At 39.1% G+C, this 144179-nt stretch overlaps 1 pseudogene; it reads right to left on the reverse strand.

The window, feature by feature from the left end:
- Positions 1-5676: 5676 nt before the first annotated feature.
- Positions 5677-89399, reverse strand: LOC139035085 (large ribosomal subunit protein eL15-like; annotated as a pseudogene).
- Positions 89400-144179: the final 54780 nt, after the last annotated feature.

The raw sequence follows: 144179 nt of genomic DNA on the forward strand, positions 1-144179 counted from the left end.
ATGATGCTGATGTTTTTCCACTGCTATTCTGTCACCTACCAACTTTCTGTTCTGATGAAGTTCTCACAGAGAGAACTTTAGTTCTCTTTACTGAGGCGGGTGGGAAGCCAGGTCATTATAGACATTGTCACATTTTGAGGTTCTTCAAAAGAACTTTTTCTAATGAAAAGTTTTGGCTGAAAAAAAAAAAATCCATTTTGAACCTTTAGAGATGTTACAGAGGGAATGGATAGCTATGAGATAATGTTGTAGTACCTGAAGGATTTTTGCTGTTGCAAATGTAAAAATAGGACAAATTTAACCAAACTGGGTGACTAAGATGAAAAAAATCAGTGCCTCATAGCCACTTATGTTTTTGCTTCTATTTTAGAATTAACATGTTAGATCTACTCCCATGATAGGCTGACTTTTAAAATTTAAGAATTTGCTAGGATAGGGGTTTATTCTGAACATTCATCTTCATCAAGATGAGTAGTTTAAAACTTTCAATTTTGTCATGCTTTTAAAACTGCATGTGGATGTCTTTGTCTCTTCCTGTTGAACTGGGAGAGAAGGGAAATCTGATCCGATTGTGGCAGAAACCACACCTTTGAGTTCTGAGACTTGGGTAGAAAAGGCCCCATAACTCTTGTTGGTTTCTTTTGGGAGATTCTCTTTAAGACCCTTTGGCTGCCATGTAAGAAGTCCAGCCTCCCTAAGGCCAGAATGTAGAGAGAGCACACAGAATAATCACATGTACAGAGAGACGCTCAAGGAGCCCTAGCAATTCCAGTCACAGCTGTTTTGAGTCTTCCAATCCAAGCACCAGACATGTGAATAAAGAAATATTGGATCCACCAAAGTCACTATTCCACTGCAAACTCTTTGAAGACCTTGAGGAAGAACTGCCTCACTGTCTTAGTCCATTTGGGCTGCCTTAAAAAAAAAGTACCATCAACTGGGTAGTCTACAAACAATACAAATATATTTTTCACAGTTCTAGAGGCTGGAAAGTCCAAGGTTATTGTTCCAACAGATCCAGTGTCTGCTGAGAACACTGCTTCCTCAGAGATAGTCATCTTCTCACTGTAACCTCACATAACACGATGGAAGGAGCAATGAAGCTTTCTTGAGCCTCTTTTACAAGGGCCTTCATTATATTTATGGGGGCTTCACCTTCATAACCCAATCGCCCCCCAAATGCCCCACCTCCTAATATTATCACATTGGGATTAGGGTTTCAACATATGAATTTGGGGGGCAGACACAAACACCCAATCTGTAACACTCACTGAGCCCAGTCAATTTCCAGATTCACGAAAAAAATATGGAAAGTTGTATGGTTTTATGTCATTCTTTTAGGTGAGTCATCACCTGGCAATGGATAACCAGAACACAATTTTATGAACATTTCTATGGAATCTCTGTTTTCTGTTGGAGGGCAGGGGATACGGGCAGAAGTGGTAGTGAGAGGTATAGTCAGTGAGTTTGACGGGATGGCTAAACAGGATGAGGTGGGAGTTGCTCCTGTGTCTTATTGCAGCAATAGTTCTGTTCTTCCTACTCACTATAATTTCACACTGTCCCTTCAACCTTCCCCTTTCCTCCTTGTGTTCACTGCACTCCTTTGCAGAATACATATGTAGCCTCCTACAAGATTCCCTAACTTTCTTAAAGTTGGTTGAGGCCAGAGTGATGTAAGTATGCCCCCTCTTGCCTAGTCCTAAAAACTTTTAGTGCCTGGTCCTAAAAACTTTCTATGTGACACTTGGATACTCTCTTTCAGCAGTGATCTTGGAGGCCACATTTTCAGAAGTTGTAGGCGGACAACTCAACTTTCATTGGTTGTGACATGAGGAAAAAATAAACTTCTATTAAACCACTGAGATGCTGAGTACTAAGGCTATTTGTCCAGTAGTCAGTGAGCATTACCTTAACTTATATAGACTCCTTTGACCTGACTTGCTTTTTGTTGGCATGGAAAGCACCTACAGGGAGAAGTCCTTTCTTTTCTTTTTTTTAAAGAAATATTTATTTACTTTATTTGGCTGTGCTGGGTCTTAGCTGTGCCATGCAAGAGCTAGTTCCCTGACCAGGGATTGAACCTGGGTCCTCTGCACTGGGAGCACAGAGTTTTAGCCACTGGACTGTCAGAGAAGTCCTGGGGGTTAGTCCTTCCTGTGAATAGCTCACAAAAGCTCAGCACATCCTCTCATTCATTTCCCCCGCCAGTTTTACTGAGATATAATTAACATACAGCATTGTATTGTTAAGGTGTAGAGCATCATGATTTGACTGCACTCACTCATCTCCAACCCTTCTGTCGGGGACATAGAAGATGCTCAAAGAGGCAGAACCACCTTGGGACTCTGAGCTCTATTCCCTGTTAAACTCACTTCAGTCTTAAAAAATCAAATGTTTCTAACCTTTGCTAAAAGAACTTAGTGGTCATGTTGCCTTGTCATTGGGGCCAATGGTTTACAGACAGGAGATCAAAATATTGTGTTTAATAATGGAATTTTCTCTCCTTAAGAAATTACATTAATAAACTTCCAAAGCAGGTGACATAAGAGTAGGGGAAGAAATGCACAGAAAACTACCAATTCCCCCCACCTCCCCGGAAGACTGAGTTTTTCAAAGATACTATTTTCTGTGAGTCAAATTAAAATACATTATTCTACAGATAAGTCAACTTCTCCATTGAAAGCCAATTCTAGGAAGAGTGAGCCAGTCCAGAAAATAAAACAGTGGTGTAGAAAAGTTAAGCTATAATCCGGCTTTTCAGTTGAAGCATTCTCAAGAGTTGTGTATTTTCCAACCGTCCCTCTCCAGTGAAAAGGGAAAGAGGTAAAATAGTAGTCTCAAATTCTCTTCTAATTCTCATAGTCATTATCTCTTTCCTGGTTGCTCTGTACTTTTCTCTCCACCACACAAACACACGAGTATTCCGGTTTCTAATCATCCGCCAGCACATGAGGATAATGGCCATCTTAGACTATTGAGAGATGCTCAAAGGTGATGGGGGAGGGGAAGAGGGTTCAACTACCCTTTGCCCCAGGAGGGAGCTCTTCTGGCCAGAAGCTAATAGCCCAACACCGCCCCGCAGGTCATTTGATCCCACAGTTAAGGGGGGGAAAAAATTGCTGGCACCGGAGATAAAAGGGATATAATGAAAATGTAAACGAAAAACTTTATACCAGGCATGGCCTGACAGAGGGAAGATTGATATCCCATGATGCTTTGTCTTGATGAGACAATGAAAAATAACCACCAAGCAGCTGTGTCAATATCAGACTTGGTAATGCACCACTGGCTGTGGGTTTTTATTTAATCCGCTTTGCTTTAAGATGATAACGGTTGTTACTTTTCAGTGCCTGTCTGTCAGCGCCCAGCATTGCAATATTCCTCCGCAGCTCTGCGAGCGGGTTTCATTTATTTTAAAATACCATTTCACACACTGCTGACTTTTAACAGTGTTCTGTGTGAGTTTGTGAGATTGAATAGTGACAGAAACAACACTTTTTATGAGAATACAGAATATTAAAAACGGGGCACAATATACAGATGGCAGTTTTCACTACAGCTTGTTTTTTTCCCTCTCGCTTCTGCTACTGAGCTTTCCCACTGAATGCATTTGTAGTAACACCATAAATGTCACTTTCACTGACTGCCTTTTGGCATTTTATTTAAATGGAATTCAACCTCGGCTTGCTCCTGCCGCTGTTGCCGCCGCTGTTACCAACTTGTTTCCGGGTGGCCCCGGTTTACAGAACCGTGCCATCGGCTTCATTCCTCGGGGTTCCAGATCGGGAAATAGAGGAATAACTGCTCAAACCCTAATGGCTAGGAGCCTAGATCTAAAGATTCCAAAAGAAAGACCTCACCAGCAGAGATGACTATATACAGAAGGGCTTGACCTTTGCAGCAACCATTTAGTAAAAAGTACTTTTGAACTCTGAGAATACTTCTGACTAGGACATGTTACTTACCTGTTGTGGGGAAAAGCCAACATACACCACTGTCTTCAGTTGAATGCCACAGGAGAACAGAGACAGGCTCTGAGTGACGTATCTAGGTCTTGTGTCTATTATTGCTGACTAGCAGTGCTTCTGTTGGGACGTTTACCTGGGCCCTAAGTTCTCTCCACCCATCCTTATCTTGGCAGATGCATGCTTATGCTGCTGGGCCTCTAGACATGTACCCGCGGTGGCATTTTGCTGCCAACACGATGTTGACATGTGCAAATTCTCCTTTCTCTCTTGCATGAAGCATCGGTTGCTCCATCAATTCCAGACACAAAGTAGAATAGACAGTGGTGATGAAGCCTTTTTCCTGGGAGAACCTGCAACTTGGGGAAAGCTGGTTTCTTGTCTAGGCCAAATGAGGCTAGAAATGATCTGCTTAATCCAGCCATATAAATGCGTTCACATCTCTCAGGCTCAAGCCTGACTCAGAGGCCTAAGAGATTTCCAGCTGAGAGCTCAAATTTTCAGAAAATTGGAAATCTTTACAGAAAAAAAAAAAATTAAGCAGAAAACGCAATTGAAAGCCTCAGTCGTGGCCTGGAGACTGGTCTTCGTGGACTTCTTGGGCAATATCCCTTAGATACAGGTAAAAAAGGGGAAGGTCCAAAAACAGTTTTGAAAACCTGACTAGTTTGTGAAGACATTTGAAAGTCTGTCTTGTCTGTCTCAATCTCTTTTTGTCCTTTTTTAAAAAAAATTAATTAATTAGACTGCTTTGGGTTTTAGTTGTGGCATGCAAACTCTTAGTTGTTGACATGTGGGATCTAGTTCCCTGACCAGGGCTCGAACCCAGGCCCCCTGCATTGGGAGCATGAAAATCTCAGCCACTGGATCACCAGGGAAGTCCCTGTTTTAGTCTTTTTAGTTAGAAAAGTTGGGAGAGTTAGGAACGGAAGACTGGAGAGATCCCCATAAAATGAGCTTTGGAATCTCTTTGTTATGAACTGTTCATACTTCAAACTAACTTCCATAAGGCTTTCAGAAGAGCCAAAAGAAAGGTAACAGGGCAACAAATCAGGCCACAGAGATATTTAAATGAAGTTGGGAAATGAAACTATTTAAGACTCCTGAAATAAAAGAGGAAAGAAAGAGAAAGGAGAAGTGGAACCCAAGCAAGGACAACATTTTATACTATGTATGCATTTTTAACACTAGCACAGAAGTCTGTCTCTTCAAATGCACTCCCTATCTGAGTGAATCTAAACAGTGTTTTTAAGTCAAAAATTGTGTGTGTTATTCTAAACTCCTCCTTGTTTGGCAACCCTCTCCTCCAATCAGTCACTAATTTCTCACAAGAGATCTTACTATGATTTAAATGCATCTATTTCTCTCCATTTTCACTTCCACCACATTAATTTGTATCATTGTTGATAAATCAGTAGTCTCCTTGTCCTCTTTTCTCCTTAAATCCATCCGTAATAAATGTTGCTGGAGTAATATTCCAAAACAGCTATCTGGTGGTGACGCGTCTTTCAAAACCTATGCACCAGTTCGCGCTGAGGTGGCCTCATGAAAGAAGTTTTCTGAGTGCTTGCTCACTACCACCTCTATCCTTACTGTAGGCATCTCTCACTTGACTTGGCTTGTGTTTGTTGCCTTTTTTTTTTTTTGAATGCCCTAAACATAATACCTAAATATTTATTAGTTAAGAATTTTATAAACATTACTTACATTAGCTGTAGTGGTGGAGCTCAGGCTGGAGAGGATTGTGTCGTCTCCAGGCTGTCTGGGAATAACCGCCAATTTTGTGCAGGGACAAGTGACCCTTTCCAAGACCAGAGCTCTTTCTGCCTGCTGATGTCAGCCTGTGCTTGTGGACTGGTTTGGTGATCCACTGGGTGTCAGGGTTTCTTATGACAACTTTATGGATGGATCAATGGGAATAACCTCGAAGATGCGTACATAGAATCATCCCTAACACAGGAAGAATTCAGGCCCCACAGGCCCTGTAGTGGCATCCACCTTGCTCCTTGGCAACAGACTGAAGGCTTTGAGCAAACTTGAGCTGGTTGACCCCATGGTGGACAGGCTTGCATAGGTGGCGCCCTTAGAAACTGGGCATTTGCAGGCACCGTAGTGCACAGGAATCCAGTATATGACATAACCTTGCTTGGCCTCATATCTCAGCCTACGTGCCTGTTGGCTGGGTGGGGTGCAGGGTGGGGGGCAGTGTAGCTCAGGATGGAGAGCTGGCAGTACCGCCAGCAACGTACCCTGAGGGCATCACGTCCACTCCTTCTTCCTCCCTAGGCGTTTGTAAGTGTCTATCTGAGCTCATCTGATGGCTGTCGCCACATGGAAAGGCCACCGACCTTTTAAAATCTCTCTTGCACATGTCTTTTCTCCTGTCTTAGAATGTAAGGGATCACACTTCTGTTCTTTGGTGTCATCAACAGTAGCTAGTTGGCTGTTGGATACAGTGCCATAACTCCACTAAATGATTGGTAAATATTCATGGGGTTTGCTGAATATCTGTATCTGTCTAATGTGCAGCAGAGTTCCTGACCAGTTATCAAGGATAGAGCTTTTTGAAACTTAAGGCACTAGCTATGATTCAGAAGAAAAGCATTTCTCCATTATGGATGGTCACCAGCATGATCTTCAACCAAACTTAGTGGGGAAAATTCCCTGTATGAGAGTGGAGATCCCAGGGTTTGCCTAGAAAATCTTGGGTTAGAGATGGTATTTCTACTTCCATATCCTTCTGTTCAACTACACTGACTTTTTAATTTTTTTGGATATGATTAGAATTGAGGCTAGTAATTCTTCTCTAGGGCTGTTGACACATCTCTCCTACCATCTTAACTAGTGAGTCAGCAAAGTATCTCTCTCCTGGGAAGGCAAAGTTAGTTTTGGAAAGCTGAGAAAATCTCATCTCTCATTATTTTTCCCCCCTGGATTTGTCATTGAATATGTATAATTTATTTAGACTGACAAGCTCATTTTTTAAATGGGGATACCTGTTATTTTAATATTTCCATGGATTTTGGCAGAGCCTTTTTGCCTTCTGTGATTTCTAGAAGCTCTGCTTATGGTCTTTCTTCTCTCTGCCTGTGTTTTCTGTCTGTATTTTCCAGCCTCTACACACCTCACAAACATATATGACTTTTTCTTTGTGGGGGCGGATATGTCTCATAGCAATAGTCTTTAAAGATACAACCCCTTTTACATGATCTCCACTTAGGATCAAAAGGGGAAAAAAAAATACTGGGGAGAAAAATCAAGTTTACCTAAGCAAAAATGCAGCCCAAATGCATTTTCCTTTAGCTTCTATAAGAAATCTAAAACTAGAAGCTGAAAAAGGTCACAAAAGCAAAGTGTCTTCCAGGATGAGCCAGTGGGTCTTTCAGGAAGAGATACTAATTGTATTCTTCTCTAGGCAACTTCGACCTGCTTGACTGGCAGGAAGTCCAAGGTCTCTGTGACCTGAGAGGCAGCACCTTGGTAAGGTTGTCACTAGCAGAGCTGTGAGTCAGCTCTTTGTCCAGAGACTTCCTACCAAGAAGCATTTCATTTTCAAGAAAAAGAGAAAAAAAAATCCTCCCTCTCTTATTCCCCCATCCTCCATGAGTAAAATAGTTTCTAAATTTCCAGGGTTTAAAATCAGGACTAATTTGAAAAAAAAAAAAAAAATGTTTAGAGGTCTTTCAACCCCTAAACACACAAGATACAGACTTAAATTTTTTTTTTTTTTACCCCCGAGTTTTGCCCTCTGTTAATTCAAGGCGACAAGAACTGGAAGCATCTCATTCCCACTCAATCTCCCCATCCCATTTCCCACTCCAGACTCCAGAGTGAAGTTTCTGAGTCTCTAGCCACATTTTATTTCCTAAAACTTATAATTCACTTAAACTAGCATTCTTTGGTATTATGGGTGACTGTATACTTCTTGTCATTTTTCTATCTTCAAAGAAGACTTTGATATCTGGCTAAAGCCTTCCTGGTTACCCCAAAAGACACCTAAAATATTGGAGAGATTCCATGTCTTTGTTGACGTCACATCCAGTGCCCCCAATACAATTCCTTGTCATGTTTGATTTTAATGCTCCTAACATCTGTTCCCCTTCAGCACCCCTGTAATCTTCTGTTTTCTGACCTAACCTCTGTCCTTTCTTATGTTTTTCTGTTATTTACACTATACATCTTTGCTCTGCTCTAACTGTGCTCTCCAATCCCTTGACTCCCCCTGCTCTCTGAGTCTGTCAGGACCCCTTCCTCTGCCTAACTTCTCCTCACGAGCAATCTGGGATAGTCATTCTCCTGGGACACCTGTGGGAATTTTGGTTAGGACCCTAGAAACCCCTCACCCCCTTGTTCTCTTGCCTCCTTCTCTCAGGGATGCTCAAAAACCATGCCACACTTTCCTTGTCCACTTCCCTTCCCATCTTCCAAAGCAGTTCTTTCAAGACTTCAGTTTTCCTTGCAAATTCCCTGCCTACACAGCCAGCATTTCTTCCCAGAAGGAAATAGAGGGTGTTAGGCTTCTAACTTTGACCCATTGCTGGAAGCTCATACTCTTGTGAAAATAACCACTACTTATGTTCTGCTAAGTCACTTAGTCATGTCCGACTCTGTGCGACCCCATGGATGTCAGCCCACCAGGCTCCCCTGTCCCTGGGATTCTCCAGTCAAGAACACTGGAGTGGGGTGCCATTGCCTTCTCTGACTTACGTTCTAACACTCCCAAATCTATACTTTCATCTCAAGTTTGTTGTCTTCACTGATATTTGAGCTCATGAATCCAACTCAATGAACATTTCCTGTTGACTGTTGTTCAGTTACCTTAAAAATCAATAGAACCCACACTGAATTTAGTATATTCCTATTCTTAAACCTGAGATGTAATACAAAGCTTCATTGTATATTCATATGATTTTGAATTAAGAGAGAAGAGAACAACTAAATGATTTTAAAACTATCACAAAATAGAGTGAAAAGGACTTGTTGCTTTGTTCAGTTGCCCAGCTGTGTCTGACTTAATGATCAGTTAAATAGGCAGGGATAGCCAGAAGTCTAGGATAATCTCTAGATATAATTTAAAGTGACTGGTTTATGTAGTTTCCCAATAGGAGAGAGAATACAAAAGGAAGAATACATTTGAGAGGTTAAAAAATGAGGTCATTTCTGGACAAGTATAATTTGAATGAATGTGACATTTAGAACGCAGGTAAGTAAATGAGTTTTGTTATTGTTCAGTCATGAAGTCATGTCGAGCTCTCTGCAGCCCTATGGACTGCAGCTCATCAGGTTCCTTTGTCTTCCACTATGTCCTAAAGTTTGGTCAAACTCATGTCCATTGAGTGGTGATGCTATCTAACCACCCCATCCTCTGCTGCCCCCTTCTCCTCCTGCCTTCAATCTTTCCCAGCATCATGGTCTTTTCCAGTGAGTCAGCTCTTCATATCAGGTCAACCTCCAAAGTTCTGGAGGTTCAACTTTAGTATCAGTTCTTCCAATGAATTTTCAGGGTTGGTTTCCTACACTGACTGGTTTGATCTTGCAGTCCAGGTGACTCTCAAGAGTCTTCTCCAGCGCTGCAATTCAAAAGCATTAATTCTTTAGCACTTAGTCTTCTTTACAGTCCAGCTCTCTCATCTATACATGACTACTGCAAAAACCATAACTTTGACTATACAGACCTTTGCAGAACTATGTGTCTACTTTCTAATACACTGTCTAGGTTTATTATAGCTTTCTTTCCAAGGAGCAAGTGTCTTTTAATTTCATGGCTGTAGTCACTGTGTGCAATGATTTTTATTTAAAAGAACTAAAAGTAAAAAAATATATTTTGGAGTTATCAATATAGTGGTGGTAGAAGTTGTTGGCCAGGAAAGTGTTGTCCAGAAAGATTTTCAGTGAGAAAAGATCAAGAGTAAAATCCTAGGGGACATCATTGTTTAAAGGTAAGTTGAAAAAGGAACCATAATATGAAACTAAGGAGACTGTAATAGCATACAAGTCAGTTGGATAGTTTGAGGAAAAATAAGTGCTCAAAAGCATCGGTTGCCAAGAAGAAATTAACTATGATAAGAACGGGACCGTGACTGTTGCACTTGGCAATTATTGACGTTAGCAAGAATCATTTCAGGTGGAAGACAGATTTTTAAGGGATAAACAGGGGATGTAAACTCAAGTGGGAGAGAGGAGCACACACCATCATCTGCAGTGTAAAGCAGACTTATGGAGAGCTATAATATAGGTATTGATGATGGGCTGTGGAAGGAGCAGGAAGAAGCACTTCCTGTGAGTTTGGAGACTGGAGAGAGTTCGTGGAAAAGGTAGTATTTCAGCATGATTTTTAAGGACAAGCAGGATTTTTAATCAATGTTATTGAAGCATATTTTGCATATAATAAAATGTTCCCATTTTATGTTTGCAGTTCAAGGAGTTTGACAAGTATTTATACTCATGTAACCACACCTCAGTCATTATATAGAACATTTCCAACATTCCAGGGTATCTTGTCTTGCCTGTATGCAGTCAATACTTAGCCTCAGGGAACTCCTGCTTTTCTTTCAGTCACTGTAGATTAATTTTTCCTCATCTATAATTTCACATAAATGAGATCATAGATATACATTCTTATGCTTAGCATATTTTTTTTTTTGCAATTTATCCATGTGATTTCTATTTAAGTAGTTATTGCTTTTAATGTTGAGTAGTATTCTGTTGTATGGAAATTGCAATATGGTTGGCTTCCCTGGTGGCTCAGTGATGAAGAATACACCTGACAATGCAGGAGATGCTGGTTTTATCCTTGGGTCAGGAAGATCCACTGGAGAAGGAAATGGCAACTCACTCCAGTATTATTGCCTGGGAAATCCCATGGACAGAGGAACCTGCTGGACTACAGTCCACAGGGTTGCAAAACAGTCAGACTAAACAAGTTCTATTGTATACCAAAATTTGTTCATCCATTCACCTGTTGATGGACATTTCAGTTGTTTCCAATTTACAGCTACTGTGAATAAAGTGAAAGTGAAAGTGGAGTCGTTCAGTCATGTCCGACTCTCTGTGACCCCATTGTCTGTGGCCTATCAGGGTCCTCAGTCCATGGGATTTTCCAGGCAAGAATACTGGAGTGGGTTGCCATTTCTTTCTCCAACTGTGAATAAAGCTGCTTATAAATATTCATGATAAAGTCTTTCTGTGGACAAATATTTTTCCTTTCTTGGCTATATACGTAACAGGGGAATTTCCAGTCATATGGCAAGTGTGTGTGTACCTTCATAAGAAACTGATACATTGTTTCACAGAGTGGTTGTAAATTTTTACATTCCAATCAGCAATATATGAGACTTCCAGTTGCTCTACATCTTCATCAGCACTTGATATGCCAGATTTTAAATTTTAGCTATTATATAAAGTGTGTAGTAATATCTCATCATGGTGGTCAAGTGCTTTTTCTGCATAAGACATGATCTTGTAGTTTTCTGTGGTTTATTTTATTGTATTGTCTTTTGAATGTTGGTCTTAAACAATGGGTTGGCATGCATATCCCTTTCTCTGTTTTCTGAAATTGGTCACATAGGCTTAATATTTATTTCTTAATTGTTTGATGGAACTCAGAATGAAGCCACCTTAACCTGGAGGTTTTTTGTTGGAATGTTTCTAATAATACATTTAACTTCTGTAATATTCTTTAATATTAAATAATTAAATGAATTATTTACAGCAAAATTCATAGGAAAATTCTCTGAGATTTCACTGATTCTTCCTTAACCCAATATTTACCATGTTGGTTGCACAATAATTTTCCAACTTCAGTACTCACTATACAATTACATTAGCCCTCAGCATCCTAATGTAAATGAGAGATGACTCCTCACCCTGGGACATTTCTCCAATGATCTTTTGATTGTAAGAAGCTCATCCTGTAGAAGGCTCATAGGGAAGGGACACCCATTAAGTATTTCCTGAGTTCAGGCACATGCAAAATTGTTCTATAATCTTAAAACTTGAATGGCAGATTCACCAGATAAAATTTTCTTGGTTCACATGTTTTTCCCCCTTAAGTTCCTTGAAAATACTGCTCCATTATTATCCTGCTTCTTATGTTGCTTTTTGAGAAATCTGATAATCTATTTCTCTTGCCTCTATAATTTATTTCATTTTTTCTTTCCAGAGCCCTTGAATATTTTTAATTTATGTCTCAGAGTTTGTCTTTCTATGCCAATTTTCTATGGAACTTGCTGATCCCTCTCAGTGTATGAGTTCTTATTTTATTCTGGAGAGTCTGAAAGCCTTTTTTTTAATATTATAGTTTAAATTTTTATTATTTTACATTGTTTTGATGTTTTTCTTCAGGGAATGAGTCATGTGAAAATTTGTTTTTTTCCTGCTTTCTATTTTAATCCTTTTACTGTTTTTCACTTTTCTTTGCATTTTTATTCTGTTTCTGTACTTACTTTTTCCAATACTGTTTATTAAATTTGTATTAAAATCTGTTCTCACTTGGGCATGCAGCAATTTAGTCTTCTTTTTTGATATGATTTTTTTGTCTTTTGCTACTTCTCTCCCCAGGAAAATTAACTCTAATTTTATTTTTATACTATTTTGTCAATTTTATTTTTAACTTTTGTACTTTTTATTTAAGGAGTTTGCTAGTATCCTCATGTGCTTGCTTAAAGGGCTATGCTTTGTTTTCTTCATCTTTGTGGTTTATTTTTCCAAAGGCTTATCCAGAGGAAAATCTTTTATTTGCAACTTCTGACATTTTGCAGTAGTTTTGTGCATGTAATTCGGTTTTCTCCACGCTTACTCATCTTACAGATCGGCTTCTGAGTTTGGTAACACCGTATACTGGCTTTTTTCACCTCCTCTGCTCATAAGCTGTTTTTCTTTATTACTGATATGTAGCAATTTGATTATGATGTCCTTGGTGTAACTTTCTGTATGTTTATTCAGCTTGGAGCTTGTTGAGAGTCATGGATCAATGCGTTTGTGATCATCATCAGATTAGACAATTTTCAACTGCTATTTTTTTTCCAAATATGTTTTCTATTTTCCTCCTTCCTGGGGTTAAAATTTATACTTATTTCCCCATAAGCCACTGAGTCACATCACTATTTTGTCTTTCCATCTTTTTTCTATGTCTCACTTTGGATATTTTCTATTACTGTGACTTTAAGTCCAGTGATTTTCCCTTCTTCAGTGTCTAATCTGTTTCAAATCCCAGCTATGTAATTTTCAGTTCAGACACATTTTCATCTCTAGAAATTCTATTCTGCTTTTTAAATATCTTTAATTTCTTTTTACATTAAGTCTATGTGTTTAACTCTTGAGCATATTTTATTATTAAAATAACTTTTAAAAAACTTGCTTATTTATTTTTTTATTTCCTTTCTATTGAATGATCTTTTTCTCCTAATTAAAGGAACATTTTCTTGCTTTTTCATATCACTAATTTTATTTAATGCTGACATTTTAAATATTGCATAATTATTTGCTGGATTCTATTGTATTCTTTTAAATAGTGTTGAGATTTGTTCTATCAAGCAGTGATGCTTGTGGATCAGGTAATTCTTCTGGAGTATGTTTTTAAACTTTTATTGGGGCTGCACTGTAGCCTTTACTCTTCACATTAGTAAACTATGAACCTCATAGTGTTCTAGTGAATGTCCTGTGTATTTGACACAGTTTTTCCTCTCTGTCTGGTAGGAACCTATAAGATTTACATTCTTGAGTGAAGCTTTGAGAATTGTTTGGCTTATAGTTCCTCATTAGTTGTACTTTTTCTGGGCATGACCTGGAAAGTTTACTTATAGATGCACAGATTGGCAATAAGCCAAAGACCTTAAGGACCTATGCAAGTTTCTGGAGAACTTTTACTATATAATTCCCTCGTCTTTGGCAGTCTGACCTACAAAGTCTAGCCACATTGGTATTTCTGAAATCTACTCTCTGTCTCCTCAGTTCTCTGACTGCCGGGCTTTGTCTAGATCCCTTCTTCCTACATTATACAGTCCAGAAATTTCTTTCTGGTAGAAATCTAGGGTAATTATAGAGTTTACTTAAGTTGTTTCCCTTCTCTTAAGAATCACAGACATCTGCCGCCTTTTTTCATTGCCTGAATAAAATCATTTCATATATTATTCATTTTTCTAGTTGTTTATTGTGGGAGGTAATGTCCCATAGAAATTACTTTTTTATTGTAGATGCAGAAGTGAAGTATGTTGTTTTAAGCACTGGAAATGGAGTGAATGGGCAACCCAGGAAAAATCAAATCATAAGCAAAGGCAGTGAGGGGCAAAATTTTGTATTCAAAAAATAATGGAGTATTTGGGTCACTGGAGAGGCCTAATTGAAGAGGGGAAAAGAATTAGAGATATGGTCTAAAAAGACTGATTCACTGTAACATTCAAACATTTCTCTAGGTTCTGTTGTGAAGGAACTTTTCATATATAACACCAGTCTCATATCAGTTGACCATAAAATATAGAAATTAACTAAGTGACTGAACCACATGAGACCTTTAAAGGCAGAGAGTTTTCTCTGAGTATTTGCAGAAGAAGAAGAAATCTGAGAAATATTAAATTATGAAAAGGATTTCCCATGAGGGAGGTTCTCTGTTGCTAGTTTTATAATGGAGGTGGACATGGGCAAGGAACAGTTCTTAGAACTAAGATCTGTTCCTGGCTGACACCAACAAAAGTATGGGGACCTCAGTCCTATAACTACAAGATAGGATTCATTCTCAGCTGCTGACATCTATTTTAACCTTAGCTTGCAACCCAGCCATGTTCTGCCAAACTTCTGACCTACAGAATTATGGAATGTATTATTTTAAGCTGTTAAATTTGTAGTGGTTTTTAAATATAGCAATATAAAACTAACACAGAGGCTAGTAAGATGTTTTATAGTGTTGTTTATCAAGATTAATTGCAAAAGCCTTGATTTTAGAGATTTAATTGCATTAACACTATTTGCTAATGATTTTTTTGCCTTGAAAGTTTGCTTACAAGGAGATGAACACTTTTTATCCCATTCATTGGAATATTAGGTATGTATATCAATATGCATAGGAAAAAGGAGCCATTTACTAGGATTGGACCAGGAGAGATGTATACTTGGCTCTTGTCCTTTAGATCAGTGTACCCCACTTCTGCAACATACTTGTTGTCACCTAAAGATTTGCCACAGCTGATGTTTATGACATCTGTTTAGTACCAGCTTTGTTCCACTCCCTACTTTGATGATGCTTGCTCAGTTTGCAAGCACAATATACATGCATTCTTGGTTCCTTCACCCTCTTTGATTCTTGTCCTCTAACTTCTAAGACTTGGTATCTGAAAGTGTTTCTTCTTGTAAATATATTTTTTTATAGGCTTGTTCATTGGCCCATTTCCTGATTTATCATTACCTCTAATTTGAAATATTAAACACAGTGCAGTCCTTACAACACACATATCTGGTACCCATTCAGCCAGCCTTGTCTCTCTGGTAATGATGTGACTCATTCAGTATATATAAAATCCTGAGTTCTGGGCATCCTTCTTTTCCATTCAGGAAATAGAGGTGAAATTGCCTGTAGACATCAACGGGAGAGATCACAGAGTTCTATATACAGGTGATCATGAGGTATAGCCAATGAAAGACGAGGAGACAATTAGTCCGTGCAATAAATATGGCAACTGCTTCCCAGGTGGCACTAGTGGTGAAGAACTGGCCTACCAATGCAGGAGACATAAGAGATGTGGATTCGATCCCTGGGTGGGGAAGATTCCCCTGGAGGAGGGCATGGCAACCCACTCCAGTATTCTTGCCTGGAGAATCCCATGGACAGAGGAGCCCGGCAGGCTACAGTCCATGGGGTCGCAGAGTTGGACACGACTGAAATGACTTAGCATGCATGCTCACTTTTGTTTGCATCTTTATATCTGTTGCTATTGCTGTACATGAAACTCTATCGCACCCATCCCCCAAACTGGGTACTCATTACTGATTTTTCCCAACTACTTCTCTTCATTCTGTTGCTGAAATGACATTCCCTCTCTTCTGTGACTGGAGAAATAGTATTGATCCTTCAGTGTTTCTCTACTAAGCTGCAGATTCGCTGGAGCTGGTTGTGATTGGGTTTGGTCATATATGAAGCCTGACCAAGGAACTCTCCTCTTCTAGCTTTGAGAAAGATGAACATGGAGAATTTAGTAAAAGAAGAAACTTTCCTTTCTAAACTTTCCCCTTCCCAACAGACCAGAGAATGAAGTCAAATCTGCTAATCAATATTATGACAGATGTCCTGCCATGTCCCCCTCATAGTGCCTTGAGTTTTAGAACTGCAGAGGAAGATCAAGATTTTCTATATACATGGGATCATTAAGATGGGGTGGGAGTGCTAAGAAGACTTTGATTTGCACAGAAAGAGAGCTGATTTGCCTAGAAAGCATGCTTAACGCTTAGATTAAGTAATATTTAGTTTAGGTTTGGTAGTTACTGATGAATATCATAAGGTAGGAGAGGTATAAAGCTTTTTGCTAGCCCTGAGATACTCTTTGTGGCTACTACTGAAGTGACTTTACAATAATAGATTTGAAAAGAGAGTTTGATTAATCTCATCCCGGGCAGTCAAATGTGCTTACCTAGGCACTTCCTATAAGTTACAGGAATCAATAAACAATCTACCTTGAGCAAAAATTAGACTTCAAGTCTTAAGTGATCTTATGTGATTCAAAACACAGGGAGGGCAAAATGCAGTATTATTCATACCTCATATAATTGTCTATAGTTCATATACCAGAAATGAGATACACAAAAATCTATTTCCCATTTGAAATCAAAGGGAGTCTCAGAGTCAAGGAAACCAAGTATACTATTTTTTTTTTTCTTTTTTGAACTTAATGCAAGGAGGATTGTGCATGTGTAAGTGAAAGCAAAGTTTTGTTCTGAATGCAGACTTTTCTATTTGACTTATTCTGGGGAGCAGGCACTCTGCATTATACAGTATATTTTGCCTGATATCATAACTCTAAAGTCACTGAGCACATATAATTAAAACCTCTCTCTCTTAAAGCATAGCCAAAAACTGTGCATTAACAGTACATCAGAGAAATTCCAATCTAAAAGAAGTTTATGTTATTTTCTTTTATCTAAAAGTTCTTAAGAAAATGAGAACAAGATGCTATACCAAGTGTTCAAGGATCTTGAAACACATTTGTGTGTTAAATGTGAGAACTTCAAAAATATCATTCACTGAACTTATATTCATAATTAACATAATGGATGAATGGATAAAAAAGATGTGAGATACCCATACACATAGGCGCAAACACACATACACCCGTTATAGAATGTTATTCAGTCACAAGAAAGAAGGAAATCCTCTCTGGTGACAATATGGGTGGAACTCGAGGGCATTATTCTGAGTGAAATAAGACAGAAAAAGACAGATAAATATAATACCACTTACATACAGACTCTAAAAGGTGAAACAGAGACTTTGTGGTACCTGGGGCTGAGTAGTGGGGGGAAAGGGGAGACATAGGTCAAAGAATAAACTTACAGTTACAAGAGGAATAAATTCTGGGGATCCAATCTACAGCATGATGATTGCAGTTAATAATACTGCATAATATGTTAATACTACTTGAAAGTTTCTAAGAAAGTAGACCTTATATGGTCTTCCCACAAAGAAATATTGACTATTTTGTTACATGGTGTAGGTGTTAGTTAACTTTATGGTGGTAATCATTTTACAATATGTAAGTGTACCAAATTAACACATTGTACATCTTAGACTTACACAATATTATAGTTCAATTATATCTTAATAGAGCTGGAAGAAAAAACCAGGGTTGTTTGGCAGTAGGAATGCTGAGACTTGAACTATCAATGTAGGTGTGCTCTGGGCATTTCCAGAAAGATTAATTTATTAAAAACAGTATTTTTTCTTTTCAACAGTGGTTTAGGTAACATCCTTTGTTATACTGTAGGATAGGGTATTAGATTTAACTTTTAATGGGCATCTTTATATATTGTAATATGTGAATAATTGAGGAAACAAGGTAGAAAAATTTACCTGATACTTGTAGATAAGTAGTTTCCTAGTCATTTGGCTTTGTTTTTGTACTTTTATTCAATTTTATGTTTTAGGAAAGAGTGAAGTTATTTCCTTTAACTTCTGGATCCTGGAATTGGGTCATATTGTCTCAAGTATTTGGCTTTTTAAAAAATTACTAATGGGGGTAAGGAAGTCTATGTTATAAGGGTGTGTTTGCAAATTGTTTTCACTGTTTCATCAAATACCATTCTAGGTTTATAAAAGACAAATGGGGTTTTTGTGTCAGAGGGCCTAACAAGAGCAGAGACTGGGAACTGTTTCTGAGCTGGTAGCAAGATACAGACAGACAGACAGGAAATGGGTCTGGCATTTAGATCCCTAATCCCTCTGCCTGAGTGTAAGTGCTACACTGATGCACAGGCTAAAAGTTCCAGGGACTGTAGACCTGGAGAGGTCCCACCCTGGGTGCCTGGGAAGTGGCCAGGATCAGAAGATGGACCTCAAACATAGCTGCAGAAATTTGCACAGGGAGCCTGTGATGGATCAGCAAGGAGCATTCTGGCTGTTGCCGAGTGTTGGGATCTTAACCTTCAATTATCCTTGTGGATGGAAACAAACATTTTCTGTACTTGGAAATGCTGGCCACTCTTTCTCTGCAGTGGGATCCCTAAAATGTAGTTAGTGTGACTGAGGACCTAAATTTTATTTAATTTCAGCTACTTTTTTAAAATTTTTATTAGTTGGAGGCTAATTACTTTACAATATTGTAGTGGTTTTTGCTGTACATTGACATGAATCAGCCATGGATTTACATGTGTTTCCCATCCCGATCTGCCCTCCCGCCTCCCTCTCCATCCCACCCCTCTGGGTCTTCCCAGTGCACACATGTGACTAGTGGCTACCATATTCTGTATAGAACTTTCCCATCATTACACAAAGCTTTATTGGACAGCACTCCTCTAGGCTTTTACCCAGACAAGTCTAAGCCTAACTGCAAGTGTTCTAGCAGCTTCCTTGACACTAAACTCCAAGAGAACTCCCTGGAGTCGAGATCTATTGTACCTGCACCTCAGAAACAGACTGGAACATGTTGAATCCCCCAAGGCTAGGTCAGAGAGGATTAGGAACTCCTATAATATGCATATTCAACAACTGCTTTAGAAATGAAAGGCTTAATTTATAAGGTCATTGAAGAACATGCTATCACAAAGTTGAAGTTGACTACATGTAAGAGAACTGAAGGAACTTTTCAGAAGTTGCTGTGGGTAAAGAATCCACCTGCAATTCAGGAGACACAGGAGACAGTGATTCAATCCCTGGGTCAGGAAGATCCCCTGGAGGAGGGTATGGAAATCCACTCCAGTACTCTTGCCTGGAGAATCCCATGGACAAAGGAGCCTGGTGGGCTATTGTCCATAGCGTCGCAAAGAGTTGTACATGACTGAAATGACTCAGCACACACGCACACGTGCAAGAGGACTGAAGATGATTGAAAAGAACATTTTAAAGATGGTGCTGTTAGAAGAAAGCATCTGATGTTAACATAGAGGAAGCCTAGTTGAGACAACTTTTCTTAATGGTAAAATTTTTTCAGTTTTGACCTATTCTGAAAGTTACTTTAGCCTCACTAAAACCTGGAAAGGCTAAATTCCTTTCCACTAGTGCATCATAGGCTGATCATGAAATTTCTAGGAGACAGAACAGAGGTCTAGGGCTGGGGAAATAAGGTAAAGCCATTTCCAGAGTAAACCAGGTAGTAGGCATTTCCAAAAGCAGAGGCAGAGGAAAATTGCTTAAGTTCAGTGTTTTTAGTAAAAACTAAAATTGGGCTAACTATAAAACCACAGGAGATGAAGCTCAGTATTTATGTACTGAATTTTGAGCAGCTTGAGAAACCAATATTCCCTGATGGTGGTTCAAATGCTCTAATATAAGGAAACATCTCCACTGCAGATCAGGTAGTTCTTTGATCTCATCTCTGTTGACCTATTTCTATACTTCCCTTAAGCCACCCTTTCCCAAGGTCCTAACCTGAATCTTGCCATCACCAGAAACTATCCATTTCAGACACTTCACTTTCCAACCCAGCATTTCCTATATTCTATGTTCCTCCAAATTTTCTTCTAATGGGTATGCTAACATTTGAAAATTATTCCTTTAATTTCATAGAATTTAAATTACACTATGTAATACTGTTTTTATATTCTTTTTTTTATTTTATAATATATCATCACTAATTGTTCTATATCAGGCTCTTCTCCTAGAGCCAGACATCCTGGAATGCAAAGTCAAGTGGACCTTAGGAAGCATCACTATGAACAAAGCTAGTGGAGGTGATGGATTTCCAGCTGAGCTATTTCAAATCCTAAAAAAAATGATGCTGTTAAAGTGCTGAATTCAATATGCCAGCAACTTTGGAAAAGTCAGCAGTGGCCACAGGACTGGAAAAGGTTACTTTTCATTCCAATCCCAAAGAAAGGCAATGCCAAAGAATGTTCAAACTACTGCACAATTGTGCTCATTTTACATGCTAGCAAGGAAATGCTCAAAATCCTTCAAGATATGTTTCAGCAGTACATGAAATGAGAACTTCCAGATGTACAAGTTGGATTTAGAAAAGGCAGAGGAACCAGACGTCAAATTGCCACTGTTCCTTGGATCATAGAGAAAGCAAGGAATTTCCAGAAAAGCATCTATTTCATTGACCACACTAAAGCCTTTTACTGTGTGGATCTCAACAAACTGGAAAATTCTACTACCTTACCTGCTTCCTGAGAAACCTGTATGCAGGTCAGGAAGCAACATTTAGAACCGACCTGTAACAATGGACTGGTTCAAAATTGGGAAAGGAGTATGGCAAGGCTGTATATTGTTATCCTGCTTATTTAACTTCTAGCCAGAGTACATCATGCAAAATGTCAGGCTGGATGAATCACAAGCTGGAATCAAGATTGTTGGGAGAAATATCAATAACCTCAGATATGCAAGTGTACCACTCACATGGCAGAAAGCAAAGAGGAACTAAAGATCCTCTTGATGCAGATGAAAGAAGAGATTGAAAAGCTTGACTTAAAACTCAGCATTCAAAAAACTAAGATCATGGCATCTGTTCCCATCATTAGTGACAAATAGATGGGTAAAAATGAAACAGTGGCAGATTTGATTTTCCTGGGCTCCAAAATCACTGCAGATGGTGATTGCAGCCACAAAATTAAAAGATGCTTGCTCTTTGGAAGAAAAGCTATGACAAACCTAAACAGTATATTAAAAAGCAGAGACATCATTTTGCTCTAAAAGGTCCAGATAGTCAAAGCTATGGTTTTTCCAGTAGTCACATATGGATGTGAGAGTTGGACCATAAAGAAAGCTGAGCACCAAGCAACTGATGCTTTCATACTCTGGTGCTGGAGGAGACTCTTGGAGAGTTCCTTGGACACCAAGGAGATCAAATCAGTCAATTCTAAAGTAAATCAAGGCTAAATATTCATTGGAAGGACCGATGCTGAAGGTGAAGCTCAAATATTTAGGCCACCTGGTGCGAACAGACAACTCATTGGAAAAGACCCTGATGCTGGGAAAAACTGAGGGCAGGAGAAGAAAGGGGCAACAGAGAATGAGATGGTTGATGGCATCACCAAATCAATGAACATGAATTTGAGCAAACTCTGGGAGATAGTAAAGGATAGGGAAGCCTGGTGTTGCATTGGGTTGCAAAGGGTCGGACATGACCTAACAACTAAACAATGAGCACCAACAAGGCTCTTCTAACTTTTGGGATGTATTACTAGTTCCTTAATTTTAAGGCATGACCACATTTCTTTGATGTGGCATACCTTGAACCACTTGCTGCAAATTATTAAATGTTATATTTTCATTGTCAGCGAATTTCCATTGAGATTTCTTCTTTGAATCATGTTATTTAAAGGTATATTGATTAGATGCTTGAAATCCAAAGATTATTGATTTCCTTAATGAGAAATGATATTTAGAGACCATAATCTGGACTCTAGTGGTGCTTATTCCTTTTTGGTTTGGGCCTCTTCAATGAATAGAACTAGGAAATATGTACTAGTTTTTAAAATATATGATACAAACTGATAATTTAGAAAAACAAACAGTATGTTGTTTAATTTACTAACACTTGGAATAATGGGATTTTATAGTTATCTTTTCATTGTTGATTTCTAGCTTTCAGTGTTGTAATAGAGAACAAGCAACACAGTCTCAGTATTTTTGAGTCTGCTGTGATGTACTTTACAGTCAATTTTGGTAAATATCTCTGTGTTGTTGAAAGAATTTGTATCCTGAAGTGACTGGCACAGTGCTCTGTCATTAGATAAAAGTTTACTAATCATGTTCAAATCTTCTATAGCCTCCAAATCTTTGAAAAAATACCTGTTCATCCTATTAGTTGTTGAGAAAAAACACTGAATCTTGCATAATGATTGGAAATTTTATATAATTCTTCAGTTCTGTCAATATTTCAAAATTTTGTATCTGTTTTGTTTTATTATTAACTGTAAAGAAGTTTAAGTTGTTTTATCTTCCTGGTGAATTTACCTTTTCATCATTTTCACATGTCCTCAGGTTGCAGCATTGCTTCTTGCCTTAAAGTATGATGTTGTTTATTATGTAGCTTTCCATCATATGGGCTTGAATATTTTTAAGTGCCAGGCTAGTATCATTTTGTATATCTATCATTTTATAGAAATAATTTGAGAAAAGAGTGATGTTCTTCTTTCAGGGGATTTAGTTTGCATCACAGTCTACTAAGGGCAAAGTAATTATAGATTTTAGGTAATTTAGATAATATAGATAAACTCCTATAGATTTTAGATTTGAGATAATTCAGTATTTGAACAAGAACCTATTGAATTCTGAATCACTGTTCCTTCTACTTTGTAGCTTTTCAATGATGAGCACAGAGGGAGGAAGAAGCTTTAGTGTATTCCCTGTCTGTAGTCCCAGGACTCTGATTTTGTCTTCCTGTCCTCTTTCAGCTTCCTCTCCCAGGAACAGGAGATGCTGCTAAGAGGAAATTTCCTCAAATGCTGTGCTCAACTCTTTGGCTTACATTCTTCTGGATCTTGGTTGCATGATTAGTTGGAACCTTATATTTATAATGACTCAAGCAGATAAATGTGTGCATCTGTGTGAGTCTATCCCAGCTTTTCTAGTTGTTTTTAGTGGAAGGGATGGTCAGAACTGTTTAACCCATTCAATCTGGTTTTCATGTCTACAATTAGCTACCATCATATTGGCTACCATGTTTCCATATTTGATTAATGTTTTCTTGAGTCTCATCTTACTTGAATCCTCAGCAGCATTCGACACCTCTGGCCATTCTTTCCTTCTTGAGACTTTCTTCTCTCTTGGGTTCTGTAACCCCGCACTCCTTTTCCCCTTACCTCTCAGACATCTCCATCTCAGTTTTCACAGATGGCTTTTCCTTTTTCACTTTACCTCTAAATGTTGGATTTTGCATGGCTTTTCTCTCCTTTTTTTCCCCCACATTCTCAACTAAAGTGGTTTTAAATAACAGGTGAAAAACCTGAAGTTTATTGGTAAGTAATCTGCTTCTTTCTCACTGCTCATCAAATCTTTCACTATCCCCTAGATTTTCAACCTCCAAAATATTTATTCTCCTCAGTCCTATTGGTACCACCCAACTCAAAGCTATATTGATTTCTGATTTGAACTAAGGCCAAACATTTCTAACTGACCTCCTTGCTTTTCCTCTTTTCTTCCGCTTCAATCCATTCTCCACATAACAGTCAGTTTGCTTTTTTAAATATGTGAATTGAATCTTGTGTTTTATGTGTTTAAAAAGTTTCTTGGCTTCTAATCACAGGGAAAATAAAATAAAGGTCCTTTTTTGATGTCTGTGTCTACAAGAGATTGTGTTCAGTTGCTGAAACAGATATTCAACTATAGTATTTAAACAAATCAAAAGTTTATTCTTTCATGTAGAAGAACTCTGAATACATTCATCTAGTAGTGGTTTGGTGGCTTCAGAAAGTCATGAGGGACCCTGGGCATCCATTCTCAGAGTGGCCCATGATCATAACACAAGAGAACCTCCAGCTATTACATGTATTTTTCAAATGGGAAGAAAGACAAAGAAAAGAGGGGATAAAGAACAGGAGTTGAAGAAAGCTTTCTGGATGTTCTTAGCTAAGTTCTGCTAAGTCTCCTTGGGCAGAATCTAATCACATATCCATATTTATAGTCAAAGGAGGCTAAGAAAGATGATATTTTATTTAAGAACATTTCCAACCTCAAAAAAAAAAAGAGAAAGAAAGAAAGAAAGAAAGAAAGAAATCTAATTTGTCCTACAAGGGAAGAGACTACTATCAATCTCTACCACAAAGTCCTAGGTGATTTGAACTTTGACTTCTTCTCCAACCCTATGACACAACCTCTTTCTCTGATTATCACTTCGTGGTTGCACAAGGTTTGTGCAGTGTTTGGTGACTGCTCTGTCTAAATTAAGGTTATCCTGTTAATCTCCTTCTGAGAAATCATGTTCCTTATAGTCTCTGTTAAAAGCCTTTGCTTTTAATGATTTGGCTGAACTGCTCATCATGGTATTAATTTATTCATTTCAAATCCTTGTACTTATTAATTACCAAGTTAAATAACTATTCTAAATGTGATTCAAATAGCTATATGGAACAATTGAATATCAAATGATAATCTCAGTTGAGTTTCTAGTACCTACAATTCAAAGAACAGCAGTATAACCATGTGTTATACATGTAAGCACCAAGTACTTGCTTTCTAGAAGTTTTTGTTTTCCTTTTTTCCTTTTCCCCAAAGAAGACATACAAATGTCCAACAGACACATGAAAAGGTGCTCAACATTGATAATTATTAGATAAAAATCAAAATTGCAAGGAGGTATCATCTCAGACTGGTCACAATGGTCATTATCAAAAAGTCCACAAATTATACATGCTGAAAATGTGTAAAGAAAGGGACCCCCCCACACACACACACACTCACAGTGTTGGTGAGAATGGAAATTGATGCAGTCACTGTACAGAACAGTAGGGAGATTTTTTTAAAAACTAAAGATAGAGGTACCATATGATTCAGCGATCCGACTCCTCTGCATATATCCACAGAAAACTCCAATTTGAAAAGATGCAGGCCCTCCAATGTTCATAGCAGCACTATTTACAACAGCCAAGACATGGAAGCAACCTGAGTGTCCGTGGCATAATGGATAAAGAAGACGTGTTATATATACACAATGGGATGTTACTGAGTCACAAAAAAGAATGAAATAATGCCAATTGCAGCAACATGGATGAACCTAGAGATTATCATAGTAAGTGAAGTAAGTCAGGCAAAGACAACTATCATGTGCGGAATCTAAAAAATGATACAAATGAGTTTATTTGCAAAACAGAAATAAACTCACAGGCATAGAAAACAAATTTATCATTACCAAAGGAAAAAGTTGGGGGTAAATTAGGAGCATAGTTTTAAAATATAATCACTACTATATATAAAATAGATAACCAACAAAGACCTACTGTATAGCAGAGGGAACTACATTCAGCATTTTGTGATAGCTTGTGATAGAAAAGAATCTAGAAAAGAATGTATATACATATATGTATACATATAACTGAATCACTTTGCTACACACAAAAAACGAACACAGCATTGTAAATCAACTACATTTCAATAAACATTTCAATAAATTAAAAAAAATAGTTTCGATGTTCAACATTGAAGAGTCCACTGGGCCCATGTTTACCATCTGTGATCAACCTTATTCCTAGGCTTCTAGTTAAGCCAGTCACTGGGTCTGTCAACTAGTAAAAAATACAGAATTTAATTTGCAGTTAAATCTAATCACTTAAGCCAAAATGTCAGAGGCTTATCCTTATTAAAGAATTCAAAACATAGAAAGTAGGCCTTTTATTGTATTGCAACATAAAATGTTTAAAAATTGGGATATGGAATGGAGGCTAGACATGAATAGAACTTTTGTTTATATGGCTTTAAGTTTTAGATATATTCTTAAACTTACTATTTCATTTCATTTTCAGTACCTTTGACTCATATTATTGCTATTTGCAATTCAGAATGGTCAGCCAGCCTGTTCAAGACTGTCTGTGTAGTGGCAGAGTTAAAGTAGAACAGAGAGCTGAGCACTCAGTCTGACGTTAAAAATAGCAACAACAAAAATCAGAGAAAACAAAATCCAAATTAGTGTTCATGTCCTTTGATCTTTCTTCTGGACCTTCGCATTCCTACAGTTTTGCAATCTAAACCCAAACACAAAGTATGGGGAAGAAGCCCAGGAAGCACTACGTGTGTCAAGAATTCCAATACTTACCCAGTCCCCTTAGAGCAGAGCATGAAGGGAGCTACCTACTCCACATTTCCAGTCAGCAGGCTGTGTGTCTTTGGGAAAGTGTAAGTATGGATTTGGCACAATCACTTCTGTGCCCTCTGAGTATTGTGGTGGGTCCCATGCCCTCTGCATTTTGTCAAAGTGCTTGCCATCAGCGGCCTCCTCTCCTCTGCAGACGGGGAGGGAACAGTGATGATGGGGGAGCCAATTATGGCAGCTTCTCACTGCAGTGCGCAGAGTGGCTGGGTTGTCATTCATTACTGCTTAATGTTTAGCCGCAGTATGCAAACCACCGAGGCTGGGAGGAATCACAGCTGAGAAGGGAACGCTGGCAGAGGCGATAAAGCACCATCTTCTTCAAGAGGGGCCACTGCAGGGTCACTGAATTTGCATGCTGCTCCAGTGGTGCCCGGAACTCAGGTTATTAATTATTATCCAAATCACCCCCCTTGTTACCTCCAAGCTCTCATTATGGCTTCAAATACAGGTATGTTCAACTCTCATCCCGCTGCCTCTATATGTTATGCCACCACTTTGTTATATAACTACTAAGAGCAGAAACCCATCAGAGGGACTTTAAACAAAATAAAACCTCTCACAAGGAGTGCTTTCTCTTTGTTTGGCTTAAATAGAATGGCAATAATGTAAAAACCCTTCACACTAAAATCCAATATTCATACTCATCAAAGTGGACTTAGATTCTGAGATGATCTTCTGTCCTTTTGGCACAATGCATTTGCTTTGTAAAGGGCAGCTTCAGTGGGGAATGCTGTTAACCATGCTCAAAACCAGGTCCTGCAAACAGAAAGTCAGGAGCATCTTGGAAGCAAGAGGTTAACCTGATCATTGTTGTTTATTGAGGCCCACATAGTGCCTTTCACAAGCCTCTGCAGCTTTATGGAATTCCGACTGACCCCATAACTCTGCCTGCTGGTGAAACACGGCTGCCCTTGCTGCTGGACTCATCTCTTTTGTAAAATCACCAGCGATTCAAAAGTAAATGATTTGCTTTAGAATAGTGGGTTGTCTCCTTGCCCTCACGACCTCTTTTCTTCCCTCTGGCATCTGATAGTCTCCACCTTGTTGGCCTGGCCTATTCCCGACTCCAGTGGATGTGCCAAGGAATCCACACTCCCTGCACATTTTGGGGAAGCTGATGTCCTTTACCTGGAAATTGATACGTCTATATAATCTGTGTTTATAGCCATAAAAATTCATTCTTGACTATGTGACTAGTGGATACTGACTTTTATACTAAACTAAAGTAACTATGATCATGTGGCCATAGCATTTAGTACAGTGCTTAGTAGCTTCATAAATATTGCTATTATTATTTAAATTAGCTTTAATAATAAGTACACCCAGTTGCTGACAAAATTTCTACAATAAAGGCTGTTACCATGGGAAACTGTGCTTCTATGTACCTCTTCATTATATGTCCCAAGGTAAGATTTCCAGACTGGATATATTTCCCAGGCTTCATTTTCTCATTCTCTGTGTAGCATGTATGTGTGTATAAAAATACATTCTATAAAAGAAAATCTCGGTTCAGTAAATATCTGTATAGTTTACTCTGGGTTCTGTTGCTATGTCAGCTCAGCCTGGACTCCTCATGTCTGAGGCAGCAAAGTGATGAACAGTATGCGATAGACAAGTAGGATTATCTCCATAGAGCCACTGTTTATGACTATTTGGATTTTATAAGTTTTTTTCTTATCTATTCAACATATTTGCCTCCTGAACACTCAAAACTAATTCCTCTGTTCCTGTATACATTGGAACATGGAGACAGAATGTTTTAACAGGGACATTATTTTTTTCACTGGTTCTAAAACATCCATTGAGATCAGAAGCAGGCAAGGGCTTTCAAATGTCTTAATTCTGCCTATGGAAAGCATGAAAGTAGAAGTGTTATCTCCTGAGCTCCATGGCCCACTTATCTGGCATAAGAACCTTCACAACAGTTCTTTCAAGGCAGACGTTATTCACTTATTGCTGCTGAGCAATGTGAAAAGAAAAATGACCAAGCGATGTTTCCAAATTGACAAAGTGAGTTGCAGAATGTGGCTTTAGCCCTAGAATTAACCAACAATGTGAGGCTCTAGTCATGATACCATGTTTCCTGGTGTGTGTTGGGCTTCAAAATACTCACGCTGCAATTGCTCAAACATCTTTTCAAGTGCCTCTCTGGGAATATCCTTAACAGCTACTTCCCCAGTTAAAAAACATCACTATCATTGCAATGTTGTCACATCTGGTTTTTGACCTAGAAACACATTACTCACCTTAATTGTCAGACTTACTTCCAAACACCTTTTGCCTGTTTTCAGAAATTAAAGTCACCGTGAAAGCATGGGAATTTTGCTCCATGGAAGGTATTTAGTTTCTAAGAAACAACTCCAAAGAGGAAACACAATAGATGCTTCAAAAAAAGGCAGTATCTGTGGCATCAATAGATGATTCATCTGTGTGGCTTGAAACATCCTCTTTTATTCTGTATTGCTTTTATTCTTGGTCACTAATTCAACCTATATTATATTTTCCAACTTCCTTTTTTCAGAAAGAGGGCTCCAGTACATAAAAAAGTCAAATGGGAGACTGGAATCTCTGTGTGAGGGTATGGGGGGGAAATAGAGAAATTTAAAACAAAAAAGGTATCTTCCCTTCTTCCTTCCTTTTCCTCACACTCTACTATTCCCATCATGTTCATGAGTTTTAAGGTGGGTGTGGGATTGCGTTATCTCAGGGGCTGAAGCCAGTTTATTGACTATAATGCCTAGTGTTAGCTCTGTTTGGCAAAGTAGAGAGGGGCTGCTCGAATATTGGGATATAGAAGTGAGGAGCATCACAATGGTCTGGAGAAGCATCCTACAAAGTTCAGAAAAGCTATTCTCAGTGGTGACAAATGACACCAGGACTAAGTAAACTCTCCTTGGAATCCTCAAGTCTTGTGAAAGACACGGGGCTGCCAGAGGTCAGCTAGAACAGGGACTCAGATGATGACCTTTAGGATACTAGAGATGTAGTGTGACTACATCTAGACAGGAGAACTTGAGGACAACCAAGTTTTGTAGAAAAATAAAGAAATTCTATAATGCTGGCTTAAAAGTGTTAGAAAATTAGCATTTTGTGTTCACACATGTTACAATTAGACAGGGTCCATTAATCTTTACGTATAGGAGATAATGGATGTAAGAGCTCTCAGCACACTGATTGACATCTAGTAAGCATTTAATATCTGGCAACTTTTATTGAAATGTGTGATCTTTGCAGAATCATGGTAAATCAGAGAGATGCCAGAAGTCTAAATGGGCAAATGCTATTTTGATTCCCAAACAAAAAAGATGAATTTCATAAATCCTGACAAGGCTGGCACTGTTCCCTAGCAAGATGCTGCAATGTGTAGACATTAAGAAAAGCTAGGAGTGACAACTAAGGGCTCAGTCTCTCTTGGGTTCACAAAGAACAAGCCCATCCAGACCAGCCATATTTATTTCTTCAATAGTATTATTAGCTGACAATATTAGGGAAACTAGGTAGACCTAGTATACTTGGCTTCCAGTAGGGCAGGTGTTATGAACTGAATGTTTGTGTCCCAGCAAAATTCATATGTAAAATTCTAATACCCAGTGTGATGGTGTTTAGAAGTGGTGTCATTGGGAAGTGGTTGCTGGCTAGCTTGCTGAAATGCTTGTCATGTGCGACTTTTTGTGACCCTATGAACTGTACCCTGCCAGGCTCCTTGGTCCATGGGGATTCTCCAAGCAAGAAAACTGGAGTGAGTTGCCTTGCCCTCCTCCAAGGGATCTTCCCAACCCAGGAATCAAACCCGTGTCTCTTACGTCTACTTGCACTTACAGGTGGGTTCTTTACCACTAGTGCCACTTAGGAAGTCCAGGAGGTGGTTAGTTCTGTCCTAATCAACATTTTTTTTGTCAATGATATAAAGAAAACTACTTTAATGCTCTATTGTCAAGATATTGTTAATCCATGTGGCCCATGTGCTCTGTTTGGCTCCTTTCTTTCTTCTCTGTTTTTCCTCTTTACATTCTGGGAGGCTTAGCAAATGTAATTGTGGCAGAGTCTGCATCCGAAAAAGATGATTTGCTATCCAAGTATTGGTCCTGCAGTACACATAAGGGATGATTTCACATAAAGGAAACTCCCTGTGGGTGTTTTGAGCTCCAAAATGATGTTGTAGGGAAATGAAGCACCAGATACTTTATAATTTCAAAAATTATGATGCATTGACAAAGCTTGACTAATATACATGAGAATCTACAGAAGGTATTTAGCCCCATTTTAAACTGATATCTCCTTTATTTGCTTGTTCAATGTATATTTACCACTGATTTCTATATTGGATAATGCAGTCAGAAGATCTCTTGTAACACGTTTTATTCTATTCCTCTGATCCATTCAAACTAGCTACCTATTGGCAAAATGAGTTTCACCAATTACCTGGAGGTACCATCCTGAGAAAGCAGTGTATCAGTCATCTGCTGTTACTGCCTATGATTCTGCTTCTCCTTAATTGGCACCTTGAAGTCCTTCTATTATTCACATAAACAATATCCCTCAAAAGCACTTTTGCTAAGTACCTTCCCAGCAATGTTTTAGTGTCCTCACAGATTAAGGTCTTGAGAAACTGCAGGCTGATAATGCAGCTCTGTCTGTCAATGGGAGTCCTTCATCACCAAATGACCGTGGACCTTGTCATCTGAAGTGGAACACTTTAGCGATTGTCAGGAGGAGCTATCAGTAGAGTTGTTGGGATGCTGGGACAGCAGTTGTCCCATGAGATTGCCCCAGGCCAACCAGGACATAACTATCTTACTCACAATGACAACAGTCTGGCGTGCATGCCTGGCCTTCTTTGAGTTGAAATCCATTTTCAAATAAACCTAGGGTATTTCTTTTCTATGAGGTTCTACACTTAAAAACATATACTTTTACCCAGTTCTTGGGAGAAGTGCATTTTACTCTGAAGGCAGCTGCCTCTTTTCACTCTGTCCCAGTGCTGTGACTTTACATGATTTTCTTGTCTTGTTTCTCTCAGGAGAGAATCAGGTACCAGTGCCTGGGTGCCTTGATTTCACAGGACACAGCTCCAGCCTACAGGTGATTCTTTTACAGGCCTTTTGTTTGACTTGAGGTGAGTCTTTCTGTGTCAGCTGGAGGTGTGTATTCAGCTAAAGCATGAGAGACCAGTTCTTGGCCATTCCTGCTGCCAGTTCTGTACAGAATGCCCATAATCTTACTTGGCCATGCAGGCATCCCTGACACCTATCATTTCACTCTTGGCCTTAGGAGCTGTAGTTGAAGAAGATGTCCTACTTTAACATCCTGCTATGCTTTTGTAAAGTGCAATCAACCTAAAATAAAGATTCTTCTTAGAGTTAGAACCTTGAAATTTTCTTTTACCAATGTCTTTGGTGACTTTTTTTTTTTTTTTTTTGCTATATCAAACCCTATTCTTTTGGCAGACACTGCTAATCCCCAATCTAATATCTACTCTCTCCTTTGATGACAAAACTTACTTTATTTGGGAGTGGTAGGAAGCCTGCTTAAAAAAATTTATCTTCTTCAGGCTTCCTTGAAATTGGAGATTAATATGAAGCATTGTTCTGTTCAGTGAAATGTAAGTGGCAGTTGCTAGATAAGATTTCTGAGAAATGTTTTAAACAGGATAGGGTTATTCACACAGCTTTTGCTCTTTTTTCTTCTCTTGGTCTGGATTTCAGTCATGATGCTTGGAAGTGCTGCTGCCATCTTGCAGCCTTAAAGATGAGACCCCACAGTAAGGGTGGTGCAACCCGAAGACAGAAGGGTCCAGAGGCCAGTGAGCCTCTCTCCAGACTTAGATTGCCTACACCTGAACTTGTTCCACCCAGCAACTACTTCCTTCCTTTGTGCAAGCCACTCTCTGAGGGATTTTCTGTTACCCGCAGCGGAATATATCTTTGACTGATAAAGTTCTCTGAACATCCTGGAATAAGTAGGGAGTAGAGACAAATCTGTGGGCTTTCCATGTGGTTCAGTAGTAAAGAATCCACCTGCCAATGCAGGAGATGCAGAAGATGCAGGTTTGATCCCTCAGTTAGGAAGATCCCCTGGAGGAGGAAATGGCAACCCGCTCCAGTATTTTTGCCTGAATAATCCCATGGACAGAGGAATTTGGCAGCCTACAGTCCATGGAGCCGCAAAGAATCAGATGTGACTGAGCAACTGGGCGTGCACACAAAAACAAATATGCGCATGCACCCACACTGTTTTGAGAGCAATAGGATGTTCTCTTATTAACTGTTTTCTGCAGCTCTTCTAAGACTTACACGGGTCGGGAGGAGAAGCAATAAAGAGAAAAGAAAAATAAGATGCTGTTTCATTAAGACATCCCTGATATGTTGAGATGATGGGCCTTCTTATTTTGTAGCCTAAATAATCAGATGTCATGTAAAGTACCCCCTCTTCTTGGAGCTGTGGTTAAGAGCAGGTACTGGTAAGAGACAGACACATCAGACTGAGCAGACTCTCAGTGCATTCCACGAAGCACCTCCCATGTGCCAAAGATAGCTGGCATGGGGAGGAAGCAGGCAAAGTAAGGTGCTGGGGTGGCTCCTAGGTTTGGCGGCAGTTTGGATGCCCTCAGCATGCATCACTGGATTTTGGAATCCGTGAATTTATAAAAAGGGGTATTTGCAAAAACCTATGTAATGTCCTGGAGAGAAATATAAAATATGCATGAAATGTGAAGTGATAGATATAAGACAATTAATTTGTAGTGGTAGAGTCTGTCAAACTGGGGAGCTCAGGCTGGCTTAGAGGATCAAGTCAGCTTTTAAAAATTCTCTGCTCCCCTTCAAAAGGGTCATCCAAAGACAGATGCAAATTTGCTTTATTGAGGATGGCAGTAAAAAGAGACACCAGTATGGTAAATTGAAGCCAAAGGATACAGGGAGTATCTCTTAGCCGAGGGAACTATTTCATGAACCCTCAAGAAACCACTCAAGAAAAAAAAAGAAAAAGAAAAGAAACCACTGAAGAACACCAAGATTTAATTGGGAAAGAGGTGGTGGATGCAAAGCCAAATGAGGTGTTTTAGTCATCATGATTATGTTCTACTTTTTGTCCCCAACCTGAAACAGTCTAGGAATCGCTTGTTTCTGTGAATATTTTTGTACTTAGGTTGATGTGGGAGGTAAAATACATTCATTTGGGCTCTGTGTTTTTCATCATCTTTGACCACACATAGCACAGAGATCATGATCAATAAATGTTAAATTAATGAAGGGAATTTCAGTCAATCCTGGTAATAACAAGCATGATGATAATAACAAGCATGATGATAATAACAAGTTATGATAATTATAATAGCTCTAAATTTTGAGTGGTGATTGTGTATAAGATATTATCCATGAATGACCCTGATAGATGAGAAAGCAGAACGGTAGAAGGGAATTATAAGAACTGGTAAAACCGTCCAGTTAAAGTGGTAGAGCCTGGAATCAAAGCAAAGTTGATCTTGCTCAGAGCAAGGTTTCTTACATCTTTGCTGTACTGCCTGAGTTGAGTTTCAGTTCACTTCAGTCGCTGAGTCGTGTCTGACTCTGCAACCCCGTGGACTGCAGCAGCATGCCAGGCTTCCCTGTCCATTGCCAACTCCCGGAGCTTACTCAAACTCATGTCCATTGAGTCAGTGATGCCATCCAACCATCTCATCCTCTGTTGTTCCCTTCTCCTCCTGCCTTCAATCTTCGCCAGCATCAGGGAAGTTGAGCCTAGGGGCTTTTATAAAGTGAATTCTAGTATTTCCATGAAATAGCTGATGTTTCTGAAAGAAGCTAATAAAAGGTTTCTTTGACAAAACTATGCAGTTGACTCCATCCACACCATCACAGAATAGCTGCTTTCCCAGTTTGCTCAGCAAGCAGACCTGCAGAGACTTTCTACTAGGCTGTTTACCTTGAAAGGTGGGGGACTAAGAAGAGGAATGATGCTGCCACATGTGCAGTTCACTGTTGCTCTAACTGGGGATAAGATGAGTAGGAGAGTAACAAACAGTGGTTGCCTTGGGTATTGCAGAGGACAGAAGAGGATTCTAGAAGAGTATTCTGGAAGTCAACATCACCCCCTTCCTCATTTCCACCCCATCACATATCTTCTACAAACTGCTTCCAGTGGATGCTGACCTTTTTGACTTCAGTCTGTAGCTGACTTGTAGGAATATAAACACCACGTGGTTCCCCTGGGAATGCAGCTTGTACTGCAGCTTCATTGTAATTTATTAATTGCCATCCTTTCAAGATGAAAATGTATATAATCAAGCTTGCTATTCGGCCATACATACATGTTACACATAAAAGGCTTCAAGATATCAAAAGAGCTATTTCCTACAAGGGAAAATGAAGCATGGAACATAGCTTAGATATCAAAGCTGAGACCATAAGACCCTGACTACAACCACCAAGCTATGGCTCCATTTGTGTCTCCAGGTTCTTCTGTTTTTCTAGTGCTCAGATAGCTGTCTTGTGCTGGCCAAGTGGCCTGCATGACTGGTTCAACAGTATTAAAAATGTCTATAGAACTGGAGCAGGTGTCAGTGAGTGCTGTCAGCACCATCATAGGCAGTATCCATCAGGAAAGACTTTACTTCCTTGAAAGGGGCCCTAGGGCTTCCCAGAGATGGCCTGCCTGCACCCCTGTCTTCCAGGATGTTCTAATGCAGATACACCAAGGAAAATGTGCTGATCACTCATTGGAAAGTAGAATGAAATATCAAAATGCAAATCAAAATGAACACTAAAATGGCTATACAAAAATGTTTCATTTGAAGTTGGGAAGTGAAAAGGATGAACATAGAATTCATCCATGTACGTGTTCTTTTGGTTTCAAATGTTAGTGACTTGTGTGCTGGTTGCCAGCTACTAACTGGGATCTGGAGTAGGCAACAGAGGTGAGACCTTTGCTTGGGAGTGGGGGGTGTTGAGGGCAGGATAAACAGAGTTTCCTCGGTGATGCATGTAAAAGGCAACGAGAATGGCCTAGGGAGTTAGTTGATCAGTGACATTGTTATGGGAAAGATTGGGTTTCAGTAATAATTTATGAAAAGAGGTGAGAAGAGAGGAAGCAAGAGGTGAAGAACATTGTAGAACCAGGACAGAATCTCTGCTGAAGTTGCTTCTGCTGCCATGGGAGTTTATGAAAGTTGGTTAGATGCTCTGTTTCTAGTATTCAGAAAACAGAGAAAAACCTCCCAAGAGACTAAGAAAAATCATAGTATGTGGATGCCCTGCATTTCTATAGAAGAGACTCCTGAAACATTTGGACCTCTTCTTTTTTGAGAACTCCATTGAATGAGGAAAATTTCAGAGGAAGGAGGAACGGGATCCCGAATGTGCCTCCCGGGGTCTGCAGAGGGGATGAAATCTCCCAGGGGAGTTCTGAGCTGGGGAAGCAGGTCCACCTCTCTGCAGGCCCATCTGCAGGACACGCTGAGCAAATCCTCAAGCCCTCTGCTGGGGTGTACCCTGCTCCTGCTCTGAGTCTCTCCTCCCAACATATCCGTGATGTTTATTAAGAGATGACAAGTCTATCAGGCCTCAGGAGCAGTCTTTCACAGGAAGATCTTCCTGTACACCCAGGGAGCATCATCAATCTTGCGCCAGCTCTGAGCTCAGAGCCGCTGAGTGGACAAGGCCCCTTCTCTACCCTGCCCACTCTGTCTAAACATTTCTTGTTCACTTTCTCTGCTTCCTCTGCCAGGATTTGCAGCAAAGCAGGAGGCAGAAAAAAAGAGGTGCTATTTGCATGAAGTGTTCCCGGTAAAGAGATGGCTACAGAAAGATGGACTAAAGGGGCCTTTTTCTCTTATGTTACTGGTTTTATGGAATATATTTCATCATTAAAAAATGGAATGGCTAGAACTGAGACTGCAGAAATGACTGTCAGCCACACATCTAACGTTATGTCACAGACAACTACAGTGAATACATGTATTTCATATTGAATATTATACCCACATTACAGAGAATCAGTTGTCCATCTTTCTAAAGTATCAAGTTTTAGGATATTTCATTCAGTGTGTATAGGCACTGTGTTGCCTTTCTTAAGTGCCTGCTTTGTTTCCCTCCTGGAAAAAAGGTTTTTGTTATAACTCTCAGCATGTAATATTCAAGAGAAGACTCCATTGCCTTGCATGGAAAGCAAAATTGATACTAGTAACTCTCAATTGCCAATGGACCTCATTGAATATATGTCTTGTGAGTATTATATATGTCACTATATTTGTAAGTCAAATGTGTTCCACGTTTATTTTTCATTAGAAAGCCCCTAATCTGAACCACACAGCTTCAAGTCCTGAAAGACATTCTGTCAGATGGGATAATAATATCATTTTTAAATTTCATGAAGTTTATTGAGGCATACGCATCGTTTTTTGGCACTGGCTCAATATTTAAACATTTCAATCTAACACATCATAAGGTTGTTTTTTATTTTGGGATGGGAGAGAGAGAGGAAATTATTTTCCTATATCATGAATGCTTCCAAATATTTTTTTTTTTAAATCTTGTTCTTTACTATAATATGAGCTTTTCAAAGATTTTGACACTGGGCTTTGTTCAGAGACATGAGGAAGGTCATGAAAAATGGTTCTTTTATCCTTTGCTCGGCAGAATCAGATAGGAATGAAAGATTGGACTGGCTTTATTCACACTGGAAGGCCTCTGAAAGACTTAGCTGCTGGTAAATGCTTTACAATGCTGAGATTCTGTGATTTGTTTCAATCTGGAGCTATAAAGGTCCGAAATGCTGTTTTTAGTCATATAATAAGAATTCAGAATTCAGCAGTTGTATATGCTTAGCCTAGCCAGGACCTGCCTTGGTACTGCAGGCGAAGGTCCCCAAGTTGTTCCATGTAACAACTGTGTGTAGACTTGGGTGCTTGCACACTCGTGTGTGTGCACACTTGTGAGTGTATGTGTGTGTTATGGAGAGCAGGTATAGTTCTGTCCATTAAAAGAGTACCAGTGCCAGCATAAATGATTTCCAATGGTGAGATTACCTCTGCTCTGGATATCTAAAGAGAATCTTGTTACAGTTAAATGTGAAATTAAATTATTTTTCCATTTTGATCAGCACTACTAAAACTGGAAAAAGAGCCTGTTTTTTACGGGAAAACTAAATAGGGCAAAAGTGATTCCAAAGTTCCAAGTTAGTTTATGAAAAATATTTTAATTTCTATTAAAAAGTAGTTTCCAATATTGGATTAAAAATTTAGTTCATTTTTTTTCCCTAGATATGTAGAGCTTTTTGTTGGTATAGGGGAGAGATGCGGTAACCACTTCTTTTTATCATCATGTTTCAGACATGTTTTATTTTTATTTTTTAAGAGTTTTATTAAGATATAATTAAAACAGCATACACTTCACTGATTTTAAAATGGACAATTTTATGGCTTTTTATATATTCACAGATTTTTACAACTATCACCACAATCAATTTTAGAATATTTTATCATGTCTCAAAATCATTTTATGGTTTTTCCAGTAGTCATGTATGGACGTGAGAGTTGGACCATAAAGAAGGCTGTGCACTGAAGATTTCATGCTTTCGAACTGTGTTGTTGGAGAAGACTCTTCAGAGTCCCTTGGGCTGCAAGGAGATCCAACCAGTCCATCCTAAAGGAAATCAGTCCTGACTATTCATTGGAAGGACTGATGCTGAAGCTGAAGCTCCAATACTTTGGCCAACTGATTCGAAAAAATGACTCATTGGAAAGGACCCTTCAGAGGGAAAGATTGAAGGCAGGAGGAGAAGGGGACGACAGAGGATGAGATGGTTGGATGGCATCACCGACTTGGTGGATGTGAGTTTGAGAAAACTCCGGGAGATGGTGAGGGACAGGGAGACCTAGCATGCTGCAGTCCATGGGGTCACAAAGAGTCAAAAGAGATGACCGAATGACTGAACAACATCAATCACACCCAAAAGAAACCCTGCCTCTCTTAGCCGTATCTTCCAATCACATCATTCCCCCATAGTTCTAGGAAAACATGATCTATTTCCCGTTTCTATGGATTTGTCTGGGCTGAATACTTTATGTAAATAGAATTACTTAATATGCAGCTTTGTGACTGGCTTCTTTCACTTTGTATGATATTTTCAAGGTTCAGGTATGTTGCATGTATTGGTACTTAACTCTTCACTGATGGATGACATTCTGTTGTAATGATCAGCTTTACAGGCATTTGGGTTTCTTCTTTTTGGATATTATGAATAATGCTCCTATGAACATCCATGTACAAGTTTTGTGTGGATATATATTCACTTTTTTAGATATAAATATAGGAATGAATTGCTGGGATCATATGACATGTTTGTTTAATGTTTTGAGAACATTTTCCAAAGAAGCTGTACCATTTTACACTTCTCTTAATAGTTTGTGAGGTTTCCAGTTTTCCACATCTTTGTTATTAACTGTATTTGTCTTTGTGATGGTAGTCAACCTAGTATATGTAAAGTAATATCTCATGATCCTGACTTCCATTTCTCTGATGACTGATGCTGAACATTTTTATTTTTGCCTTTTGTAAACCTTCTTTAGAGAAATACCTACTCAAATCTCTTGTCTATTTTTGAGCTGTATTATTTAGCTTTTTGTTATTGAGTTGTAGATGTCCTTTATATGTTCTATGTACAAGTTATTTGCAAAATTTTCTCTGTTCTTTTCCTTTCTTGATAGTGTCCTTTGAAGCACAGAGTTTTTAATTTTGATAAAGTCTAATTTATCTTTTATCTGTCTGTACCTTTGATGTTACAACCTGCTTTATTTTTATATGACTTTTAAGAGGAACTTTCAAGTATTTTGATTCAGGGTGCCACAGGAGTACTGACGGAGGCTGGTGTTGGAGTAGATGGTATTAAAGACATCCTAGTGAATTTAGAAAACATCGATTTCTGCTTCAGGCACCTGCACAACAAATCAAAGTCTCACACATATTGATTAGGAAAATATGTTGCAAAAATTTGTTTTCTCACCCCTTCCAAGTGTGTGAACTATCGGGACACACATATTGACTCTGTATTCAACTCACAAATCTTATACACATGCCACCACCAGGCAGTGGGCATTGCGGCCGTGAATGTACAGTTACTGTCTGCACTTCAGGAGACATGGTTAATGCGACGCCTGGCTTTCTTTTCTAGCCCATTATAAAAATAACTTTTCAAGACTCTCTCTTTGTTTTTTAAAGACTGAAGTTTCGAATACAACGCAATCTTGAATATTAAAAGCATGAACTTAAAGGAGGTAGGAGATCAGAGAGGGAATAAACATTTACTAAGCACTTACTATATGCCTTCATATACACAATTTTATTTCATTCTTATAATACTTTTTTTTTTTATATAACTTCAGGGTCCTCAGTTTAAAGATGCTCAAGTTTTTTGTCTGGGTCATATAACAATGACTATTTCTTGTATCAATTATTGTTGATACAATAATTAGGTGGTAGCCTTGTCCATACAGATCCCCTGACCTTCCTGAAGGCACAAATCCTACTCTTTCTCCACTTTAGTTGCTCAAAATGCTTCTGACATGGTAAGGATGCACTGGATATTTGTGCATCTTTTGACTGACCAGGCTGCCTGACTGTTAAGTCTGTACATCTAATATTCTGTCTATATTCTGTGGCTTCCTATCAATTAATAAAATGTAAATTCAGGTTCAGCTAATATTTAATAAGCATCCACTGTAAATATGAATACAATTTGGATTTTTCCATTGATTCTAATTGTTATCTAACTTTGCTTAAATAAAGGTGAACTTCTTTAGACTTGAGTTCATTTTCTCTCCCTCAAACTCTCTCTGCCACTCTTTCTCCTCCCTTCCCTTAATACTCAAATTCTCCATGGGCTGGCATGTAATTCGGAGGTTTCAGCTCAGCTCATTGTCTGAAAAAAAAATTTCCTCCAGAGATGAGTCTATAGCTTTCTGGCAGTTTGCAGATTTCCTGTTTCATTCTCAGAAACACTGTTTCTTGGTTTATCAACCCTAATTGGGTGGCAGCCTTGTCCATACAGATCCCCTGAGCTTCCTCAAAGCAGAAATTCTGTCTCTTTGTTCTCTACTTTAGCTCCTCAAAATGCTTCCAATGCAGTAAGGTGCACAGAATATTTGTGCGTCTTTTGAGTGGTCATGTCTTTAATGCCTTCGCACTCCTCCGATCCAAACCCTTTAGCTATAACCATTGATCCAGAAAATTTTACAGCTGATTCAGTCTGGGTCAACCAGATCGTCTCTTCTGCAATTGTGAAACTTTGATGAAAAATCATATGGTTGAGAAGCCTGATGGTTCTCTTGGTAGTTTTCCATAGAGAAAGAGTCCTAACTATTTTGGGCTTATTCTAATTGCTGGCATTCTTGTGGCTTTTAATCTCCTTCTTCAATTTGGTGAAATACTTCAGTATTCTTACAGTATATTAATAATTCCTCTTTTACTAACCTTAGGTGGGGCTGTTCATTTAACCTATACATTTAAATGATCATATTTAATAGACCAGCTTTCTTCCTCTGTTCCTCCCTTCTTTCCTTCTCTCTGTCTCTCTTCTTTCCTTTCTTTTTTCCTCCCTATCTTCCTCCCTTTCTTTTTTTCTTCCTTCTATAGGGGATTAAAATTTGCCACTCCAAACTGTATCTTTATCATGACAATAAATTTAGGCTGATTATTTTTAAATCCCAGAAGACTCATGAGGAAACTTTGACCTTCCCCTAATTGTTTAAAAGAACTCAAATAGAGTTATCACCAGAGACATCTGCAAAAAATATGGGCTAGGTACTCTAGGCAGGATTTAGAGATCAGAGTCCACTCTGTACCCCATTTTCTCTGCCTGGCACAGCAAACATTTGTTTACCAAACATTTGCTTTCCCATCTCCCTGTAAATTTTCTTCCTCCTCTTTGAAGTCCCAAACCACTGCTCCTAACATCTTTCTTTTTTCTCTTTAGCTGAAGATGGTATTTAGGTGAGGGCTTTGGCCATTTTGGCAAATTTCCCAGTTTTCCTGGGTCTCTCTCATGGTTTTAAACTTTTGTTTTAATTGTTTCCAGTTAATCTGTCTCATGTGTGTGCATGTGTGTGTGAGCTCAGCCCCTCAGTTCAGTTCAGTTCAGTTGCTCAGTCGTGTCCGACTCTTTGTGACCCCACGAACAGGCATACCAGGCCTCACTGTCCATCTCCAACTCCCAAAGTTTACTCAAACCCATGTCCATTGAGTCAGTGATGCCATCCAACCATCTCATCCTCTGTCGTCCCCTTCTCCTCCTGTCCTCAATCTTTCCCAGCATCAGGGTCTTTTCAAATGAGTCAGATCTTCGCATCAGGTGCCAAAGTATTGGAGTTTCAGCTTCAACATCAGTCCTTCCAATGAACACCCAGGACTGATCTCCTTTAGGATGGATTGGCTGGATCTCCTTGAAGTCCCAGGGACTCTCAAGAGTCTTCTCCAACACCACAGTTCAAAAGCATCAATTCTTCAGTGCTCAGCTTTCTTTGTAGTCCAGTTCTCACATCCATACATGACTACTGGAAAAACTATAGCCTTGATTAGATGGACCTTTGTTGCCAAAGTAATGTCTCTGCTTTTTAATATGCTGTCTAGTTTGGTCATAACTTTCCTTGCAAGGAGTAAGCGTCTTATAATTTCATGGTTGCAATCACCATCTGCAGTGATTTTGGAGCCCCAAAATTTCTTGGTTCATCCCTAAGAAAAAGAAATGCAAAAAAGCAAAATGGCTGGCTGAGGAGACCTTACAAATAGCTGTGAAAAAAAGAGAAGCGAAAAGCAAAGGAAAAAAGAAAAGATTCCCATTTGAATGCAGAGTTCCAAAGAATAGCAAAGAGAGATAGGAAAGCCTTCCTCAGTAATCAATGCAAAGAAATAGAGGAAAATGATAGAATGGGAAAGACTAGAGATCTCTTCAAGAAAATTAGAGATACCAAGGGAACATTTCATGCAAAGATGAGCTCAATAAATGGTATGGACCGAAATGGTATGTACCGAACAGAAGCAGAAGGTATTAAAAAGAGGTGGCAAGAATACACAGAAGAACTGTACAAAAAAGATCTTCATGACCCATATAATCACGATGGTGTGGTCACTCACACTCACATAAAGCCAGACATCCTGGAATGTGAAGTCAAGTGGGCCTTAGGTAGCATCACTCCGAACAAAGCTAGTGAAGTTGATGGAATTCCAGTTGAGCTATTTCAAATCCTAAAAGATGATGCTGTGAAAGTTCTGACACTCAATATGTCAGCAAATTTGTAAAAGTCAGCAGTGGCCACAGGACTGGAAAAGGTCCGTCTTCATTCCAATCCCAAAGAAAGGCAATGCCAAAGAATGCTCAAACTACCACACAATTGCACTTATCTCACACGCTAGTAAAGTAATGCTCAAAATTCTCCAAGCCAGGCTTCAGCAATATGTGAACCATGAACTTCTAGATGCTCCAGCTGGATTTAGGAAAGGCAGAGGAACCAGAGATCAAATTGCCAACATCCACTGGATCATCAAAAAAGCAAAAGAGTTCCAGAAAAACATCTATTTCTGCTTTATTGACTATGCCAATGCCTTTGACTATGTGGATCACAATAAACTGTGGGAAATTCTGAAAGAGATGGGAATACAAGACCACCTGACCCACTTCTTGAGAAACCTGTACACAGGTCAGGAAGCAACAGTTAGCACTGGCCATGGAACAACAGACTGGTTACAAATAGGAAAAGGAGTACGTCAAGGCTGTATATTGTCACCCTGCTTACTTAACTTATATGCAGAGTACATCATGAGAAACACTGGGCTGGAGGAAGCACAAGCTGGAATCGAGATTGCCAGGAGAAATATCAATAACTTCAGATGTGCAGATGACACCACCCTTATGGCAGAAAGTGAGGAAGAACTAAATAGCCTCTTGATGAAAGTGAAAGAAGAGAGTGAAAAAGTTGGCTTACAGCTCAACTTTCAGGAAACTAAGATCATGGCATCTGGTCCCATCACTTCCTGGCTAATAGATGGGGAAACAGTGGAAACAGCCCCTCACTTCTGTTCTACTCTTTCACAACCCCATACACTGTTTCCCACCAGGCTCCTCTTTCCAAGGGATTTTCCAGGCAAGAATATTGGATGGGTTACCATTTCCTTCTCCAGGGGGATCGTCTCAACTCAGGGATAAAACCTGCATCTTCCATGTCTCCTGCATTTGCAGGCGGATCCTTTACCACTAGGTCACCTGTGATGCCCTAATCTGTTTCAGGTCAGTTTAACTCACAGACCAGCCAGAAGAACCCAGAAGGGCAGGAAACAGTGTTTCCCCCCTGACACTCCCTTTCCTTCCCCCTCCTTCCACCTTTCTTCCCTCCCTCCTCTTCCTCCTTTTCTTGGTCCTCCTTCTTCTTTGAGAAACACCTTTTCTTTCCTTCTATTTTGTGACATCCACATAGTAATTCCATACTTCTTTGTGTCTTGTCATGAAATTCTTTGTGGTTCTTCATGTTTCCTTTCATATAAAGTTTTTTACTTTCTTTTAAAGAAGAAGGGTATGTTCTGCCTGCTTAAAATATACTTCCAAATGGAATCACTGTTCAGGGTTTTTTGACTTTTATGCATTACTTCTGTCTATTTTGGCAATATTTAGAACTTCTCTCTGCAAACTATGTCTGCAAGACAGATCTTCAAAACTGACTTTTAAAACAGTTAGTATGCATTCTAGGATAATATATGCTTTGCCAAAAATGTGAGCAGTGTTCTGAACATTGATGTGATTTCCTCAAGATTTGCGGAGGATGAACATGCATGTACCATATTTGCTTGAGTGAGAGTTGGGAAAGCAGCATTTTTCATGAAATAAGATAAGGGAGGGCAGAGTTGGAAGTGGTTAGATTCAAGGACTAGTGTTTCTGCAGGATCAGGGGAAAGGGGAAGGTGTGGCAACAGGGAACCCTGTGCTTGAATCATTCCCTGATGTACGTAACAGCCTTCTGAAGGAAGCATGGCCTCCTGGGTTTCCCCAGGACAGCAAAAGCATGTGTTGGAAAGTTTAGATATCTGGACAGACAACTGTTTAATAATGTCAACTCAGGAGCTCCAGATGAGGTAATGAAAATCTAATTCACCTCTGTTAAGGCACTTTTACCAACCCCTAAGTCACACTCTCTGCCTTTATTCATTTGTACATTTTTTTTTTTTGTAGATTTCCAATATCAGTGATATATATTTGTCTTTCTCTCTCTGACTTACTTCACTTAGTATAATAATCTCTATGTCCATCTTTGTTGCTGCAAAGGGCATTATTTCATTCTTTTTATGGTTGAATAATGTTCTATTCCATACATATAATATATGGAATATATATATTCCATATCTTCTTTATTCATTAATCTATCAACAGACACCAACTCGATGGATATGAGTTTGAGCAAGCTCCAGGAGTTGGTGATGGACAGGGAAGCCTGGTGTACTTCATTCCATAGGGTTGCAAAGAGTCAGACACGGCTGAGTGACTGAACAGAACAGAACTGGACTGAGACATTTAGTTGCTCCCATGTCTTGACTACTATAACTACTGTAGCAATGAGCATTGGGGCGAATACATCTTTTCAAATTAGAGCTTTCATCTGTTCCAGATACCAAGAGCAGAGAAGAATGATCACTAATGATCCTTCAACATTTAATGGAAGTCCTCTCTTCCCACGTCCCCAAGGCAGAACAAGTGATTCCTGCTGTGTGTTCTCATAGTCATTTTACACAAGTTCACTGTACTTTAATTTATCTAAAAATATTCATTCATTCATTCATGTATAATCTGTGCCCTTCACTCATTCATTCATATATGATTTGTGTTGTCCGGTGATGGACCCTGAAAATGGTGGATACTGAGATCACAAGAAGACATTCCTTGCCCCTCCTGGAGTTTGCTGCCTCAGGAAGCAAACACACAGGTAAGCAAATTATTACAGCAAAGTGTTTGCTGTCACTAGACAAGGCTCTGGGAGCATGGAGGTGAGGACAAACCTTCCTGGGAAGATGGATGAAGGCTCCTGAAGAGGTGAAATGTGAAGGGCGGGAATAATACCATTAAGGGAACAATGGCCACGGGATGAGCGTGAGCAGAACAAGTGCAAAAGTGCCCAGGGGAGTGTCATGTATGGTGCTGGAGGGAATCTCTGCAGGCTCAGCAGGGCTGGGGCCACGTGTGGGAGCAGACAGGCAGGGTCGTGAGCTCCTGACACATATGACAAAGGGAAGCGGACCTTGTTCTGAGGGTGGGACACTTAGCCTAAGAGAGTGGTGAGGATGACCACGCCGGATTCAGGGGAGAGACGATGAGGGCTGACAGTGGGATGGTCGTAAGGAGGGAAAGGCGGGATCCAGTTAAGAGGGGTGGAATTTTAAGGATTTGCCACACTAGGTCTGGTGAGAGGGCGCTCCCAGAGTTCTGAAGGTCTGAGAGCAGGGTTGAGTCTAGCTGGTCTCTCCTCAGTGCCTGGCGGGGAGCTGGCACACCATCCACACTTACCCAGCAAGCGAATGGACCTCCTGGGGAAGAGTTCGTCCACTGGGTTCCTCATGGATTTTGATGGAAAGGAGAGGGAGAGAAAGAGGTCAATGAAATACATGTTAAATTATGGCCATATAACGATGGGTAAGAATGATCCTTGAATGGCTATGCCATTGTTTCCTCAGACTGGCAGCTTCTCCTTACTTGTAAAGACCACAGAACTGTCCAGTTTGGGCTTGATAGGAGATATTTGACTCACTGTCTACAGCTTCCTTCCTTCCTTTCTTTTTTTTTTTGAACTGCCTTCCCTCCTTAGAAACTCTTTGCCTCTTGTCAATGCTGGGTTGCCAACCAATGCTGGCCATCTAGCCCCATCCTTCTCACTCAGCATTTAAAAGTTAAATGCTTCATAAGAAGCATTTTCCATGAGGCCCAATAGCACATAGAAAGTACTCAACAAATGATAACTTTACTTTTTCCCCTTAACTTGAACCAGCTCTTTATTTAACACTTTCTAAGTCTTGTCTTTCCACGGGAAAAACAAATCCTTTCTTGTATATAAATGAGATTAGCCTTCTTGGGCATATCTTTGTGTTTTGAATGGGGCCTTTCTGGAAATACAGTGGCCTAAACCAAGGACTGGCTCTAATGCTAGGCTGTGTAGCCCCAGAGGAGGGGCAATAGGGAGGCATTTTGGAGCTGCTCGCCTAGTACCCTCAGAGGTGGCTCCCTGCCCAGCTTGTGAGGCCTGGCCCCAGAAAGAGCGCATCACTCCAGTTTCTGTCTCTCTGTAATGACCATCCACAGTGGTTTCAACGTGTTTTCCCTGTGTGGAAGTTGTAACTTTTAAAAGACGTCTTGGTGGGGATGGGCTTGGAGAGGAGCATGGGGTCCGGGTGGATGAGGCAACCACTGATGAACTTTGTGCACAGAGGAAAGCATTGGGAGGAGGAAGCAGAAGCTACAATAAGATACTCATCTCAGCTCCATCCCTGTCCCCCTTCTTGCTCTGTGCTACCTCAGAATGCCCAATTCTATTTGTGGGATGGATGCCATAACCAAGCCTGTTTCGCTCTGTCTTCCTCCTTCTCCCTCTCCCTCCTGGGCATTTATTGTTTTCTAACACTTCACTAGGCCCTATGGACTAAAAGACACTACAGAAATAGTCTTGGTGAAGGAGCTCATTGATCGGAAGGAAGAGAGGTGGGGAAATCGACAATCCTAGAGATAATCATCGCAAACACCTAAGTTCCCCTTACTATGCACTGTCTGAGGCAGTTTATGCTTATTAATTTACAACTTAATTCTGAAAACTATGACACTATTTTCATTATCATATTTTGAAAATGGAGGGACTGAGGGACAGAAAAAGTAACTTGCCTAAGGTCACACATTTAGTGAATGGCCAGGTGGGGACCCCAGCAGCACAGTGATAAAGAATCCACCTTCCAATGCAGGAGACACGAGAGACACAGGTTTGATCCCTGGGTCAGGAAGACCCCTTACAGTAGAAAATGGCCACCCACTCTGGTATTCTTACCTGGATAATTCCATAGACAGAGGAGCCTGGTGGGCTACAGTCCATGAAGTTGCAGAATCAGACATGACTAAACAATTGAGCATGTATGCATAGGCTGGAATCATGCAAACACTTCCCCTACCTGTGACACTGTTGTTTTATTGGAGAGGGTCTCTGCCCTGACTGGCACCTCTGATAAATTTTTATGGAGGAGATGATACTTAAATCTTGAAAATTTGGTTTTGTTTGTTTGTTTGTTTTGACTGCATCATTTGGCATGTGGGACCTTAATTCTCTGACCCAGGGATCAAACCAGCATCCCCTGAATTGGAAGCATGAAGTATTAACCACTGGATCAGCAGGAAAGTCCCCTGAATCTTGACAAATGAATACAGGTTTCTCAGGCAAAGAGGGAAGGGGCCTTCAGGGTGAAAGGGGTCTTCCAGGCAGAGGCCATGTCAATACCTGGAGATAAGAGAGGACAGGCTTGCTCAGAGAATCCCCAGTTGCTTAAGGACACTGGAGTGAATGGTACAAGACATTGTTGCTGGTGCAGAAGCTGGACAAGTAGGTAGGAGCAAGATTGCAAAGTCCCAGCTAGACAAGAACTTAATTCTGAAAACTACAAATAAACTTTAAAGATATCAGTGATAACTAGACCAGAGTTATTGCCACCGCGGTCCTCATTGACATGCATTTCTGAAAGCCACATTATAAAGCCTTATGGCTGAAAAGAGAAAAGCCAGTCCTTCCTTACCAACCCCTTCTCCTCATTTTGTGTCTACCACATACATATGCTAAGATAGACTTTTGTTTGTCCATTCATGTATGCGATATTTATTCAACAGGTATTTATTAAGCACCTCTTATGTGTCAGGCATTGGAGAAGGGCATGGCACCCCACTCTTGCCTGGAGAATTCCATGGACAGAGGAGCCTGGTGGGCTATAGTCCACGGGATGGCAGAGTCAGACATGACTGAACAACTGACACATGTGTCAGGAATGGTGCTAGGTACCAAATTTACAAATAGGAATGAGACACAGGAAGGACGGAGTTTCCTAGGGAAATAGACATATCAATGCATAATTTCAAAGCAGTAGGCAAAGCACAATAAGATGGATGTATTCAAAGTGTAGAAGAGGCAGTAGGTCTTCATGGCATAAAACCCAGACCCTCGAGTTGTGCTCCGCTGGGTCGATTCCAGCTCTGCCATGTATTAGCTCTGTGACATGAGGTCACCTGCTCCATTTCTGGGCTATCAGTTTCCTCCTCTCACAAATGCAGATCATAATATTAACAACCCCACAGAGGTATGACACTGATGAAATGAGTCAACATTTTAAACTTAATGAGTCCGGTATGAAAATAGGAGCCCTGAAGTGACATTGTTCCCCAGTAGATGTCACTGCTACATAGCGAGTTAGGTGAGATACTATGAGTTCAAGTCTATGGTTTAACAATCCCTGCAGAAAAATGCTACATCAGTGACCATCTTCTCTAAATACAAAATATGGCAGAGGCTTAGTAGGTTGTGAAATATACACAGGCCAGGGGATGATGATCACTTTTTATAAAAAATAGTTCTGCATTTTTTTAGACCTACCTGACAGTTATATATATACACACACACACACACACACACACACATTTGACCATTCCACACAGCATGAGGGGATCTTAGTTCCCTGTCCAGGGATCGAACCTATGTGCCCTGCATTGGAAGCACCAAATCATAGCCACTGGACAACCCGGAAGTCCCCTACTTGACAGTTTTGAACTTTTTCCATAGTGGCTCCCTGGTGGAAGCAGTTTTCTCCCTGCTTCCTAGAAATCTTGGATGTATTCTTTCAGCTTAGACTTTGTCAGGAAGCATCTACTCATTTTCATGTTTTTAAAACCATTTCTGAGAAGGTGTGGAATCATGATTGACAAAGCCACTGAGGCCTAACTTTAAAAGGAGCTTAAGATCAGAATTGGAATATGGTGACTTGGAAAGAACCTTTGTAAAGTGGCAAGAGGCAGCTTCACTGAGTCTGACTTTATGGCAACCAGATTTAGGCCTAAAGCTTTATTATCTATGGGCCAGGGGAGATTCAGCCTTTTCCATGATCTACATAGATCTTGGCCTAGGTGTAGCTTTGGGTGAATGAGTTCTTTCTGGTTCTTGATTCTGACCTGACCAGGCCTTGAGGTCAAATGGGTAGGCTGGGACAAAAGGGGTCATCACATACTCATTTGCTTTTTGGAGTTTCACAGAATATTTCGTTTGGGTCAGACTTTCTATTAGGTAAAGGGATACAGAGATAAGTAAGGCCTGCTTCCTGTCCTCTGTCTCTTCTTGAATGGAAGAGACAGACATGCAAACATATAGCTCTAACACAACCTTTGAGATATTATTAGATTAAAGGCAACAAAGTCAATAGGGAAAGGGAAGTTGGATTTTTTTTTTTTTTTTTGTCATGTGGAGAAGTTAGAGAAGAGCATTCCAGATAGAAGAATCAATACATACACAAGTATAAAAAGTTAGGGGCAAAATTAGTGACAATTGCTCTGAATGGAGGGTATGGGTATTGGAGTAGACATATGAGGTACTACTCTCTCATTCAAGGAGACTGTAGTATTAAAAAGGCCTGACAATTTTATAAATGGAATCTTAAAATACTGCAGAGTTGGAGCCACTTTCCTTTCCTCTGTTGACTCTGTAACTCCAGTTTCTTTGTCAGACAATCAGTGCTCATTTTATTTCCCGAGGGCCTGCTAGGAGGATAATGTTGGACTCACCACACAGTGTACCTTGGCCCTTGTGAATGACGGCCCTGGTAAAAACAATCAGCCTCAACATGCACTGGATAATAATGATAATCCCATGTGCTTAGTCACTCAGTTATGTCTTACTCTTTGCAGACTTGTAAGGACACTGTAGCCTGCCAGGCCCCTCTGTCCATGGGTATTCTCAAGGCAAGAATCCTGGAGTGGGTTGCCATGCCCTCCTCCAGGGGATCCTCCCAACCCAGGGATTGAACCCAGGTCTCCCACATTGCAGGGGGATTCTTTATGATCTGAGCCGCCAGGGAAGCCCTAATCACAATATCAATACCTGCTAATCTTGTTGAGTACTACTCCTCAAACTGTACCGAATGCTTTATGTGTATGATCTCATCTAATCTCCATAGTAGTCTTCTTGCCAAGGCAGGGTGGTGTCAGGATATACAGCAGGGCTTGGGTTTTGGCCACCTGGAGCCACGCTGCCTGAATTCATGGGGTGATGCCATTCCTATTAACTATGGGACCTTGGAAAGCTGCTCAACTCCTACCTGTGTCTCAGCATCTCCATCTATAAAATGGGAATAATTATAATACCTACTTTCTTTATATGAGTTCAACTTTGAGAGGACACCTCAAGAGCTAAGTTGGGCTGTAATCTGCCCTTAGTGTGCGGAGTTGAGAATGATTTAAAAACCCTGCTTTGTATCCAGCTGGCACCACCCATTCTTCACTTACTGTGAATGAATCCAAGAAATTCAACAGGTACAAGCAATCACCGGAAAGCTATTTGTTGTGATTGGAAAACACTCAAAGAAATGGAGTGCTTCACAGATGATTTAATATTTTCGAGGTAGCACATGCGAATGAGTAAGCTCAGGGTAGATGAGTACGTTTACATTCCACATCAAGGTTTTACTTAAAGTTTACATTTTGTTTAAATGAGAAGTAAGATCAATGTAAAATGACTTAAACCTTTCTTGGAAATTTATGGCTTCTTTTAATAAACCTCATAAAAGGCACTTCTAAACATATGCAGCATTCTTAATGTAATGGTTTCGTTCTTGAAATATATAGTATTTAGGTTGTATCTAAAATGCTCTGAAAGTATCACAAAGGCTGTAAATATATTGTTAACGGGAAGAAATCTTTTTAGAGGGATAAATATTTTCTTGGAAAAGGAAAAAGCTGTGAACCTTTTAGGTAGGGGAATGGCTTGGTTTTGAAAAGTAACGATTTGCCTTTTTTTTTTTTTTTTCTAACATCCTTTCTGTGGTTCGGCTTCAGCCAATTATTAGATTAAAGCAAGCTGTTGCTACGTGCCCTAGAAACTAAGATGGATTTGATGTTGCATCCTAAGTTTGTGAGGAGAAGTTTCATTTAAGGCTTTAATGAGGTCAAGGGAACAAAGCAGGAGGCTGGCTGAGTCTTTTGTGTTATTTTAAGGACTGTATCTTAGAATTACAAGGCTTGCATAATGCCATGGAAAGAACACAGGATTTAGAGCTGAAAGATCTCAGTTTGAGACTTGGCGCTGCCATTTCCTAGCTTTGTGACCTTGGCATAACCACTTAGATGCTCCGAGGCTCATTTTTTTGTGGGTCTAGAAAAGAGGATCAAGAATACTTTCTCTAGCCACTTTGTAAGAACAGTGCAGTGTCAAATGTGATAAGAGGTAGTTGACTATGATCCTAGAGCTTTGTAAAATACTTTGTGCTAAAGACATTTATTTGCTGTTTTTAAATATGATGAAAGCAGTTTGGACTCCAGTGTATATTGTTGAAGAGAAAAAAGGACATAGAGCAGAAAATAATAATAATAATTAATATTTACTTAGCCCTTATTATGTGTCAAAGACCATGCTAATTTAACATGAGAAAGTGCTTTGTGAGCCAGAAAGTCAGAAAATGCACATAGACTTTATTTGCTGGATAAACATTTGTTGAACACTTATTTTGTACACACACAGAACAGAGCTTCTACCCCACTCTACACAGGTAAGTCGATTCTATTATTTAAGAGAAAGAGTTGCGTTCTCTTTGCTGGCCTGTTTCCCTCTCTGGAGATTGCAACCTTCAGAAAATTTTCCATTAGGTATAACTTGAGATGCATATAGCTGCTAATTATGCCATGCTACAGTTGGGAAGAACATAAAGTCCAACTTCTTTCTAGATGAGGAATCAAAGATCTGGAAGGGGAGCTGGCATCACCTGTTAAATTCAGTTTTCATCTGCTACAAGTCGTAATTCTATATACAAACATCATAAAATAAGGAAAGCAATACTTCTACCTACTGTACAGACTTATACTGTGTAAAGAAGGGAACTGTGGAGGATAAATCTGGAAAGGTAGGTCAACACCAGTTCAGGGGGATCTTGTATATATGGTAAGGAATTTAGAGATTATCCTGAAAATATAGGACTCCAGTAAAATATATTAGTAAGAAAATTACTGAATTGGACGTTTGTTTTAGAAAGATGACTCTGGGACAGTGCAGAAAATGAACTGCCTCAAGTCATGGTAGGGGGCATGTTTATGGGGGTTATAGAACCCTGAAGAAAAATAATGGTTTGAATCCAGATCGGAGAAGAAGTCAAGCTCTCACTGTTTGCAGCTGACATGATACTGTACATAGAAAACCATAAAGATAGTATCAGAAAATTACTAGAGCTAATCAGTGAACTTACCAATGTTGCAGGAATCAATACACAGAAATCACTTGCATTTCTACATACTAACAATGAAAAAATCAGAAAGAGATTTTTCAAAATCAATCCCATGCACCATTTCAACAAAAGGAATTAAATATCCAGGAATAAACTTACCTAAAGAGATGAAAGAACTACACAGAAAATTATGACACTAATGAAAGAAAGAAAAACAAAAGCAAACAAACAAACAAAAAAACAACCACATAAACAGATGGAGAGATATTCCATGTTCCTGGGTAGGAAGAATCAATATTGTGAAAATGACTATACTACCAAATGCAATCTACAGATTCAATGTGATCCCTATCAAATTACCAATGGCATTTTTCACAGAACTAGAACAAAAAGTTTCACAATTCATATAGAAACAAAAAAAAAGACCCCAAATAGCCAAAGCAGTCTTAAAAAAGAAGAATGGAGCTGGTGGAATCAACCTTCCTGACTTTAGATTATATGAAAAAGCTACAGTCATCAAGACAGTATGTACTGGCACAAAAATAGAAATATAGACCAATGGAACAAGATAGAAAGCCAATAAATAAACCCATGCACCTATGGGTACCTTATTTTTGACAAAGGAGGCAAGAATATACAATGGGGCAAAGACAGCCTCTTCAATAAATGGTGCTGGGAAAACTGGACAGCTACATGTAAAAGAATGAAATTAGAACACTTTGTAACACCATACACAAAGATAAACTCAAAATGGATTAAAGACCTAAATGTAAGACCAGAAACTATAAAATTCTTAGAGGAAAACATAAGCAGAGCACTTGATGACATAAATCAAAGCAAGATCCTTTATGACCAACCTCCTAGAATAACAGAAATAAAACCAAAAGGAAATGAATGGGACCTGATTAAACTTAAAAGCTTTTGCACAGCAAAGGAAACTATAAGCAAGGTGAAAAGACAACCCTCAGAATGGGAGAAAATAATAGCAAATGAAACAACTGACAAAGGATTAATTTCCAAAATATACAAGTAGCTCATACAACTCAATATCAGAAAAACAAACAACCCAATCAAAAAGTGGGAAAAAGACCTAAACAGACATTTCTCCAAAGAAGACATACAGATAGATGGCTAACAAACACATGATACTCAGCCATTAAAAAGAATTCATTTGAATCAGTTCTAATGAGATGGATGAAACTGGAGCCCATTATACAGAGCGAAGTAAGCCAGAAAGATAAAGACCATTACAGTATACTAACACATATATATGGACTTTAGAAAGATGGTAACGATAACCCTATATGCAAAACAGAAAAAGAGACTCAGATGTATAGAACAGACTTGTGGACTCTGGGAGAAGGCAAGGGTGGGATGTTTCAAGAGAACAGCATTGAAACATGTATATTATCTAGGGTGAAACAGATCACCAGCCCAGGTTGGGTGCATGAGACAAGTGCTCGGGCCTGGTGCACTGGGAAGACCCAGAGGGATCGGGTGGAGAGGGAGGTGGGTGGGGGGACTGGGATGGGGAATAAATGTAAATCCATGGCTAATTCATTTCAATGTATGACAAAAGCTACTGTAATGATGTAAAGTAATTAGCCTCCAACTAATAAAAATAAATGAAAAAAAAAAAACACATGAAAAGATGCTCAACATCACTCATTATTAGAGAAATGCAAATCAAAACTACAATGAGATATCACTCAAACTGGTCAGATTGGCCATCATCAAAAAGTCTACAAACAATAAATGCTGGAAAGGGTGTGGAGGAAAGGGAACACTCCTGAACTGTTGGTGGGAATGTAGATTGATACAGCCACTATGGAAGACGGTATGGAGATTCCTTTAAAACTAGAAATAAAACACCATATGATCCAGCAATCCCACTCCTAGGCATATACCCTGAGGAAACCAAAATTGAAAAAGACGCATGAATCCCATTGTTCATTGCATCACTATTTACAATAGCTAGAACATGGAAGCAACCTGGATGTCCATTGACAGATGAATGAATAAAGAAGTTGTGGTACATATACACAATTGAGTATCATTCAGCCATAAAAAGGAACACATTTGCATCAGTTCTAATGAGGTTGATGAACCTAGAACCTATTTTACAGAGTGAAGTAAGTCAGAAGGAGAAAGATAAACATTGTATTCCATCACATATATACTGAATCTAGAAAAATGGTACTGAAGAATTTATTTACAGGGCAACAGTGGAGAAACAGACATAGAAAATAGACTTAAGGACATGGGAGAGGGGAGGAGAGGCTGAGATGTATGGAGAGAGTAACACGGAAAACTTACATTACCGTATGTAAAATAGGTAGCCAATGGGAATTTGCTGTGTGGCTCAGGAAACTCAAACAGGGGCTCTGTATCAACCTAGAGGGGTGGGATGGGGCGGGAGATGGGAAGCAGCTTCAAAGGGGAGGGGTTATATGTATACCTATGGCTGATTCATGTTGAGGTTTGACAGAAAACAACAAAATTGTGTAAAGCAATTATCCTCCAATAAAAAATAAATAAATTTAAAAAAGAAATAATGGTTTAAGTGGAAGAGTGTTAGTAGGGATGGACTTCTAGGTTACTTGCTGAGCAATGAGGGTGGGTATTGATTTTCACTGAGAACAAAGGAGATCAGTTCAGTTCAGTTGCTCAGTCCTGTCTGACTCTTCACAACCCCATGGACTGCAGCACAGCAGGCTTCCTCTGTCCATCACCAGCTCCCGGAGCTTGCTCAAACTCATGTCCATCGAGTCGGTGATGCCATCCAACCATCTCATCCTCTGTCATGCCCTTCTCCTCTTGCCTTCAATCTTTCCAAGAATCAGGGTTTTTTCTAATGAGTCAGTTCTTTGCATCAGGTGACTAAAGTATTGGTGTTTCAGATTCAGCATCAGTCCTTCCAATGAATATTCAGGACTGACTTCCTTCAGGAGTGACTGGTTTGATCTCCTTGCAATCCAAGGGACTCTCAAGAGTCTTCTCCAACACCACAGTTCAAACGCATCAATTCTCTGGTGCTCAGCTTTCTTTATGGTCTAACTCTCATATCTATACATGACTACTGGAAAGACCATAGCTTTGGCTAGACAGACCTTTGTCAGCAAATTAATGTCTCTGCTTTTTAATATGCTGTCTAGGTTGGTCACAGCTTTTCTTCTAAAGGGCATACATCTTTTAATTTCATGGCTACAGTCACCATCTCCAGTGAAGAACACATGAGGTGGTATTTATTTGGGGGAAGATTGGGTTTAGGCCAATATTTAGGGGCAGGTGTAAAAAGAAGTAGTTAAATATGATCCTAGCGCTTTGTAAAATGTTTTGTGCTAAAGACATTTATTTGCTGTTTCTAATTCCTATGATGAAAACAGTTTGGATTCCATCGTATATTGCTGGAGAGAAAAGAAGATATAGGGCAGAAAATAATAACTAATATTTACTTAGTCCTTATTGTGTGTCAAAGACCATATTAATTTAACATTTTATTTCTCACATCAACCCTATGAGATAAGGATTAAGCCCATTAAACAACTGAGTAATGAAGGATTGGAGGGTTATGATATAATAATAGTCATAGTAGTCCTTATAAGCAAAGACTCAAAAGGAAATATATCTGCCTTCACAAGCAAACGCTTCAATTCAGATGATAGGACAAACATGCCTGGATTTAAATCCTGACTCTGCCACTCATATTTTGTATGAACTTGGCTAAGAAACCAGTCCTCATAAGTGTTCTTTTAATTTACGTGGGAATTGTTAAAGACATCTGCCTATCTATCTCACGGGGGAGGATGAAGCAATAAGTGAAATAACACATGAAAATTTCTTAAAACAATGCCTGGCATGATGTGTACTTAATAAACAAAATTTAACTGGCTTCTTCAATTACAGTCTTTCTTTCTGTATGTCTACCCTTCAAAATGTTATTATAATTTAAAGACATGCACAGAGTTCTGATTTTAGTGTCATCCCATTCTATCACTAGTGATAACAAAACAAAGCATAACATACTCACTGAGTCAATAATCTTGTAATAAAAGATAGGAGAAGTCGTCAAGGACATCTTACCCCAAAGAAAATAAATTAATGAGAAAAGACACAAATGAACTTGGCTTGGAGCTTCCAGGATGTTGGCCATTGGTAGCTGGACCCTCAGTGGTCTGGAGCCAAGATCTGGTCGACTGAAATTAAGATAGATTTACATACCAACACTAAAAGGTCACTAAAATTTGGAGCAGCAATTAAAAGTAATCTATGAGATAAAACCCTCCAAATGGTCTATTGTGGTCTGACTCACAGGTGTCTCCTGACTTATTAGTATAAAGAGAACTGTACTCATTTTAGGCTGTTAGGTCTCTCACAGATACCAAGCAAATAAGAATCAGAGGGTTATGATATAATTAATAGTCATATTAGCCCTTATAAGTAAAGACTCAAAAGGAAATATGTCTGCCTTCACAAGCAAATGCTTCAGCTCAGATGATGGAACTGACATACCTGGATTTAAATCCTGACTCTACCACTCATGTGTTGTATGAACTTGGTCAAGAAATCATACCTGTTACTATGAGTGACAGCAGATAAAACAACAACAACACACACATATTAAACTGATTTTAATCATCAAAGAGTAAAGATGGTGAAGTTGTCAGGTACAAGATATAAAAGAACTTTTTATGAGCTTAAGACAAAAAAGCTATCAGAAATTAAATAAATAAATAAATAATAAGAAATAAATGAAGCTTCTAGATATTAAAAGAATCTTAATATCTAAAATTTAAGATATCTTATTAAATAAACTTAAATAGCATATTAGACAAAGTAGACGGGTAAGATAGCAAAATAAAGCAAATAAATATATGAAAATAGAACAAGAAAATCTAGCAGACCATTTTTGGAGTTTTATATAAGACCACAATAAAAATGAGAAAGATACAATATTTAAAGAGATAATGGGTGTGAATTGTCTAAAACTGATGAAAAACATGCATCTACACAGTAAGGAAGTAAAACGTATCTGAAGGAGGGTTAAAATTTTTCTCTTGCAAGATGAAAAAAGTGCTCACCTTAAGAGGAAATCTTGGTAAATCTGGCTATGTTAAATTAAAATCTGTTAATCAAATAAAATCACACGTAAAATGAAAAGGCGAGATCTTCAATTACTGTATTGTCTCATTTTGAGGACCTTTTCAAGGGTAGTCAGTGGTCTAGTCATTAGCATGCTGAAGAACTCCCTGCGTGTGTGCTGAGTCACTTCAATCATGCCGACTCTTTGTGACCCTGTGGACCACAGCCCCCCGGCTCCTTCCTCTGTCCGTGGGATTCTCCAGGTAAATCCATGGCTGATTCATGTCTATGTCTGACAAAAACCACTACAATATTGTAAAGTAATTAGCCTCCAACTAATAAAAATAAATGAAAAAAGAAAGAAAAAGAATACTGGAGTCAGTTGCCATGACCTCCTCCAGAGTATCTTCCATCCCCGGGGATCAAAGCTGTGTTTCCTGAGACTCCTGAATTGCAGGCAGATTCTTTACAGCTGAGCCACCAGGGAAGCCTTGAAGAACTCCCTAAAAATGTACAAAAGGTTTTAGTATTAATATATTTTATCTTGGTTTATACTCTTGCATGTTTAATCTGAGAACTCGTGGCTTTTCTCAAATATATTAAAAAAAAATCAGGTATTAGCTCTTTAAATTAACTTTTCCACCATTCTTTCTCTACATTTCTGAGATCTATGTTGGAGTCTGTCAATTTATTCTCCATATCTTTTGAATTCACTTTCATTTTTAAAAAAATAAAACCTGTGTTTTAATAGAACTATACTGCCAAACTAAATAAGGTGGACAAGTGGGATAATCAGGCAAAAATACTAATATAATATTTGTATTTTTAGGTGTAGTAATGCTGTTTTCTTAAATTCCATTTTTCTTTAATTTAAAATATTTCTTTTTGGCATAGTCACTGTGGAGAACAGTATGGGGGTTCCTTAGAAAACTAAAAATAGAGCTACCATATGGTCCAGCAACCCTTCTCCTGGATACACATCCAGAGAAAAGCATGGTTTGAAAAGATACATGTGCCCCAATGTTCCCTGAAACACTGTTTACAGGAGCCAAGTCATGGAGTCAACCTGAATGCCTCTTGACAGAGAAATGAATAAAGAAGAAGTGGTACATATATACAATGGAGTATTACTCAGCCTTCAAAAAGAATAAAATAATGCCGCTTGCAGCAACAGGGATGTGTGTGTGTGAAGAATAGCATTTCTTCCTTTATGTGAGGATATTACCTGTTATTTTAAAGTCATTTTAACTGAATCTATTGCTTTTATTTAGTCTCTGATGAATTCATTTCATAACTATTGATTTTTGTAGCTTTCTTAACATTTTTTTTTCTTTTGCTTTTAAACTTTTTGTTTTATATATTCATCTCCTGTGGAAATCTGACTTTGCACAACTTTTACCTTACTCCTCCCTCCATAGTAGTTTTAAGTGTGGCTTAAACACCTTTATCAAGAATCCAGTTTTATATTAGGGTTAAAGTCTCCTACTACATTTTTATATTCTAGATATTGCAGATCTGGTCACCAATCTTAGGGGAAGCTGTGTCTTTTTCCTCATTCCTTTCCAAGCAAGAAACTTTATATAACTCATAACATAGCTAGTGTTTGACCTTCTTTATAAGAAGGAGACAGTCACGTCACAGTTAGTTTTTAATTGTAAGATTGTTCTGGTTTCATTCTTCACAGGGGGCACATTTTAGCCCCTATTACTCAAAAAAATTGTAACTATTCATTGCCTTTGCCTCTTTCAGGCACTTAGTTTAGAAGATCTGTGGATTTAGCACCATTTACTCTCTTGGGCTTCTATTTCAGTTCTGTTCCACAGAGAGATTTATTTTATTTCAGAGCATTAGGTATATATGGAGATGGATGTTGTCTGGCAAACATGAACTTCCCATGTTATTTTTAATAACAGCTTTATTTAGTTGTAAGCAACTACAAAAATGATACATACATGGAGTATATAATTTTATAAATTTCAATACTTGTATACACTCTTAAAACTGTGACCAAAATCAAGTTATTAAACACATCTAACCCTTCCAAACATTTTCTCATTTCCTACCTAACATAGCTCCTTGCACCCCACACCCATCCTCATGCAAGCACTGATGTGTCTTCTGTTTTTATAAATTAGTTTTCAGTTTCTCAAATTTTATATTAGTTGTGCCAAACAAATTTACTCTATCTCCTCTGTCTGAATTCTTTCACACACAATAATTATCTTGAAAATCATCCATGTTGGTGTGTGTTCCTATAGTCCATTTATTTTTATTGTTGACTATTATTTCATAGGTTGATGACCCACAATTTAATTATCTGTTGATGCAAATTTGTCTCTTTTTGACTTTTTGGTTATTACAAACTAAAGAACCACAAACAATGGTATACAAGTCTTATTTTATGAATATATATTTTAATTTCCTCTGTATATCTACCTAGGAGTGAAATGAATGATTAGATCATGTGATAAATGTATCTTTAACCAAAAAAAAAAAAAAAAAAAGGAAAAGACCCCCCGCCCCCCAAAGTTTTCCAAAGGAGTTGTGTCATTTTAGATTGCTGCAAGAGTTTATTTGAGTTTCATTATTTCCACATCCTCGCAAACACATGATATGGTCGATATTTTTAACTTTAACCATTTTACTAACAACCTCAAGGTTCTATTTTCTGTGGATTTATTTGCATTTCTCTAATCACTTATGATGCTGAGAATATCTTTATGTGCTTATCTACCACCCATGTATCCTCTTTCGTGAAGTATCTGTTCACATCTTCCCATTTTGTTATTGGGTGTTTGTTTTCTTATTTTATTTTGGAAAATTTTCATGTATTCTGATACAAGTTCTTTTCAGTTAACACACTTTGACGTGTTTCTTCTAGTTGGTCTGGGAGGATTCCACATGCAGTGGAGCATCTAAGTCCATGGACAACTACTGAGCCTGCACTCCAGGGCCCACATGCTGCAGCTCCTGAGGTCCATGCATCTGGAGCCTCTGCTCTGCACCAAGGGAAGCCACTGCAATGAGAAGACAGTGCGCCACAGAGAAGAGCAGCTCCTGTGAGACTGGTTCCAGATGGTGGAGTAGAAGGATGTGTGCTCATCTTCTCCTGCAAGATCCCCAAATCACAACTAGCTGTTGAACAGCTATAGACAGGAAGACACCGGAACCCACTGAAAAAGTATTCCACATCCAAGGATGAAGGAGAAACTACAAGAAGATGGTAGGAGGGGTGCAATCATGATAAAATCAAGTCCTACACCTGCCAGCTGGGTGACCCACCTCAGGCCAAACAACTAATAGGTAGGGAGTGCAGCTCCACCCATCAGAAGACAATTGGATTAAAGTTTTACTGAGCATGGCCCTGACCACCTGAGCAAGACCAGCTTTCCCCACAGCCAGTCCCTCCCATCAGGGAGATTGCACAAGCCTCTTATCTTCATCTACCAGAAGGCAGGCAGAAGAAATAAGAGCTACAACCTCACGGTCTCCAGAACTAATACCACAATCACAGAAAACTAACCAAAAATGAAAAGAAACAGTATTATGTCCCAGGTGAAGGAACAATATAAATCCCCAGAAAAACAACTAAATGAAGTGGAGCTAGGCAAACTTCCAGATAAATAACTCAGAAAAATGATAGTGAAGATGACCCAGGATCTCGGAAAAATAATGGAGAAAATGCAAGAAATGTTTGCCTAAGACTTAGAACTAAAGAATAAACAAACAGAGATGAACAATACACTAGAAGGAATCAATAGCCAAATAATTGAGGCAGAAGAACAGATGAGAGATCATGAAGACAGAATGGTGGAAATCACTGATGCAAAACAGAATATAGAAAAAAGAATGGAAAGGAATGAAGATAGCATAAGAGATGTCTAGACAACAGTAAAGACAACAACACTCACATTATAGGTGTCCCAGAAGAAGAGGAGAGAAAGTGCCCAAGAAAATATTTGAAGAGATAATAGCTGAAAACTTCCCCAATATGGGAAAAGAAAGAATCAACCAAATCCAGGAAGCACAGGGATTTCCAAGCAGGATAAACCCAAGGAGGAACACATCAAGACACATAGTAATCAAACTGACAAAAATTAAAGACAAAGACATTAAAAGCAACAAGGGAAAAAAGACAACCTACAAGGGAAATTCCATAAGGTTTTCAGCTGATTTCTCAACAGACACTCCTACAAGCTAGAAGGTATGGCAAGATATAGTTCAAGTGATGAAAAGGAAGAACCTACAACCAAGAATACTCTACCCAGAAAGACTCTCAATAAGATTTGTTAGGGAAATCAAAAGCTTTCCAGACAAGCAAAAGTTGAGAATTCAGCACCACTCAACCAGTTTTACAAAAAATGCTAAAGGAACTTCTCTAGGCAGGAAACACAAGTGAAGAATAGCTCTTACTTGCTGCAACTAGAGAAAGCCCACCTGTAGCAACAAAGACGAGAAGAGCCAAAAATAAATACATAAATAAACAAATTTTAAAAATTGCTTCATGTGACTGGGTGGTAGATCCAGCCTCTCTTATCCCATCCTGTCTGGAAACAGATGTCTTCTATTCATTTTTTTATTATTATATTAGTATTTTCTTTTTGAACCTCATTTTGGAATTTTATTTCTATTGCTGTTTCTCCAAGTTCTTTAAAGTCCTACCTTCTGCAATATACAGTCTGTTATTAGTCTCATCTAGTTAGTTTTCATTTCAGATATTACAGTTTTTGTTTCTATAAGTTCAATTTTTATTTTTTAAAACCATATTCCATATCTTAACCTAAAATTTCAATCTCTCTCTAGCTTCTTGAGCATATAAAGATAGAATATTTAGAAATATATAGAAACATATTAGAAATAAATATTTAGAAATAAGTAGAAAAATTTGTTTTGTGATGTCTATTCATTATATCATCTGTATCATTTTTTGGTCAGTTTCAAATGGATTTATTTATCCTCCTTATGGGTTTTATTTCCCTCCTTTGCATGTCAGGTAACTTCTGCCTGGATGCCAGACACTGTGAATGTTACTTCTTGTGTGATAGGTGTTTTTGTGTTCCTAAAAGCCTTATTGAACTTTGTTTTGCAAAGCAGTTATATTGCTTGGAAATCATTTAATCCTTTTAGGTTTTACTTTTAAGCTTTCTTTCGTTGGATGAAAACATGTTTAGTCTAGCTTAATTTTTTTCAACTACAAAAATAGACTCTTAGGAGTTCTCTACATGATGGTCCATCAATTATGAGATTTTCTAATTTAGTTGGTGAGAACAGGCAATATTCTTGGCTGTTTGAGGTTTAGTAATTGGTCCTTATAATCCTTCAGGTGGTTCTTTCCCTGGCTTCAGCAATTTTTGTTAAAAGTAATTGTTGATCTTTTCTAAGCTGAGAATTTAAGGAGTGCTTTCTGCAGATTCCAGTTGTTCTTTCACTGTGTAGCTCTCTCCTCTTTGGGATTCTTCCCTGAAAACTCTTACTGCCTTAGTCTAATTGTACTTCCAGCTCCATTTGCTCAACTCAGACAGACTGCCAGTTTTGTCTAGGTTCTCTCTTCCTATGCTGTGGTCTTGGAAGATCATACGTCTTATTTCATTTGATTTGTATTTCTGAGGTTTTCTTGTCTCATGTCTAATGTCTTAAAATAGCTTGTTATGTATGTTTTGTATGATATTTTAATTGTTTCAAGGAGAGGGTAAATCCAGTCCCTATTTGTCTTGAATAATAATTTTCACAATGTTATCTTGACCAGAAGTCAGGAAGATATTGAATATGCTGAAAACTATTGCGTTGAAACTTAAACACTGAAGCCAAGTATTAAACAAAGATCATAGACTTGAGAAAGGCACACCCCAGTGAAGAAGAGTAAGGGGATTCAAGTAGTTATATAGTCTCTGTGGTCTCTGGTGAGAACTTAATTAACCATTGAACTATCTAAACCAATTACCAAAGTCAACTTTGGTAAAGTTCTTGTTCACAAGAATGGATTACTCCTTTGGCTCTCTTAGGAAGTTCTGAAAACCCATGGACTCTGAATTCTATGTGATACTGTATAGCTCTGGAATACTAGAAAACCATAGTGACAAACAGCATGAGGCACTAAGTGATAGATGGCTTGAAAAACCTTCAGTCAAAACTGATTTAGTTCCAGGAACTTAAAATCAAAATGTTTCCTAGTCTCCTAGGGCTGCTATAACCAACCACAAGAAAGTTGGTAATTACTATAAATAGAAATGTATTCTTTCAAAGTTCTGGAGGTTAGAAGTCCAAAATGAAGGTGTTAGGAAGGCCAAAATTCCTTACAAGGTCTTCCTTGTCTCTTCCAGCACTTGGTAGGTCTTGACATTCATTGGCTTGTGGCAATATAACTTCAGTCTCAACCTCTGTCTTCACATGGCCTTCTTCTCTGTGAACTGATTGTTAATACACATCCTGAATGCTTCACGTGGTCTATAGACTTGAAAATTCTGCCCCCATTGCTCCTATATTTTTCTCAGTTCTACTGAATCCCTCTCTCTGCCACACACACAAGAAATCTTACTGAATTGATTGGCTGTTTATTGTCTACTTGCTAAGTCATGTCTGACTCTTTTGTGACCTCAGGGACTGTGGCTCATGAGGTTCTGCTGTCCATGGGATTTCCCATGCAAGAATACTGGGGTGGGTTGCCATTTCCTTCTCCAGGTGACCTTCCTGACCCAGGGATCGAACTTGCATCTCCTGCACTGGCAGGAAGACTTTTTACCACCAAGCCACCAGGGAAGCCCCAATTAGTTGTTTAGATTGGTAGTTATCAGCATAAACTCTGAATTCAGACTGTCTTGACTCAGCTGTAGTTCCATTATAAAATGGTTCTGTAACCTTGAGAAAAGTTTAAAACATTTTTGTCTCAAATTCTTTTCTGTAAAATGAAGACAGTATTAGTACACCTACCTCAAATAGTTGTTCTATAGTTTTATTGAGCTAACATATGCATCAAATACTTAGAGCAGTGCTAGGCACCTAGTAAGTGTCACAGAAATGTTACATGTTGTTATTGGAAAAGACTCACTTTCCTTGTCAGCAGACAATTGTCTCCTATGAGACAATCATAGGAGCTGCTTCAGGTCAATTCTTGTCTCTGAAGTTTCCATGTCCTTTCCTGCTTGATATTAAATGATATGAAAATTGTTGCTTCACTTATTTTGTAAGTTATTTTATCTGTTTCTAGGGGAAAGCTAAATTTAGTCCCTGTAACTTTAAGTTGTCTGAAAGCAGACTTCTCATGGTGCTATCTTAACTAAGTCAGGAAAGAAAGTTCATCCTTGTTAGAAGTTGGATTTCTGTAGTACGCAGAAACAGAGATAGTTGAAATGAGGTTATAAAGTTTTAAAAATTTCTTTGTAAGCCTGCCTGACTTCCATTTTTAACTTGAGTCCTCCTGGTGGCTCAGAGGGTAAAGCATCTGACTGCAATGCGGGAGACCTGAGTTCTATGCCCAGGTCGGGGAGATCCCCTGGAGAAGGAAATGGCAACCCACTCCAGTATTCTTGCCTGGAAAACCCCATGGACGTAGGAGCCTGGTAGGCTACAGCCCATGGGGTCGCAAAGAGTCGGCCAAAGTGCCAATGAATTATGGTGGCAATGTGACTTCTCTTTCAAAATGCATATAGACATCAGAGTTCACATCTCATAAACTCTCTCTTCATGTTCATGTGATATTACATCACAAAACAGTAAAAAATATTATCCCTAGCACTGTCCCCTCCCAGTAGTTTCCATGATATTATTCACTCATTCATTCTCTTTGTATTAAGGTTGTTATAAGGAAAGTGATAGGAAGTGGTGTGGTCTTGGATATATTTTGGAAATATTAATTTTTGAGATGATACCTTGAAGAATTAAATATAGAGAATGAAGGAAGAAGAACAAAGGTAATGATTGGGTTCTTTGCCTAACTGAGTAGATGATGCTGTCACCAAGGAGAGGAAGACTAGGGGAGCTGTAGATTAGTTAGATGAGAGTGAGAGGGAAACAAGAGCTGTGCGTGGACCATGCTGTGTTTCGGATATCAGTCACCCTAGAGGAGGTGCCAAGTACAGTAAGTTCCCTACATACAGTGAATTCCTTTCTGGGAGTGCATCTGTTCTGTCCAATTTGTTCATAAATCCAACAAAGTTAGCCTGATTAGCCAACTGATACAATCAGCTATGTAGTCCTGTACTGTAAAGGTTTATATTCCATTTCACACAATTAATACATAAAAACAAACACACAAAAAATATTATTAATCTTACAGTACAGTACCTTGAAAAGTACAATCGTACAGTCCAACAATTGGCATGCAGGGGCTGACATGGAGTAAACAGGCGAGAAGAGTTACTGACTGTAGGTGGGAGATAGCAGAGCTAAAGGATTGCCAGCAATAGGAGACAGAAAATTCTGGGAAAAAATCTGAAAGAGATGGGAATACCAGACCACCTGACCTTCCTCCTGAGAAACCTATGTGCAGATCAGGAAGCAACAGTTAGAACTGCACATGGAGCAACAGACTGGTTCCAAATGGGAAAAGGAGTACATCAAGGCTGTATATTGTCACCCTGCTTATTTAACTCATATGCAGAGGACATCATGAGAAATGCCAGGCTGGATGAAGCACAAGCTGGAATCAAGATTGTAGGGAGAAATATCAATAACCTCAGATATGCAGATGACACCACCCTTATGGCAGAAAGCAAAGAAGAACTAAAGAGCTTCTTGATGAAAGTGAAAGAGGAGAGTGAAAAAGTTGGCTTAACGCTCACCATTCAGAAAACTAAGATCGTGGCATCCAGTCCCATCACTTCACGGCAAATAGATGGAGAAACAGTGGAAACAGGAGCAGATTTTATTTTTCTGGGTTCCAAAATCACTGCAGATGTGACTGCAGCCATGAAATTAAAAGATGTTTACTTCTTGGAAGAAAAGTTATGACCAACCTAGACAGTATATTAAAAAGCAGAGACATTACTTTGTCAACAAGGTCCATCTAGTCAAGTTTATGGTTTTTCCAGTAGTCATGTTTGGATGTGAGAGTTGGACTATAAAGAAAGCTGAGTGCCAAAGAATTGATGCTTTCAAACTGTGGTGTTGGAGAAGACTCTTGAGAGTCCCTTGGACTTCACAGAGATCCAACCAGTCCACCCTAAAGGAAATCAGTACTGAATATTCATTGGAAGAACTGATGCTGAAGCTGAAACTCCAATACTTTGGGTACCTGATGCAAAGAGCTGACTCATTTGAAAAGAGCTGACTCATTTGAAAAGATGTTGGGAAAGATTGAAGGTGGGAGGAGAAGGGGGCAACAGAGGATGAGATGGTTGGATGGCATCACTGACTCAATGCGCATGAGTTTGTGTAAACTCCAGGAGTTGGTGATGGACAGGGAGGCCTGGCATGCTGCAGTCTATGGGGTTGCAAAGAGTCGGACACAACTGAGCGACTAAACTGACTGACTGAGGAGACAGAGGCCCATTGCAATTTCACTCATGCCTGACATTGATAGTACAGGTTTTAGTTCCTTGCTGGATTCAATTCTATCTACCCTCTTGAAAAAATGACCCAGTGATGCCTGGGTAGTAGCTCTTTTTTCTCATCATAAATGACCCAGTAACACTGGATTGCATTCTCAGTGGCTGCTAAATTCTTCGTGTACTGTTCTAAGTTTGGGTCCTATGCCTCAAAAACTAGCAATGCCTCATCAAATAAAGAAAATCCTCTTGCCATTTCCTGCATTGTGAATCTCTTCAGTTCTTCAGTTACTTTTTTCTCTTATCTTCTTCATCTTTTCTCTGGGTCTCCAATTCTACCTGTCTTCAACACACACTTGCATCTTTGAAAGTTCACTACTTAAAAGTTTGTGTGTAGCATAGTTTGCTGTAAGCATTTGGATTTACAAACTCAACACAGAGGTCCAGGCTGGAGATATGGTTCTGGGAATCCTAAATTGTATCTATCTATCTATCTATAGAGAGAGACAAATTCTGTTCATCGCACTCAGAAAGATCATCTAAGGAGAAAATGTTGAAGGCCAAGGACAAATCCTTCAGATTCTTGGAATGCAATAACATTTAAAAATGTTTCAGAGAAGGAAATGCCAATTAAGGGATTCAGGAGAAGATGAGGAGAAAATTGGATGAATGCAATTTCCTTGAAGCTTAGAGAAGAAAGCATCACAAGAAGGAGGGTGTGATCAATTGAGCTGAATGTTGGGGAGAATTTGAGTGAAATGTGCATGGCAAAATGACTCAGGTTCTGGTAAGATGGAAGTTACTGGTGATCTTAAGGAGTCCCGCTGAGGGCTCAGAGACAGGGTCAAAAGCCCAGTGGGGGTGGCTGAGGAGAGGGTAGAATGTGAGGAGAGAGTCAGTGTGTATATGCAACTCTTTTTAGGTATTCTGTTATAAATAGGTGGGAAAAATGAGATGAAAGCTGCTAAGGAAGTCAGGTTCAAGGAGAGTTTGTTTTTCCTTCCTGATAGATGATATTAAAGCATAATGCTAAGGTCTATATCCTGGTGACTGGAATCCAGCAGACAGGAAGAAACTGATGGTAGAAGAGTGAAAGTGGGTGTTTGCAGGGATGGGGGATGTACTTGAGTAAGTGTGGAAAGGAGCAAGCGAAGTCACTTGGGAACTAGCGAAATTGTCTGACAGTGTTTTATGCCCAAGATGATGGCCCTAAATTAAAAAGAAAGCACACTTGTGTATATATGTTTGTGTGTGTATTTTCCTCTGCTTAGGTATAGGTGAAACATAAGTGGAGAACTAGATTTGGCAAGACTGAGATTGTGGCAGGTAAATGTGATAGGGGCAGCAAAAGGCAAAGAGATCACAAAGGGAAATTAGGAAAACAATCACATTTACCCTTGTATCAAAAAGACTACCTAGGAATAAACCTACTTAAGCAGGCAAAAGGCCTGTACTCCAAAAACTATAAGATGCTGATGAAAGAAAATCAAGACAACACAAGCAGATGGAAAGAAATACTGTATCCTTCTATTGGAAGAATTAATATTGTTAAAACAAACATTCTATCCAAGGCATTCTGCAGATTTACTGCAATCCCTATCAAATTACCAGTGGTATTTTTCACAGAACTATCATGAATAATATTAAAATTTGTATGGAAACACAAAATATAGTGAATAACCAAAATAATCTTGAGAAAGAAGAATGAGGCTGAAGGAATTAGGCTCCCTATCTTCAGACTTTATTACAAACTTACAGTCATCATCAAAACAGTATGGTATTGTCACAAGACAGACAGACACATAGATCAATAGAACAAAATAGAAAGCCCAGAAATAAACCTATGCATCTTTGGTCAATTAATATATGACAAAGGAGGAAAGACTATACAATGAGAAAAAACATTCTCTTCAATAAATGGTGCTATGAAAACTGGACAGCTACATGGAAAAGAATGAAGTTAGGACTTCTCTAACTCCATAAAAAAATAAATTCAAAATGGATTAAAGACCTAAATGTGAGACTGGATACTATAAAGCTCCTAGAGGTAAACATAGGCAAAAGACTCTTTGACATAAATCACAGCAATATATATTTTTAAAAATCTGTCTCCTAGAGTAATGGAAACAAAAGCAAAAATAAACAAATGAGACCTAATTGCACTTAAAAGCTTTTGCACAGCAGGGAAAACCATAAACAAAATGAAAATGCAACTTATGGAATGGGAGAAAATATGTGCAAATAATGTGGCCAACAATAGATTACTTTCCAAAATACACAAGCAGCTTATATAACTCAATATAAAAAAATTCAGTCAAAAAATGGGCAGAAGTAAACCCTTACTAAATAGACTTTTCTTCAAAGAAGGCATACAGATGTCCAACAGACACATGAAAAGATGCTCAACATTGCTCTTAATAATTATTAGATACATGCAGATCAAATCTATGATGAGATAGTCAGAAAGTCCATCAATAAAATATCTAGAAACAAGAAATACTGGAAAAAAGGAAACCCTGTTACACTGTTGGTGGGAATGTAAATTGGTACAGCCACTATGGAGAACAGTATGGTGGTTCCTCAAAAAACTAAAAATAGAGCTATCATATGATCCAGCAACCCCACTCCTGGGCATGAACGAAAGAAAGTGAAGTCCCTCAGTTGTGTCTGACTCTTTGTGACCCTGCAGTCTGTAACCTGTCAGGCTCCTCCGTCCATGGGATTTTCCAGGCAAGAAGACTGGAGCGGGTTGCTATTTCCTTCTCCAGGGGATCTTCCCAACCCAGGGATTGAGCCCAGGTCTCTCACACTGCAGGCAGACTCTCTACCATCTGAGCTACCAGGGAAGCACTCATAGGCATATATCTGGAGAAAACTCTGATTTGAAAAGCTATATACACCCCAGTGATCATCACAACAATATTTAAAATAGCCAAGATACGGAAACAACTTAAACATTCATCAACAGAAGAAAGGATAAAGAAAATGTGGTGCATATGTATATATATATACACACACAATAGAATACTACTCAGCCATAAAAATGAAATAACGCCATTTGCAGGAACATGGATGGATCTAGAGGTTATCATAGTAAGTGAAATAAGTCAAATGGAGAAAGACAAATAGTATATATAAATGAACTTATTATAAACAGAATCAGGCTCACAGGCATAGAAAACAAACTTCTAGTCACCAAAGAGAAAAGGAGGAGTGAGATAAATGAGGAATTTGGGGTTAACAGATGCATGTTACCAGGTAGCTACTACTATATTCACTACTATACATCTACCATCTCTAGGGCATGCGTGCTAGGTTGCTTCAGTCATGTCTGGCTGCTTGCTACCCTATGGACCATAGCCCGCCAGGTTCCCCTGTCCATGAAATTCTCTAGGCAAGAATACTGGAGTGAGTTGCCATTTCCTACTCCAAGGAATCTTCCTGACCCAGGGATCAAACCTGCATCTCCTGCGTCTCCTACATGGGCAGGAGGGTTCTTACCACTAGTGCCACCTGGGAAGTCCCCACTACTACACACTACTGTATAAAATAGATTTAAAAAGGACCCACTGTATAGCACAGGGAATTATACTCAATATCTTGCAATAACCTACAACTGAAAAAATCTGAAAAAGAATATATACATATTTGCATAACGAAATCTCTTTGTTGTACCCATGGTAAATCAACTATACTTCAATTTTTAAAAAGGCAAAAAGTTTAAGGTTGACAGGTAGCAAGTCACTGTTACAGTGTCATACTCTGAAATCAATGCCGGGTAAATTGGGTTATAAGGAAGCGGGAAGAATAAGTAATTTATGATGGCTGAGCAAAGCAAACTTTGCTCTAGCCCTACTGCCCTCCTGGGGCAGGAATACAATCTGCCTTCTCTGGGATGCCCGAGAACAGAGGACCCGCTTCTATGCCATTGTCACTCCATCAGCCTATAAGCCTTGAACCTGCTCTGAGGCAGGTGCTGTGACTGAGACCGAAAGTGAAGGAATTTAAACGTTAATAGGACATTTTTCTTATTGTTAAAGTTCACAGTTTGCTTGAAAGAATGCTTGATTTTCTAGGCTGTCACTTGTGTCCCTTTGGTGCTATACCTGTGCTTTGCCCCTGGTGACGTGAGTCATCACTCAAGGACGGACACATGCTTCCAGCTCAGGCCAGTGATCTCAGAACCCTCAGGACCACCGTGTCAGGAGACTCCTAAAGGGTAAAGGTAAGGAGTAAGCACTGGAGTGGGCAGGATACCAACCCAGAAGTTAGGAGATAGGGCCTCTGGTCCTGAGCGTGCCTCTCACTGGTGGAGCCACCCTGGGCCCTCAGCCCCTTCACCTGTAAATGATAGAAACTGCGAGATCTCATTTAGGTCCAATTTTGCAGGTAGGTGATCCCAGGGATCTTGCAGCACCTCTACCACCTTAAAAGTGTTTCCAGCATGAGGCTCCATTGCTGGAAAAAATACCAATATTTAACTTAAGTTGTCAAACGCTTTCTCAAACAGTGAAGGACTTAACCTGATATGATCTAGGAAGTTAATTTTTATCCCATTACAAGAACTTGTTTATTTGGTGAAAATCTTTTACCTTCACTCTGACCTGGAAGAATACAGATACTGAGGCCTGAAATGTCTTGGCTGCATAGACCCTGGGTTGATGAAGGGAAAGATTTTGTTACCACTGGGCATTGTTAAGGAGTGTGTGTGTGTGTGTGTGTGTGTGTGTGTGTGTGTGTGTGTGCTGGATGAGACGAACACATAAAAATGGGGGAAGAGGACTAACTACAATGAGACTTAGTATTAAACATATGGAGGGGACCTCAGAAGTTTTATAACTCAGTATCAATGTGAGGAAACTAAGGCCCAGAAGAGAAAGTATGGCTCCAAGCTCCCACATCTTTGGAGCAACAGAGCCAGGCCTGGGGAGCACAGCATTCAGAGTCCTAGTCTGGTGCATTGTATATACCCATGTTCTTTTACAAATGGTTACCTCTCTCACCTCTCGGGGTTTTCTAAGCCACAATTGTCTCTTTGTTAGGGGAAACACACAGACTGAAATTGCCCACTCTGGCCAGGCACCATAGTAATCATTCATGTGAGTTAATTTATGACAGAAGGTCCTGGTAAGGAACACAGAACTAACTAGCCACCACTAACCAGAAGAATTTGAGAAAGGTCAAAAGGAGATGACACGTGTCCTACCACCTTCCAGAATCCTTGTTGGCATCCATCTTGGCTGGGCAATGTGTGCGTTATCAGGACCCCGAGTCAGAATAATTGGTCAAAGATGACCCAGGAACAAATCCCATGACCACAACACCTGAGACTGCCATCACCATAAAACTTGAGACTGTGAGCCAAGTGGCAGAGCAGTCTCCCAGGTCCCCTTACCCTCCTGCTCTCTGCCTGCTTGCCTCTTCCCAATAAGGTCTCTTGCTTTGTCAGCACGTGCATCTCCTCAGACAATTCATTTCTGAGTGTTAGACAAGAGCTGCCTTTAAGGCCTTGAAAGGGGTCCTCCCTTCTTGAAACATCTCCTATTCACAATTCTGCATCAAGCAGGCTTACGTGTGTGCTCAGTCATGTCTGACTCTGTAAACTCAGACTGTAACCCACCAAGCTCCTCTGTCCATGGAATTTTCCAAGCAAGAATATTGGAATGGGCTGCCATTTCCTACTCCAGAGGATCTTCCCGACCCAGGGATTGAACCCACATCCCTTGCATCTCCCCAGTTGGCAGGCAGAACATTTACCACTGGTGCCATCTGGGAACCATAGTCAGGAAGGCTAGCTTTGTGTTAATATGAATGAACAAAGAAATGAAAAGATTTATTTTGTTTCTGCAAGTGCAGCAGGTGATGGTCTCTGGTTGTGAGGTTAAAAATAGTCTAATCTCTCTGACCTTTGGGAAGAGAATCACTCATACTTCCCTGAGTTGCTTTATCACTAAGGACCAAATTGTATGCTCTAACAGGCCTTTTTCACCTGAGCCCATGATGTACATTCCTAGTAAAAACAGGTCCAGAGACTCAGAGGAAAGAGTCAGCAACTGCCTTGAAGTCTCAGTTAATGTTTAGGGCTGCACAAACCCTAGAAACATTCTTGTCTTCCCACAGGTGCCCCTTCTCTTATTTCACCAAACTTATCCTCCATTCCCTCTGCCTTCCCTTCTTCTCTTCCTTCCTTCCTTTTGGCCAGGAGGTGGCTCTATAATACATGCTGGGATTAGATATCAAGGAGCACCCAGCAATACAGTTCCTGAAAAATCTATGATCAATACTATTTAGGAAAGGAAAACAGATGTTCTTCTTTTGCTTATGTAGATGAAATGCTTGAATGTTCACTAACATACAAATGCAAATGTGGAAATCAATGGATTTCCAAAACTCAGTAGCTCCAAAGGATTCTAGAAGACAAAGTCCCAATTTACTGCCAGCATGGATGTATGGAGCAAGGGAAGTACTGCTGATTTATCAAACAAAAGAGAGAGTCAGATTTCAAGCACAACAGTATACAGCTCTAAATAGGATAAATATACAGCAGGCAAAATGTTTAGTGGGAGGGTGGGGATGAAATGCTCAAGGGGGCCTTGCTGACTGATATTCAGTGGCAACAAGGAAGAAAGAGTCAGGATGGGAAGTATTGAAAGGTAAATTGAGGAATGTTAAACATTATAAGAATTTCTTTGGGCAAAGATTGAGTCAAATTGGACAGCATCCAGTCTAGTAGAGAAACAGGAGCTCCAAGAAGCTGTACAAAATGAAAGACTTACTTTTGCACGTGATTTAACATAATAGAGTTTATTAGATTTCATAGCTTGGTGGGCTGCAGTCCATGGGGTCGCACAAAGAGTTGGACATGACTTAGTGACCAAGCAACAAAATCATAAAGTGAAGTCTATGGGTGTGACTTACATTGGGCATACTGATTAAGAATTATAGCTTTCAGACCAAAGGATTAAAATTCCGACTATCATATATATATATATACACATATATGTGTATATGTATATATATATATATACACACACATATTTACCACTTTATTTTGGTGAGAACCCAAGTTCTACTATCTTAGCAACTTTGAATTATACAATACAGTGTTGTCCGCGTACATATGGAGTTTAGAAAGATGGTAACGATGACCCTATATGCGAGACAGCAAAAAGAGACACAGATGTAAAGAACAGTCTTTTGGATTCTGTGGGAGAAGGTGAGGGTGGGATGATTTGAAAAGGTAGAGCTGAAACGCGTGTAGTATCCTATGTGAAGCGGATCGCCAGTCCGGGCTCGATGCATGAGACAGGTGCTCAGGGCTGGCGCGCTGGGACGACCCTGAGGGGTGGGATGGGAGGGAGGGTTCTGGATGGAAACACATGTACACCCGTGGCTGATTCGTGTCGATGTATGGCAAACCACCACAATATTGTAAAGTACTTAGCCTCCAGTTAAAATAAATACATTTGTTAAAAAAAAACAATAGTGTTGTCAACTATATTCACCATATTATACATTAGATCTTCATACTTAAAATGAAAGACTTTTATAGGCAGAAGGTAACAGAAACAGGGAGTTCTCCTAGGCAAGTCTCCTAGGCAAGAAAGCAGGTAGGTATTACAAGCTTACTTTTCTTTATAGCAGGGGTCACCAACCTCTGAGATCTAATGCCTGATGATCTGAGCTGGAGCTGATGTAATAATAACAGAAATAAAGTTCACAGTTAATGTATTGTGCTTGAATCATCCCCAAACCATCCCCCCACCACTAGTCTGTGGAAAAATTGTCTTCCACAAAACTGGTCCCTGGTGCCAAGAAGATTCGGGACCTCAGCTTTAGGGCATGACAGGTGTGTATCAGGAAGTTTGTATATGTGTGTGCTGATCAGACAACTCCTGATTGAATGGATTAGGATTCTATCTCTGAGAGAAGCAAACTGTACCTGTCTTGGTTTGGTGACCTGGGGCGTAACATGCCTACATGTGTGCTAACTCATTTCAGGTGTGTTCAACTCTGTGCGACCCTATGAACAGTAGCCCGCCAGGCTCCTCTGTCTATGGGATTCTCCAGGCAAGGATACTGGAGTAGGTTGCCATGCCCTTCTCCAGGGGATTTTCCTGACCCAGGGTTTGAACCAGGTCTCCTGCATTGCAGGCAGATTCTTTACCATCTGAACCACTAGGGATGCCCTGGGGCTTAGCATTAATAACTTCATTTGGGTCTGTTCTTTTTATCAGGCAGGAGGACCTGCAGCCACAGGGAAGGGGAAAACAGAACTGTTTTGGACAAATGGAATCCACACTTCCTTACATTGCTGGGTGCTTCATGGAGAATAGTTCCAGACAGGGATCCACACTCTCTCTGCCTCCCCCGACCCCTCTTAACATATCTTAAATTCATGGAATATTGAAATCATAGCATTATTTGATTTGACCCCTCTCATTTTTAGCTGGGGCACTGAGGCCAGCAGAGAATTTGCACGTTGCCCTGACCTTAGTTTTAAGATGAGATGGGCTTTTAGGACCATAAGCACTTTGAACTGGGTAACAGCACCTCCTCCCCTTGATAGTTTTCTGAACCCAAGAAATCCTAACCCACTGCAGCATGCATGGGAGATGCAGCAGTGTGGATTAGATGCTTATTTCCTGAGCATTGCCCAGGACATTCAGAGGGGGCTCCAATCTCGTGAAAGTCTACAGGTCTCATAATCAGGTGGCCAGTTTCTGGGTGATATGTGCTGACTCAGCTCAACATGTTTACATTTCATGTGCCTTAAAGGGGCAGGTTTGACCTATGCCCCCAGGAAGCACATTCCAACCACCATAGCTAGCTTCATGATTGACCTTTCGCTGACCTCCTTTAGCCCAAATACCAAAATAAATACCAGACTCAGCTACTGCAACAGAATCCTTTGAGAGGAAGCTTTTTCAAAAACTAGTTCATGGGCCCAGTCCTGGAGATTGTGACTCAGTAGGACAAAGTTGGAGTGGAGCTCAAGGCTTTTTAATTTTTTTTTTCCTATAATACCCATAGATAATACTGATGCTAGCCAAATTCTAGAGACCAATGTTTTTTACAACTAATGAACATTAAAATGAACTTTTTCACCTACTTACTTAGTGCCAGATTCTCTATTACTTTTATCTCATGTAATCTCCTTCTCCAATAATCCCAAGAGGAGGGTACCATTATATTTTGACCAGAAACTTTCCCAAAGTCACAAAGTTATTGAGTGGCAGGACTGGGCTGGAACCCCCTGCACCTTTATGCTCACTGCTAACTGCTAAGTTACCTCAGTCGTGTCCGACTCTGTGCGACCCCATAGACGGCAGCCCACCAGGCTCCCCCATCCCTGGGATTCTCCAGGCAAAAACACTGGAGTGGGTTGCCATTTCCTTCTCCAATGCATGAAAGGAAAAGTGAAAGTGAAGTAGCTTAGTCATGTCTGACTCTTAGTGACCCCATGGACTGCAGCCCACCAGGCTCCTCCGTCCATGGGATTTTCCAGGCAAGAGGACTGGAGTGGGTTGCCATTGCCATCTCCTTTATGTTCACTACTTGACCTTAAACAAATTAGCAAATCTCTTTGAGCTTATGTGTTTCCTCTGGAAAATGAAGATAGAGATTGTGCCTATTCCATGAGGTTTTTGCATCTGAGGAATTAGTGCTTAGGATATTGTGTAACATACAGAAAACACTCACTCCTAGTGTGGTGGGGTTGTTTGGTTCATTTGGGAACCTGATTACTTCATTGGTGTTTAAGAAAAGAGGTTTACAGATCTGAAAGAGACACGTGCACCCCAATGTTCATCGCAGCACTGTTTATAATAGCCAGGACATGGAAGCAACCTAGATGCCCATCAGCAGGTGAATGGATGAGGAAACTGTGGTACATATACACCATGGAATATTACTCAGCCATTAAAAAGAATTCATTTGAATCAGTTCTAATGAGATGGATGAAACTGGAGCCCATTATACAGAGTGAAGTAAGCCAGAAAGATAAAGACCATTACAGTATACTAACACATATATATGGAATTTAGAAAGATGGTAATGATAACCCTATATGCAAAACAGAAAAAGAGACACAGATGTATAGAACAGACTTTTGGACTCTGTGGGAGAAGGCGAGGGTGGGATGTTTCAAGAGAACAGCATCAAAACATGTATATTATCTAGGGTGAAACAGATCACCAGCCCAGGCTGGATGCATGAGACAAGTGCTCGGAGCTGGTGCACTGGGAAGAGCCAAAGGGATCGGGTGGAGAGGGAGGTGGGAGGGGGGATCGGGATGGGGAATACATGTAAATCCATGGCTGATTCATGTCAGTGTATGACAAAAACCACTACAATACTGTAAAGTAATTAGCCTCCAACTGATAAAAATAAATGAAAAAAAAAAAAAAAAGAAAGAAAGAAAAGAGGTTGAGGGTGTAAATTATTACAAAGTGTATGTTGTCCGAACTCCAAAGAAGTTCTTTACTATGAAAATTCTACTATTTGCACTAACAAAGCATTTTCACTTACCATTTGTCATTTGCTCTTCAAGACCCCTAAGAAGTTTTACTCCTTTACATTTGGGAAAAAAATAAAGATAGAAATTGGAGAGCTTATATGAATTTGTTTTCTTCATAGTCTACTCTGATTTATTAGAGATTTTAAACCCCTAAGCCCATGAGTATATGTATAATATAGTTATATCAAAATTCAAGATGTTATTTATCTTTGTTTAAAGCAAAACAGTTTATCCTCTACTCTGCCTCTCTGCTCCCCAACTCCATTCAACCTCCTCTAGAAAATACTCAGGAATTGATCGGGGTGCATTAAGAAGGGCCCCTGGGGAACAGAGCTCCTGTTTGACTGAGTAAATTTGGAATTTTCATTTTATCCTAAGGTCAATTTGCCCACCCTAGGAATGACACATCTTTGATGAAAATGTCCTGCTGTAAGATAGATAGTTGTTTTGGTCAGACAGGAATGAGACGTTAAAGATGGAAGATACAGTACAAAACAGATCATTTCATTCACCTGGCCCTGACAGTGGACCCCCAGAATGATCCGTCTCCTCTGGGCCACTTCTTCCCTTTCCTTGGGAAAGCACCTTATCATAGTCAATTTCTCCTTGTCTGTCATTCTGATGTTCAATCTAAGAGGTTTCTTTCTGAATTTTATCCCAGTTTCCTCAACATTTTGTTCATTTCTCTTTTCCCAGACTCATTTAAGGACATTGCACTTTACATTTTGCAGTCTTTCACTAATCTTCCATAAACATTGATATATTTCTCCTTTAGTTCCTCTTAAACTTTACAGATCTTCCCGAAATGTGGCCCACTTAGCTTTTAGTGGTAAAATATACTCTTTAGCAAAATATGTTTTAGTCTTTTGCATTTGACAGTGAGAAATGTTTTCTTAATGGTCAAGCCTAAAAGCAGAATCAGTGTAAGTTATACTTCATCGCTAGAGCCACTGACACAGATCGCTGCTTTTCAGGATGCTTGGTTTCAGGGGCTCCATGGAAACAAACAGGCCAGTCTTTCTTGAAGGATGAGGGGCTGGAGGAGGGAAGGAAGAAGAGAATAGGGAAGCCTCATAGTATTCTCTGCCCAGAACACAAGCAACATTCTGCCTTCCTGTACCCTGAGCTCTTCTCAGCTGTAAGAGTCTATCAAACCAATAAATTAGGATTAGAAGAATGAGAACCAAGGCACCATTTTAATAAAGCTTAATTTATATGGATGTCTGCTTTAATTTAGTCAGCTCTTTTCCTTTCTTGGTTCTTTCTGCACCTTCTCCACACGTTATTTGTCTTCCTAGCCCTTTGGTTGATTTCCACCAGCTGTGGGCTAACCCACTCTTTTGGACTTCTAGTTGCCAACTGTTCCCATATCCCAGACCAAGAGTCCCAGGGTTCTAATGCTAGGGCAAGAGCTGGATGCCCTGCTAGAGGTCTGTGGGGAGGTCACAGTTCTGTTGCCAGCGTCAGCAGACAGATTCATGGACATTTTCATCTTGTGGTTTCAGTGCACGAAAAATTCTCATTCAAATGTAAATTTGTATTTCCTCTCTGAAACCAATATTTTTTTTCTTTGTTTTTTTACTCCAAGATTTAAGCTAGTCTAAAATTGCATTTCACTTCTGTGCCTGGTTGCCCAGGCTGTGTAACAGGGTTCTTTTGTATAAGTTGTATTTTCTGCATATCGCCTCTGAGTTTATTCCTTACACTGAATTACTATGCCGTGATATGCAATCCACAGGGCTTTTCTTTTGAGACTTCTAAAATATTTTCAACATGGGATTTCTATGATATTAAAATTTTTTATTATGAAATACATCATCCACGGAGAAGAATCTATACAACATATATTTAGAATTTAAAGAAAAATATTGAAATGAACTCATGTGTACACACCAGACTGCATACAGAAGACAGCAATACCAGTACCTGTCAGCATCCTGCGTGGCCTTCACAAAATCCGTCTCTCCCCGCTTGGGGTCACCATGGACTGGCTGTGGTCTTAATTGTTCTTGCTGTCGTTGCTTGCACATATATATGTCTCCCTACACAGTATATTATTTACTTCATATAAGTGAAATTATGCCACATATGTTTTGAGATTTTGAGTGTTTTTCTCAATCCTATATTTTTGAAATTCATCTAAATTTTTACATGGAGCTATATCCACTCAATTTACTGTATGATATTCTCTACTTTTCATATAACACAATTTTTTACTGTTGGGCATTTATGTTCTTCTCCATTTTTGTTTTTGTTTTTTTTTTTCCATTGAGAGCATTGCTTTTCTGAGCATCCTTGTATAACTTCTGGAGTAGAATTGATGGGTGGTAAGGTCTGTGCATCCTCAACTTTCCAAGGTGTTTATTACCAAATTATTTTCCAAAGTAATTGAATTCATTTCTGCTCCAATTAGCATACTATAAAACTTTTCATTGTGCATTCTTGACAAATTTTTTATTGTCCAACATTTCAATTTTTGCTAATCTGTTGATTGTATACTTGTATCTCACTGGGATTTTACATTACAGTTCATTGATTAATAATAAAGTTAGTAAACTTTCTTATGTTTACTGAGCATTGGTGTTTTCTTTTCTGGAAAATTCACATTCATGACTTTTGCACATTTTCCTGTTGAGATCTTTTTCTTCGAAATCTAGAGCTTTTCTTTTTTTCTGAACACAAATACTTTATTATTGTATGTTCTGCAAATATTTTTTTTTCCTAGCTTGTGGCTCACCTCTTAGATGTTTCTTTATGGTGTCTTTTGTTAAAAGCAATTTCTAATTTTAATATAGCTGAATCTATCAATTTTTTTCTTTATGATTTTTGCTTTTGAGTCTAGGTTAAGAAATGTTTTTCTATCTTGAAATCACAGAAGTCTTTCCTTATATTTTGTTCTAAAAGTTAAATATTTCATCTTTTACATTTATGTCATAAATGTGGTTGCAAATCATATTTACAAATTGCAGGAAATATTCCATTTTTTTCATATGGTTAACAAATGATCTCCACATACATCTATAGAGTTTACTTTATTCACTGATTTTCTATCACGTTTTAAGTTTCTAAGTTTGTGACATCTCCATTTGATTGTATTTGCCTATTTATCTTGCACTATCCCAAAACTATATTGTCTTTCTAGACCTTACTATAATTCTTGCTTATAGCAAGATTAATTATCTTTTCCTTCTTCTGCATTCATGTATTGACTGTTCTTCATTTTTTGCTATTAGATATAAACGTTAGAATCAGTTTGAAAAAAAAAACTATACTATTTTATTTGGAACTGAATTGAATGTAAAAATTAATTTCAGAAACAATTGACATCCATGAGTGGATAAGATGTATCTCCATTTACTTAAGATTTATTTAAAGTACTTCAATAATACTTTATAATTTTCTTCATAAAGGTTTGGTCTTCCTATCTTTTGATGCGTTTGCTCCTTGTTCTTTTTATCATCCTAAATAGTACACATACACACACACATTGCACTTCTGTCTGTCCTCTGATAGATGAGGATAAGAGGCTTGTGCAAGCTTCCTGATGGGAGGGACTAGCTGTGGGGAAAACTAGGTCTTGCTCTGATGGGCATGGCCATGCTCAGTAAATCTTTAATCATTGGGAAATACATTGATGCTGGAAAAGATTGAAGGCAGGAGAAGATGACAACAGAGGATGAGACGGTTGGATGGCATCACTGACTCAATGGGAGATGGTGAAGGGTAGGGAAGCCTGGCATGTTGCAGTCCATAGGCTCGCAAAGAGTTGGACATGACTTAGTGACTGGAAAACAAGAGATACACAATGTTTTCTAGTGCTTTTGTATTATTTTTAGCCATGAAATTGATTTTTGTAGATTGGTCAACTTGCTGGAAACACTGCTGGAAACACTGTTTTATTAATTCTAATAATTAATCTCTATTTTTTGGTTTCCAATCAACACATATCACTTGAAAATGACAGTTCAGCTCTTTTTTTCCACTCTTTGTATTATTATTATAATTATTGTAGTTAAACTGTGCTGTCTAAGTTCAAATACTATGTTGACTAGAAGTGATCAGAGTAGGCTTTTAAAATCTTATTCATAACTGAAAAGAGAACTCTTTTAATATTCTCCATGAAATATGGAGTTACTATAGTTTTTGAACATAACTTTTGCCAGGTGAAGGAAATCATGTCTATTCCAAGTTTTCTAGATTCTATTTTTAAAAATCATGAATATCAGTTGAATTTTGTTAAATTATTTTTCTGTATTTGTATAAATGACTGCATTTTTTATGTTATTCTTCTAATACAGTGAATCACATTGCTGCATTTTCTTATACCAAAATTATCACTGGGCTTCCCTTGTGGCTCAGCTGGTAAAGAATCCGCCTGCAATGTGGGAGACCTGGGTTTGATCTCTGGGTTGGGAAGATCCCCTGGGCTAGAGGATTCCATGGACTGTATAGTCAGTCTATGGGGTCACAAAGAGTCGTACAGGAAAGTCGCATGAGCGACTTTCACTCTCATGCTGCATTCTTGGAATAAGCTTAATTTGTTAATGATGTGCCATCTTTATATACATTATGAATTTGATTTTATGATATTGTGTTCAGTAATTTTTCATCTAAATTTGTCAATGAAATTGGCCTGCTATTTTTACATTTCATAATTTTCTTGTCTCATTTTGAATTTGTATCTAGATATTTCCAATAGAATGAATTAGGCAATATTTCCTCTTTTTATAGTGTTTGAAGGAATGTGTGGAAAATTGTGTGAATTTACCAATTTCTTAAATGCTTTGCAGGATTCATTTATAAAATTATCTGGATCTGGTATGTTTTTTGATGAATAGCTTTTTTATTGGTTATTTATTTTAATTAATTATTGTAAGTAGGAGTGACAGGTAGAATATTTTACTAGTGGTTTGGATCAGGCACTAAACTAGTCAGGATAGATTCCAACAAGTAGCCTTGAATTAGGATCTGAAGATCTATTGGATCCAGAATTAACCTTCAGCTGATTGTAGAGAGGTTTATGGGGGCCTGGAGGAGGAGCAAAAAGTGGTTTGATTAGTACTTGGGAATCAAGGAAGGAGTTCTTAAAAGCTAGTGTGTAGATGTTTCAATATTTAACAACTTATATGACCTGCATTATATTAAAGCAGTGTGTCCTGAGTTAATAAAAGATTTTTCTAAGTTGACTTCTTGGAGGTAATTCCTATTTTCCTAATAAAATTTCTAAACGTTAGGCCAATTTATTGGTATAATTATACAGAATGAAGTAAGTCAGAAAGATAAAAATAAATATTGTATACTAACACATGTATATGGAATCTAGAAGGACGGTACTGATGGACATATTTTCAGAGCTTCTCTGATGGTTCAGATGGTAGAGAACTCACCTGCATTGCAGGAAACCTAGGTTTGATCCCTGGGTTGGGAAGATCCCCTGGAGGAGGGCACGGCAACCCACTGCCGTATTCTTGCCTGGAGAACCCCATGGACAGAGGAGCCGGGTGTGCTAGAGGCCACGAGGTCGCGGAGAGTCAGCCGTGACCGGGCAGCTAAGCAGCAAGGCAGCCAAACGGAGACACAGACATAGGGCAAAGGCTTACGGACAGAGCGGGGGTCTGGAGAGGGAGGAGAGGACGGCTGTATGAAGAGCGGAACATGGGAACATGCGTTACCGCAGGTGAAAGAGACAGCCAGCAGCAATTTGCTCGGGGACTCAATGGGACTCAAACCGGGGCTCAGCAACCACCTGGAGGAGTGGGATGGCAGAGGAGGCGGGAGGGATGTTCAAGCGAGAGGGACGCAGGCAAACCTGTGGCGATTCATGTTGGTGTTTGGTGGAACCAACACAATCCTGCATAGCAGTTAGGCTTCAGCTGAAAATAAATAAAATGTTTAAAAATGGCCATAATATTTATTTAATCCTTAGTGCATCTGTGGTCCTGTTCATCTTTTACTCCTAACACTGTATTTGGGAACTTCTCTTTTTGTTTCTATCTTCCCATGTTCTTTCTCTATAATCAGTTTTGCAAATGGTTTGTCAGTGTTTTAAGCTTTACAGGAAGTCAACCTTTTTATATTTTTATCCTTTCTATTTCATGTTTGTTTCTTATTTCACTAATTTAAGCTATCTTTTTTCTACTTTGTGTGTTTGTACTTTTTTCTGATTTCTTAAGTTTGACACTTAGCAGTTTTAAGTCTTTCTTTTTTTATTATAATCATTCATTAAAATTTCCTTCCAAATCCTGCTCTTCCAGCATTTTCCAAGTTTGACATATGTTATTGTTATTAGTGTTCAACCCAAAGATTTTCTGAACTGACATGATATCTCCAGATATTTAGTCTATCATCTTCCTGGAATTCAAGTCATCATTGGTTATTTTCAACATCTCTGTAAGGACCAGATCAGAAGTGATTGTCTAGTCTTTTAATTAGAAATTGCTGTAACTGAATTTGTACATGAAAGAGGGTTCTTTGTTTCTCACTATGCTTGCCAAAATGCCAGGAGTGAAATAATTAAATAAAGGCACAGTTCCTTTTGATAATCTGTTCAAAATGAACAGGATGATTAGTTTTTCTCTCTGTATTACTTGTCTGCCCCTTCACCAATATCTTTTTCTCCAGATTTATTGAAACATTATCAACATACAACATACATAAAGATGCACAATGTCATTATTTGATACACATATATATTGCAAAATGGTTATCATAATAAGGATAGTTAACACTTCCATTCTCTCACATAATTAACTTTGTTGTTATGGTGGTGATAACATTTAAGATCTATTCTCTTAACAGTATATTTAATACAGTATTGTTAATTATAGTCACCATGCTGTACATTAGGTTCCTAAAACTTATTCATCTTACACTTGCAATTTTGTATCTTTTAGCAGTATCTTCTAATTTCCCCTACCCTTCTGCCCCTGAGAACCATCCAACTCCTCCTTATTTCCATGAGTGAGGCGTTTTGAGATTCTACCTTTAAGTGAGAGCATATGCATCTGTCTTTCTCTAACAGTTCACTTAACGTAATGCCCTCGAGGTCCATCAATGTAGTGCAAAAGGCAGGACCTCTTTTCTTACGGCTGAATAATATTCCATTGTAGATATAAACCAAGTAAGAGAGAGGAAAAATAACTGATCCACTGAAAATAGAGACAGAGGCATCAAGACAGCCATTACGAACACACAGGCGCACACTCACGTGCTTACACACACGGAGACGCATACACACTCACAGTCACATAAAGGAGACAGGGGCACTCACAGTGAGCACTGGTGGCGTGTGGAGATGAGATACCAGCATGAAAAGAGAGAGGAGAGAAGAATGAGGGAAATGCAGATTTGTACAGGGAAGAAGAAAAGAAGTAGAAATACCCACAGGGAGATAAAGATAGAAAAATACAGAAACAGACTGAAGGATAGAAGAACACTCAGATATGCAGAGACACAGCTATAGAAACACACACAAGAAGAGAGAGAGAAAGTCATTGTGAGAAGGTGTAAAATTCAGAAAGAGAGGGGGAGAGACTTAGAGACACGTACCTAGGCAGAGGTAGACAGAGCCAGCCCTAGGGAGACAGGGACAAGCAATCATAAATACAGATGGAGTGATAGAGGAAGGACCTGGGGGAAATGGAAAAGGAGAGATGGAGGAGCTAATAAAAAACAAAGAAAGAGCAATGAGTAGAAGCAGTGATGGAAAGATGTCAATCCAGGAGACAGAGAGAGGTAGGAGCAGGCAGGCCCCGGAATAGAAGTGATAATAAAGAATAAATAACAGACAATTCCTGTGAAAGAGGTCAGGTATCATCCTATTTTTTCCTTCTAACACTTCCTTCTGCTGAAGTGCAATACAAAGAGAAACAAACACAGGAAGAAAAAAGGATATGCTCAATGTTACACAGTGACTTTTTCAATATGGTGCTAAATGTCCAGAGAATATACTTTTTTCGTTTTTCTCTAGATGTTGGCCTTAGACACTAGTGACTCAAGTCAGAACAACATCTGGAAATGAAAGTTATATAGACACCCTGGGGACCTGGATTAATCACCTTCCCTGCTGCCCTAACAATGAATCAGCAGCAACTTCAAACGATAAAACAGCCCTGAACTGGTGATTTCTCAAGGGTTTGTTAATGATGTGTTACTCAAAAAATATATCAATTAAAAAGTACATATTGAATGGCATCATCTATCATCACTTTGCGGTGTACTACAGGGAAATTAAAAAGAGCTCTAAAATATAATTCCAGTTTAAACAGAATTTATAATTTAGTTATGGTAATATATTAAAGAAAATTAATCCACTAAATTGTGAAATACTGAATATTTATTCTACTTTTGCAAATATACAATATAGACTCGAAAATAAGTTCTTTGAAAACAGGGATTCTTATTTGTGTTGTTCACTGAAAGAACCCCTAGAATCCAGAATAGTATCTGTCATATAATAGGCAGTGAATTACTTATTGACTCCATCTAACTGGGATTTTGAGTCAGACAGATTTAGCTTTTATTATTTATCAGATATGTGGTCTCGGTCAAATTAGTTATCTAGCCTCAGTCTTATCATCTATAAAATGGGCACAACAGTGCCACCCTCATAAGTATGAGTACTAAATTGAGTAACAGATACAAACACTTGGTCCAGCACATGAACAGTAGCAAACAGTTAATAAATGGCATGTATTGTTATTTATTATTATCTGTTTCTTAACATATCTTTTACTTTGAAACATTTTGCAAACTTAGTAGAAATTACTATACATAGTACCTCAAAAATTATCATCAATATATTTCACAAATATCTTATAATTCTAATTAGAGGGCTCATGCCTCAACCAAGATGAATTAGTGAATTTGAATACTATTGCAAGAAATAAGATACACTGATTTCATTAATCCCACGAGTTTTCATTTCACTTCCAAAGCTGTATTCTATTAATACATTATTAGCTACAATACTATCATCAACTATATCTGCATAATCACAAAAGAATTGTCATTATCTATATGTTTTTTAGGTGCGATTCAGTTTTTCTGGGTCAGGTCCTGGAATCACACATGCAAGAATGAACTTAACCATCCCAGGGAATAGAAGCGACCAATACTCCCAGTCATGTCCAATTGCACTGCTGGCATAGAAACGCAGAGATGATGCTGAAAAAAAAGTCAGCACATTTTCAATTTAGATTGACACAATTCAAGAGATAGACATAACTGACATTTGTTCAATAATGCTCAAGTATGTCAAAGAATCTGTGAAAGAAAGTTTGATATCTCTAGTCAGCTTAAAGTCAAGTACTACATTGGGAAAATGTGTTTCAGGCAGACGCAGATGTTCTCAGATGAAATGTTTCTTTAAAAAGTTGAGGAAGGTGTTTAACTAATGGAAAGCTCAGGACATCACTTAGGCTTGATGCTTAGTAGTAATAAAGGTCTTGTCCATAAAGGTGTCTGTGTGTGTGCATGTTGTTGATCTGGTTGGAATTTGGCCACAAACTTCTAGAAACGAGATCTCTATTTTTGAGACACTAAGAATCACAAGCTTAACCTCATTTCTGGTTCAATTAGTCAGTTACTAGCATTTGCATGCCTGATCTACAGCCATCTAGTACCTGTGATTGTTTTCTGGACATAACCGTGGTTTTCGTCCTGTGTGCCATCTCCCAGGAAGTTGCCACCACATAGAACACTCTTATTCTCTTATTTGGTTGTTAACCTCCTACTTGCTCATTGAAATCCATCTCAAATGATACCATAATACCCTTTCTTCATTCCAAAACCAGACAGAATTTCTCCCTTACATGAAATGCAATCAGGTTCGTTATAACATTATAAGGTCCTACATGGCAAAATCTCTTCCCTCTTATACTTGTATTTCCTGTAGAAAGTCACTCAAGACTTTTCCATATAAAGTAATAACATTAATGACCTCAGTTTTTTTCCCAACAAATATCCATATCCTTTGCATATAACTAGACGGTACACTTTTGCTGTGGGCAGAGTACACATTCTGCACACCTTAGTTTAGGCATATGCTCTGATGTGGGTAGCATGTCACTAGATGTGACGGAGCAGACTTGGAAAGTGCGTGTGTGACTGGCCTCCTTGTTCCTGCTCTTTGGACATCACCGTGAGAAGGCCGGGCTTAGGATAAGGATGAGAGTGAAAGCAAGCTGTATCCGGCAAGATGCTCCAGTCAAAGCTCCAGAGGCCCTAGGCTATATAAAGAGATACAAGAGAACAGGGCCAAGGTCAGCTGAGCTGCAAAGACATGAAAAGTAGGTGTTTATTTTTCAGGTCACTGAGTTTTTGTAGCTATTCGTTGCACAGCAATTTTGTAACACTAGCCAATGGATATAATATTAACATCTTTAAATAAATTGAATTATTTTCTAGACTCTAGAACTGAATATTTTAGGACTAACTCGTATGCGCTTTTCAATAGTCTTTATTGAATTCGTTACAACATTGCTTCTGTTCCATGTTTTGACCTGTTGGCAGTGAGGCATGTGGGATCCCAGTTCCCCAACCAGGGATCAAACCCACACACCTCGCACTGGAAGGCAAGTCCCAACCACTGGAGCATCAGGAAAGTCCCTCTCACACAATTAAAATGGGGAAGAGAGATCTATAGAAGACATTACAGATTTATCAGTGCATATAACAATGACAACGAGTTAAGGGGATGTTGTAGTTCTAGTAAATGCTAATTTCAGTCAGGATGACCTGTGGGCAATGTGCAGAGATGGGAGTGGAATGACACTTGGCTTATTGTATTTAGAACAGGTAAAGGAATACATCCCCAAAGCGGTGGGAAGGTGGATGGCGGTATGGAAACAGACTTTTGAGGAGCGGGCCAGAGTCTCCATCATCACTTGTTTCTGGCTGATTTTCTATTGTCCGGTGTCCTCCCTGGAACATGAAACCCAGAGGTCAGCCCTGTACATGAGGGCTCTGTGTTAGCGAGAAGCCCTGGGCAAGCAGAAGAGGGTGTTGATGGTGACGCTGACAGCTAAGGCTCTCTCCAACGCTGCTTCCTCAGGTTTCATTTCACGACACCAAATTTAAACTTTAAAATTCCCATTCTGCCTTTTTATAAGAGTCATACTAAGGTGGGAATTTTTGACATGAATATCATAGGAATAAAATAAAATGACCATAAGTCAGAAGAGAAACCATTTCTCTTTACCCTGAAAGGTAAAACTATTCTCTCAAAGTCCTACCAATGACCTTATATTTATGAAAAGTATGCTTACCACTGACATCTTGTGAGGTTGGTACATAGTGGCATTCCCTCCCCTGCCCGCCCCCTGATTCAGCAGAGGGTGCAGCCGCAATCGCTGCTGTTGTTCACTTGCCCAGTCTGTCCAATTCTTTGCTGCCACATGAGCTGCAGTACCAGAGGCCTCCCTGTCCCTCACCATCTCCCGAAGTTTGCCAAAGTTCAAGTTCACTGCATTGGTGATGCTGTCCAGCCATCTCATCCTCTGACACCCTCTTCTCCTTCTGCCCTTGATCTTTCCCAGCATCAGGGACTTTCCCAATGAGTCATCTGTTCGCATTAGATGACCAAACTGCTGGAGTTTCAGCTTCAGCATCAGTCCTTTCAGTGACTATTCAGGGTTGATCTCCCTTAAGATTGACTGGTTTGATCTCCTTGCTTTCCAAGGGACTTTCAGGAGTCTCTTCCAGCACCACAGTTTGAAGGCATCAGTTCTTTGGTGTTCTGCCTTCCTTACGGTACAGCTCTCACAACTGTACGTGACCACTGACTAAATGGGCCTTTGTCGGCAGAGTAATGTCTCTGCTTTTCAACACACTGTCTAGGTTTGTCATCGCTTTCCTGTCAAGAAGCAATCGTTTTCTGATTTCATAGCTGCAGTCACCATCTGCAGTAATTTTGGAGCCCAAGAAGAGGAAATCTGTCACTACGCTTTTCCCCAGTAGCATATTGAACACCTTCATACTGGGGGACTCATTTTTTGGTGTCATATCTTTTTGGCCTTTTATACAGTTCATGAGGTTCTCACGACAAGCGTTCTGGGGTGGTTTGCCATTCCCTCCTCCAGTGGATCACGTTTTGTCAGAACCCTCTGCTGTGGCCCATCCATCTTGGGTGGCCCCGCGTGGCATGGCTCACAGCTTCATTGAGTTACACAAGCGCCTTCAGTTGCAATCCAGGCAGATTAAGTGATTTTCCCCAAGATCATACAAGTAGTGAGTAGCAGAGTGAGGATAAAAATACAGGTCAGCTGCCCTGTGGTAGGTAGTATCAGATCATATTGCCTCTCATAAATACATATGTTAAGCTTCTTCCAAAAAGTTAATGCAAACTGAAGAACTTCCAATCACCACACTTGCCTTCAACTTCATGCAAATGGTCAAAGATAGCTTTGCTGCTGTGGGGAGAGAACAACTTAGCCAGATGGTGTATTCAGGCTCTTTCACCTCATGTTTTATAAATAATGACTACATAACAGCTGGGCTTCTCTTATAGCTCAGTTGGTAAAGAATATGCCTGCAGTGCAGGAGACCTGGGTTCAATTCCTGGGTCAGGAAGATCCCCTGGAGAAGGAAATGGCAACCCACTTCAGTATTCTTGCCTGGAGAATCCCATGGACAGAGAAGCCTGGCAAGCTACAGTCATGGGATCACAAGAGTTGGACACGACTTAGCAGCTAAACAACAACGAACAGCTGAGATCATTTATAGCACTGCACATGTGTGTCACCAGGCACTCACTTGGACATGGGCTACTTTTGTTATATGAGCTCCACCTAAAAAAGCAGTGGCATTACTGTGGCATCACGGCTGTGTCCACTGGCTCAGCAAGAAGAGGAGAGAGTATAGTGTGCCTACTGTTACAAACGCTGCATCAGCCAGGAAAGAATTCCATCATGGCCTCTGTGCCAGCCAGGAGAGAGGCTGTGTTCTGTTGGTTATGCTAGCACCGCTGCATCAGCCAGGAGAGAATAAATGTGTCTGCCATTCCTACGGCTCCTCGAGGCTTCTTCCAGCCTCTAAGCGCATGCCTTGCCTTCCCTGGTTCAGGCAACAGTGCACACAGTGAGACACAGCAAGACAATTGGTGTAGCCAGCAGGTTACCCAGAAGTCAGTGGCCACCACATAGCATATGGGCTCTGGTGGAAGACCGGGAAGCAGTGGACAGGTAACAGGATAACACTGAAAAGGCGTTAGAGACAGTGAGTTCCCACTTCCCAAGCAAGGTGGCATGGGCTGCAGCTGGCACCATGCAGTGAATTTTCCTGGCTGCCCTCAAGGCAAATATGAATCATGCCCTACGTGTTGCCACACCAGTGTGCAATGTGCAGAGACGCTTGGAAGAACTAGAGCAACACATATTGGCTTTAGAGCAAGAACCTCGTGGCCCTGAAGAACCCAGTCTCTGACAGCGAGGTGGTAAGTGACAGTGATGATGAACGTTATGAGCCTGCAGCTTCCCCCTGCTTGGCAGCAAGGCTCATTGCATGGCAGAAAATAAAGCATGTGCAGCCTGTTTCCCCGGGGGGGGGGGGGTATCCTTAAGAAGCCCCCAGTGAGACTGAGTTCACGACATACCGACCACATACTCAGGCGGACTTGGTCGACTTGGGTAAACAGTTCCAGCAAGAGCAAGGGGAAACTCGGCAGCTTGGCTTTCGCTGCTCTGGGACACAGGGGTGGGCCCGCAACCCCTGGGAGGGGGCTTTGTGGGTCCTTACTGAGAGAACTAGAGGGGTGGCATGCGAGATGCTATTCTGAAGATGTGAAGACCCCACAGGGGGCACGAGCTGGCAGGGGTTCCATCTGGGTAAGATGAAAAAGTGGGCTGATTTGTGCCGACGTATACTGTAAAGGCTGTGTCTCATGGTGTAGATTTAGAACAGTGTACTGTAAATTCTGTGTCCTCAGATTTAGAAAAGTGTAATCTGGTTGGGCTGTGAATGCCACAAAAATCTGCTCTTTGAAGTGATGGGCCTGGGACCTGCGGGGAGTTTTGCGGGTCCTTAATAAAAATTCCGCAGGAGTGGAGTTGCCCCTGTGGAGGCTTTTCTGCAATTTCACAAGGACTGACAGTGGACTGGACTTGGCCAAGGAAGATAAAGGCACTCCACATGTGGTGGATGGCTCTTCTAGCCCTGTGAAGGCACGGGCTGCAACATGCATTCCAAGTGATACCTTGCATAGGGTTTTGCTATGTATTGGGGATGCAACAATTTGTTGTTGTAGCCACTGTTGCAAGTTGTAAATCCAAGGGTCAGTGTTACCAGCCACAGAAATATCACAGAAAATGGACTGCACACAGAACGTGAGGCAAGAGGCCCTGAAGGGGTGAAGTGTGGAGGGAGACCAAATTAGCCGCGATGGACTGTTCAGGCTCTCTTGCCCCACACTTTGTAAATAATGACCAAGTAATGGCTGAGATTCATAGCACTGAGCATGCACGTCACGAGGTACTCTCTTGGACGTGGGCTACTTTCTTTACATGAGTTCCACCTAAAAAGCGGTGGCATTACTGCTGCATCATGGCCGTTTATGTGGGTAAGCCACTAGAGGAGAGAAGAGAGTGTGTCTACAGTCACAGCTGCAGCATCAGCCAGGAGAGAATCCTGTTACAGCTGCTCTATCAGCCAGGAGAGAGGTTGTGTAGTATTAGGTGGTACTAGGGCTGCTGCGTCAGCCAGGAGCCAACAAATGTGCAATTCCTACAGCTCCTAGAGCCTCCTTCCAGCCTCTAGCTCATGCCTTGCCTACCCTGGGTTCAGGGACTAGTGCTCACAGTGAGATATAGCAAGGCAATTGGTGTCATGAGAAGGATCAGCAAGACAGGTGCCAAGAGCCAAGATGCAGACCTGGCCCAGTGTGTGATATAAGCGGTGAAAGGCGGTGACTGCTGAGTTCAGGTGTCTCTGGGTTGCGATGCTGCCTCTCCTGGACTGAAATGGAGGCAGAACGAAGTGTGCATCTAAATTACTGTCACTTGGTATTGATTTACTGATGGCTTCTAAAAATGTCGCATTTGAACTGTCAGTGAATTTGCCGACTGTTGGCACGAGTGATGAAAGCAAGTGTGAACCATAATTGATTAGGCCTCATTTGCTTATCCATATTATGCTAATTAATCTGCAATCTTTCCCTTTGTACCGTCACCCAGTGACAGAGTAAATCAGGGTGATTGGGATGCAGATAGGATTAGAGGCAAGATTGCAAGACTGAACAGGGCCCTTCTTATCAGAGAGAATGTGCATTTCTTTAATACACTTCTCTATAGAAACAATGCCTTATATGACTCCTTTTCTTGGCATTTTCTCTGTGAGATGACCTAATTGAAATGAATTTTAGCTTTCTAGACCTGGAACTTGAAATGTTTTTGTATAAGCCCATCCTCTGTTTAGTAAGAACCAAGTATAGAATAGAGTCAAAAAGAGGAATTCTTTAAACTAGGATCACATTATAGGCACCCTGGGGTAACTCCTGATAGACCAACAGAACCTGCATTTATTCTTTCTGACCTCCCAGTTGCCCATAAAAAGTGAAGATTTTCTCCTATTTCTGAAGACATTAGCTGGATTCCAGCACTGTATTGTACTGGGGTCTAAAAGTTGTACATGAACTTTTTAGTGCCATACTTCTGTATCTTCACCAAGGCACACAGACCTAAGGAGACAGCTAAAGAGCATCGTTAATCACCAAACACATGTTGAACACTCACTAAGTACCAAATGACAGAGTATATTCTTTTTAATTGACATGCAACATTGTGTAAGTTAGAGGTGTACAACATATTGATTTGACACGCTTATATGTTGCAATTTCATTGCTATAGTATTGTTAGCTAACACCTCTATCTCATCATATAATCATCATTTCTTCCAGTGTTGGGAACAATTAAGATCTAGTCTCTTGGCAAGTTTCATGTTTATAATACAGTTTTGTCTATAATCACTGAATGGTGTATTAGATCTCCAGGATCTAATTTACTTATTTGCTATTTATTTATCTCCAGTATCTTATTTATCTACTAGTTGCAAGCTGGTACCCTTCAACACCTCTCCCATTTCCTCACCTTTCCTCCAGCCCCTGGTAACTACCACTTAACTCTCTACTTTTATGAGCTCTTTTTTTTTTTTTTTTGGATTCCATGTGTAAGAAATAATGTGCAGCATTTGTCTTTCTCTGACTTACCTCACTTAACATAACATCCTCAATGTCCAGCTATGTTGTTGCAAATGGCAGAATTTCCTTTTAGCTCACGGGTGACTAGTTTTCCATTGTGTGTATATATACACACAATGGATGCTAAATATATACACATGTATATTTATAGCCCCATCTTTATCCATTAATCCATTGATAGACATTTAGGGTGTCTCTATATCTTGGCTATTGTAAATAATAATGAAGTAAACATGGCAGTGAAAATATTTTTTTAATATCCTGTTTTCATTTCCTTTGGAAATATACCCAGAAATGGGATTGGTAGATCATATGGTGATTTTATTTTTGATCTTTTGAGGAAGTGGCTGAACCAGTTTGCAATCCCACCAACAGGGCACAAGTGTTAACCTTTTCTTTACATCCTGGCCAACACTTAAAGTATGCTTGTGGGCTATCTGTGTAAAAATCTCCTAAAGTGTTTGTTAAAATACAAATTCTTAAATGCTACCCCTGCACCTTCTGAATCAGTCTCTGGCATTGGCATCTGAGTATCCACATTTTTAGCAAGTTCCCCAGATGATTCTTATTCATAGTAAAGTGTAAGAGCTACAGTCTTGGTAAGATTCAATGATACAAAAGGAGTGTGAGAAGGAGATTCTGGGAATAGTTAACTTAAAATCTAAACAGGATAATGATAACAAAAATAAAATTAACAAATAAGATTATTTTAAAATCTTAGGGAAAGAATATTAAAAAGTGTTGTGCCTAATACTTCTCAAATAATTTTTAGATAACAAACTCCATAAGGAATCCAATAAATAAACTGTTAGAGTTGAAAAGAACAGAGGGATCTGAAGCCCTGATATTGTGTGTGGTCATCTCTTCCTCCCTATGGTGGCCACCAGGAACTCGAGGGACTGTGTGTTTCCACTGGAAAAATAATTATTAAGAACACATTGAAATAACCAATAAACAGTGGGAAAAATGCTCAAGTCTATTAGCACTCACTATGGAATATTAATTAAAGCAGCTTTGTAAGCTCTACTTTGGCAAACATGTAAATGAGTTGGCCAGACTACCAGGCAACTACTAGAGTGTTCTTGAATATTATTGGTGGAAGTAAATTATTACAGTATTTCTGGAAAGTTCTAACAATACAAATTTAAAAATATTCTTTGACACAACAGTCTCATTCCTAGAGATTTATCTCACAGAAATAAAAACACTAGAACATTACAGAGATGTTTATTGCACAGTGTTTTCTGTTGCTAAAAATTGAAAACAAATAAATGCTCATTGATAGGGAAATGAAATTGTAGTCTGCTCATATGATGACAAGTTAAACAATCATTAAAATGATGAAGGCAGCCCAATACCAGTTAGCTTAGAGAGATCATCAGGATGTGTTTTATGTTAGAACAGGTAGATTTTAACAACACCAACTTTTATAATGGCATGCAAGTCCTCCATATAGATGTATTTTATTGTAGTCATGCTCAAAATCAATATATTTCATTATATATATATACAAAACTTTATTAGAATGATGAAAGTCAGAGAATTGTTAATGTTGCTAATGATGATTATTGTGTCCAGTTGAACAAGGAGAAGAAGATAAAAGAAAAATGTTATGTAAAAAACATCTGTACTATAAACACATACCATAATTTATGTAAAACTGCATGTTAGTCATGTTTACATGCAGAGAGTAATATAATAATAGTGAGTCACCAAAGTTATCAATAGTGATGAGATTTCAGGTATATTTTTATTTCCTTGGTTATGCTTTTATACATTGTGTGATTTCCCCCCAAGATGCATTGTTGAAAATAAAAGTGAAAACTGATTTTGATCAATACCTTCAATTTAAATAAGAAACCTAAAAGTCTGAGAAGTGTGGGTGGACTGGTTTACTCCTTGTCGAATAATAAGGGAGTGACAAAGCATGGATCAGCACTTTGCCCCACAAAGGTACTACTGATCAGCGTCATTTGCTGATGCACTAGCTCTGAAATGTCCCCTGGATTAAAATCTTGGGGCCGACACCACACCTTACTCTTGCTCCGGGTGAAATTTGTGTGTGTATATTCTCTCAGTTGTGTCTCACTCTTCACAACCCCATGGACTATAGCCTGCCAGGCTGTAAATGATTTAAAATGAATGATTCTAATGCAGAAAAAATAGCCCATAAATATTATTTTGAAAAGCACACTTGAATAAAAGGTAAAATGAATTTGTATGCATTTTGTATGTATTTATGCAAATGTCTATCTGTAATCCCTTCTTATTAGTTTAAAATTGGAACAGTGAATTTTATTCTATCTGCTCAATAGGCATCTAAACACTTCTGCAGGATTCAAGAAAGTGTTAGACCTGAGATTATGATAGAATCCATTAGTATGGCAAACTCTTAAGTACTAACACAGAAAATTTTAGTATTAGACTTACCCTGTCTTTTCAATGAAGTTTCAGATAGTAAATGCTATTTAAAATTCTTTTTTTTACCATACTGCACTGCTCCATAGGATTATAGTTACAAAAGTTATAGGATGTGTTTTTTTATTGTGAATATTTTATGATGCTGTCAATCTTTCTCACTGTAGGAAATAATTTTACAGAATGAAAATATATTCATGCTAATATATGAAAGAAGTTCTCAAAACAGTATTAACAGTCTACTCAAAGACATTGTTTTTTGACACTGATTATCATTTTTATTAACACAGTTAACAAAGTAACTAATCAGATGATTAAAAGATAAGAGTAGTTTAATTAATATGGTCCTGATAACGAGAGTACCTGGTCCACACAGGATTCAATCCTGGGCAGTTAGACTTCAAAACTCAAGCTTCCCATTAATTCTGCTGTATGATATAGATATTAAAGTCACTCAGTCATGCCTGACTCTTTGTGACACTGTGGATGGTATAGCCCAGGCCAGAATGCTAGAGTGAGTATCCTTTCTCGTTTCCAGGGGATCTTCCCAAGCCAGGGATTAAACCCAGGTCTCCCACATTGCAGGCAGATTCTTTACCAACTGAGCTACCAGGGAAGCCCATGTCATAACCTGGTAACTGTTGATGTCTTTTAGTTCAAATCTTAATAAACATGAGATTGAATCAAGTATGTGGAAGTCCCATTGATGTTATTGGTGATTACAACCCATGTGACATTTGTATATACTCTCCAGTCACACATCCTTGATAGGTCACTCTTGAGCTTTAATCTTCAATAAGCTAATTATTCATGTCTCAGTTTCCTCACTTGTAAAATCAAGATGATAATATAACTTGATCTCATGGAGTTATTGTGAGTATAAAATGAGATAATAATTGTAAGTTGTCTGAATGATGTCTGTCACATATTAAGTGTTTAATAAATGTTAACTGCCATTATTAAATACATAATTTAGATGCTACCTGATCAGTGGGCTAATGAGCTTTCTCATGAACAAAGTGCATTTTGTCAGTTACCAATAAGAATAATGAACACCACCACCAACCAAGATGGTTAAGCTCCAGTTCTCAGCTGAAAGGGCTTGGGGACCTTGGTCTCACTGTGATTCAATGTGACCCACGAGCAGGGCCCACTAGTCCATATGGTCTTCAGGTACATTAGAAACAGACACTGCATGCCCTGTTCTAGGATATTGATTGTGTTGAAACAGGAAGCATTGCCAGCATCCCCCAGAGAGCTGCCATGATAAACATGCAGATCTGTGATACCTAGTGTGTGAGCTGTTTCACCTGAGATGTGGCGTTGCGTGTGGAGGCTCTGCCTATGAGCTTGGCTCCTGCAAGCCCTGGTTTTTATAGACTGTGAAACACTCATTAAAAGCCATATTATAGCAATCCTCTAAATATTTGAAGTAGGGAGTCATACAAGGACACTTTGTCCAACAAGATTTTATAACAGGACATATGTTAGAAGAACAGCAAGGATACCTACATAATTGGTTTTTAGTTAATCATGAAGAAAATTGCTTTCATTGAATTATATTTTTCAGTGCTTAATCTACCCAGTATAACCAAATCCTTGGTAAAGTGATATCCCAATTAAAAAGAAGCCGTTCTGCTTATTTAACATTCCCTTGTAATGATTCTCTTTTAAAGATAATGCTGGCTATTAATAATTTTAAAATTTTTTGAAAACTTTGTCCACACAAAAAATTAATGATTATAGCCTGCTAAAGCAGTCTAGCCTGTAAATACTTATTTTTTAAATTTATTTTTATTTATATATTTATTTGGCTGTGCTGGGTCTTAGTTGTGGCATGTGGGATCTAGTTCCCAGCCCAGGAATTGAACCTGGAACCCCTGCATTGGAAGTGTGTAGTCTTAGCCACTGGTCCACCAGGGAAGTCCCTGGAAATAGTTTTTACTGTTACTATTCCTGTTCCTGTTCTGGTCCTGGCGAGTGTCACATGGTTTGGCTGTAGATTCTTACTGATCACAGAGTCAGTTCTGAGTAGTCCACTTTCACCTGATCTAAACACTTCACCACTTGTGCTCTCAACTCTTGAAGTTATTGATCTCACTCATTGTTCTTAATTTCAGTTCTGTTTTGCACTGTTCTTTGACTTGGTCATAGGTTCTTAGCTCCCCTTGACAATCAACCTGATTTTCCTCTCTAGAATCACTATTGGGGGCCACTTAACTAATGGCCTCCTTGTTTGAATTGACCCTCCAAGGATTTTTCACCTTGACTCTATTATATTAGATTGAAAGTTACTTGAGGACCCAGATTGGGTCATGCTAGTGTGTTCAGAGTCTAGGTCAAGGAAGCAAAGGTGTAAAATGTAAAATAGTTCAGTGTTTATGGGGCAAAAATTAAGCAACATATACAACAATAAGAATTGGGTAACAGGATATAATTTCTAGTCTAAGTGACTGAGAATATGCTCGGGAAAATTAAAAGACTTTGAAGAGTGTTAGGAAAGATGACATATTTTCAATTTACTCAGTTGTATCTATCGAACAGTTATTCTGGGATTAGACCTCACTATTAGGTATGAACTCACTACTAAAGAGGCACAAACTATAAGGAAGTTTAGAAATGGAACCTTTCCATTTCTAAATGTGACACTTGCCTGGACCAAGTTGGATGGCATCACCGACTCCATGGACATGAGTTTGAGAAAGCTCCGGGAATTGGTGATGGACAGGGAAGCCTGGCGTGCTGTAGTCCATGGGGTTGCAAAGAGTCGGAGCTGACTAAGTGACTGAACTGAGAAATGGAAACCACATATTCTACGTATATGCTGCACAAAAGAGAGTAGAATCTTGGCATTCTCTATTGAACTAATGGGTGTAAACAAAAAATCAGAAAGTTCAGAAATATAAATAGAAAATCTTGTTGGGGTTTGGGTACAGGGTTTAGCATATTGCCCCCTGTCACTTCCTTTGAGCCCCTGATAAGCCTTTCAGGAGGACCCAAGGCAAGTTTCTGTCCTTCGAGCTCAGTGGGATCACTGCAGATGATCCTATCACATTATGGAAATGAATAGTTCCACTTAATGTATGACGTGTCCTCACAATTTACTCATATGAACTAGAGCAGCATCAAGCATTATTTTTCAATCCCTTTTATTAAATGTGCTGGGTCTGACTCAGCAAACTGCAGGGACTCACTGGCCTCTGGATCTGACTGATGAGGATAGCTGCATTTATTAAGTTGATGGGCACAGTGGCACAGAACCTCCACCCCCACTTCCATTTGTTTGTAATCTTTCGAGTCTCTCCAAGTACATGGTTTAAAACCTAATTATTTAAGAAACCAGTTGGAAGAGGTGATGATTTTAAAAGGATTTTGAAAATAGAATTGTTTTAAAGTTTACTAATTTTCTCTACTCTTTTCATTTATTTCTTTGCAAAAAATGGGGTGAATTATTTGGTATTGAGGGGAAGAAGTGGTTTATTAGAGTTTGAAGTCAGATTGCCTCTGTTTAAGTCCCAGTTCTAGCATAAGGCATTAAGTATTGATCACCTATGTAACCAATTTATTGAGCAGTTTAATCCATGGCTGGTACAACTATTGAAACATTTGTATAGCGTTTATAGTGCTAAGCTATTATTATCTCAGGGAGATCCTACTGGGATTTTCTTTTTTATTTATTTATTTATTTTGGCTGCACTGTGTCTTCACTGCTGCGTGAAAACGTTCTCTAGTTGCAGTGAGCAGGGGCTGCTCTTTCTCGTGATGCGCGGGGTCTCACTGCGGTGGCATCTCTGTTGCAGAGACAGGCTCGTTGGCCCCAGCATGTGCAGAGTACAGGCTCAGCAGCTGCCTTGCCCAGGTTCCAGCGGTTGTGGCACATGGGAGGATGCAATCCGATCTGTAACTTCTTCATCTTCTCCCTCAGTTTGGGGTGTTGTCCGGTTCCGGGAACCCTCCCTCCTTTTCCTTGGCATGGCTGTATTTGGTCCGACTTCTTCCAACCCCGCAACTGTGCACAGAGGTCCACTTCACAGATCTGGGCTGCCCGCTGCTGGTGATCAGTCTGCTGAGCAGACTGATAAGCAACATACACAACCGAGCCACCTGGCAAAAGAAAGCAAGTTCTTTCCCTGGACTTGGGTTGGTCACTGGGAAGCTAGGGACCGCTACTCCCTGGTGCTTTCTCTCAATTCCCTTCCCCCCTGCTCAAGTACGCGCAGGTCACAGCTGGCAGACCCAATGCCTGAGCACACAACCATCCAGATGTCCTCTGTGGATACGTCTAAGATTTGAAGCTTGCTTCATTTAGTTTTTGGTAGGGAACAAGTACCACTTCACCCTTCTCAAGAAAAAGGCAGGTAAAGAGCCATATATGTATCTTCTCACCAGGCTGACAACTTTAGATACTGAACTGATTGCTGATTCTTAAGAAGCTCTGAGAGTGGTGTTTATCCCAGTCATTGGCAGGTTTCTTTAGAAACAGGTTATTTAGCATTTCTTTATTACCTAGCTTGAAGTCTATTCTCTAATTCCAGACAAAAGGAAGTATGTCATTTAATGTTCTTTTATGTTTAATCTCCATAAACTTAGAGAAATTTTTTTCTAGGTCTCTGGAAAAATGTGTCTTCATTGAGTGTTGGGCAGAACTGTACCCAAATCCATTCAAGCATCATTTCTACTCTTGGAACCGCATACCTGGGACATTACCTTGGGGAAGATGCAAGATGTATTTTAGGTAGCCTGGACCCTCCAGCATGGCCCTTCCATCCTCAGGGCCTCTGAGTCAGATCCTGACCTCTAAAGATTTCTCAGGTGGTCCAGAATTCTAAATCTACCATTGGTTTTCTTTGTATCTCACTTTCCCATTGTACAGTTATATCCTTTCTTCACGGGGATTTTATTGGAATGCACTGTTAGACCTAAGATAAAGAAAAGTTATTGGTCTATTTTGTTTATTTGTTCTCTCACATCAGGATTATAGGCTGGATAGTTTATAACATTTGAAACTTTTGAGAATTAAGACCACCTGTAGAAGGAAGACCAGATATCATAGCAAGTATTATCCCAGGTAGCTCAGAGGCAAAGACTCTGTCTGCCAATGCAGAAGACATAGGAGACAGGGTTTGACCCCTGGGTTGGGAATTTTCCCTGGAAGAGGAAATGGCAACCCACTCCAGTATTCTTACTTAGACAATCCTGTGGACAGAGGAGGCAGTAGGCTACAGTCCACGAGGTCGCAAAGAGTCAGATGTGATTAATTTTGGCACAAAGCTAAAAAATAAATCTTACATATACTTTTACCCTGGATATTCTAAAAATCTGCATACATTTTCACCGAATTATATGGTTTAGATTAGGCTTCATGGAAGAAGTCCTCTCCTTGGGATGAGAGAACAATTATGCCTGCCACCAATGCTAATTTTAACCAATTCTGAATAGCTTGAGTTCATACTCCATTGTTGGAAAGGGTAATTAATGAACCATCAAGAGTCTAGTGTTGTATAGCTTCCTCTTCCTTTTCACATGTCAAACTGTTTTCTCTTGAAGGCAGAGCCCAGAGCTGAGTACAGGTTGCTAAACTGGATTTACAGAAGGTGGGTGTTTCCGTCTTTCCTGTTGGTTGCTGTGCTGGACTTCCTGCATTTTATAAATTGACCCCAATTTTCTTTTCCTAGTCACTGCTGCTCCACATCTGCTCTTAGAGATTCCCTGTTTCCAGGGCTCCCTGGATGCCCTGCCCAAGGCTCCAAGGATGCCTTGTCCCATTACTGGACAAAGAGGGGTTGATTAATTCTTAAACATCTTTATTAGCACCTGGGGGCTTCAGAGTGTCCTTGCATTTTAGGGATGGCTCTGACGCTTGAGAAAAAGTAAATTAAAACAACTGTCATTTGTTGTTTTCTACCTGTGAGGTTTTGTTTGTGATAAGAAGGGAAGGGATATTTGAGCAAATGGAAAACATGTGAATACAAATAAAGGTGCAATATCTGGACTTAACCCTGATTTGTCTCAGGGTACCTCAAAATACATATCTCAGAATACATTGGGAGTTGCTCTTCACAGAGATCAGAAAGAAAACATGGATTTCAGAAAGAACTATTATAAGAAGCAGCGGGAACAAAACACAGAACTACAGCATGTGAGCTTAGGACTGTGTTGTTCACTTATTCAGTCATGTCTAACTTCTTACAACCCCATGAAGTGCAGCATGCCAGGCTTTCCTGTCCTTCACTATCCCCCAGAGATTGCTCAGACTCGGCTCTGTTGAGTCGATGATGCCATCCAACCATCTCATCTTCTTTTGCCCCCTTCCCCTCCTGCCTTCAATCTTTCCCAGAATCAGGGTCTTTTCCAATGAGTTGAGTTGGCTCTTCATATCAGGTGGCCAAAGTATTGGAGCTTTAGCCTCAGTGCCTCCAATGAATATTCAGGACTGATTTCCTTTAGGATTGACTGGTTTGGTCTCCTTGCTGCACAAGGGTTTCTCAAGAGTCTTCTCCAACATCACAGCTCAAAAACATCAATTCTTTGGCTCTCAGCCTTCTTTATGGTCCAACTCTCATCATGACTACTGGAAAATCATAGTGTTGGTTACATAGACCTTTGTCAGCAAAGTGGTGTCTCTGCTTTTTAACATGCTGTCTAGGTTTGTCATAGCTTTTCTTCCAAGAAGCAAGTGTCTTTTAATTTCATGGCTGTAGTTACCATCTGCAGTGATTCTGGAGCCCAAGAATATAAAATCCCTCACTGTTTCCATTGTTTCCCCATCTATTTGCCATGAAGTGATGGGACCAGATGCCCTGATCTTAGTTTTTTGAATGCTGAGTTTTAAGCCAGCTTTTTCACTCTCCTCTTTCACTTTCATCAAGAGGCTCTTTAGTTTCTCTTCACTTTCTGCCATAAGGGTGGTATCATCTGCATATTTGAGGTTATTGATATTTCTCCCAGCAGTCTTGATTCTAGCTTATGAGTCATCCAGCCTGGCATTTCACTTGATGTACTCTGCCTAGAAGTTAAATAAGCAGGGGACAGTATACAGCCTGGATGTCCAGTCCAGTCCAGTTCAATCACTCGATCGTGTCTGAATCTTTACAGCCACATGGACTGCAGCATGTCAGGCCTCCCTGTCCATCACCAACTCCCAGGGTCCACTCAAACTCATGTCCGTTGAGTCGGTGATGCCATCCAACCACCTCATCCTCTGTCATCCCCTTCTCCTCCTGCCTTCAATCTTTCCCAGCTCCTTTCCCATTTCTGAACCAGTCCATTCCAAATGAGCTTCAGATATTACTGCCTCTTTCTGGGCTCATGGTTTCCCTCTCCATTTCAAAGTAGAAATGATTTTATTTTTTAAGTGATTAAAAGTAACATGCCCATTTTGACAATATTAGAACACATAGATAAAATTAAAAGAAGAAAAGTAGTAAATATAATCCTATGATTGATGTTTAAATAGTTACCAATTCCCCATGCTTCAATTTTATTCTTTTGAATTTCTTTTTTAGGTTTGAGTTCTTTTTCTCCGATTCAGAGAAAAGCTTCTGACCTGGAGGTGGAAGACCATGATGCTTTTCTTCTTAAATTTGTTAGCAATTATAGCTAAATTTATTGAGAATTTGCTGTATGACAGATCTTATTCTGGGCATCTAAGAAGTATCAGCTCCTTTGACAACATCACTGAGGGTGAGTTTTAATATTATGTCTGTTTCTAGGAGAAAAAACTGAGGCTCAAAGAAATCAAGTAACTAATACTGCATCTTACAGTTATTAGGTGATGGAGGTAGGATTGTGACTCAGAGAAGCTGGCTTCAGAGAGCCCATGAGCCTAACCATTACACTTCACTAGCTTCTCTGCTAAAGATGCCATAAAAATCATTAATGATGATCTGATTCTGTAAACACATTAAGTCAAAAGAACTGAGGCTAACAACTTAATTTCCTTACATGACTATACAGACCACAGGAGACCTAATCTGCATATTTTTGGTCTGAGCTATACTCAAATTCCTTCCTTTTCCAGGATAAGAGACCACTGAATCAACAGTGAAGGAATAATTTAAGTCACAGGTGCTCTGGTCACACAGAGGACACGGGACTCGGCTTTGTACATTGGTGATGTTTGTAAACAGTACAATATTGATTTTGGCCCTTGCAATGAAACATGAATAGCCATACATTATGTGCCCTTTTTGCTCAAATGAGAGCAAAGTCTTAATCAGGCCCAGACATTTAGAATCCTATATTAAAGGGAGATATATAGATATAAACCCAATAGATGCTTGCTTCTGTCATTTTATTTTAATTGTAATTTTGCAACTTCAACAACAGAAGATCCATTAGGCTTTCCTTCTCAATCAATACACAATATATTATCAGTCTAGACGACCAAAAACGACTTGTATAAAATATCAGCACGTTGCATTTTCATTATGTAAATGGAACTCTGCAGGAGAATTAATTGATTATTCAGTTACTATGGATCAGTCTCAGATGTCTTAGTGAGATAAGAGAGAAACTTATCAAGTCTCTCCAGTGACAATAACTTAAAAAGGAACAAGGTAAAAAAATAAAAAAGAGAGAGAGAGAAATGCAGAGCACATTTCACTTTCATTGCCAGCCTGGGCAAAACCTATGAAATGCTGAGAGAGAAGAAATCCATTACCAAGTTTATTAGTGATGGAGTGTCAAGAGTTATTAAGCTGGTTACTGTTTGGGGATCAACATTTTAAAAACCACACAAACAAAACTTCAATATAGGCAATGAGAGTCATCTAGTAGTCTCCCTAGACTCTGAGTGCCCCAAGTAATTCACACTTAGACTGCATATAATTATAGCAGGATTGTTTAAGTAATATACTGACCTGTTTCTTTTTTCTTGCATGGGTGGAGGCTGGGGAATGAGGGAAAGATTTTATCTTTAGCTTCATGATAGAATGAAGAAGAGATATGAGAGGACAAGAGGCTTCTGTTTCCCTTCCCTTTTAAGTATTGAAAAAAAAACAAATTTTCCCAAGACTAGTATAGAAGAATATGTGTTTGGTTTCAAATTGATGTGTTTTGTTTTTAAGAAACATACAAGAACTATGTACATTAAGTTCTCCCTTGGCTAGTAGATCCTGTGCCACCCTTATTTAAAGATACTGCCCTTTGCCCAAAAAAGTTTTGAGGTCACTTTTGGGAACATTGCTCATAGAACATTTAGAAAACATTGTTGGGTGTAGTCTTGATGGTCAGTCTGGTGAGGGTTGTACTTAATTTTTATAAATAACTACAATTCTTTACATACTAAGGTGAAAAAGTAAGTGATTAAGGTTAAGTAATATTTCTCTGTCTCAAACTGAGGTTTCATAAAGCTGCAAAAATGCCTGACTGTAAAACAACCACATTTTTTTTTTTGCAGTACTCTAAAGACAAGTTTCAAAATATTGAACACAATGACAGCATTGAGGAGGAATATATCATAATTCCTAAAGTGACTGTTTTGCAAAACAGTTAACCTGGTTATTTTGAATGTGATGCTTAATACCAATCAAGTTAAATCAAGCCAAACAACATCATTACTTATGTGTAAGCCAGGCTTAGCTGGTAAAATCTGGGGATGCTTAGCTTGGGCACAAAGTAAAAAATTAGATGTAATTCACCTTGGGAAGGAATTTTGATGTTATATTAAGATCTTCCCAACCCAAGGATTGAACCCAGTTCTCCCCCATCACAGGTGGATTCTTTAACAGTTGAGATACAAGGGGAGCCCTAGTTAAAAACAACACAATATATTATCGTGTTGCTCTGTAGGTTAGAAGTCTGATGTTGTGCTGAAATCAAGGTGTTGACTGGGCTGTAGTCCTTTTGAAAATGTAGGGTGGAATATGATTCTTCACTTTTTCCAACCTCTAGAGATTGCCTGCATTCCTTTCTTTATGGCCTCCTTCCAGCTTCAAAGACAAAGCCAACCATGGCCAGGTGAATCTTACAGTGTATCACTCTGACATTGGTTTTTCTCCTTCTTCTCAATTTTAAGGACTGCAATGATTACATTTCCCTTTATGGATCAAAGTCATGTTGTGGCAAAGGGGCTTGTTTAACTCAATGAAGCTATGAGCCATACCGCACGGGGCCATCCAAGATGGATGGATAATAGTGAAGATTTCTGTACAAAATGTGGCTGGTCTACTGGAGAAGGAAATGACAACTCACTCCAGTGTTCTTTCCTGGAGCCTCGCATGAAAGTTGAAAGTTGAAGTGAAAGTCACTCAGTTGTGTCTGACTCTTTGCGATTCCATGGACTATACAGTCCATGGAATTCTCCAGACCAGAATACTGGAGTGGGTAGCCTTGCCCTTCTCCAGGGGATCTTCCCAACCCAGGGATTGAACCCAGGTCTCCCGCATTGCAGGTGGATTCTTTACCACCTGCTGAACCACAGGGGAAGCACCTGTGGACAGTATAAAAAGGCAAAATTATATGACCCTGGAAGATGAGTGCCCCAGGTTGGAGGGTGTCCAGTGTACCAGTGGGGAAGAGTGGGAAGCAATTACTTACAGCTTCAGTAAGAATGAAGTGGCTGGGCCAAAAAGTGAAAATGACACTAAGTTGTGGATGTGGCTGGTGGTGAAAGTAAAGTTCGATGCAGTAAAGAATTATTGCATAGGAACATGGAATGTTAGGTCCATGAATCCAGGTAAATTGGAAGTAGTCAAATAGGAGATGCAACAGTGTACATCATTTTAGGAATTAGTGAACTAAAATGGATGGGAATGGGTGAATTTAATTCAAAAGAAAATTGTTTCTACTACTTTGGGCAAGAATCTCTTAGAAGAAATGGAATAACCTTACAGTCAACAAGAGTCTGAAATGCAGTACTTGAGTGTACTCTCAAAAATGACAGAATAATCTTGGTTCATTTCCAAGGCAAACCACTCATCATTACAGTAATCCAAGTCTATGCCCCAAAGACTAAGACAGAAGAAGCTGAAGGTGACCAGTTCTATGAAGACTTACAATATCTTCTAAAACTAACACCAAAAAAAGATGCTTGCTACTTGGAAGAAAAGCTATGACAAACCTAGACAGCATGTTAAAAAGTAGAGACATCACTTTGCTGACAAAGATCTGTATAGTCAAAGCTATGGTTTCTCCAGTAGTCATGTATGAATGTGAGAGTTGGACAATAAAGAAGGCTGAGCACCGATGCTTTCAAACTGTGGTGTTAGAGAAGACTCTTTAGAGTCCCCTGGATAGCAAAGAGATCAAATCAGTTAATTCTAAGGGACATTAACCCTGAGGGATTGAACTGAAGCTGAATCTCCAATAGTCTGACCCCTTGATGCAAAGATTCAACTCACTGGAAAAGACCCTGATGCTGGGAAGATTGAAAGCAAAAGAAGAAGGAGGCAGCGGAGGATGATATGGTTAGATAGCATCATGGACTCAATGGACATGACTTTGAGCAAACTCAAGGAGATAGTGGAGAACAGAGGAGCCTGTGTACTTCCGTTTATGGGGTCACAAAGAGCTGAAATGACTTAGCAACTGAACAACAGCAACAATGATTACATTGAGCCCACCAGATAATCCAGGGTAATCTGTTTATTTTAAAGTAGCTGTCCAGTCACCTTAATCTCCTCTTAATACAACACTCACATGTTCTAGGCATTATAATGTGTGCATGTTTGGAAGTCATTATTCTGCTTATCACTGCTATAGAAAAAGGACTACTCTTAATCTTCTGTGATCATGCCTGTAAAGTGTTAGCTATTTTCAGATGTTTAATAAGCATTCAGTGAAGCATAGCTGGAATATCAATGTTCTCATATTATTATGCAGTAATAATAATAATTATTATTATGTATACTTCTTTTGAACATGAGAGTATGATTCCAGTTAGTAAAGGGTTTTTCAGCTCTATGTGAAGAAACAGTCTTTAGAACTGTCTACAGACAGCATCAGCTACCAGTTAAGATGTCTCTGTCACTGAAGGTGAGCTCTCATAGCCTGGACAATAACTCGGTGTGGGTATCATCACTTGGTGGGATACAATCACTAAAGAGAGAAAGCTCGCATCTGAATAGGAGCTCCTTCTACCCCTGTGATTTCATCTTTTAGTGTCTCCACAAAACTTTGCATCCTGCTCAGCTTACACAAGAGTCGTGGGTTTCAGGCTCTTTTTGCCTTCTCCTGCACTTCCGTTTACTCTGGCCAGCACTGATATGTCACCTTTGTATGGTGTGTGGAAGTCTAAAATGACAGATAGAGTTTGGTCTTTCAAATGAGAATGGAAGGTCCTGCAGTGAATGGGCAGTCATATATAATACAAAATTATTTTATAAAAAATGTCTATGAAATGTATCTATAGATAAACATGAGATGTAGGAGATTGGCTGGTTGGAATTCAAGTGTTACAAACTGAAACATCCTCAGGGGCCAGGCCGACATTTAACAGGAATAAAATAAACAAGATGAGGGCTATAGCCAGTTTAGACATCAGGGCCTTTCTAAAATGAACAGCACCTATCAACTTATGTAAGTTTTTTGCCAGATAGGAAATTGGTTCCAGTACTGCTGAGTGTTCTGTGTTTTTTCAAAAGAAGTTAGATATCTAAGTCTTAGGTGAAATCCTCTGTATTTAAAGGTTGACAACTAATTCACAAGCTTAAAAATCATTATGCAAGCCAAATGGAACGATTTTCAGGGGTTATTGTCCCTGGGCCACCAGACAGCTTCTGGGTTTGTTGTTATTGTTGTTGCTAATTTTAATCATTAAAATTCTTAAAATAACTGGGACAGTGGTTTTAGGTTGTTGAAGGAATGGAGACAGTGATGCCTGTGACTGTGAGGGGAGGACACGTGCACCTTCTCTGCTCCCAGCTCTGCAGTTCCTTGGCTTTCAGAGGCCCTCCTGCAGTCAGCCAGCAAACACTTACTGAGCGCGTACTGTCTTTCATTCACAGTCAGGGGCACAGCTGACCGAGGTGCAGTTGTTTCTCTTAAGAAATGCAAAGCCCAACTAAGAAGACAGAAAATAAGCTGAGGAAAACACATACAAGGAAGTCATCACCACTATAGTGAATAAATATTCTAATACCACAAACAAGGGAACTCTTGGGGGGGGGGGGGGAGTGGTGCAAATTAATTATCAGTTGGGGAAGGGGATGGGTGTGAGAGGGCTGAGGAGGCCAGTGATTTCATACAGGAAATGATATGCATCTTAGACATGGAAAGAATAAGTAAAATGCAGAAAAGTGAAAATGAGGAGTCATACCCCTCTCCTGAGCTTCCCAGGTGGCACTGGCGGTAAAGTGACAAAGCAGGAGACATTAAAGACCTGGGTTTGACCCCTGGGTAGGGAAGATCCCTGGAAAAAGAAATGACAACCCATCCTGTATTCTTGCCTGGAGACTGTCCATGGGCAGGGGAGTCTGGTGGGCAACAGTCCATAGAGCCTCAAAGAGCTGGACACAGCTGAGACAACTTAGCACACACTCATGCACCCTCTCTCCTAGAAATTTCCTAGTGGCCTCTAAAAAAGATTGTCTTTTTCATCTAAAAATGCAATATCTCCTTAACTAAAAAAAAGCAATATCTGTTTTAACTAAACTTCTATGTCTAACTATTGCCTATTCTCTTTCCTTCTCTTCAAATCCAAGCTTCTCCAGAGTTGCTGACACCCTCTGGGTCAATCTTGTCTCCTCTTGCCCACTTCATAAACTCAGTCCAGTGGAGCTTCTTCACATATCTTGTGTAATGTGGCTCTAAGTAAGGCTATCTCTGCTGTTTACTTAAAGATCTCTTTTTCAGAGAAACTAAGTCATCTCCCTCTCAGTTGAGTTCTGTGTGTTTGTGAGAGCTCTACCTATACTATCACAGTTGATTACTTCTTATCCTAACAGAGCATAATGAATTAACTTTTACCCATAAAAGTACCAGGTGAATAAATGCATAATCATCTTTCACCATTTAAAATCCTTCCCACTATTCTTCCACTACTATGGTCAATACACAAAACTGTTGCTAAAAGAGTTTAATTTTTTTTTTTTTAAGTTTCAGAGGTAAAAAATAATGATGATGAAGTAATCGGAAGGAGTGGAGGAGGCCATATACTGAAATGTGAACTTAAGGTGTGGACTTATATAATTGAGTGTATATCATGCTGACTGACATCTTCTTGGATGAATTGAGACAATTCTATGCTTTGTGAAATTGGCTGAGGCAGTCAGCTTGATTGATCCAGTACAGTCAGAAGGTTTACTGGAAGCCACAGCCACTGCAGAACTGGTACAGTGCTGGTGCAGCGTAGTGTATGGCTGTGATGGTTCTGGTGGCATCCAGCTGTGTTTTCCAAGTTGCTTTCTATTTTTACTGTCACTCAGAGTCAAAAAAAATACAATTTCTGTGGCGACACACACACTCTTATGCACACATGAAGACAGAATGTCATAAAACAATATTTACCATTATTACATGAGATAAATTCTATAAGTTGCTATTGTATTCCATTTTGCTTTTAAAAATATTCATTGTGAGATATTGATATGATTTCATGACCTATTAATGGGTCTCAACCTGCAAGTTGAAAAATACTAGCGTATACAAGGTTCATTTGAAATATCTACCAATAGTTACCTGTGAAGAATCAGAGGAGAAGCAAGGAAGGATTGATGCTCCTTACCTCTGGGTTCTGAAACACCAGTGAGAAAGTCTTTCCAGCTCTGTTAGTGAGCACTCTTTCCTTCTCCTGCTTTTTCTTAAAGACTATTTCTTTATATTGTTGATGGTGATGGATCCTTGTTGCTGTTTGTGGGCTTTCTCTAGTTGCGGTGAGCAGTGGCTACTCCTCGCTGTGGTGTGCAGCACTGTGCTGGCTTCTCTCCTTGCAGAGCACAGATTCTAGGGTGCATGAGCTTCAGTAGTTGCAGTGTGCGGATTCACTAGTTATCGCCATGGGCTTAGTTGCTCTGTGGCATATGGAATCTTCCCAGATCAGGATTGAACTATATTCCCTGCATTGGCAGGCATGTTTTAAACCACTTTACCACCAGAGAAATTCTCCTCCTGCTTTAAATCTGGCTTTCTTAATATGTTCAACCTTCTCTCCTTTGACATAAGCCATGTTTATTCACAATTTGTTGTGATCCACACAATCAAAGGCTTTAGCATAGTCACTGAAGCCGAAATAGATGTTTTCTGAAATTCTCTAGCTTTTTGTATGATCCAATGGATGTTGGCAACTTGATCTCTGGCTCCTCTGCCTTTTCTAAATCCAGCTCACACATCTGGAAGTCCTCGGTTCACATACTGTTGAAGACTAGCTTGAAGGATTTGAGCATTACTTTGCTAGTGTGTGAAATGAGTATAATTGTGCAGTAGTTGAACATTCTTTATCATCGCCCTTCTTTGGGATTGGAATGAAAACCAACCTTTCTAGTCCTGTGGTGACTGCTGAGTTTTCCAGATTTGCTGGCATATTGAGTGCAATAGTGAACAGCATCATCTTTTAAGATTTGAATTAGCTCAGCTGGAATTCCTTTACCCCCGCTAACTTTGTTCATAGTGATGCTTCCTAAGGTCCACTTTATTTCACACTCCAGGATGTCTGGCTCTAGGTAAGTGATCACTCCATTGTGCTTATCTGGGTCATAAAGACCTTTTTTGAGTCTCTGGCAGAGGTGTGGGTCAACAGTGGCCTGCTGTGGGGTCAGGGGCACTGACTACAACAGTCTTGGAAGGCCCAGTTTGCTAGCCTAACTTCTTTTGAAGGAGTTTGCCTCAGGCCAAACTACAGGGAAGGAACACAGCCCCACCCATCAGCTGAAAATTTAATTAAAGACTTAGTGAGACTGGGAAAGACTAGAGATCTCTTCAAGAAAGAGATACCAAGGAATCATTTCATGCAAAGATGGGCAAAATAAAAGACAAAAAATGTTATGGACCTAACAGAAACAGAAGACATTAAGAAGAGGTGGCAATAATACACAGAAGAACTGTACAAAAAGATTTTAATGACCCAGAATACCATGATGGTGTGATCACTCACCTACAGCCAGACATTCTAGAGTGTGAGGTCAAGTGGGACTTAAGAAGCATTACTATGAACAAAGCTAGTGAACGTGATGGAATTCCAGCTAACTATTTCAATTTTACAAGATGATGCTGTGAAAGTGCTCATGTGAAAGTGCTGTGAATATGCTAGCAAAAATTGGGAAGCTCAGCAGTGGCCACAGGAATGGAAAAAGTCAGTTTTCATTCAATCCCAAAGAAAGACAATGCCAAAGAATGTTCAAAGTACTGCACAATTGCAGTCATCTCACAGGCTGGCAAAGTAACGCTCAAAATTCTCCAAGCTAGGCTTTAACAGTGTGTGAACCGAGAACTTCCTGATGTTCAAGCTGGATTCAGAAAAGGTAGAGGAACTAGAGACTAAACTGCCAAGAACCATTGGATCATACAAAAGGCTAGAGAATTCCAGAAAAATATCTACTTCTGCTTCATTGACTATGCTAAAGCCTTTGACTGTGTGGATCATAGTAAATTGTGGAAAACTCTTCTAAAGATGGTAATACCAGACCACCTTACTTGCTTCCTGAGAAATCTGTGTAGAGGTCAAGAAGCAACAGTTAGAACCAGGCACGGAACAATGGGCTGGTTCCAATTTGGGAAAGGAGTATGTCAAAGTTGTGTACAGTCACCTTGCTTATCTAACTTATATGTAGAGTACATCCTGCAAAATGCCGGGCTTGATGAAGCACAAGCTATCAAGACTGTGAGGAGAAATATCAATAAACTGAGATATGCAGATGACACCACACCTATGGCAGAAAGCGAAGAGAAACTGAGGAACCTCTTGATGAAAGTGAAAGAGGAGAGTGAGAAAGCTGGCTTAAAACTCAACATTCATAAAATGAAGATCATGGCATCCAGTCCCATCACTTCATGCAAATAGATGGGGGAAAAATAGAAATAGTGACAGAATTTATTTTCTTGGGCTCAAAAGTCACTGCAGATGGTGATTGCAGCCATGAAATTAAAAGGCACTTGGTTCTTGGAAGAAAAACTATGACTACCTAGAACAGCATATTAAGAAGCAAAGACATTTCTTTGCTAAAAAAAGGTCTGTATAGTCAATGCTATGGTTTTTCCAGTAGTCATGTATGGATGTGAGAGTTGAACCATAATGAAAGCTGAGCACTGAAGAACTGATGCTTTTGAACTGTGGTGTTGGAGAAGACTCTGGAGTGTCCCTTGAACTTTAAGGAGATCAAATCAGTCAGTCCTAAAGGAAATCAATCTTGAATATTCATTGGAAGGACTGATGCTGAAGGTGAAGCTCCAATACTTTGGCTACCTGATGCAAAGAGCAAGCTCATTGGAAAAGATCCTGCTGCTGGGAAATATTGAAGGCAGGAAGAGAAGGGACAACAGAGGGTGAGATGGTTGGATAGCATCATTGACTCGGTGGACATGAGTTTGAGCAAGCTGTGGGAGTTGCTGATGGACAGGGAAGCCTGGCATGCTGTAGTCCATGGTGTCACAAATAGTCGGACCTGGCTGAGTTACTGAACTGAACTGAGCATGACCTTGCCTACTAGAACAAGACCCAGTTTTCCCCATGGACTGTCCCTCCCATCAGGAAGCTTGCACAAGCCTCTTATCCTCATCCTCATCCATCAGAGGACAGACAGAATGGAAAACACAATCACAGAAAACTAACCAACCTATCACATGGACTGCAACCTTGCCTAATTTAATTCAGGGTCAGCCAAGATGGATAGGTCTTGGTGGTGAGTTCTGACAAATATGGTCCACTGGAGAAGGGGATGGCAAACTAGTTCAGAATTCTTGCCTTGAGAACCCTGAAAGATGAACGCCTCCCCCTGCCCACGCCCCGCAGGTCAGTAGATGTCCAATACGCTACTGGAGACGAGCAGAGAAATAGCTGCAGAAGGAATGGAGAGGCTGAACCAAAGCAGAAACAATGCCCTGTTGTGGATGTGTCTGGTGATGAAAGTAAAGTCCAATGCTGTAAAGAACAATATTGCATAGGAACCTGAAATGTTAGGTCCATGAATCAAGGTAAACTGGAAGTGGTCAGACAGGAGATGGCAAGAGTGAACACTGACCTTTTAGGAATCAGTGAACTAGAACAGACAGGAATAGGTGAATTTAATTCTATCTACTGCTGTGTGCAAAAATCCCTCAGAAGAAATTGAGTAGCCCTCATAGTCAACAAAAGAGTCCAAAATGCAGTACTTGGATGCAATCTCAAAAACGACAGAATGATCTCTGTTTGTTTCCAAGGCAAACCATTCAATATCACAGTAATCCAAATCTTTGCCGTGACCAGTAATGCTGAAGAAGCTGAAGTTGAACAGTTCTAGGAAGATCTACATGACATTCTAGAACTAATACCAAAAAAGATGTCCTTTTCATCACAGGGGACTAGAATGCAAAAGTAGGAAGTCAAGAGATACCTGCAGTAACAGGCAACTTTGGCCTTGGAGTACAGAATTAAACAGGGCAGAGGCTAACAGAGTTTTGCCAAAAGAATGCACTGGTCATGGCAAAAGCCTTCCAGCAATACAAAGGGTGACTCTACACATGGACATCACCAGATGGTCAATACTGAAATCTAATTAATTTCATTCTTTGTAGCCAAAGATGGAGAAGTTCTATGCAATCTGTAAAAACAAGACCTGGAGGTGACTGTGGCTCAGATCATGAACTCCTTTTTGCAAAATTCAAACGTAATTTGAAGAACATAGGGAAAACCACTAGTCCATTTCAGGCATGACCTAAATTAAATCCCTTATGATTATACAGTGGAAGTGACAAATAGATTCAAGGGATTAGGTCTGATAGAGAGAGCACCTGAAAAACTATGGACGGAAATTTGTGACATTGTACAGGAAGCAGTTATCAAAACCATTCCCAAGAAAAAGAAACGCAAAAAGGCAAAATGGTTGTCTGAGGAGGACTTAAAAATAGCTGAGAAAAGAGAAATGAAAGGCAAAGGAGAAAAGGAAAGATATTCACATCCTAATGCAAAATACAATAAGAATACATTTTAATACAGGCTATATAGTGAAATGCTACCCTCTTGACTCAGTGATAAAGAAGCTGCCTGCTAATGCAGGTGATGTGGGTTTGATCCCTGGGTTGGGAAGATCCCCTGGAAAAGAAAATGGCAGCCCACTCCAGTATTTTTGCCTGGTAAATTCCAAGGACAGAGAAGCCTAGTAGGCTATAGTTCTTGGGGTCACAAAAGAGTCAGACATGACTTCGTGACTAAACAGAAACAACAATATTTTGAAATAAAAGTTTTAGTGCATTTAGTCCAATAAAATATTATTAAATTTATCTTTTAAAATATTTTTAATAAACTTACTAGAAAATTTAAAATGATATACATGAATCTATTATATTTTGTTGGCTTGAGCTGAATAGAGGATAATATGAATTAAAAAACAAGCCTGATGCTATATTTCCAACTTGCTTCCTTAAAGCACAAATTAAATTCTTTGGTTTCTGTAAAGTTTGAACATGTCTTTAAGAGCCCAAATTCAGATTAATAAATAGCCCATGAAAATTAGCATCTATTCCAAAACCATTAAAGAGAAAAAATAAACCTTTCCATTTGCATTATTCTTTATTCACATGATTGCTTAGTGAATTAAGATGCCTGAAAACCCCAGTGTGTTTAGACCTAGCCATCCTCCATTTCTTCCCTACAACTGCATTGTGTGGTAATGAAGACCATGAAAAAGCATTTCAGAAAATAGCCTCCAATATGAAACAGCATCAATATGCATGGTATATACCATCAAGTTAAAGAGATGTGCAGGAGAGGCCCAAATATCTTTGGCCTGCTTGAACACATGCTTTCTGCTTGCCAGCCAACAAATCGCTTCTATATATTACATAAGACTAAATTAAATACATACACGAAGACAGTTTTTTGTGGATGATGGATCATGGGTTTGTTACTCATACATCCAGAGCAGGGCCCTGGAAATCACATCATCATTGCATTCCCAGGGAAAGAAATGATTGTCACATTCAGACATGTTTATCATGGAGAAAGAGGCTGATCGTGGCCCATCTACTTGCCGGGAGAATACTGCCACCTCACATGACAAGTGCTCAGAGGGAAAACTTGGTGTTGACTACCAAATGCCAGCAAGAATACTATTTCACTATCGGGTCTCCTGAGGGTAATAAAGAATGATCTGGCTATAACCTATAGTCTATATTGTCAGGTTTTGGGGGCCCAAATAGAGATGTCATTTAACTTTAACAAAGGCAACCTAAGAAGCATACAATCTACATTCGAGAGCAACAATTATCTGTATCGTACATAGTTCAATCAATGATGTACATGGGCCCCAGACCCAAAGGTGCAAGTCCTAGTATAAACGTAGGAGGTGAACGAAGGACGGATTAAGCTGAAGCGATGGGTCTCTTTGGCCTGTCTCCTGACAAACTGTCTGACTGCATCAGCAGAAGTCGAGAGCAATCAATACTTATGAAACAACAGCACTGCCACAATCAGAGGCAGAGCAGGGTTAGAGTGCTATTACCATAAGTGGCAGAGTCGTTGATGTGAATGTGTATGTCATTTTGCATATCATTTGCATGTTATTTGGTGCAGCCCTGCCAATAAATAAACACAATTTATCAACTTGCACAACCTACGCTGACCCTTGTAAGTACACATGGAGGAAAATAAACTAGACCTGCAATGAATTACTAGTTGTTTAGCATAAAAAAAGGAAAAGAATTGTTCAGGTCCAGGAAGTAGGTTACTAACTTTAATACTATCAACTAGGTAGAATGCTTCCTGTGGGCAAGGCTATGTTTTAGACATTTTTGTTGCATAGCTTCATATGATAAATACTTTCTGTGTATTTGTTAGTGCAAATCTCACTAAGAAAAGTGTGTCTGTATGTTGCATCATGTGTTTCTTTCTCTCTTATCATATTTATTATGTACACCCCATATACTAGGCAGAGTAGCAAATGCTTTACATATACTGGAATTCAATTCTCAACATAAATGGCCCAGTTTTACAGATGATGGAACAAGGCTGTAAGCATTTGGGCACTCTTTGGGACACAGAGATGGTAAGCCGTAGCCTGTAGCATCTGAATTTGACCTCAAGTCTATTCAACTTCAGAGCATAAGTTCTTAGCCACTTAATGATTTTACTGACCCTAAGAATGTATGATAACTTGTTGAGGGTAATAAGCAATTTATATCAAAAGATACAAGTGAGGAAATTTTCCTTTCCCCAGGTATGGATACAAGTTTTGTGGCATATAAAATTTCAGTTCGGTTCAGTTCAGTCGCTCACTCATGTCTGATTCTTTGAGACTCCATGGACTGCAGCAGGCATGTCCATCACCAACTTCCAGAGTTTACTCAAACTCATGTCCATTGAGTCATTGATTCCATACAACCATCTCATCCTCTGTCGTCCCCTTCTCCTTCCACCTTCAATTTTTCCTAGTATCAGGGTCTTTTCAAGTGAATCAGTTCTTCACATCAGGTGGCCAAAGTATTGGAGTTTCGGGAACCCTACTGAAGAAAAATGTTGCAAAATTATGAATGCAACTGTAGATGTAAAATTGACCATTTATTTAGATAAGAAACTACATCATTATAAATTAAAATTCCACAAATATAATAAAATGCATAAAATCATATTTTATTGAGTTAAACTTTACATGTCTCTATAATTTTTCCTTAAAGATATTTGTTATAATCTTTGATCATCTTTTCATATGAAGGCAATTTTTGTAGTATTTTCTAACTAGAGAATAAAAAGGCAATCCATTATTTCCTTCAGCATGATTGATCATAATTTGATTTTCATTAACACAACATCACCATGGACACATATATATACTGTTTGTCATACTGCTACACCTGTGTCCCACAAAAACATCAATCCTGTGGGATTTTATAATGGTTTACTTTGCACAAAAATCAAATATATTTCTTCCAAGACTGGATTTCTATATTGACCGAGTGTTAATAAGGATTGAATCTTCTGCTTACAATTTTAGATGTCTGATTACTCGAAAATTTTTACATATACTAGCTTCAGATGCTACACCTTTCAAATCTTGTTTTTCTTTTGCTTCCCACTTCACTCTGGTATAAAGTCATATATTTATTTCACCCTAAAACCTCCAGCCTGCAGCTTCATTTCATTAATGAGTAGGTCAGCTCAGAGGGCAGTATGGGTCGTCTTGGATGCCATTCCAACACTGTGCTGGTTAGCAATACCTTAACTATGTAAGTGGAAATAATGGCAAACTACATAAATCCACCCACACTAAATCTCACTTAAATACATCCCCAACTAATTTCCCGGATCCTCCAAATGACCATAATCCCTCTGATGACACCTGACAAAGGGGAAATTATATTGGAAGGCAGAATGGACTTAACTGATTGATGTTAAAATGTTTTGCTTTTGCAAATTTTACAGAATCTTAGCCTCAGGTGAATCCCCATTTTCCTAGATCTTCCCCAGAGTCTTAGGAGGGGCAATGCAAGACAAGGGCCCTGAAGCTTAAGTTTCAGTATCTTGGTGTGTCTGCCTTTGTATTCATATTCTGCACAGCTTCATAGACGGCAAGAATCTGTCCATCCAGCTCCCTGCCATTCACAGATTGGAGTGGATCTATGACTATTGGTAGGAGGCACATGTCCACTCCCCGCCACCCCACTCCCCGTTATTTGTTCTGTACTAGCATGTGGCATCATTGTTATCTGGGACTTTTTTCATTTTAATAGCTCCACATCTCTCAAGCCTACTTTCCCACTCTCCATCAGTGCTCCTAAAACTTCTTGAGTATGATGACCCACTTGGAGACCTAACAGATGTTCTTACTCTCACTTATACTAATAAGCATGATTTTAGTTATTGCCTGGCTAAATGCATAAAAGTTACTTTGTGTTCAGTACTCTTCAAGTTTTGTATATTTAGTATAATAGTATGTATTTTTATTAGTATGTTCATATTTCAATGTTCTATTTATTATATTATTATTTAGTATATAACAATATACTTATTTATAGATTTAGTATTTAATGTTATATTTACTATATAATGTTATATTAATGTATTTTTTAATGCTAATATTATAATAGTATCTAAAGGCATTTGAAATGTAGAAATGTATGTGTGGAGAACCTGATTTTTATTTATTTTACAGATGATGCTTAGGTGTATCTCTGAACCCTTTGAAATGACTTTCTAGACTTCAGGAATTCTACAACACACTTTTCAGACACTACCCTATTAAGCCCTATACTACCTAAAAATACTACTGGGTAGGATTCTCCAGACACCCTCAGTTTCAAGTGCAACAAACCACCAAATCATTGCAGGGGTTATTGTGGAAAGCACCACTGTCTAGTGCACGGGACCTCCTACGTTGGATTATTTGTAATCATAAGTATCTGCATAAAATGTAGCCTTTCCTGTGATTTGGGACGGTCTCTTGAGAGGAAGGCACTGACCAATGTGAACTGAAGTCTGTGTTTCAGGCTTTGGAGAAAACGGGCTGTGCTTGCGTGGGGAGCAAATGCGTGTCCATCTTTCTTCCCCTGGCTGGCACAGTGTGCTGCCTTCATTTTAAAAATAGTGCTGGGGAAGGAGGAAAAAAATGTAATGTATTCTTAAAATGTTTATATGTCAGCAAAATCCCGAAAACCATTCAATAGATTAATCTTCCTGCTGACTTAAAAAGGATGGATTTCCAGCTATAACTGAGATTGGGAAAAATTGATTTCCATGTTCCTTATGACTGAATAAGATAAAAGCCACTACCCTGGCAAGCATCTCCCAGCCTGAATGCAGACTTCTGGAGGACTGGCTAATTGAAAAGTCACTCCAAATACCAGCCCCGACCCTTCGAGGAGATCTGGGAAAAGAATCAAGGGCAGGCTGTTCATTTTTCAAGAATGATTTCCAGAATGTTGTTTATTCTCACCATTGCTGAACAACTCCCGTCAAAGGTGAAAGTATTTTCTTTCCCTCTTCTTCTAATTCTTCCTCATTTCCTTCTTACATTCTCCTCTTTCTCTCCACTTCTCAAGTTTCTCTTCCTTCCCATGATCTATGTAAAGGCTAATTCAAAATGTATGTACCACCTGGATTAAAGCTCTCTAAGCAGTGCTGGGCTTCCCTGGTGGTTCAGTGGTAAAGAATCTGCCTGCCAATGCAAGAGATGCGAGTTTGATCCCTGGGTCAGGGAGATCCCCTGGAGAAGGAAATGGCAACCTACTCCAGTATTCTTGCCTAGAAAATCCCCTGGAGAGACAAGCCTGGGGGGCTACAGTCCATGAGGTTGCAAGAATTGGACATGACTTGGTAACTAAACAACAACAAAGAATGGTGAGCCAATTTCTCTTTGAGACCATGGTTTACCCGTTTAAAAAGGGAATTGGCTCCATGCATGGATTTATGGTTAACAAAGCATTTCACTCACTTTTCTCCATTAATCCTCATATGATACCTATGAGAGACCAATTATTATTTTTACTGCTGTAAATCATCTCAGGTAACTTGCAAATGAAATAGAACCAGTATTTTCCAGAGCTGGGACAAGATCCCACTTCTGCTTCTACATCTTACGGGTTCCCATGGAATCACTGTTGTGTTCCAAATTGTTAACACTCCACTCCATCACAAGAATGCTGAAAGAGTTCCCTCATTTACTCTATGATTCATTCTTTCATTTCCTCAATATTTATTGAATACCTACTACATCCTGGGCAGTATGCAAAAGAAGACAACTGTGAACCAGATAGGCAGGATTTCTGCTAGCAAGGAGTTTACCGACTAGCGATACAACTGTTTTGAATTTGAAGTCGAAGTGCTATGGCAAATTTCAAATTCTTCAGAACATAATATAGTCTAACTTCTCTAACACCTACACAATATTCAAAGTGCAGGTCACTTTTAATGAAAACATGGTAAATTAATTTTTTTTTTTTTTACATAACTCAACTTTGACAAAATAGTCTTACAGGTTATATGGACCTAAGTACTACTTAGAAGCATTTGTGTTTTCCTGGATTATTTTTTTTATCATGTTTTAAGCTTTGTATTTCTCTGCTATCCATTTCATGTTTTTTCTTCCTCTCCTTTTAACTTTAAATTTAACCCCCTCTTGTTTCCATCACCTATCCTATAATTCAGGTCACTTCTATATGGAAGAAATCAGTTCTGTCATTATGAATCAATCACACAATGACATTTTCCTGGCTAAACAGGACAGTTGCTGAGTCATTTATTTGCATTTTCCAAAGAATTCCATCAAGTTCTCTAAACTGAGTATTTATGAAGTTATCTAAATAGGATAAAAATTTCTCTATCAGTTGGTTTAATCCTCTGAATTTTGATATACAAACAACAGCAATGGCAATAATAACAAATATGAGTAAATAGCACTTTCTTCTGAGTGTTTTGCATATATTAAATAATTGAATCTTCATGACAACTTTTATGAGGTATGCACTATTTAAATTCCTATTTTATAGAGGAGAGGCATAGATAGATTTAATTTATCCAAGATTATGAGTAAATAAATGAAGGAATCTGGATTGAAACTCAAGTCATCTATTTGCAGAGTTTACTCCCTCAAGAATGTAGATACTCCTCTCATAAAATCAGTCAGAGACCACTCATTTAATTGACAACATTAGCAAATGGCATTTAAATTCTCAGGCCAAGCTTCCTAATCTCCCAAGGCCAGGGTCAATTGATGTTTTGTTACTTCTCCAACCTGGTATTACACCTTCCATGACTCTACTAGTCTCATCGCTTTAACTTGCAAGTTTCAGGGAAAGGGGAGTGGGAATCTCCACTGGTACCTCCCCAGCAATTTCCCCTGTGAGTGGATCCTGAAGAGCAAGACTGTGATCTACATGTGCATTTAATGCATTCTTGGTGGGAAGAGTATTGCCTGTGGGGGATGTGAATGGGGTAAAGTGAACTTAGAGAAGTGGTTATTTGTGAGTGGGTAGTTGTGATAACGACGTTTGTTTTTATGGCTTCTTGGTGGGTGTGATCAGTAGGGAGATGTTCCCATAATGATAGGGTTGTGGTGTGTATGGGGGTGTCTGTGGGTGGGTAAGTTGAGGGTTAGCATATGACAGAAAAAAAAAAAATCTCAGCATTTTTGAAATTCGGTCCCTTCTCTCTCACTTACCTCCTCCCTCCTCTCCTCCAACCCCAAATATCCACAGTGTTGTCGTAGAAATTAAAATGGCCAAAGTGTGAAGAGAAGTTTTTTCTTTTGAGACAGAGTGTAAAACTGCATTCCTAACAACCAGGTTCCCTGTATAAATCTATTTTTAAGATGATTACAGGGTTTCCATAGCCATTCTCACATCAACTGCTGGTTTTGTTTCCTCGTCGTCAGTAAACTGTTGGCAGGGTAGTGCACCAGAGGTATACTTTTTAAAGGATATAATTGCATGGCACAGAAATGATCACTTTCTCGACGACGGGTTTTGTTGGTCCTTCCCTTTGAGAAGCTTGTTTAGAAGCTGGGCTTTGTCAGTCCCTCCAAGCACACATCACATTGTGTGTGTTAGTCTCACAGCATATCATGCTGGCAACCACGAGGCAGAGGGTAGTAATTAAACCACACAATAAGCATCAAGGGATGAGGAGAAGACACTGTGTTTAAAATAAAAGAACATAAGAAGCACAGCCAGCTTTCCTAGGAAGGCTATCTGAATGGCATGGTGAGTCAAGATTGGGCAGACCTTGCAAAGCAAACTGGGATATTCCTCATGGTGCCAGCAGCTGAAGCTGTATCCTTCTCAAGAATCTATTATAGGGCCATTCCCCTGGGACCATCTTTCCTCTGGCATGTAGAAACCTATGAAGGTGGCTTTGTAGACCTATCCTCCTTCTACTGCCAGGGCCCAGACACTATGCAAATTTAGACTGAATTGGCAGCTATTTCTAGAAGGCATGTCTAATAATGACAGGCAGAAGAACCATAGTTCTGTTTCAGAAATAGAGGACAGATCAGGCAGAAATCAGCCTCTGAAATGTAAGCTAACAAGCATCAATGTATAATAGGTAAAATTACCTATTGGCAGAAGTAACTGATTCTGAAGAGATGATAATGATGTAACAAAAAACTAAGATGCTCCCCAGTTTCTATTTGGAGGAATTGAGAAAATTAGCCAGACAAAAGACCACAGTATTTCTCATGCTGATCAAGACAAATAGTGTGCTGCCTCGGTACTAAAATGCAACTGGTGTTGAGAAACAAAAGCCCATAAAATAATAAGCAATGACTGAGATAATTATGTGTAGAAATTAGAATAAAGTGAGTTGCTGAGCAAGAAGGGATAGAAATTTAAGTCATATTATCTGAGAGGCCTGTGGACACTAAGGAGATCAAACCAGTCAGTCCTAAAGGAAATCGACCTAGAATATTCACTGGAAGGACTGATGCTGAAGCTGAATAATTTCGACACCTGATGCGAAGAGCTAACTCACTAGAAAAGACACTGATCCTGGGAAAGACTGAGGGTAGGGGCAGAAGGGGACAACAGAGCTTGAGATGGTTGAATGGCATCATCAACTCAATGGATGTGAGCTTGAGCACACTCTGGAAGATAGAGAAGGACAGGAAAGCCTGGAGAGCAGCAGTCCATGCAGTCACAGAGAATCAGACATGACAGAGTGACCGAACAACAAAAACATCTGGGGAAAGGGCACTGGGATGATAACAAGAGTCTCAATAGAGAAGAGAGGGGCCCTTTACCTGATGACCTTGACTAGATAAAGATAGACATTACAAGCATCTAGCAACTCTTGTCTTAAAGGCATCTTAGCAAACAAGGTTCTGGTCTGTAACTTGGAGTCTGAGTGTTCTGACCAACCAGAAGTGAGAGTCCTGAGAATATTTTTTCATTCACTGACTTAATGTAATTAAGTACTCCCATGTCTTAAGTACACCACCACTAAGGTTACAGGGATAAAATGGATCATTAACACTTTCAGGTTATTCATAGTCCAGTAGGACAAATAGAGAATTCAACATAAACTCATAATGTGAAGAGATGGTATCTATAAAAGAGAAAACCATAGTATGGATTAAAAGTATGCAGAACAAGTACATTACTCAGTCTGGTGGGCCACATTAGATGGGGGAGATCTGAACTTACTCGTTTATTTATTTATTTTTTTAAATATTTATTTATTTGGCTGTGCCTGATCTTAGTTCCAGCATGTGGGATCTTTGATTGTTAGTTGTAGTATGCAGGATCTAGTTCTCTGACCAGGGATCAAACTCAGGTCCCCTGCATTGGGAGCTTGGAGTCTTAGCCACTGGACTACCAGGGAAGTCTCTGAATTTACTCTTAAATGTGAAGACTAGAAGTGAAAATGGATGATTAGGATGGTAAGTCAGGATTGGTCCCCATTAAAAGGGATGGGGAACACATGTACACCCATGGCTGATTCATGTCAGTGTATGGAAAAACCACTACAATATTGTAAAGTAATTAGCCTCCAATTAAAATAAATAATTTTTTAAAAAAGAAAAAATATGGGGAACTTAAAGAATATTGGAGGGCATTGTGGGTTTATGAAAATTGGAATATTATTTAATAGGTTGCATGTGAGGGGAGGTATAGAAGATGAGACAGAAAGTGGTTATATTGAGAGTTGCCTTACTAGCAATTTATAAGCTGAAAGGAGATATTAAAAATGTTAAGCAGGGGAATAATATGGCTGAAGTTGCAATTTAGATTATGTTTCCATACATGTCTCCCACTCCCAGTGAATTCATATTCTGATGTGTGAATTCATATTCTGATATATGAATTTGGTAGATGCAGATTTCTTACTTCGATTGAGTCCAAAAGCTGGATGACCTTCAGGAGGTCTGGGAAAATTGAATTTTCAAGACTTCAAACTTGAAGGTGGCCTTGGACCTATGAAAATCTCCCATCAAGTTTTCACCTGTGAGGCCCTGCTAGAAGTTGTCATCTGATCTCTCTTTGACATATCTCTATCTGTAGAAACTTGGGTGGAAAATGAAATATGCAGTTCACATTCAAAACATCATGACATGTCAGTAAGAAATTACAGCATGGAAATCATCTTTGGGAAAGGAAGAATCTCACCAACTTAACTTTCTTTATGTGAAACTTTTTCTATTTTCTAGACTTTTAAATGGTTCCTCTTAAAATAATATCTTGACCATAGTTAATAAAAAAGGCATTTCCTTTAAACAACTGCTACTGATGGTTAAGATTATTTCACTATAAATCTTTGGCAAGGTCTTTTAGCTAATGTCTTTATTCCCAGTTCTAAAATGGTATGTCCTGTTTCATTTTAAGGTAAATTTACAAATTTAGGGTGAACAGCATGCAATATAAAATCAAACTTTCAGAGAGATGGGATGGAATGTGGGCTGTGAGAATAAATGAGAGTTCAATGGAGAGGATGGGGAGGTTCCAAGAGTGATGAGTACCTTTAGCTAAGACTCAGCGGGAATATATTTCCTAATAATGTAGATAACAATGAGGATACGGGCCCAAATGGAGTGGGGGTTTATCATGACGGGGCCACCACATCCACTGTCATGACAGTGTACAAAGCAAAGCTGACAGCAGATAATTATCATTGTGTAACTCAGCCAGTGGGGCCTCCCTGGTGGTTCAGGAGTAAAGAATCTTCCTGCAGTGCAGGAGACTTAGATTCAGTTCTTGGGTTGAGAAGATCTCCTGGAGAAGGGCATGGCAACCCAATCTAGTATTCTTGCCTGGAGAACGCGATGGACAGAGGCGCTTGGCTGGCTACAGTCCACAGGGTCGCAAAGAGGAAGACATGACAAACAATCAGTATTGTGAAGTGTGTTTTTCAGCCTCTCAACATCACCTCCCCAGGCCTGTCTACCTGATCTCATTCTATTAGGGCTCTGGAATCTGCCTCTGAGCCATCTGCTCCTCTGCATCATGAGCAGCTGATGAAGCTCGCGTAGTGGGAAGAATTCCAGGCACAGGTGACATGAGCCCAGTCTCTTGTCTGAACTTTGGGTAATAAAGCTCACAACCATAGAGCCTCCTTCCCATCACATGCCCAACCAAACCATGTCAGAGTCAGTGTCCTGCATGGTGGAGTAGCAGAATGTAGATACAGAACTATAGAATTTTTAAACCAGCAGGGGCCTCAGAGCCCATTCAGGCCAACCTTCTCATTTGCAGCTGAGGAAATGAAGGCTCCAGAGAAGCTCAGTAATTTGCTTGAAGTCACACAACTAGTGACAGAAGTGGGACTAAAGTCTAGTTTGCCAACACCTCATCTCAGTTCTCTTTCCACTCTATAATGTTTTTGTAAAAGAAAACTCTGTAAACATCCAAGATGTGATTCTTCCTTTCCTTATTGAAGTCCCTTTTCCTTCTTGGGATGTCCCTGCTGGTTCAGTGATTATGACTCGATGCTTCCAAAGGAAGAGATGCAGGCTTGATCCCTGGTCAGGGAACCAAGATCCCACATGCTACATGGAAGAACCTTCTTGGAGACCCTCTTGAACATCTGTGTCTTCCTTTAAATTTACTACTTTTCCTGTGATATCTGTTTAAATATCATAGTTCTAGGCCTGTGTAGAACACATATGGCCTTCATTCAGTTGTTTATTTGGGACAGGTAATACAGTCCTTCCAACTGCATTTAATGTTTTGCTTTTTCAAAACTTTTATATTCATTTCTTTTATATACTTTCATATACTTATGTATATAAGTATATATACTTATATACTTTTATATACTTATAAGCTTTTATATATATTATGAAATATATAGATTTCAGAAAATTTCGACAAGGTAATTGGAGCAGTCTTGTTCTCATTTGATCATGGGAAGAAATGTATAGAGAGATTTATTGACTTTCTCTTAGTGACAGCCTTGAAACTAAAACCCCTTGATTCCTTAAAAGAGCAGAGGAGAACCAATGAGAAGGAGCAATAGTAGAGGGTGGGCTGAAAGACGTTAGTTGCATCGTAAAATTCACATTTTGACAAGTTTTATTTTTGTTGGATATAAAAACTTTGTCCGAGTTTCAAAGCTGTACCATGGAGAGATCCACAAACCACAAAAGTCATATCTGAATTCCCAGATCATGCTGCTCTCCCTTATACTAGGCCCAAGAAGGAAAGCAGCAAGCCTGATGGAAAAGGACAGGATCCGTCAGTGCCCTGATGTGACTGGGCTGAAAAAGATTCAAATAGACGTGATCTGTCTCTGGAGACAATTAGAAAACAGAGTGGGGGGCCATTTGTTACATCTCTCTCTTTGTTTCAAATGTGGCTGTTTAAATTTGAATTGAATGTGTTTGGGGATTTTCTACAAAGGGAGCCACTTGGAAGGCTGCCGTTTCTTGTTATCAGTCATGTTTTATTATTGAGAGGAGAAACGCCCAGAGGAACTTCAGAGCTCAGGCACAGGCAAAAACACTGGGAGGGACTTATATGCACAATTCTATTTTAGTCCCATAACATCCAAACTCACAGACACTGTCTTCAAGGATAAATTAAAGATTCAGTACAAAAGAAGATTTCCAAAGTACTTTAAATGGGCCTCATCTGAAAGGTGGAATGAGTATCAATAAAGGGAATTAATCTGCTCATATTTTTAAAGCACTCACCATTGATTGTTAATGCATGAGTTAGAGAGAAATCAGAATAATCAGACCTCTTGGTGGCCTCAGTAAGTGTAAAGTCATACAAGTTTCTATCCATGGAAAACCAAATTATGACAAGTGGTACAGATGGGTATTATGAACATGCAGAGAAATATATTAAGTTGGCCAAAAAGTTCATTCAGGCTTTTCCATAAGATGTTACAGAAAAACCAAATGAACTTTTTGACCAATCTGAAACTTAAAGTGTTCATTAAATTAGACAGGAAGTTACAGAGCCAGTAGCATCTTTGAAGCTGCGGAGTAGTGCTTGGAGAAGTAGCAGCCAAAGAGAGTGAAGGATTATAGAAGGAAGAATGACAATATAAGTTGGTTAAGGGCATCTGTGTGCATGTGTGCCCAGTCAAGTCCAACTCTCTGCAACCCTATGCGCTGCAGCCAGCAAGGTTCCTCTGTCCATGGGAGTTTCCAGGCAAGAATACTGGAGTGGGTTGACATTTCCTTCTCCAGGGGATCTTCTTGACCAGGGATAGAACCTACATATCCTGCACTGGAAGGCAGAAGGGTGCCTGCTACTTCCTTATTGCTCTTACATTTTACTTTACAACGCAAAATATTAACATGGTCTCTATTTGCCCTTCTAGTGCCTAAGTCAGTTCTGAATTGAACAAGAAAGTCATTTGAACTCTTCATGCCTGATGTGTTCCCATTTGTCATAAAGAGAATTATATATCTTATATATACGCCAGTGTATCTGGAAATTTAGAAGCAATGATGTTTGCTGACAGTCTTTAAAAATATACTAAGTGCTATAAAATTGTGAGGAATTATGACTGATTTTCTCTGTGTAACTCTTTAAGAGGCATCCCCTCTATCTGGTTAGAATTGGGATTTGCAATTTTGATTTGACTTGGTCACTCTGATAAGAGATAGGCTTCCTCGTTTCTTTATGACAAGTGTCTTTTTGCTGAGAAGCCCATAGATTGGGCAAGGTTTAGCCAAATCTAGTGATAGGTGTTAACCCTTGGAATGTGATTTTAATAGCCAATAGGTATTTATAATTAATGTGCAATAACCCAATTATGCACATGTCTTTAAATTTAATAGGCCCAGTTAAGGTAAGATCATTAAGCACCCAATTGAATGTTAAACACATATATTTGAGGTTTAACGACTATGCGGCAGATGCAGGATGGATTATGGGATTGTTAAAGGGCACTAAGAAAGTTGTTAATATTGTGAGGGTATTTAATTAATGTTTTAAGCAATCTATCCTTTGAAATCTGCCCAAAATGCTTTGTGAAATCTGCTCGAGGAGCAGGAGCATAATTGATAGCACTACCGTTTAAACCCAGCCACAATGAAGGAAAACACAACACAAACAGCTCTCTAATTAGCGTGAGAAATGACAACAACACAGCAAAAAGTACTGAGTGTCTCCAAGGACAGCTGCAGCAAGTGAGAAGGCTGATGAAAGGCTTGGCAATTAAAGATTCCACTCTGAAGATTAGTAGAGTATTATCTTAAATTAATGCAAGGCAGCTTATCAGAGATGAGTTTCTGCCTTACAAGCCCCCTCCTTTTTCACTTTTCTTCCCTTCATTCATTTCTATGCCTATGAACCTTCTCTACTATCCCTCAGTATTCAAATGACTGCTTTATAGTTTCTGTATTCTCTTTCTGTCTGCCCATGATCTTTCTCCCTTTGGGTCTCTTCTCTTGTATCTCCTTCTCTGTTTTACCTGGAAGGTCAAAATAAAGTGGTTTCAGCTTACTGTCAATGTCCTATCTCTTGGGCACAGCATCACACTAGGTTCTCTCATGGTACATCAAGAGAGTAGTCTGAACTACAAATTAGACTCGAAGCTGCAGGATCACATATGTTTGAAACTTTCAAGATGCCCTCCTTGTTTAGTTTCTTTTTTTATTGGAATATTTAATTTTGGTGTCATAATTTCACCATTCATCCTCTAAATATTTATTTATTGGGTGTCTACTACATACTGAGCACTATTCTAGACATTGGAAATAAAACAGTAAATAAAACAAGCAAAGTCTCATATTCATGAAATTTATATCCTAGTTGAGAGAACAGAAAATAAATACAAAAGCAGAGGAATTAAGGCAGATGATGATGGATTCAATAGGAAAAAGTACAACAGAGAAGTGAGAAGGGGAAAACCAGGGACGGGGGATGGTGTTTTAAAGTGATCTTATGAATAGTGATGTTGAAACTGATATCCAAAGGAGATGAGGTGAGGACCAGTAAAAAGAGCTGTTCAGCTGTAACAGAGTGAAAGAGGTAGGTGATAAAATCAGAGATGTGTTAGGAGGGCAGATTATTTATGGGCTTATTGGGTATGTAAGGAATTTGACTTTATTCTGGATGATATGGAAAGCCACTAGAGGATTTTAACCATAGAGAGATCTGCACAAGTTTTGAAATCACTTCTCTAACCTCTATGGAGTGGGTGCCTGTAGTAATTCTGAAGAGGAAGCAGTAACAGATAATAGAGGAAAGAATTGATAGTGGTTTGGAGCTGGTGCCTATGCTACAGGTGGATGACAAGAGGTCAGGTTCTAGATGTCCTCTAGAAACAGAAGCAATAGCATTAGGTGACAGATTTATTTTTTAACTGAAGTACAAATGATCTAAAAATGCTGTGTTATTTTCTGGTGTAGAGCAAAGTGATTCATATGATTCATTTGTGGTTTACTTATTTATATATAGTAGTTTGTATCTGCTAATTTCAGGCTCCTAATTTATCCATCTCCTACCATTTTCCCCTTTGAAATCATGTTTGTTTTCTATGTCTGTGAGTCTGTTGTTTGTTTTATTAAAAAGTTTTCATTTGTATTTTAGAATTCTCATATAAGTGACATAATATGGTATTTGACTTTCTATATCTGACTTATTTAACTTTAGTATGATAAGCTCTAGATCCATGCATGTTGCTGCAAAAAACATTATCTTGTTCTTTTTTACGACTAAGTAGTGTTTTGTGTCTATATGTACCACATCTTCTTTATACATTGATCTGTCACTGGACCTTTGGTCTGCTTTTATGTGTTGGCTATTGCAAATAGCGCTGCTGCTTTTATTTCTGTTGCTTTGGGAGACTGGCCTAAGAAAACATCATTGTCAGAAAATGGTTTGTCTATGCTTTCTTCTAGGAGTTTTATGGTATCATAGATACAACACCATATACTGACAGATTAAATGACTCTAAACTTTTAGAAACAAACTAGAAGACTGAAATTGCTATTTACTGATGATGAGAGCTTAGTGGGGAAAATCAAGGATTTCTTTGTGGACGTGTTAAATGGAGCTCTCCAGTAGACAACTGGATACAAAGGTCTGGATTTCAGAGGACCTTCCAGGAGGAAAATATATATTTGACCATTATTGGCGTATTATTTGTATGGGAAACCATGAGCCTCATTACGCCACCTAGGGTGATGGAGAAAATGGGAGCTCTCAAAACTGAGCCTCTATAGGTTGGAGAAATAGGAGGAAAGAAGCAGAGAAGACTGACAATGAACAGCCACACAGAGAGGGAAAAGACTAAGGAAAAAAATAAGAAAGCGTTTCAAGTGGGAGGAAATGATCAATTGTGTCAAATGCTGGTGATGGGATGAGTAAGATGAAAACTGAGAAATGTGTATTGGTTTGCAACATCATTGGTGACCTTGTCAGGAGCTATTTCAGTGAAGTCCTGGGTTAAAAGACTGATTGGCATGTATTAAAGTGAGACTAGAAGAACTGGAGATAGCAAGAATATAAATCTCTTTAGAGACACATCGCCTTTTGAAAAAGAGCAAATAAATGGAATAATGCCTGGAGAGGGACCTGGGTTCCAGAAAAAAAGGTGTTTTTTAATGTTAAGGGATATTGTAGTATATTTATATGCTGTTAGGAATGACCCAGAATAAAGGAAACATTTATAATGCAAGGTAGAGAAAGGGCATTGCTAGAGTATTGTCCTTGAGTAGGCAAGAGAGGGGGCTTTCCCAGTGACTCAGAGGTAAAGAATCCACCTGCAATGCAAGAGAGGCAGAGCATGTGGGTTTGATCTCTGGGTCAGGAAGATCTCTTGGAGGATGGCATGGCAGCCCACTCTAGTATTCTTGTTGGGAAAACCCAATGGACAGAGGATCCTGGAAGGCTGTGGTCCATGGGGTCACCAAAGATTGGACATGACTGAAATGACTGAGTAGGCATGCACGGGCCAGGGAGGAAGAGATGTGCTGCACAAGCCGTGAGGTGGGGTTTGGATGAGACCATGGCAAGTTCATTCAGAGCAGCAGAAAGAAAACAGTATGTGGGCATGGACAAGACAGTTTTGTAAATGTGATACTGGAAGAGTATGGGCTTTCTCTTATAATTGCTTTTATTTTTTTTTTGTTTGTTAATATGTAGTTAAATAAGAAATAAGGTTATCAGCTAAGAAGGAGAATGCAGAAGGAGCTGGAGGCTTGAGGACAAAGGAAAAGGCAGTAAATACTCATGAGGAGAGAGGAGAAGGAAATAGACTGGGGAAATAGAGAAGGATTGCTGAGTGATGTTAACAGTCTACTTGAAGCCAGTAGTTGTGAATTTTATTTTTAAATATTTATTTTTAAATTTTCTTTGATGAGTGTTAGTTGCAGCTTGAGGGCTCTTCATTGTGGTACATAGGCTCTCTAGTTATGACCCTCAACCTCTAGAGCTGGGCTTATTAGTTACAGTACATAGGCTTAATTGCCTTCAGCATGCAGAATCTTAGTTCCCCCACCAGGGATCAAATGCGTCCCCTGCATTGGAAAGCAGATTCTTAACCATTGGACCACTAGAGAAGTCCCCATGAATTTTAAAGTGACAACAAAGAGGATGGTTGTTGGTATTTTCTTGGGTAAGTGTAGGTGCAGGGTAGGTAGAGAGCTGAATACAGTTAGGCTTGGGGTTTTTGCAAAGTAAGTGGAATTATGTGATAGAGGGACAATAGAGATGAGGGTAAATGCAATGATAAGATTTTAAAAAAATAAAAGGTGATAGAATTTAAGCAAGGTATTGATAAGGAAGATGCAAGATCATGAAGGGGAGGAAAGAACGATTAAAAGGTGATATGACCTCGGGATTTTATGTCCCATTAAAATAACTGATTGTTAGAATTTGATGCAAAGAGAAGTGAAATGGAAAAATAAAAGGTGGAAGTTAGATAATAGCCAAGGTGTCTGAAGATGACTGTAATGAGGAGGCATTGCTGACGGTACATGGTAATGGCCTAAATGCCCTCTCTGGATAGTGTGAAGGGAGGAAGGATGTTACAATATTCCAGAAGTGGACGCAGCAAGAGAAGTGAGCAGAGCATCTATCCCACCTGGTGGTATCAGGAGGAGGAGTGGGAGGGGACTACAAGGGAAGTGCTGGCCTCAGGCGAGACTTAGGTTAGTTTTAGTTAGATCAAGAAGAGCAGGATATTTTGAGAACAGTTTGGGAACTCCAGAAGAAATATCTAGTGATTAGGGGTCAGAAGTTCCAGAGGACACAAAAGAAAGGTATCATGCAATACCTTGGCTGTGGAGTCCTGTAAAGTATATCCAGAGTGTGGGTACTGGGATAAGAGTATTGGGGGTGGGGATTGATAAGTGGCGTAAGGGAAACAGTGATAAATTGTTAAGCCTGACAACCCCCAAGAGAAACGGTTGTGGTGAGACTAAGTATGCCAGTCTGAAGTGGGGATGGGAAGGAAAGGTAGAATCTTGCCAAGAGCTAATGGAACTTTGAGCCCTCACCTTCACTCCATTCCTTTGCTCCATAACCTAAGACTGGAGGGGCTCCATGTGCTGAGAAACACTGCTGTCAGCACAGCCGTCCTCCACCTCAGAATATTCTGATGGCCTTGCTCATCATGGTTCAAAAAGTAGGACCCAGTATTGTCCCTGTGGGTCTGGGAAATGAGGGGGCCAAAGAAGCAGATAATGAGGGGAAAATAGAGTTAATGACCAGAGAAACTCACAAATGGGCCCTGCTGGTGGTGCTGGGCATGTCTGGTGGGCAGCAGAAACACAATTAAGTTACTAAGAGAGAGTAGCCGTCACAAGTTCCACCAAGGAGGAGTGTCAGACACTCAGGACTAAGGAGTCAGGATAATAAAACAGCATGGTACCTCGAGGTCAATTACCATTGCGATCAGGTTGCCACCCAACTCTAGCTACCTCCAAGGAGATAAGTGGTGGCTGTGTATTATGTATATAGATAATATATAGTATACGTGCATGAATTATCTATATAAAACATGAATATTCACATAGTATGTCTATTCATATATATGTGAATATCCCATGAGAAAACAATTTGTATGTAGACTGTAGAGACTAGTTCTGTGGCTATGAGAAAGTAACTGTTCATCTCTGTGTGTATAACACTGTATCTGTAAACTTGCACATTGTACATGTTTGATTCTTATCATAGGCCAGGCAGTTCTATGATCTGCGCTTTCTTTCAGCCTTTTGCAAGATACCCAGCTGACCACCAGCAGAGAGGTCAAAGTCCCTGAGTGCCCTTTAGCCTGAGCTGAACGACCTCCACTGAGAGGCCATACTCATTCATTTTCAGACTCCCCACACTGTACTGCACCCGCCCCTAATCTAGACTGCTAAAATGGCAATATAGGATGGCCACAGAATCCTATTATTTCACCAGAAACACGGAGAACATTTTTTTTTTTTCCTGATCAAATGAGATTCAGTTACATGTCAAGGAAAGCCAGCATCAGCAGCTTGTGTCATTTAATAAAACCTAAAGTTACAAGTGTCCTGAATAGTTCCCTTAGAAGCTATTTTAAGTGGACAGCCCTTCCCCAGAAAGCCCCATGAGTACAGAATAACAGAAGTTAATTTTAGCAAGCACTTTTTAACCTACATTTGGGACAAAAACACTAGGAAACCTATTATATAATTGAAGTAAAAAGAAACCCTCTGGGTGTGACAGAAAGTTGTCTGTCTCAAGTTACTGCAAATGGAAAAATGATATACCGAAGAGCTTGGTATTTCAGAAGTCCAATAGTGAGAGATTTTATTTGCTGAGAAGGCAAATGAGGGCACCTGGATGTTAAAGAACAGTTGACACTCTGGACAGGAGAGGCTGCTGAAATGTTCCTACTGGGTATTTATGGTCCCAAGTTGCATTAAACCTTCCATTGGAAATAGGATTTCCAAGCTGAAGTATGAAGATCAAAATCCTAATTTCTTCGTTTGTCAGAACCCCTAAGAGTCCTAGATCTGCTTTAGCCCTAAGCTCTTTACAAAGGAGAGGGAGCATAAGAGAAGCACAATTTCATTGTACCTTCTGTACTCCATTCAGTATAATCTGACTGTATTCATAGACACCTGATCCCATCCACTCTCTGGCACTACCATTCTGGGCTACCCAGCACTTGTCCCTGGCCTCCTGTTTCCCTTGCATACCTCACGTGGCTTTTCTTCAGCACAGTTGTGACAACTTCACTGTACAGTGCTGGCTTGCTCACTCATAAGAGGGTGCCCTTAGCCAGGTCACAGATCTCTCTAAACTCTTTCTCATTTATAAATAAGCTTGAAAATGAAGCAATAATAATAACAGTAAAATAAGATAAAAAAAGAAAATGAAGCCAAATCTGGTCTTTGTATCCCCAAATAGAATTGAATGTCAGAGACAGAGTTTCAGATGAATAGAAAAGAATAGCTTTATTGCTTTTTAAGGCAAAGGGGACCACAGAAGGCAAATGTCCTCAAAATGGTGTGTCCCAACATAGAGGGTGTAGTGAGGACTTTTGTAGTTACGGTTCAAAGAGGAGAATGTGATCAGCTTGTGGATACTCTTCTGATTGGTAAGGTAAGTAGGAGTTAGCATCATCAACCCTCTGGTTCCAGTGGTGTAGGGTCTACGCGCATGCTATGGGCAGCATGCAATTAACTTCTTCCAACTAATGGGGCTTTCAGGATCTGCAAAATAGCTCAATGACACTGTTATGTAATATATCCCTTGAGAGAGAACCAGGACCCTGTTTCAAGGCTGCACTAATTTTTTTGACTGTTCCTCCCTGGTCCCTGAATCCCCTCCTTTCCCTAATTAACAACTGTTTGAACTTGTTTCTTGGAACTCAGATGTCATGGAGGTTGAACAAAGCCTATATCCTATAACCAAGAAATGAGAAACACAGAATGGCTTTTGTGCCCAGGAGTCCCATAGGGTCCTGCTTGGTTTCAAAATATGAACTTCACATTGTTTTTGAGTAAAACAAGTAAGAAAAAGATAAGGTATTTTATAAATTACAATATGTTACATAGATATAAATCAATCTTCTTTTCTAATGTGGTCTTCTGACTTCAAAAACCAAACTGGCAGCCAAATTCTGACTTTGGTCTATTCTGTGCTTGAACTTAGTAACCAACTTCTTTAATGGAAGTGAAATTCTCTGACAGATGGTTCTCTTACCCCATTGTATGGAGCAATGTGGGACATGGCCTCCATTCGTCCACTGCCTTAGCTTCTATCCACCCGTAGTCCACCCACACTCCCTTGAAATGCTCCGTGAAGGTCACTGATATTGTGTGTCCTAAAAAGATTGCATAATACTAGTAACCCCCTGCTGTATAGGAAAGCCATGATAAAAAGTGATATGAAAATGTATGGCAATTTATCTTATGATCTTTTATATTATTTCATTGGAAATCCATCAGAGTCTTTGAGATAAGAATTACTCCAGGTTTTTAGAGGATGAAAAGGAGACTTACAGAAGTTAAATGTGTTGCTCATGGACTATCTCTTCATGACACTGTTGCTTGAGTCAGGAAATCTAGGGTTTATTCACCAGGTTTCAGCAGGTATTAGATGGCACACACAAGCTAGGCCATTGAAGGAAATTTATTAAAGGGATTCTTTACAAAGAGGTGGTCAAGGCTTAGGTAAATCAACAAGGGATGGTGCAGTGCCCCAGGCTCAGTGACTAGAGGGAGTTATTACCACTTACAAGTGAAGAGTCAATAGAGAAAGACAGGAAGGGCAAGAGGGAACTCTGTTAGAGACAGAATTATATGGAAATTTTGTCTACTGAGCACAGCCCTGCAGGGAAATAGGCAAACAATTAAATCCTGCAGTCTCATTCTCCAGTCTCCTGCCTTCCACCCTGATTCCTTGCTATTGTCCCACAATAGGATAACAATGAATGGAAACAGGACCAGGAGGGATAAAAGAAAGACACATGGGGAGATTGATCACATTTATCCTTGTACTCAGATACCATACCAATCTGTCCCTCTCTCTCTCTCTTTTTATTTTCAAATAGTTTTATATTTACAGAAAAAATTGCTAAGATAGTCCAGAAGGTTTCCCTTACCCAACATCCAATTTCACCTATTATTTTTTATCTTATACAGTATGATACATTTGTTGCAGCTAATAAGCCAATCTTGATACATTGTTATTAATTAAAGATCATACTTTATTTAAATATCTTTGGTTTTTATCTCATGTCCTTTTTTTGGTATACTATCTCATCCAGGATACCACATAACATTTAGTAGTCATGTCTTCTTGGATTCCTCTTGGTTATGACCATTTCCCATGCAAAATCCTTAATCCTCAACTAGAGTATAGAGCTTCTATGCAGTTCCTTTTGTCTTGATTATAACAGACTCCACTTATTTTCAAACTTAGTTAGATCAACACATTTTTCACCCACTCCATTCCATGAGGTTGTTTCATCATTTATAAAACAATTAAAGCATCACATTCAGCATTCCATTCCTAACTTCCCCCCAAATTATTGCATAATCAAAGTTTACCTTTCATGTATAAAATTCTATGAGTTGTGACAAATGCACAGAGTCCCATGTCTACCATTAAACTATCAAACAAATAGTTTCACAGCCCTAGAATATCCTCTATGCTTCACATATTTAACTTTCCATCCTTCAAATCCCTGGAGATACTGGGCATCCAGTTTTTCCAGCAATATTGTTGAAGAGACTATCCTTTATGTATTGAGTTACCTTTGTACTTTTGTCAGAAATTAGTTGATTTAAAACTAATAGATAAATTCAGCAAATTGCAGGATAAAAGTTAATATACAAAAATCAGTTGCATTTCTATACAATAAAACTGAATAATAAAAAAAATGAGAGCAATCTCATTTACAGTAGCATCAAAAAGAATAAAATACTTAGAATAAACTTTATGACAAGGTGAAAGTCATGCTGAAGACTCCAAATCACTGCTGAAAGAAACTGACACAAACAAATGGAAAGACATACCATGCTTACAATGTTTAATAATGTTAAGATGTAAAGGCTATCCTAAGCAATCTATAGATGCAATGAAATCACTGTCAAAATCCCAACATCTTTTTGTGGGAATAGGAAAATTCATCCTAAAGTTCATATAGAACATCAAGGGACCCCCAAATAGTCAAAGCAATCTTGAAAGAAAAGACAAAGCTAGAGGAGGTATTTTTCTGATTAAAAACTTAAAGACAAATATACAGTTATCAAAACAGTGTGATGTTAGCAAAAAGACAGGCATATAGGCCAATGGAATAAAATAGAGAGCCCATAAATAAACCCTCACACTTATGGTCAAATGATTATTGGTAAGGGTGTTATTTAATGGGACGGTCTTTTCAACAATATGTACTCAGAAAACCTAGATATCCACATGCAAATGAATGAAGTTGGACCCTTACCTTGCACCACATAGAAGAAATTAGCTCAAAATGAATGCAAAACTAAATATAAGAGTTAAAACACATAGAAGATAACATAAGGGAAAAGCTACATGACACTGATTTTGACCATCATTTCTTGGATACAACACTAAAAGCATAAGCAGCAAAAAAAAAAAAAAAAAAAAAGGTTGGATTTTATCAAAGTTAAATATTTTGGTGCTGTATTTTGTGTTGTGCCAAGATAACCACTAGAATGCAAGAAAAATTTATAAGTCATATATCTTAAGAGGGATAGAAACTTATGCAAAGAACTCTTGTGCCATACCATGGCATGCTAAGTTGCTTCAGTCATGTCCGACTTTTTGTGACCTCATGGACAGTAGCCTACTAGCTCCTCTGTCCATGGGATTCTCCAGGCAAGGATACTGGAGCGGGTTGCCACGCCCTTCTCCAGACCCAGGGATCAAACCTATATCTTTTAGTCTCCCAACACCTAGGAAATCCCATAAAGTATTCTTACAACTCAACAAAAGCAAAACACAAGCAATCAGATTTCTAAAAATAAGCAAGGAGTTGAAGAGACTTTTGTTTGAGGAATATACAAGAATAATTAATAGAAACATGAAAAGATGCTCAATATCACTAATCATTAGGAAAATGCAAGTCAAAACTATAATGAGATACCATTTTATAACAATTAGTATGGCTATTATCAAACAAAAGACCAAATAAGTATTGCTGAGGATGTGGAGAAATTGGAATTTTCATTCATTGCTGTAGGGTCTGTAAAATGGTATCTCCACTGTGGAAAATAGCATAGCAGTTCCTCAAAAAATTAAACATAGAATTACTATATTATCCAGCAACTCCACTTTTTTGTGTGTACTCAAATAAGTGAAAGCACAGACTCTAACAGGTGTTTGTATACCAGTTTCATAGCAGCATTAGAAAATATGGTATAGAAATAGTGAAATATCATCCAACCTTAAAAAGGAAAGCTATTCTGAAACATGCTACAACACAGATGAACCTTGAAGTCATTCTGTTAAGTGAAATAACCCAGTGAAAAAGGACAAATATTGTATACTTCCACATATACCAGGCACTCAAAATAGTCAAATTTATAGAGACAGAAAGTAGAATAGTAGTTGTTAGGACTTTGGAAAAAGAAATAATGGATAGTTATTGTTTAATGGATACAGTTTCAGTTTGGGATAATGAAAAAGTTGTGGAGATGGATAGTAGTGATGGTTGTACAATGATTTAAATGTAGTTAATGCCACACTTAAAAGTAGTAAAAATGGTAAATTTTGTTTTGTATTTTACCATTATTTAAAAAGTTAAAAATAAATTAGATTCTTATATTTGTAAGAGTGTTGTGAATTCTCCATTTTGTTCCATTAATTTATGTGCCTATTCTTTCCCCATTTCATCACTGTCTTGTTACTGTAACTTTACAATGGGTATTGGAATGAGACTGTGGTAGTCCTCAAACTTCTTCTTGAGAACATTCTGTATAAACTTTACAATCGGTTTGTAGCTATCTAGAAGAGAGCTTGTTGAATTTTTATTGGAATTGCAATGAATTGGTAGGTCAAGATACAAATAATAAGAAGACATGCTGTTTTCATGATTGAAAGACTCACTATTGTTAAGATGCTAACACTACCTAAGGCAATCTATAGATGTAGTACAATCCCTATCAGACTGAGGAAGTGTCTTTCTATTTCTAATGTACTGAGAGTTTTTATCATAGAAGGGTTTGGGATTTTGTCACATTCATTTATTATGTCAATTGATAATATCATACAATATTTGTTTTTAGCTTGTTGATATGTTAAATTACATTGATTTTTGAACATTGAAGCACTCAAATGTCTTGAGAAAATTGTTTACAGTGGATTATTCTTTTTATACATTATTGTATTCAATTTGCTGATATTCTGTTGACTATTTTTACATTTTAGTTCATGAGAGATATTCACTTTGAGTTTTCCTTATTTCTAATGTCTGTATTTGTATTTGTTTGACTATTAAGCTAATGGTGACCTCATAGAATAAGTTTGGAGTATTAACTTGGCATCTATTTTTTGAAAGAGGCTATGAAGAATTGGATATCAGGGAATTGAATACAATAATGTATAAAAAGAATAATCCACCATAAATAATTTTTTGAGATATTCAAGAGCTTTTTTTTTTTAAGATATTCAAGATACTGGGGCTTCCCTGGTGGCTCAGCAGTTAAGAGCCCACCGACCAGTGCAGGAGATGCAGGTTCGATCCCTGGGTCGGGAAGATCCCCTGGAGAAGGAAATGGCAACCCACTCCAGTATTCTTGCCTGGAAAACTCCATGGGCAGAGGAGCCTGGTGGGCTGCAGTCCATGGGGTCACAAAGAGTCAGACATGACTGAGTGACTAAACGTTTAAGAGTGCTTCAACGTTCAAAAATCAATGTCATATAACATATCAACAAGCTAAAAAAATTAAACCCAAAACAGTAGAAATACATTAGAAATAGAAAGACACTTCCTCAATCTGATAGGGATTGTACTGTGTCTGTAAATTGATTTAGGAAGTGTTAACATCTTAACAACAGTGAGTCTTTAAATCACGAACACAGTTACAAAGAATTGGACATGACTGAGTGACTAACCCTTCTTTAACCATTTGGACCTGGTACTTGTATTTTCTGCTTTGGAAAGTTATTATCATTTCAATTTGTTGAATAAGAATAGAGTTAGCCAAGTTTTCTATTTTTCCTTTTTGTGAGATTTTGTAGTCTGTCTTTCACGAAATTAGTCCATTTCACCCAAGTTATCAATTTTTTTGGACATAGATTTGTTTGTAATTTATTACCTTTTGAATGTCTATGAGATCAGTGGGGATGACCCTTTCACTTTTAATATTGATAATTTATGTCTCCTATCTTATTTCTTGGTTAGCTTGGCTATGAGTTTGTAAATGTTATTGTTCTTTCCGAAGAACCAGCTTTCAGTTCTGTTAGCTCTCTTTATTGTTTTCTACTATTCTTTCATTTCTCCTCTAATTTTTATCATCTATTTTCTTTGGCTTCCTTTAGGTTCAAACTCCTATTCTTTCTCTAGTTTCCTAATATGGAAATTTTGGTTATTGATTTCAGATTTTTCTTATTTTCTAGTATATGTATTTAAGGCTATGATTTTCCCTCTAAGCACTGCTTTCACTGCATCTCACAAAGTTGTATTTCAATTTAGTTAAAAAAATTTTGAATTTCAGACTTCTTTGACTTATACATTATCTAGAATTGTGTTCATTTCTGAATATTTTTCAGCCATTTTGGGTTATTGATTTCTAGCTTAAATACTGTTTGCTCTAAAAATATACTTCACATGATGTCTGTTTTTTAAAATTTTGTTAAGAGGCGTTTCATGATTCAGAATGTGGTCTAGCTTGGTGATTATTCCATAAGTGCTGAGGAGAATGTGTATTCTGCTGTTGTTGGATACAATTTTCTACAAATGTCAGTTAAATTAAATTGATTGATGGTATTATTCAGGTCATCTATATCCTTACTGATTTTCTGCCTTCTTGATTTATCAATTACTGTCAGGGGTTTTGAAATTTCCAAATATCAGGGTGGAACTTTCTATTTATTCTTTCAGTTCCTTCAGACTCACCTCATGTATTCTGATGTTCTTTAGTTAGGTGCATACATGTTTAGATTTGTATGTCTTCTTGGAGCATTGACCCATTATCATTATATAATGCCCCTCTTGATCTCTGATAATCTTCCTATTTCTGAAGTTAGCCTTTTCTGAAGTTAATATAGCTAATTCAGATTCCTTTTGATTAGTGTTGGCATGATATATTTATCTCTATTCTTTTTGCTCTTTTTTATTATGGTAAAAAATATATAATATACAATTTATCATTTTCATTGTACAGTTCTATGGCATTAAGTACATTCATATTGTTTTGCAACCATCACCATCTCTCTAGAAATTTTTCATCTTTCCCAACTGAAACACTTTACCCTTTATACATTAACTCCCTCCATTCCTTCTCCCCAGATCTGGAAGCCATCATTCTATTTTCTATCTCTATGAATTATACTACAATAGGTACCTCATATAAGTGGAAGCATATAATATTTGTCCTTTTTTAATTGGGTTATTTCACTTAGTATAATGCTAAGGTTCATCAATATTGTAGCATTGCCAGAATTTTCTTCCTTTTTAAGGCTGAATAATATTCTACTGTTGAAGAAGAAAATGACAACTCACTCCAGTATTCTTGCCTGGAAAATCCCATAAACAGAGAAGCCTGCCAGGCTACAGTCCATTGGGTAACAAAAGAGTCAGACGTGCCTTAGTAACTAAACAATAACAATAACAATATTCTACTGTACGTATATACCACATTTAAAAAGATTCATTTGTCTTTGAGATGCTGAAGCTGAAACTCCAATACTTTGGCAACCTCATGCGAAGAGTTGACTCATTGGAAAAGGCCCTGAGGCTGGGCGGGATTGGGGGCAGGAGGAAAAGGGGACGACAGAGGACGAGATGGTTGGATGGCATCACCGACTTGATAGACATGAGTTTGAGTAAACTCTGGGAGTTGGTGATGCACAGGGAGGCCTGGTGTGCTGTGATTCATGGGGTCACAAAGAGTCAGACACGACTGAGTGACTGAACTGAACTGGACACTGTGTTGGTCCATCCCTTTATTTTTAGTGAACCTGAAATTTTTTAGTGAGTTTCATATTAATAACACAGTGAAGTCTTTTTTTTTAATCCAGGTTGACAATCTTTGTTTTATAATTGGTGTATTCAAACCTTTCAAGCTTAAATGATTTTAATACAATTGGATTGATATCTACCATGTTTGTAGCTGTTTTAAAACCATTTACACCTGCGTGCTGTGGCTTCAGTTGTGTCCAACTCTTTGTGGCCCCATGGACCGTAGGCCACCAGGCTCCTCTGACCACGGGATTCTCCAGGCAAGAATATTGGAGTGGGTTGCCATGCCCTCCTCCAGGGGATCTTCCCTACCCAGGGCCAGACTGGCCTCTCTTATGTGATCTTCACTGGCAGGTGGGTTCTTTACCACTGAGCCACCTGGGAAGTCCTAAATTCATTGCATTTTCCCTTTCTTTCCTTTTTAATTTATTTACTTTTTAACATCAAAAACATTTTGTACTGGGGTAGAGCTGATTAACAACATTATGACAGTCTCAGGTATATGGCAAAGGGACTCAGCCA

This window comes from Odocoileus virginianus, chromosome 5, assembly GCF_023699985.2.
Source record: "Odocoileus virginianus isolate 20LAN1187 ecotype Illinois chromosome 5, Ovbor_1.2, whole genome shotgun sequence".
NCBI classification, from domain to species: Eukaryota; Metazoa; Chordata; class Mammalia; order Artiodactyla; family Cervidae; genus Odocoileus; species Odocoileus virginianus.